The sequence below is a fragment of the Cricetulus griseus genome, chromosome 6 (genome assembly GCF_003668045.3).
Source record: "Cricetulus griseus strain 17A/GY chromosome 6, alternate assembly CriGri-PICRH-1.0, whole genome shotgun sequence".
Lineage (NCBI taxonomy): Eukaryota > Metazoa > Chordata > Mammalia > Rodentia > Cricetidae > Cricetulus > Cricetulus griseus.
The window spans coordinates 5,153,812-5,275,707 of record NC_048599.1 but is presented as its reverse complement, the minus strand read 5'-3'; the positions used below and the strand labels follow the sequence as shown (position 1 = coordinate 5,275,707).

The 121,896-nt window shown below is 48.5% G+C and overlaps 2 protein-coding genes across 2 annotated transcripts; one reads left to right on the top strand and one right to left on the bottom strand.

Moving 5' to 3' along the window:
* Positions 1-11,209: 11,209 nt before the first annotated feature.
* Vapb (VAMP associated protein B and C) lies at positions 11,210-48,161 on the top strand. The gene is made up of 6 exons (XM_027419835.2): positions 11,210-11,362; positions 29,863-30,015; positions 38,921-39,024; positions 42,727-42,807; positions 44,380-44,556; positions 46,785-48,161. Exons 1-6 carry the CDS (start codon positions 11,305-11,307, stop codon positions 46,941-46,943), a joined length of 732 nt encoding a protein of 243 aa, XP_027275636.1. The 5' UTR covers positions 11,210-11,304; the 3' UTR covers positions 46,944-48,161.
* A 3,677-nt stretch (positions 48,162-51,838) lies between these two features.
* Positions 51,839-69,347, bottom strand: Apcdd1l (APC down-regulated 1 like). Its single transcript, XM_027419815.1, is given in 7 exon segments — positions 51,839-52,023; positions 57,500-57,626; positions 66,017-66,074; positions 66,076-66,226; positions 66,229-66,468; positions 66,471-66,566; positions 69,284-69,347. Coding segments are annotated over 7 exon segments (921 nt in total).
* Positions 69,348-121,896: the final 52,549 nt, after the last annotated feature.

Genomic DNA, 121,896 nt, shown 5'->3' with positions numbered 1-121,896 from the left:
TCCCAGAGGGCTGGAACTAGCCTGAGTCAAGTAATTGGCCTTTGGACCTGCAATGTTCCCACCTCTCGCCAGTACTGAGTTCGAATCATCCAGTTAGTCTTCGTGGGATGGCTTCTTCTCAAGAGTTTTCATTCCACAAGCTGAGAATCCACTTCACTCCTCCCTGGTGCATCCCTCTAGATATGAGACTGGCTCCCTCACATGCCTGCCACCATGGTTTCCTCAACATGATGGAACACAGCAGCGAGAGCCCTTGAATGAGAAGCATCAGCAGCCTTTGCCAGTGTGTAAGAGAGAACATAAATGGGTCGCTGAAATGCGAGGTTCTTGGCTGGATAGCTACATGGCAGTCAGTAATTGCAATGGCAGGTCCACACCGATAATTCAAGGACTCTGGAGGCTGAGGCAGGGGGATGGAGAGCACAAGACCATAGTGAGGCAGGCTCTCAAATTTAAAACCGCCTTTAATCCCAGCACTCGGGAGGCAGAGGCAGGCGGATCTCTGTGAGTTCGAGACCGGCCTGGTCTACAAGAGCTAGTGCCAGCACAGCCTCCAAAGCCACAGAGAAATCATGTCTCAAAAAAACAAAAAAACCAACCAACCAACCAACCAGCCAAACAAACAAACAAAAACAGAAAGAGAAAAAGAAAAAGTAAAAGAAAGGAAACTGGGTGGGAGAAAAGAAACTGTTACCTTGCAGCTGTCATTTCTGTCAGGTAAGGTTCCTGCCAGGGTCCACCAGGATGGGTCCCTAAGAAAAGGATCAAACAGGGGTGAGGGCATGGGAAAGCCTTGCGGCTTGTGCTCTGTCATTGTCAGCTTAGCAATGGTCCTTTATTCAGCATTATAATTGTCCCAGTCTCCTGATGTTTCTTTCCTACAATCCCAGAAGTAACCTGTTGTGTGGTTTTCCCCTCCACATTGGAGTAGTCCCCTCTGGGTGGAGAAGGAAGTCTCACAAGTCTCAGGAAACATACAAGGCTCAGAAAACCCATGAAACTTACAAGCCTCAGGAAGGTCAGAAAGTTATATGATTCACAAGGCCCCTAAGGTTATAGAAGCATGGAGAAACTGCTGAGGGAGAGGAGCCCCTTCTTTGGTGCTGCCTGAAATTTTGATAAGGAGCTCCAGGGATGCAGCTTTCTTGAGTTGTCACCCATTCTGGTGTAGACTTGAGTCAGCCATGCCCTTGTAATTAACCCCTTATTTATGTCCCTGTGAGTAAACACAGTAAACTCACTGGGTCATTGGCTGGACTTGCCAGTGAGAGAGTGAAAATGTTTCTTTAGTGTGCCTTTGGTGTGCTATCTAGGATGAATGGGTGTTTGTTTACACCTTCCCAGGAAAAGTGGTACACTGTAGCCTCCGGGCATTCCCATAGTAAGCAATATTGCCCTGGCCAGCCAGCACTTCTTCCTTGGGACTCTGCTCACATCCACAAGGCTCCTTTGAGCTCTCTTCCATGGGTTCCCCTGCCCTATGCATGGCAGTGTCCCCTAGAGGTTCACCTGTTGATACCACCAGATTCCTATATGACTTTAGGAACAGGGACAGGCTCAGCTGAACACCAGCAGGAGCTCACACAGCTAATGAGAGCCAACCACACACATCTACTTTTTACTTGTTTTGATTGATGTTGTTTTAAAATAAGTCATGGCGGGAGTATTTAGGCTACAAATGAGAGTTATTCTGGTTACTGGGAAGCTGGCTTCCCATGTAACACTGGGTACTGACACCCCTGCCAATTGCATGACATAGTCACCTGCCACAGAAGCTGTGGTGATCCCTGCAGCTGCTGTGCTGATGAAGCGATGAGGACTAGAGAACCTGGGGAGAGACAGCTGCTTCTGAGACCATGGGCAACTATGGGAAGCAAATGACATGCTCTAGCCTATGTGCTTTCAGCTTGAATCACAGCCAGAGAAATAGGGCTTTCATAGAAAAGCAACCCTTTCAACCTAGATGAAAATCACACCCAAGATTTAACTGGATTGCATAGTAACAGCTCAAATGGACATTGCCATTTATCAGAATCTCAAGAAATATGTGTGATTATCTACTTAGTGTAGCTGAGAGAGGACTAGGAACACAGACAGAGAGTCAGGAATATAAATTCATGGACAGGAGCAAAAACAATCAGGAGCACAGGTGCATGGTCAGGAGCACAGTGGTCAGGAGCTCAGGTGCATGGGTCAGGAGCACAGATGCATAGTCAGGAGCACAAATGCATGGTCAGGAGCTCAGGTGCATGGGTCAGGAGCACAGGTGCATGGGTCAGGAGCACAGGTGCATAGTCAGGAGCACAAATGCATGGTCAGGAGCTCAGGTGCATGGGTCAGGAGCTCAGGTGCATGGTCAGGAGCTCATGTGCATGGGTCAGGAGCTGAGGTGCATAGTCAGGAGCACAGATGCATGGGTCAGGAGCACAGGTGCATAGTCAGGAGCACAAATGCATGGTCAGGAGCTCAGGTGCATGGGTCAGGAGCACAGATGCATGCTCAGGAGCACAGGTGCATAGTCAGGAGCACAAATGCATGGTCAGGAGCTCAGGTGCATGGGTCAGGAGCTCAGGTGCATGGGTCAGGAGCACAGATGCATGCTCAGGAGCACAGGTGCATAGTCAGGAGCACAAATGCATGGTCAGGAGCTCAGGTGCATGGGTCAGGAGCTCAGGTGCATGGGTCAGGAGCTCAGGTGCATAGTCAGGAGCACAGGTGCATGGGTGAGGAGCACAGGTGCATAGTCAGGAGCACAAATGCATGGTCAGGAGCTCAGGTGCATGGGTCAGGAGCTCAGGTGCATGGTCAGGAGCTCATGTGCATGGGTCAGAAGCTGAGGTGCATGGGTCAGGAGCACAGATGCATGGGTCAGGAGCACAGGTGCACAGTCAGGAGCACAAATGCATGGTCAGGAGCTCAGGTGCATGGGTCAGGAGCTCAGGTGCATGGGTCAGGAGCACAGATGCATGGGTCAGGAGCACAGGTGCATAGTCAGGAGCACAAATGCATGGTCAGGAGCTCAGGTGCATGGGTCAGGAGCTCAGGTGCATGGGTCAGGAGCTCAGGTGCATGGGTCAGGAGCACAGGTGCATAGTCAGGAGCACAGGTGCATGGGTGAGGAGTACAGGTGCATGGGTGAGGAGCACAGGTGCATAGTCAGGAGCACAAATGCATGGTCAGGAGCTCAGGTGCATGGGTCAGGAGCTCAGGTGCATGGTCAGGAGCTCATGTGCATGGGTCAGAAGCTGAGGTGCATAGGTCAGGAGCACAGGTGCATGGGTCAGGAGCACAGGTGCATAGTCAGGAGCACAAATGCATGGTCAGGAGCTCAGGTGCATGGGTCAGGAGCACAAATGCATGGTCAGGAGCTCAGGTGCATGGGTCAGGAGCACAAATGCATGGTCAGGAGCTCAGGTGCATGGTCAGGAGCACAGGTGCATGGGTCAGGAGCTCAGGTGCATGGGTCAGGAGCACAAATGCATGGTCAGGAGCTCAGGTGCATGGGTCAGGAGCACAGGTGCATGGGTCAGGAGCACAGATGCATGGTCAGGAGCACAGGTGCATGGGTCAGGAGCACAGGTGCATGGGTCAGGAGCACAGATGCATGGTCAGGAGCTCAGGTGCATGGGTCAGGAGCTCAGGTGCATGGGTCAGGAGCACAGATGCATGGTCAGGAGCTCAGGTGCATGGGTCAGGAGCACAGATGCATGGTCAGGAACTCAGGTGCATGGGTCAGGTGCACAGGTGCATGGGTCAGGAGCTCAGGTGCATGGGTCAGGAGCACAGGTGCATGGGTCAGGAGCACAAATGCATGGTCAGGAGCTCAGGTGCATGGGTCAGGAGCACAGGTGCATGGGTCAGGAGCACAGGTGCATAGTCAGGAGCACAGGTGCATGGTCAGGAGCTCAGGTGCATTGTCAGGAGCACAGGTGCATGGTCAGGAGCACAGGTGCTTAGTCAGGAGCACAAATGCATGGTCAGGAGCTCAGGTGCATGGGTCAGGAGCTCAGGTGCATGGGTCAGGAGCTCAGGTGCATGGGTCAGGAGCACAGGTGCATAGTCAAGAGCACAGGTGCATGGGTGAGGAGTACAGGTGCATGGGTGAGGAGCACAGGTGCATAGTCAGGAGCACAAATGCATGGTCAGGAGCTCAGGTGCATGGGTCAGGAGCACAGATGCATGGTCAGGAGCTCAGGTGCATGGGTCAGGAGCACAGGTGCATGGGTCAGGAGCACAGATGCATGGTCAGGAGCACAGGTGCATGGGTCAGGAGCACAGGTGCATGGGTCAGGAGCACAAATGCATGGTCAGGAGCTCAGGTGCATGGGTCAGGAGCACAGATGCATGGTCAGGAGCTCAGGTGCATGGGTCAGGAGCACAGGTGCATGGGTCAGGAGCACAGATGCATGGTCAGGAGCACAGGTGCATGGGTCAGGAGCACAGGTGCATGGGTCAGGAGCACTGATGCATCATCAGGAGCACAGGTGCATGGGTCAGGAGCTCAGGTGCATGGTCAGGAGCACAGGTGCATGGTTAGGAGCACATGTGCATGGGTCAGGAGCACAGGTGCATAGTCAGGAGCACATGTGCATGGTCAGGAGCTCAGGTGCATGATCAGGAGCTCAGGTGCATGGGTCAGGAGCACAGGTGCATGGGTCAGGAGCACTGATGCATCATCAGGAGCACAGGTGCATGGATCAGGAGCACAGATGCATGGTCAGGAGCTCAGGTGCATGGTCAGGAGCACAGGTGCATGGTTAGGAGCACATGTGCATGGGTCAGGAGCACAGGTGCATAGTCAGGAGCACATGTGCATGGTCAGGAGCTCAGGTGCATGATCAGGAGCTCAGGTGCATGGTCAGGAGCACAGTTGCATGGGTCAGGAGCACAGGTGCATGGTCAGGAGCACAGGTGCATGGGTCAGGAGCTCAGGTGCATGGTCAGGAGCACAGGTGCATGGGTCAGGAGCTCAGGTGCATAGTCAGGAGCACAGATGCATGGTCAGGAGCTCAGGTGCATGGTCAGGAGCTCAGGTGCATGGTCAGGAGCACAGATGCATGGTCAGGAGCACAGGTGAATGGGTCAGGAGCACAGGTGCATGGGTGAGGAGATCAGGTGAATGGGTCAGGAGCACAGGTGCATAGTCAGGAGCTCAGGTGAATGGGTCAGGAGCACAGGTGCATAGTCAGGAGTTCAGGTGAATGGGTCAGGAGCACAGGTGCATAGTCAGGAGCTCAGGTGAATGGGTCAGGAGCACAGGTGCATAGTCAGGAGCACATGTGCATGGTCAGGAGCTCAGGTGCATGGTCAGGAGCTCAGGTGCATGGGTCAGGAGCTCAGGTGCATGGTCAGGAGCACAGGTGCATGGGTCAGGAGCTCAGGTGCATAGTCAGGAGCACAGATGCATGGTCAGGAGCTCAGGTGCATGGTCAGAGCACAGGTGCATAGTCAGGAGCACTGATGCATGGTCAGGAGCACAGGTGAATGGGTCAGGAGCACAGGTGCATGGGTGAGGAGATCAGGTGAATGGGTCAGGAGCACAGGTGCATGGGTGAGGAGATCAGGTGAATGGGTCAGGAGCACAGGTGCATAGTCAGGAGCTCAGGTGAATGGGTCAGGAGCACAGATGCATAGTCAGGAGCACAGATTCATGGGTCAGGAGCACAGATGCATGGGTCAGCTTAGGTGCATGGTCAGGAGTTCAGGTGAATGGGTGAGGAGCACAGGTGCATGGGTCAGGAGCTCAGGTGCATGGGTGAGCAGCACAGGTGCATGGGTCAGGAGCACAGATGCATGGTCAGGAGTCCAGGTGCATAGTCAGGAGCACAGGTGCATGGGTCAGGAGCACAGGTGCATGTTCAGTAACAGAGGTTCATGGTCAGGAGCACAGATGCATGGGTCAGGAGCACAGGTGCATGGTCAGGAGTTCAGGTGCATGGTCAGGAGCACAGGTGCATGCTCAGTATCACAGGTGCATGATCAGGAGCACTGGTGCATCGGTCAGGAGCACAGGTGCATGTTGAGGAGCACAGGTGCATGGTCAGGAGCCCAGGTGCATGGGTGAGGAGCACAGGTGCATGGGTGAGCAGCACAGGTGCATGGGTCAGGAGCTCAGGTGCATGGTCAGGAGCTCAGGTGAATGTGTCAGGAGCACAGGTGCATGGGTCAGGAGCACAGATGCATGGTCAGGAGTCCAGGTGCATAGTCAGGAGCACAGGTGCATGGGTCAGGAGCACAGGTGCATGTTCAGTAACAGAGGTTCATGGTCAGGAGCACAGATGCATGGGTCAGGAGCACAGGTGCATGGTCAGGAGTTCAGGTGCATGGTCAGGAGCACAGGTGCATGCTCAGTATCACAGGTGCATGATCAGGAGCACTGGTGCATCGGTCAGGAGCACAGGTGCATGTTGAGGAGCACAGGTGCATGGTCAGGAGCCCAGGTGCATGGTCAGGAGCTCAGATGCATGGGACAGGAGGAGCACAGGTGCATGGCCGTGAGCACAGGTGTTTGGAACATGAATATAGTGCATGCAAGAACACAGCTGCATGCAGGAGCACAGGCATGTATATGGTCATCTGCAGTGAATGATCAGGGACAGAGAATAGATGTGGAAGTCTGGTCACCAGATCTTGGCATGCTTATCAAGATGGGACATTCCCATGAGAAGGTTGCCTCTGTATCAGTGGTTCTGTAGTGACTAAGCAGACAATGCACTCTGTGGACAACATTCTGCTTCCCTTTTGTTGCTGCCTGCTCAGTGGGTGCATTTACAAAGTGGCCTTGGTAGTGGGTTGTGGGGGTTCTGTATGAACTTTCCTTCGCCAACTGACCTGGATACTGTTACTTCTGAGTGCCTAGAAAGGCATGAAGAGAAACCAACACTAAAGCTGTGTGGCATCATGCCTGGGAGGCAGGGTGTGAGGTCTGTTGCAAATCCGAATGACCAGGCAAGCATACAGAGGCGCATAGCATAGTTGTAGCCTTAAACCGAGACCACAATTGAAAGACTCACTGGCAGCCTAAGGGATGACAAATGACCCAAAGGAAGATCTAGATCTATCTGTAACATGGGACATAAAGATGGAAGGCCAGGGTGGAATCCAGAGGGCTGTGGCTGTGGCCAAAAGACACTTGCTAGCATGCAAGAGTCTCCTGCACCAAAGACGGTGGGAAGAAAGCAAAAGCCAAGCAGATGGACTGGAGGGCAGTAGTTCACGGCCACAATGTTGCCTCTCAGGATGCGAAGCAGGTGGATCATGAATGAGAAGCCAACCTGGACTATGAAGTGAGTTCTGGACCAACTGACCTACACAGAAAGGCCAAATCCAATAGATGACGATGACGATGACGATGACAATGACGATGTGATCTCTTAAGAGACGAGAAGGCTGCTATGAAAAGGTGGGGCTATTTCACTGGCTCTCTCCCCCTCCCTCTCCCCCTCCACTCCTCCCGTCCTTCATTAATCTCTGTAGAACAATCCCCAGTAATAAATGTGTTTTGCTAATGTTTGTGACACCGTGCATAGCTATGAGTGCAAGCACTTTAGCAAAGCCAAATAGAAGTTTCCCGAACAACAGAAGGCATCCCAGCACTTCCCATTCTTTCTTTCCAGACCCTGCTAACAAAGCACTTGGGCTCCTTTACAAGCCACGGTTGGAAAACAGCCTGCAGTTTCCAAAACATCATGAACAAAAATGCCAACCAGAACTCCAGGTGTTAAGAGTGAGAGTGTGGGTTGAGGTGGCCTTTGAAAGCGATATTGTCACACATGCTACACAATAGATGAGCCCTGAGGGACATCACGCTGTCAGCAGTGGTGGCAGTGAGACACAGTCCAGCACTGCTGCCAACAGCCTGCAGAGCTCCCCTCCTCCTTAGAGACCTCTGCTCAGGTGAAGCCATATGCTTGATGAAGGCACAGAAAAGAATTTCAAGATGAGCCAGACTAAAGGCAAACTGAGTGAGTTTATTAAGTATTTAGACAGAGTCCTATGAAAAAGGCAGTGTACACCCAAGTCATGGGTGTGGGCTTCTCTAAGATGGCCTGGGATTCCCCATGTAGACCAGGTAGGCCTTGAACTCACAGAGATCTGTGTTCCTCTGCATCCCAAGTGCTGACATTGAGCATGTGCTCCGCCGTGTTTACCAGCGCTTGGGCACCTTCACAATGGCTCTGGACATGATCCATGGCTTTGATTGGGAAGCATTTTTTTTTAAAACAAATTTTAAAGATTAAGTAGAGTTTGAAGTTTTGAAGTTAAGTGTAAAAGCAGTATTTAAGCTGGGTTACTTAAAGGGTTATGCTTTGTCAGTGGAGCTGTAAGGGAGTTGGTTGTCTCCAGCACACTGTTCCAATCTAGGGATGAGACATGGGTGCTGATATGGTAAAACTCACAGTTTCCAGTAGTTCTTGAACCCTTGTCTGAGAGGCCTTCAGGGAGACACACATGAAGTCTCCAGGAACTTTGGCTTCATCAGGTGATCGAGAAGTCTTGGACAGAAGCTGTGTTTTCAAAGGTTGGTGGACTGAGCAGAACCGAAATGATGTGGAGGGGTTGGGATGTTGCAAGTCCAGAGCCAAATCACCACAGGGCATCTTACGGTGCCCCTAATAGCCATCTGTCGCCCGCATCTACTGCCCAGCCTAACAGCTTGTGTGACCATTACGTCAATCCTTAGGAGTATATGAACCAACCCCTAGTTTCCATAAGAATGCTGTATCTATGGCCTGCAGCAGAGCTCTCCCCTCTCTGCTGTAACCTGCCTACCCCATGTCCCCACCTAAGTATTTGAAAATGTTATTTTGTAACTTTCTTCATTCTGTTGCTATAGACAATTCATGGGTTACTACTTGGCTGGGACATGGCATTTGGGGAGAGCAAACTCAGCGTTCCCAGCCATGGTCACTTCACTCCTGTTAGGTTCAGGATAGCCATCTCTTTTAGTCCTTGGCAGTGAGAGCTGTGTCCTTTACTGACAATCAGTGGTGTTGAGAATCTTGACATTTAGTCAGAAAGAAGGGAAGATTGTGTCCCAGGGAGGTGGGGCTCTCCTCTCCTCACCCCCTCACCCCCACTTCTCTCCCAGTGCCTTCCCATCTCAATGCTAAGTAATCCAGTCACAAAGGACCTACTGTGGTGCCCCTTCCACAGGTACCAGAACACTTGAATTCAGAGATGGAAAACAGAACGATGACTGCTAAGGGCTTAGGCTGGGGAAGGGAAATTCAGACTTACCGTTTAAGAGACGATGAATTTCAGCTTTGCAAGATGCAAGCTTGGGGATGGGTGAGCTAGAAGGCTACAGGCAACATGAAGTGGTCAGTACTTCTGGGCCACACTCTTTAAAATGCACATAGGAAGTTCTGAGTTAGGTGTAATTTACAACAGCAACAATAATAAAGTGACTTGGGGCCAGCCTGGTCTCTATATAGTGAGTTCCAGGCTAGCCTGTGCTACGTAATGAAACCCTGATTCAAAAATAAAATAGAATTACAGACTGGAGAGAGAGTGCAGCTGGTAGAGGGCTTGGCTAGAATGTAGTCTTGGACTCCAGCCCTGCATGAAAGGGATGTGATGGCTAACACCCAGAGTTCCTGAGCTCAGGGGGTGGAGGTCTGAGAATGAAGGACATCCTCAGCTGCATAGTGGGTTCAGGGAGAGACTGGGACATGAGACCCTGTCTTAAAACCAAAGCAAAACAAGCAAACAACAACAAGAAGAGTGAAATTAAGAAAAATATTGACTGAAAAGCTTGATGAAAGATACCCAATCAGCCAATTTAGAAAGCCCAAAGAGTTCCAAGCATGACAAATGCAAAGAAAGTGTGGCGAGACACTAACAGACTGAGGGAAGCGCATATTTCCTTTGAAGGCATATAATTAATAATAATTAAGGCCTATAATTGAGGAGTGGGTGCCTAGAGTCAACTGCTTCAAGAAAGCAGACAAAACAATCATAAAAGCTAGACTTTCATGGCATCAGTACGCGTGTTAAGAATTTAAATAAGCATGGGAGCAATAGCAGCAGACCATGCAAGGAAAGACCAGACTGAGGTGAAAACAACCCTGAAGAAGCAAGGCATGAGAGACAAAAAGAAAATAGTAAACCAAACAGAAGAAACAATGTAAGCTAGTAAAATAGATCCAGGTACACCAGCAAATATAATAAGTATAAATGGATTAGATACACAAGCTAAAAGACAGAGACTACCCCTAAAAACCTTTATGATGAAAGCAAGTCCAAGTACACGCAAAGTGGGAAATGCCTGAGAGACACAGACATTATCCCTGCCATACATATGTGGTCGACCATGGTGAACAACTGGCCGTGTTTACTTCATATATGTCTGTCTGATGAGGAGGCTATTAAGATCTATTTCACATAGTATACGTTACACAATGAGATATTAGTCACACGCTAGTAAGAGGATAGAACGCCTATTTTGGGTACTAGACAGACCTAGGCTCCCAGATCCTTTCCATCATGTGATTTATTTAATCATGTGAATTATGTGTAACCAATTCATTCTCTCCACAAGGTCCCAGTAAAGGTCTGAGGCGGGTCGTTTTCTGGTGATTGTGTTTCTAAATATTTCTTGCATAAACGAATAATGGTATCTATTAGCGAACGGTTCAGTGCAGTGCTTTGCGGTTTGGTAAACACAGAATGCAGAATAGCTTTTATTTATGACAGTTACTGAAAGCATTCAGCAGAGTGGCACGAAATAAGCAAACAATAATTGCCTGTTTATTATATTTATAATTGTTATTTATGAACTGTCACGAGGCCTAGCACATATCAGTAACCCATAAACATCGTGTTTGTAACAATAATAAGTACTTTATTATATTCAGGCTCAGCAGAGCTTGGCACCACACGTGCGGGAAGAAAGTGGAAGTTTATTCTTGTTAATTATTATTATTAAGTAAAGCACTTAACAGTTCTCCCCGCAGGCGCTAACTAAACTGTCTAGCCACAGACTGCCCTTCCTCCCAAGCAGCGCGAGACCACGCCCCCTGCGGTGGAAGCTCCGCCCCCGCCGGCCCGGCCGTGCCTGCGCAGTGGCCCAGAAAACTCCGCGCACGCGCAGTCTCCCTTTCGCCGCCGGAGCCTCCGGCCAGTGCCGGAGCCGGGCCGCTGCTGCGTGCGTGCCTACGTGCGTGCGTGCGTCGGGGCGTGCGTGCCTACGTGTGTGCGTGCCGTAAGCTCGCCGGGCACCGCGGCCTCGCCCTCCGCCCCTGCGCCCCGCCGCCCAGGCCGCCGCCCCCGCCCGCGCCGCCGCCCCCGACGGGGAGGACCATGGCGAAGGTGGAGCAGGTCCTGAGCCTCGAGCCACAGCACGAGCTCAAGTTCCGAGGTAAGCGGGCGGCCGGCCCGGGAGCTGTCACTCAGCGCCCGGCGCCGGAAGGGACGCGCCCTGAGGGCAGGACGCTGTCCGCCTGAGGCCCGCGTGCACCAGGCGCCTAATGCATGCATGTGGAGCCAGTGCATGGAATCTGCCCGAGTCCCCTGCTCGCCAGCCCCTCCCCCCACGAGGCAGCCAGCTACAGCCCAGGAGTCCCATGCACACTTTCTGTGGAGTCCACACACTTGGTGTATACGTTTGTGTGTGTGCAAAGGTGCACTGTATACATGCAAGCATGCACACGTGAATTAGAAGGTGCACGTTACACAAATATGTGTGCACAGTTTATGCATTGTTGCACTGTGTTCACATACATTCTACGCACACGTCCGCACACACGTATTTATGTGTGCGTGCGCGTGTGTGTATGTAGGTATGTATGTATGTATGTATGTATGCCTCCCTTCACCAAATGTAAGGGCCGCGAGGCAACGAAGACCATGTCCATCTGGATCCTTCCGTCGTGGCATGTTTTGGGCACTGGAGTCCTATAGAGCTCATCAGACTAGTATGCAAGATGATGGCAGGCTTTGGTAAGCGCTAGGAAGGAAAGGATGAAGCTAGACTCTGTGGAGGTAGACTTGAGGTTGGCTGGTGTGATCACCCCAATATCACCTACGTGTAGCCCACAGCGGGTGATCACAATTTGGGGTGTTGAGAGTCACCCGTTTCTCTGCCTTTGGGAAGTAGTGTGGGATCGCGGCTCTTACCCAGTTGGCACATACAGACATTGGAATTCTGGTCTCAGAAGTTTCACACACTTAGCCATTGTAACTACAGACTCTTGGGAAACATCTCAGCTGCAGCTGCTCACCTGGCCTCCCAGGTTCAGAATGCGTAATGACTTCGGTACACACGGAAGCAAAGGCTGTCCAGTTAAGTCAAAAACAACTTCAGGAAGCCTAATGCTGGGTTGTAGAGATGACTCAGCAGGCACAGCCCCGCTTGTTACCGAGACTGACTACTTGAGTTCAGGCTCTGAGGCCCACGTAATCAAAGGAGAGAACCAACTTGTGAAAGTTGTCCCCTCACCGCCCCATGCCCAGCACACTCACGTACAAACGCACAGACAACATGCACAAAAATTTTTAAATAAAAATTTCCACTTAATGTGGATCCCAGTTTTGGGAAGTCACCCACGTATCAGGGTTCCACCGGATGGTGGTGAGAGGGTGATGACGTTTGGTAGCAGCTATGATCTTTCATCCTGGCCTATCTACCAGGGCACCACCCATCTCTGTGGCATGTGTGTGTGTGCATGCCTCTAAGCTCTTCAGCATGTGTTTTTGTTTAACTTATTTTGCATTTATTTATTCTATGTTGGGGGTCTATGGGCCACAGTGAATGTGTAGCGGTCAGAATAACAGAGTCATTTCTGGGCCTGCTGGGCCATCTTGCTGGCCCAGTCTCTTAGATGAGATCTCATGTAGTTCATGTTGACCTCAGCCTCGAGATGATCCTTCTACTTCCTAAGTGCTGGGATTACAGACTCAATAAATATTTGACTAGCAGATTATGATAAAACAAGCTTTGTGCTAGATGGTTCCATGCACCTCTGGGATAATGGAAGTCTGGACACGTTGAGGTCAACTGTGATGTTCAGAAAGGTGAAATAGATTGAATGTGTTTTTTACTTAAGCGTGTTTTCAACTTAGGGGATGTCAGGATCTAACTTCATTGAGAGACATGTTTGTTTGACTTTCTGTCATGGTCTCTGGTTTCTTTGGAGGAGGAGACTGGAAGCCAAATAGCCAAAGTGAATGTGGTAAGTCAGTGGCTTCTCTGGGGTTGTCTGGAGTTCTTCATCCAGGTGCCCAGCTCTGCCTCACCTGTGACTTGACACATTGGTCCACATTCATATGTTGGAACCCAGGAAAATTCAAGCCCAGTTGATTGTGCTCCCCTGCTCTTCCTTGGCATGCACCCATCTGTTACATCCAGGGTAAGAAGGGGCAGATGAGATGGTCCAGACTGGAGAGAGTGGTGGGACAAAGCAGCCCAGAGCATGGGGACTGTCACAAAGGTCCAGTGTGGGCGGGATTGTTTTGGGCATGGCCAGTGGTGAGCATAGGGGTCCAAAAGCTGGGCTGTGTGCTCTTTCGGGGTGCATGGGTAGGAGATGTGGTGCAGAGTAGAAGGCCAGGGTGCCTCGTCCACAAGAGTCAGGCTTGCACACTCACCCTGTTAAGACCCTGTGATGACTTGTTGGTCCTTCCTTGGATTGAGCCCTGAAGCCCCAAGCTCCCCCATCACTGTCCTCTGGTGTGTGGACCAAGGAAACATCCATGTTCTGTGTCTTTCAGTTAAGTGTTAAGTGTGTGTGACCTTGGGCTGCTGCCTTGTTCTCTAACCCTTGAATTGATGGCAGTGCTAAGTAGGTGACACCTCTTCAGCCAACATCACTGGTTGCCAGGGAGATGGTCCAGAAGTTTGGTGTACAAATGTCCTCACTCTAGAAGAGGTGTCCCGGGATGTGTGGGGTTCTGACAGGCCTTGTGAGTGCCAGCCGTGCGTGGTTAGCACAGAGCCCTCATCCCCTGGAGATGAAGAAGCCGTTTTTTTGTTTGTTTGTTTGTTTGTTTTGTTTTCCCCCTGAGACAGGGTTTCTCTGTGGCTTTGGAGGCTGTCCTGGAACTAGCTTTTGTAGACCAGGCTGGTCTTGAACTCACAGAGATCATCTGCCTCTGCTTTCTGAGTGCTGGGATTAAAGGTGTGTGCCACTACTGTCCGGCTGGAGATGAAGTCTTGCTTACTGTGCCATCCAGGCTGGTTTGGAGTGATTGGATGTCCTGCTTTAGCCCCTTAGTGCTTGGATTGTGGTGGTGTCAACAAGTTCAGCTGGGGTGTTTAGTTTCTTGGTTTGTTTGCTTTTAAGCTGAGTGCTGAGACAATAAAATGAGAGGCCTAGTAGTTGGCTCATTGGGTTAAGGGGGGAACCTTCAGATTTAACTGGTGTTCTCCATGTTCCTCAGAATAAGGACTGTGGTTTCTGGGGTTCCTCCTACTGAGCTGATCAAAGGACTTATCATTTGGGCGATCCTCAGACTTTTACTGCAGTTGAAGACAATCGTGTGGAATCTAGTACTGGTCATAATCCTGGGGGTCTTATGTGATGTGTTAAATCTAATTATATTATGGCCTGGACGTGGTGACTCACACCTGTAATCCAAGTACCATGGAAACTAAGGCAGGGAGATTGTGAATTCAAGATCAAGTGGGACTACCTCTCAAGAAAACATAAACAAAATAGAACCAAACCCAAAACCAAACCCAAAAAGGGCTAGAGTGGTGCAGGCCAGTGGTACAAGTCCCTTGGTTTGATTCCCAGCAACACAAACGCACATGCACACACACACAATGCACACATGTATACACATGTATACTCACACATGTACACACACATATATGCATATGTACACACGTGAGCACACATATATGTACACATACATATATGCATATGCCCATACAAGCACACATATATGTACACACACACACACACACACACACACACACACACGCCTATGTGCACACACATATGTGTGCATACATGCATGCCTGCATATGCACACACACGGGCATGCACACATATACTCACCACTTCCTATCACCTTGTTAGTTTTGTGGACCACGCTGCTCTGCCCTGATTAAACACACACAGGAGACAGGGTGATGGAGGAGTTGGGGGCGTGGGGTTTGCCTAGACTCCTATCTTTTATGAACTCTATGGGGTCAGAGTAGAAGCTCCTTCAGGCCAGGGCGCCTCCTGAGAGATTGGAAGGCTGCAGAGGCCTGTGAAAGAAGTGTTCTTTTCATGGTCTCCCCTTCTCCTTGTGAGACCTAACCTTTACTTACCTCCTCCTGGGAGCTGTAACCTGTATCTGCTTCCATCCTGTCAAGGCTCTGTCTTTCTTTTCTCTCCCATCAAATCTCCTCTGTGGTAAGTAGTGTCTGTTTGGGTCTTTGTCCAGGAGTCAAGCATCCCCTGCCCTTTACACTGTAGAGGTGTCTGGGAATGCTCAATGGGATGAGTTACCAGCTGGTTGTGGGTTCAGCGCCTCCTTGCCTGGTTCTGGCACTAAGCCGGTGAAATGTCAGTAGCAACAGCATTAGTGACTTGGGTAGGGTGCTTGAGCACTCCAAGCTTGTGGATAGACACTGTCTTTTGTGTGGAGAGAACAGGTTAATGTGTGCACATATATGTGTGTGCATGTGTGTGCATATGTTGTGTGATGTAAAATGGATGAAATTGAGAATAGTCTCCCATCCGGGGGATCCCATCCATAGTCGGCAGGAACCACCTTCCCACTGCTTGCTCGGTCAGTGCCATCGTCTCGGGACTGTTGGCAGGCTGTGCTTTACAGCACAACAAAATGTCAGCCGAGTGCTTAAGGGTTTTTATGGCCATGCTTTAAATCCATCCTGAATAGATCATCTTCATGTGTTTAATTATTAACCAGCTTGCTCATCAAAAAAGCAAGTGGCATTAAGTTTACTAGGCTCGAGTCAAACTTAAATCTTCATTGACGGTACTATTACTTCTGAAACCTTATCCTTAGGAGAAAAATGTGGGCTAGAAGGTAACTTTCTCTTATCTTCTTCTTTTTCTTAAAAACATCTGTGCAGTCCTTGGCCTTGCACTGGGAAGGCAGGGCCAGTTCTCCGTGAGGGAGGGCTTGTGGTGGGCAGCCTGGCAATTCCCTAATAACTTTTCATCCCCATGTTGATTTATTGGAGTAATTAGTCTGAACTGATGCTTATTAAGAGACCGACTCCTAAGTGGCGTTAACACCATCTTTTATTTATTACACTTAGGCGGCGTCTTTCTTCCAGAAAGATGTATTTTGTGCCTGCAGTCTTAGGCTAAGTAGTTGAAAATTAGGGGCGGAGCAAGGGAGTAAGTTCCTTGGGAGGCATCTGTGTGCCACAGAGGGCATTAGAACTAGAAACTAGGATTTTAAGGTGAAGAATTGCCTCCTGGGCTACTTCATCCATCCCTTCATTTGGTAAAAAATTTGCCATCTGAAAGATGACCCTGTCCAGAAGGAGCACGGCTGTCAGGGAGATGACAGAAGATGAACACAGAATGTGGGTTCCATTAGTCAGGATGAGCATGCCTTGGAGCCCTTCACAAAATAAAAGCTTTGAATTGTGCTAAAACAAAGTTGCATTATGGTTTTCAGCCGCCCCCTCGTTTTCTGTCATTTCAGGCCCTTTCAGGCCATTGTCAGCACATCATACACCCAGATAGCTCTGGCCCTTGTTCACTGGTTCTTTGAAGCCCTTACCTGGGGACCTGGGCAGCCACCTCAGAAGCAAAAGTGGCACAGAAAGCCTTGCTCTGGAAACAGAGTTACTGAACTTGACAGTCATCCCAAGATTACCTTAAAAAGTAATTATGTGGTAATAAAATACTTCCTAAAAATCTCCATTTTCAAAATGTTAAGTATACCCTTTAAACAGAAGCTGTTACTGACTGGAGACACCCTCGTGGCTTCTGCCCTCCCCCCCTTGGATGGGGTGTCTAAACAGAAGCTGTTACTGACTGGAGACACCCTCGTGGCTTCTGCCCCCCTCCCCATGGGGTGTCTGCTTTCTCATAAGAAGATTTTTATTATATATAATAATAAAAGCAAACACTCAACTATTTAAAATCGGTTGTCTGATTTGATATTTAAAGGGATATTTAAAATATCTCCCTCCCACCCCCAGTGCTAGTGAGAGGTCACGCAGGCTTTGTTCTGTGCAGAGAGAGGCGGGCGGGTTTACGGCCTTGGAGGAGGTACGAAGGGCCATCAGGGTGGTTTCTTTCTTTTATTTTGAAGGTCTTAGCATTTTTTAATTTCTATGTACAAAGACTAGCATGCTCGCCTTTGCTGAGTAGATAATCCACTCAAGAAAGGTCGTGGTCCAACTTAATGAAGCCCGTGTCCTTTGAGTACTGATGGGGGCATTGCGGGCGCCAGTTCATCCTTCCTGAATTTTCAGCAAGAGTAAGAACTCCATTCAGATTGTCAAGGTGACTCCAGCAGTGCCTTCAGATGTCCAACAAGGGAGGAGACTGGGTAATCTCCTAATGTCATTTCATCTTTTGACCCCTTTGAAGATGAGCTCACCCTGTCAGGTTCCATGGCATTTATAACTCTGCCTCCCCAGAAACCCCAACTCCAAGCAAGCTGTGGCTCCGCCCACCTCTTTTGTGGCTCAGCAGAGCTCATGCCCCACGAGGTTCCCTCCGATTGCAGAGACTCATGAAGTGTGAATCAGGAGAGTGTACCCAGAAAGCGTTGTCTAAAGTAAATGCTCCTTCCAGGTGCCACGCAGCCTTTCCTAGCTGAGCCCTGAGCCAGATTCTGTCCTGTGTGCTGGCTTTGGGCAGAGAAGCTGGGCAGGGTGGATTACCTTGTAACTAGTGACATCCCTCCTCTGGGGAGAGGGCAGCTTAAGGTTCTGTGTGGGACGTGCTCTGGACTGATGGAAGCTGTTGTGGGTATATGTGTAATGGCTGTTTGTCCTCAGTTGTGGTACTTGGACACTCTCTCTTTGTACCCTTCATCCCCCTGGTTGATTCTCCTTGCCCTCATCTCTCTCTGCTAGGTCATTGAGTGGCAGTCTCATTTACACAGTTGAATAGCTGGGGAGGCTGTGACTGCCATGGGCCCCTTCCACCCTGTTTCCTCTGTGGTGGGCTTGTGTTCCCCTGGCAGACTAATAGCCTCCTAACAAGTCTTCCAGTCTGAGGCCTGTCTTTTTCTCCACATTGATACAGCTTTCAGAAATGCAAATCTGATCATATCTTGCTTAAGTTCGTTAACGTCTCCCATGGCCAGGAGGATAGAGATTAGATCCTTTAGCAGAGAGATGTCCAGCTGTCCCTTCCCTCTGTGCAGCGCCACCCCCCCCCCCTCGCCCAGCCTTTGTTTTCCTTGGCCATAGGACTTTTGCACACACCATCTTCCCTCCTTAAGGCTCCCCCCCACTTACTTCCAAGGCCCCTTTGCAGACTCTTCAGCACGGGGCTTTAAACTTCTCACCGTGTGTTTTCCTTGGTAGATTGTGTCAGTTGGGGGCCTGCCTCTCTCCTCCAAAAGCCTCCTGCGTGTACAGTGCTGAGCAGGGCCTGCTGTGTACAGCCCACTGACTGGGCACAGTGTTTTCTGGAAAGCCCAAGGCTTCTCCCTCCTTCAAGGGCACAAGATGGCCGCCTCCACCAACACATTTGCTTCATGCTCCTAGTTAGCTCCTGGATTCTTCCTCAGGCCTCTTCTGACCTCTCTCCTGTCTCCTCCAACCTTGTCCCTGTTGGGCTCTTCCCTGAAGAATGCCCTCCTCTCTCCATCCTCACTTGGCTAATCTTCCTTCATGCTAGCTGAGGATACAGTGAGTCTGGTGTGTGGCTTCATGTCTTTTCCTGGCCTCCTCTGAGAACCTTCTCTATCATCAGGTTCCTCTCTGTGATACCTGACCTGTCCTCAGCTTTCCTGGAGACTTGCTGGCCTCTTTTGGGTATTTTACCAGATGCCTGTATTTCCATTAGTCAGGATTCTGGCTTTAGCTCCCCTTGTCCTGTCTTTCCTGTGTTACCTTCAACTCTTTCCACACAAGGCCCTGTCTACCCTGTGGCTCCAGGATGCTCACTGGCTTTTTTGGCTGGCTAGACCTCCTGCCAGTCTGATTGTCGTGGGAGCCATAGATTCCACCTATTCCACCCTTCCTCAGTGATTTACCCTCTCACCCTTGAACGCGTTCCTGTGTCTGGGGAATGTCCTGTGCCCAGTGAGGCAAACATCATCTAGTCCTGGCTTCCTTATTCCCACACCTGTGATCCATTTAAATCATTAACTCTCTGGCCTGCTAACTGCACACACCTTTCAGGATTGATGTAGCCCTGTGCCCTGCTCTACGTGCTCTGTCATACTTTCAACTGTTGTGTATACAGTTGGCAGGCTTTGATTTCTCTAGTTCTGGGGATTGCTTCAGGATCTCATGCATGCTGCATTATGGAGCTGCATCCCCAGCCCTTTGTTTGTGGGGGAAAGGGTAGCTTTATTTTGAGACAGGGCATCACTAAGCTGCCCAAACAGGTCTTGAATTATCTCCCCTCCTGCCTCAACCTCCTGAGTTACTTGGCACCACAGTCCTGTGCCACCAGGCCTGGTACAGAAAATTCTTGTTAATTGAAATGTGACCTTGAGCCTTCTCTGGTTTAAAAGCATTCATTGGCTCCCTCAGGCTTCCATTGCTCACCAGCTGTGTTGGAAGAGTAACGTAAGAAGAGCTTATGGTTGACCTCAAGGCTTTGTAATAGACCCAGGCTCATTACCACTCTTGAGCTTTAGAGACACAGCATGTTGGTCTCAGTTGCAGACACTGCTCTTTGTTCCAGGTAGGTGAGCCCTGGACTAATCTTCCAAGTGTGCTTACAGTCTACAGTCTTCAGGGTGGGAGGCAGTAGTGCCCATCTCTCTCTAGCTTGAGAGTCCAGTCTCTGGGCTAGACCATTGCTGATTGTTCCTATTGCCAGCAGTGCATCACTGCTGTTAAGGAGGAAAACCAGGGATCCTTAGAGCTCATCTTCCAACGAGGTGGTTAATGTGAGCGGAGACAGTTATGAGTTAAAGGTTTGGGAATAGCTCTTTTTCATTTATATATTTTGCTTATTTTTATTCATGTTTTTATTTTAAAAATTTAAAAATGTTTTTGTGTTTTATTTTTACACTTTAAAATATTTAAAAGATTTTGTGGCTCTGGGGGATGGAATTTGGAACCATACCCATGTTTGGCATGTATGCTTTCATTGAACTGCATTCTGACCCTGGGGCTCCATTTTTAGATAGGGCGTTGAGGGAGCTGCTTCACTGAGGTTGGTGACACTTGATCTGAGAGGTCGACTGTGTACAGCTGATGTGTAAATGTGAGCTGTTTTGGGGGAAGAGCATTAGTAGACCCTGGGAATGGCAAGTACAAGGCAAGAGGCAGTGAGCCCCTGAGGGTGAGGACAGCAGTCTTGTGCCTTGAGTGATAGAAAGGAAAGATGAGCTCGTAAGGGCACAAACAGGGAGGGTATCTGAGAGGTGGGCTTGTGCTGTGGTGGGGACAAGGAGGGCTTGGAGGATTTGATTTTAAAATGGCCTGGATGGTGTGTCTGATGATTTGGAGTCCCTGTGGGAGCCCTATGGCTCCTATGGTGATCTAGGCTTCAGGACAAGAAAGATAGGTGCAGTGGACAAGTGTAGCAGCCACGAGAGAAAGGTGAGATGCTCAGATTCTGACTGTCTTGAGGGTAGAACTCCAGAATCTGCTGACAACCAAACTGAAACTTAAGAACTGGCTTGGAGAGGGGCAGCATGGGGAGAGTGGGTCTCAGACAGGCTGGGTCACTGTGGCAAGAGCAAATGTGAGGGAATTCACCAGCAGAGATGGGAAATGGATAGTGGGCCTGGAAGCCTGGAAGTCAGGGCCAGGCTGCAGAAACACATGTGGAAGTCACAGTGCATTGTTAGGGTGCTGTAGAGAGGAGTAACCTCCCCTGCTGGAGGGATTCCCTAGCCCTTCTAAAACAGAAGGTATTTGAGCAGAGTCTTGAAGAATGAACATGTCTCCCAAAGCAGAGGAGGCCTTCCTACCTAGGTCTCCTCTCACTGGGATGGCTACTTTGGGTCTTCAGTGACAGGGAAAGCAGACCAGAATCTACCCTAGCCAGCCAACTACGCGCTGCCCTTTCTCACAGCGGTGAAATGAGAAGTCCCATTGAACAGAGACACAGAAGGCCAGCAGTGTCCTTCATAGGCTCTGCCATCTGTACTAAAGAGGGGGCAGCTTAGGGGAGTCTGTAGCCTGCAAGATTGAAACTGCCACGAACCATTATTTGCATTGCAGTAGCTGCAACCCAGAGAAGTTGGAGCCCCTGGCCCTCAGCTAGCTCCTCTGTGTACACAGGCTGTCTTTATGTGAAAATTCTGCTTGCATTAGGTCTGCCCTGTTGGGTGTCATAAGGAAGTGTAAAGGGTTGTGCTGCATATGGGCAGCCATTATTCTACTTGTTTAAAAACCCAGAATATCACAGAGAGGTTCTGTCTGTGCGTGTGTGTGTGTGTGTGTGTGTGTGTGTGTGTGTGTGTGTGTGTGTGTGTGTGAGAGAGAGAGAGAGAGAGAGAGAGAGAGAGAGAGAGAGAGAGAGAGAGAGAGAGAGTTGTAGTCACTACTGGCTTGGAACTCATAGCAATTCTCCTGCCTCAGCCTCCCAAGTGCTGTGATTACTGGGGTGACCTACCACACCATCTGAGCAGTGCCTCCTGTTAGGTAAGTGAAGGGGGTCTCCTAATCTGGTAACTTCTGTCGGAGTTGAACGTGAGGTCCTCCTAGAGTTGCTCAGACCATTGCTGTGCTGAATGTGTTCTGAGCAGTAGCTCTGATTTTTATAAATTATGTCACAGTAACAGCCGAGGGGTAGGACCGTAGTTTTGTGCCCACAGGTTGTTCTGGGCAGGAGCCTGCACGTAGAGGTGTGCCATAGTCTTTTCTTTGAGACTGGGTTTTGCTGTGTATCCCAGGCTGGCCGAAGACTTGCAGAGATCACCTGCTTCTGCCTCCCAAGTGTTGGGATCAAAGGTGTATGCCACCGTGTCTGGGTTTTCCTTACTCACAGAGTTTGGTATGGTCTGTTTCCTGTGTCATAGTTGTGATCCATATGACCATCAACATGCTTTTTCAGACACAGCAGTGAAACACAGATCTGGTTCATTCTTTCACATTGCTGTGTCACAGTCCTTCAGAGAAATGTAGTGCATAGGGTTACAAAAGGAGAATTCTCTTAGAATTCTAAAGCTGCTTTGTTTCCCAGGCTGCCCCTCCTGCATAACATCCCATGTTTCCTAAGTGGCTTCCTGAGACTGATCTCAGGCCTTTTCTGGCAACTTCGGTTATTGGACTCTTAAGCTAAGAGAGTGCTAGTGTCCTCCAGTTTTCCCACCTGTGGAGGACCGTGTGACAGGCAGTTTAAGGGGCTCAGAAGCTTGGAATCAGCCAGCCTCCAGTAGGGGGTTGTCATCTACTTCTGCCAAGCTGGCCCTAGGTCTCTTTGATGTCGCTGTCAGTGACAGCTCTGGGTGTTGATTCCTCGGCTGTAATAATGGGTGTGACGTTTTTCTGCAGCCACCTGCCTCCTGAGGGTGCTGGGGAGGATGCTTTATTAGTTTAGAATACTTTGGGTCTAAAATTTCTTTGGAACAATTTTGTCTATATGTAGGGTTCTTTATGTGATCATTTCAAAATAAGAGCCATAGGATTCGGTTTCAGTCTGTGCTGTTAAGAACATGCTGGTTACAGTGCTTTGGTTTTTGTCTCCAAAGCATTGAGTTAATGTGTGAGCTAACATCCAATCAGGAAGCTGGATTTAGGAAAAACAATGACTTCTTGTGCCCTTAATGGAGGTTTCATGGTGGTTGAAGAGCTGGTCCTCTCTGAACATGTATGACCTCTTGATCTTCCTCCTACGAACAGGGTCTTACTGTGTAGGCCAGGCTGACCTTAACCTTGATCCTTCTGCCTCAGCCTCCCTTGAGCTATAATGATAGGCATTGTATCACTGTGCCTGCTCGCTCTTTGTTTTTTTAGAAGGAAGGAAAGTTTTAAAAACTGAACAAATCTTACCAGAGCATTATTGACAGAGACCCTGTTGGTGAAAACAGCACACACTTAAAAGGGCTTCAGACTTGATCCTGCTGGTGTACTCTCAGCAGCATGGGAAAGCTCACACTGGCCTGTCCTGCATTCATCCAGCCCTTTTGCTCTTGGTGGTGCCTGTTGTGGGCCTGGAATGTGGCACAGTAGGTCCTCTGGGGAAGATGGTGAGGTTGAAGGACAAGCCACACTCCAGGGGACTCCTGGGAAAGCCCCCCAGCCTTCAGTCCTTTGCTTGGCCCTCCTCTTCAAGCCTTGCCACTGGAGTGGCTACCCTGCTCCAGGAGCCATGCTAGGTGCTGACCACTTGCTGTGAGCAGGGAATGAGATCACATGACTTGTGGTTTCCATTATAGAGGACCAAGAGCAGCATTGCCATCAGGAAGGGAAGGCATGCCTCAGGGCCTGGGTACTTGGCGAAAACAAACTGGCAGAATAAGTAGAAGCAGCAAATTTGACTTCAGAAGGTCTGTGTCTCCCGATTTTAATATATTTCCCATGGACAGAGTCTATTGTATTGAGACCTCAAGGACTGTTTTATTGTCTCAGCGACATCCATCAGAAGTCTTCACTCCTGCCTGAAGGCTCTCTGTAGGGTTGAAGTGAACGTGGCTGCTTATTGTTTGGAGGGTCACTGAGAGGGGAGTAGCAGTGTTCACAAGACAGTAAACTGATTCGCCTTTTCATGCAGACTCAAGAGCTGCTGCAGCCAAGCTAATAACATCAGCTTCAGTCCGGAAGGCCAAGACCTGGTAGATGACGCGTCAGCTCGGTGTGTGACTTGTATGGCAGCACACGCAGTGTGGATGCCAAAGGCTGTGGCTGTACCGGAAGATAAATTACACAGGAAGGACGGTAGCCATAAACTAGGATTTCACGAGCCCTAGAAGAGGAAGAGGTTTCTGTGCAAAGTGAGAGTGTCAGTGACTCCCCTGTGCTGGTTGGTATGCACACGCAGGTGTAGCAAGCCGCACCCGTCTGTTTTATAATAAAGCTCTTGTGTAGACAGTTGTGCTTCATGGAAGATGGTGTAGAAAGGGGAGCCCCCAACAGAACAGCTCCCACATCAGTGCTGGCTGCACTTCTTACAGCCCGGGGCCCTGTACCTACTGAAGTCCATTGTCTGCCCTGGGCTCTGCTGGTGGCTCATGGGCTCTCACTGCTGCGAACCCACTCACTCTGTCAGCCCAGGACCATGTTACCATCTCCATAGTTTTGCCCTTTCCAGAATGCCACATGGTGACTGTCACTTAGAATATGAATTTAGGGTCTTGCCATGGCTTTTCATGCCTTAATTACTTATTTCTTGGTGAATATTATCCCCCTGTCTGTCTCTACTTTCTGAAGGACTTGGTTTTGCCTCTGGTGAGACCGTTGAGTCTCCACTTCAAGGAGTGCCAAGGGGAGTGATGGCTGACTTAGATAAGGAGACTAGGGTTGGTTTTATAAGAAACACCTACTGGACCGGGTGTAACATGTGTGAGGCCCTCAATTTAATTTTGAATAGCACCCCAAAAAAGAAAAGAAAAAAGGAAAACCTGGCTGCTTTTCACAGTGGCTGCATTGGCTTCAGCTGTGCTGGGAAGCAAGTGAGGACATCTCATTGTTTTCAAGTGACAACACCTCATTGTTTTCAGCCTGTGTTCTTCTAGGAGCATCTTCCCATGTGCCCCCTGCCCTCTGCCTGTCTTTGGTGGGAATTCTACATCTCTTTTGTTTATTTTCAAACCAGGTGGTGTGTTCAAGAGTTTTCCATATGTTCTGCAGATGATCCTTTATCAGGCCCACCGTCTGCAGGTAGCCCTCCTGCTCCATAGCTGGCTTGTCCTTCCAGCCTGTTGGAATGTCTTTTGCAGAGCAGATGTTTTTATTTGACTTTTCAGTGCTGGAAACGGGACCAGGGCTTCTTGAGTGTTAGGCAGCAGTGCTCCTGAGAGTCCCAGCCCAGACCACAGGTTGGGAATTTGAATGAAGTCCAACCCGTTCACTTCTTTCTTCCATGGATTCCACCATGCTTGTTTTTCCTAAAAAATCACCCAAGTCCAAGTCATTTAGATTTCCTTCCATGCTACCTTCCAAGAGTCTCATTTAGGATCTGTTTACTTATTAATTGCAAAACAGTGTCCCACCTGTAGACTTGGCTGGCCTGGAACTTACTGTGTAGACCAGGCTGGCCTTGAATTCACAGAGATCCGCCTGCCTCTGCCTCCCAAGTGCTGGGATTAAAGGTGTGTGCCACCATGCCCACTATATTAGGCATTGCTAATCTTTATTTTCTAGTAGAACTGAATTGCTGTGTTAAAAATAAAATGCATCTTTACCATTTCAGCATGCAGTCTTGCCACTTACCAGACAGAACCCTAAGACACACTTAAGTCTGCAAATGAGAACATCCCAGGCTGAGCCCTGAGCTCCTTCTGCTTTCACCATGGCCCTTACAGCTGCCAGATATGGACCCTTTAGCTGCTGTCTTGCTGAGTTGGAGTTTGGGTTTCCTGACAGGAGGAGTTCTGTGTTAATGATGCTCTCTGTGCCACCACAAAGTGGTCAGACCTTGCAAAGGTTCAGGGAGCACTTAGATATTACCCGAGCATTTCCTGATTCATAAAATTACCCAGCTCTCTTGTCTTGTTTTGTTTGAGACAGGATCTTACACCGTAGACTGGAATTTCTTGTTGTGCATTGTGTAGTTCAGGCTGACCTTGAACTCACAGCCCTCCTGCCTGGGCCTCTGTGATTGCGGAGGGCCTGGCTTGAATCTGGCTGTCTCTGGAGAGATCTCAGCACCTGGAACTTGAAGATAGTGTTTGAAGTCTGAACTTGTGTCCTGTGACCTGCAACAGAACAACCATTCTCCCCATCTACTTTTGTGACTATGAACATTTCTTCTGGGTCTGTGTTCTTTGCTTTCTCAAACAAGGAATCCAGACCTTACTTTCTTAAGTAATTTAAAAAGACGGAGAATCAAGCCACAAGGCCTGGGGAGGGTGCGGGGTGGTTTATGCCCTGCTTTGCTGGATCTAATCCCTTCAAGAACAAGTGGAGGAGTTCATATTCTGTTAGTTAATGCTGTTTCATGAGCATCTTTATCAACCTTAATAAATGCCCGCAGGTGCACACAGCTGTAACGGGGAAGGAAGAACCCATTCAGCCTGTTACAGAGAAGAAAAAAAATGTCAAAGCATTCTGGGAATTTACTTCAGGTTGAGGTTGCTTCACCGTGCTCATTCATGCTGGAGATGTGTAGTTTCTAATTTCACACAGACATCTGGACCAAGGGATAGATGGCACGGAAGAAAGTAATTAAAGGAAGCGATGTGTTCCAGCTCTAGAGACACAAATCATTTTTTTTTCATCTCTTAAAAGAAAAAAGCTTAACTTTTGAAGATTTCATTTGTAAAATTGACTTTGTATTTTATAAGCAATGTTTAAATTCATTGGTGATAAATATGCGTGTTTGCGGAGTAAAATCCCATTTTTTACATAATGCTTTAATGGGAATGGCAGTTTTATGAAATGGAAGTGACTGGGAAAGATCTGAGTGAGGCTCATAAGCCTTCCCATCATTTTTATTGCGGTTTTTGTGCGCTCTAATTCATTAGTACGGGGGAAGGAGAACACTAACATGGTTTATCTCCTGTAATTACTCAAATCGAATTTATTTTCAATAAAATTCGTGGAGTAAATTGCCCAGAGTGGGGCGAGGAGGATTGGCCTGTTTTTACAAAATGCCTTGATTTTTACCCATGAGACTTTGCTGCCCTGCCAATGATGTCTGTGCTGCATCTATTTCCAGCATGGCTCCCTCTAGAGTTTTACAAATGAGTGCCCAGACCCAAGGCGGGCGCTCGGGGGGGAAACGCTACTTATTTCATCCCACTCTCTGTTACCAATATCGCTCATCTTTTAATAATTTAGATCATCTTTTATGTGATTCATGTAAATTGAAACAGCATTTAGATTGCCACATAAGGGGCGGGCCCGGAGAACTTGCCACGTTTGTGCTCAATGGAATCTGGCTCATGTGTCTGGAGTCCTACAAGAAGCTGGTGAAGTCTCCACCTGGGTTCCCGGCCCAGCTTTATGGGAACAGAAGGGGAAGTCACTAGGGGCTGGGGTGGGCATCTTCAGTGTTCTGCTCGCCTGTGAGGTATCTCTATGTCTGTTGTGTATCTGGTATGCCCATGTTTCCACACTGTAGAGGCAGATCTCCTCAGAAAGCTTTGCAGCCTGCTCCTTGGTAAGTTCCTGGGTTATGTTCAGATGATTCTCTACAGGGTCATCTTTGAATCCCAGATGTACCAAAAGATGACCTTCAGCTTCTGGTCCTCCTGCCTCTATCCTCCCAAACTTGCTGTTGGAAACAAGCCCTTTAGGGTGTGCGTGTGCGTGTGCGTGCGTGCGTGCGTGCGTGCGTGCGTGTGTGTGTGTGTGTGTGTGTGTGAGAGAGAGACTTTGTCCTCCAGGACCCCTGGCTGCCTGAACACCTGCGCTTGCAGAGTGGTGTTGGGTGTGTTTATGAAATACCCGCCTGGCCAGTTGTACCATGCAGGCTTGTAGGTCTTACCACTTTCTTTGGCCCTAGAAAACCAAAGCTGTTTTTAGCTCTCCTTTTTATAGACGGTGCTCACTTGCAGTGATCCCCACCTTAAGTAAAGGGGGATCAACCTTCCCATCTTCCCATGAGTCAGCCAGCATGCGGTGGAGGTGGGACAGGGTAGAATTCCCATAAGTCCCTGGATGTTCTCAGCACAAAGTGTCTCATTTCTCCCTGGAGGCCAAGAACTTGTTGCAAGGGTGGTGCCTTGTCAGTACCCAGCTCTTGCTCCCTGTGGCTGAAAACCCTCTGGGCACAGGTTAGCTGCTTCCCATATGTTCCCAGTCGGGGAGCTGGGTGGTTTTCTGTGGAATCACTTCCAAGTCCTTCAGGAAGTCCCCCTGTTGGCTTTCAGCCTGGTTGCTAGAGCTAGAGGAGGGCTTCCTGAAAGGCAAGGTAGGCAGATGGAGACATTGTCTTCAGGCCTTTTGATCTCTGAGGTGCTCCCCATAAATGAGAAGAGCTTTTAGGACAAGCGCTCCTCAGTGGGTGAGGCATTGAAAACATGCATCCCGCAGTCCCCCGAGCTGTGGAGAGCAGGGAAATGGAGCCACAGGGCCAGTGGGGTAGGGGCTGATGGACCAGCAGGCACTACAGCTGAGGGCTCCTATATGGAGGTGGCTCTAGGCTTCCAGCCCACAGTTACTGTGTGTTTGCGGGAGGCTGAAGTTGGATGAGTGACTGGTGACCATGTGTGAAGAAAGCAGCAGAGCCCAGTAGCCATGTCAGCGACAATGTGTTTTGCACAGTGAGGTTCAGCAGGTACCAATTGTCTGGGGCTCCTTACAGACAAGATTGTGCATTAGCAAATGTGAAAATTGTCTTATGCTCAGCGTGTCCCCTGATGTGCATATCTACCCCAGTTGGACAGACTGGTGCTGCACTATGCTTGATTTTGGACTCTAGCCTCTCCGCCTTAGTCCACCATTTGTGTTTAAGCTAAGCTTGTATTCAGTTGATCTTTCATACCCTGAGTACCTCAGAGGAAGCCAGCCTAAGGCACTTGCTTTTCTGGAGATAATCTGTGAGTAGTTTTCTTCTTGGTGTATGTGTCTCAAGACCTTTACTGTATCAAGGCAGAGTGTGGGGAATGGAGATGGACAAAGCATAACCCTGCCCTCAGCCGCTGAGGGTGCATTTCAGAGCACATCTCTGAGAGTCTGTTGGGGCCTCTGACATGTGACAGGTGAGCCAGTGGATATTCTTTGTAACCACGGAAACACATTCCCCTCCCCTGCTTCCTTATAAATGTGAGGGTGGAACTGAAAAGCCTGCCTATAGGAAACAAAGATGTGGCACTCACGGGAAACTGGGCAGACTGGATCTGGGACTGGGGTGTAGCTCAGAGACTGGGTACATGCGCAGGTCTGGGTTTGCTCCATAGCAACACACAGACGTGAACACACAGGCGCATGTGCCATGACAGGAGGTCCTGCCGCCTCTCTCTCGACCTGACCCCCTTGACCCCCTCATAAAGCCTGGTGGTGAGGTGTCCACTGATGAGCCAGTGAGAAGCAATAGTGCAGGCATGTCCTGTGTACATCGCTCCTAAGTCTAGACGGCTGCACGAGCTCCCACATGGTTGGTTAGTTACCTCAGGCACAGATGAAGCTTATTAACTTCTCTTTATACATCTTTCATTGTTTGGTTTGTTTTAAGAAGCGTGTTTTACTTTTTTAATTAAAAAATCTAATAAAGTAGGAAATGAACAGTAATAGTAATAAACAGTAACCCAGAGCCACAGAACGTCGTTCCAGGCTTCCCTGAAGCCTGATGCTTAGAGTTGCTAGCAGGCCTCTGAGTGAGGCCAGCTGTCCTTGCCGTCGAATTGTTAGGGGTTTTCCTCTCTACAGAGTCCTGCTTGCCAGAGGCCACCTGCCACTTGCCACCTGGTACACTCTGCTCTTAATAGTCGCTGGGGACCCATGCCTGGTCCTCTGTATAGTTTCTGCCAGATTCCATAGGGGTTTTGCAGAAGCGAATATTGAGCACAGGTAACTGTTGTTGTATTTGGACTGTCTGGTTCTAGATCCTGTCGTTCATACAGGTCTGCTGTCTTAGCTATGCTCTCTTCACAGCTCCTTCCGCACCATATCTGTTATCTCTGTCACCAAACTAGTCTGTCTCCTACACTTTCCTCACAGGACCCCAACCAGCTGTCTGTCTCTCCATATAGGTCCCTTCACTGATGTCGTTACCACCAACCTAAAGCTTGGCAACCCAACAGACCGAAATGTGTGTTTTAAAGTGAAGACCACAGCACCGCGCAGGTACTGCGTGCGGCCTAACAGTGGGGTCATTGATGCCGGGGCCTCTCTCAACGTGTCGGGTAAGTGCTGACTCTGGAGGTCATGGGTGGGTTCCAGAGGACCCCTGCCTAGAGCTTTGTCAGAGCAGGTATGTTCAGGACAGTGCAGACTCCTCCCCACCTCTCCCATCCCACCGTGGGTAAAAGCTTGGTTGGTACCACCCTCGACTCTCTATAATCCATGTCTCTTTGTTTTCGTGCTTGCACTGCCTATGCCTTAGTAGGGGAGCAAAGTTAAAGCGGTGGCTTTAAGCCTGACTTGAGAGTAGGCACCTCCATTCTTTTGGAGTAGAAAGGGACTAAACAAGCTTCATTTTACTTTGTGGGAGAATACAAGATAGAGTTATTTTCTTTATGCTAAAGGATTTCCGATAGTGCTCATGTCTAGTGATTGGAGGTGCCCTCTATTCACTGAAGCTGAGGAGGTGGGAATGTAGTCACGGTTGTGGGGCCCTGTGTGTTCTAATGCCCCCCCAACCCCTGACCCCCAATCAGGGTACATGTTTTCCAAAGCCCAACCTCTGGAAAGAGGCTGATGAGGTGCCCAGATTGAGAGCTGGTTTTCAGAATCGAGGCGTGAGTGATGTGTTAGAGTTTAAATGTGTTTAGAGAAGCGGTGGGTTTGCAGCTCATTAGAACTGGTGATGCTCAGAGGGGCTGTGGGGGAGGATGTGTCCTTTAGACACCATGACTCAGTGTCCCCCACTTCTCATTTGAAGTGAGCGCCTGTCTGGGTTTTTCCATGACGGACTTTGATTGTGCTGCATCTGGCTGTTCACCTGACACCTAAGAGAAAATGACTCACCTCTTTGGAAAGATACAAGGTGTTTCATTATCTTGGACTCTGATTCCTCGCCTCCGTAGGTGCCTCTCATCATAGAGCACCCACCCCCAGCTCCCCCGCATGCTCCTCTCTGAGTGTGCAAGGCCTGGTCTGGACTCCTGAGTCAGATCTTGGGTCAGGAGCAGTTAGCTGGCAGCCAGCGCTGGTCGAAGGGTTCCCCCTGCCAGAGCTCACACGCTGCCACCATTTGCACTGTGCAGAGTGCGGTGTCATGTCCGGTCCCTGTCTGTTTTTGAGTCATGAAGCGGGTGTGTGGAAGAGCCAGCGCTCTGTGACTGGTGTCCTAAGAGTAGGAACGGTCAGGGTGTGATTGCTGCTTCCTCCATGTGTCTTAAACTTTGGCTGGGATTAGCGCAGCTGGATCCTTCTGTCCTGTCCCTGTTTTGTGTGCTGCCAGAGGGCCTTGTGTGGCTGAGCTTGTCGAAACCCTGTTCCTTTCTTTAGCCCCATCCCCCAGCTTCCTTACCCATAACACAGCCTAGAAAATTTTGAGTTTATCAGCAGATGGAAATCACCAATTTTCATAGGAAAATAGCAGCCTGGTTTTCTGAGTGAAATAATCTCAGCAGATAGGTAGTGTAGGTGTGCCTGCTGATGTTACAGGTAATTGTGTGCGTGCACATGCATACGGATGTGTCTTTCACCAGGAGCAAGGCCTTCCTAGTCTCTGGAAGGTTGTGAGAGTCCTCAGGCTCCTCAGTGAGGGCTGCTTTTGTTGCTATGCCTTCCTCTGCAGATCAGAAAGTAAGGAACTGGCATGGATTCGATCCTTCCCTGTCACGTGACTGTCAGGCAGCGCTTGGGTTAGAGGCAGATGGTCTTTCTATAGCACTATGCTGCTGCCTCACCAGGTAGGGGGTGGCTGCCTGAGCATGAATCTGAGATTAGGGGGTGGGAGAGCAGGAGGGCTGCTTGACTAAGGAGACGTTTGCAGCTTTCCCGTGAGAGAGGGTGGCACATGGAAAGTTTCTGTGGAAATGCTCCTGTCTGTCCTTGGTGGTGGCCTGAGGGCCAGGAAAGCCATGTAGTCTGTGCAGCCTTAGGTTCTGGGTGTGCAAATGCCGCACTTTAGTCATGCATATCTTGGGTGGAGAAGCACTGTTCTTGTCCAGGCCTGGGTCTCGAGGAGTGCAGCCACTGGGGTGATAGCATGGTGCGTCAGAGCCCCTAGAGAAGGCAGGTTCACGGGCAGACTGCTGTCCCCAGTGTGCTCACACACATACTTGTTGCTTCACATGATCTGTCATTGTGCCTGTGACTGACATTTGCCAGCCTGGTCACCTCTGTACACTCTAGTGTTGTCCCTGTAAATGCAAAAACAGCCAGGCTTGAATGGAGACTGAATTGTATACTGTTTGCATTGCCTTAAAAAAAGCAAATGTGTGGCCCTCCTGAATTCCTATAAAACACACGTTTATGAGTGAATTTTCACCCACAATTGACAAGATGGTGACAGTCAAATGAACTTAAGCCTATCACCATGGTCCTGCCTAGCACCCAGAATGTCACAGGACACCTGGAAAGGACAGGGCTACTGTACTCTCCCTCCCTTTCTTAAGACCCTTGGAGGCTCTAGCTATTAGAGGAAACTATAAATCATCTCGTAAAGAGGGGGGAGGAGAGGGGGAGGAGAGGAGCAGAGAGATAGAGGGTTGGAGGGGGTGAGAGTGGTGATGATAGGCTGAGGCTTAAAAGGCTTTGTGTCCTGCATCTTGGCTGTGACAGGCATCCGCAGTGGTCCTCAGCCACACCCTTGATTGCCTTCCCAATGAACCTGAAGTTCAAGGGACCTTACATCATGCTTCAGAAGCTCAGGCTCTGACGGGCCGCATTGCTTCCTTCAGAACACAGTGAATCCATGTGCGTGAGGCTCCTTTCCTTAATCTAGGCAGCCCAGTCACAGTTGGGCAGAGGCATAGCCCAAGGTTCTATGCCAACCGAGTGTGACCTGTGGACATTCCTGGAGAGCTGCTCTGGGCCTTCCTTTGTCTTCACAGCTGTAGACCTTGGTAGTCTGCGTGCTGTAGTCCGCAGCACAGCTCGTGGTCACTCCCAGAGTGCCACAGATGAGACATGTGTCCTTGATGAACACTGACCTTGTGAGCTGGGCTTGCACCTTGGCAGCCCAGGCATGTGGAGATGAGCATTCTGGGTCGGGGGTGGTGGTGGTGGTGGTGGTGGTGGTGGTTGAGTTGTTCCCAGAGATTTCAGGCACAGGGAGGGTTGGACCTTTGCCTTCATCACTGGTGAGAAGCAGGTGGGAGTGGCCCATTCTAGCTTTATAGAATTATCTTTCAAACTGTATAGTAGAGAAATATTTTTGATGTGTGTAATTTCTGAAGATGTCTTTGTGGAAGGCTGTTAGCAGTGGCAGATCTTGATCTTGTTTTTAATGTTACAGTTTAGTAACAAGGGACTTTTCCATTAATATTCCAAACAGTGTTTGCCGGCATGCGCAGCAGGTGAGGTGGTAGAGTTATGGGCCCATCAGAAATACTGAGGCTCCCTGTAATCAGACATTAAGTTTAGTGTTTGTATAACCTCTGTGGATTCTAATCCCACAAAGTGGTGAGCGCTTTCATTTGTAGTTTGGTTACCCCCATTGCCTGCCCCTGTGCCAAGTGCATTACACGTGCAGAGCGTCCATGGGGGGTGTGGATAGAGTCATTACAGACGCCAGTCTTTAGGTACAGATTCTCTTTACTCAGTGTGCCCTGGGATTGAAGATGGATTAAAGCCAAACATAGGTCTCCCAGTATCTTGAGTCCGTATTTTAAACTGAAATCCAGAGCATAGAGGGGCAGCGTAGGTTTCTGACAGCCCCTTCAAGACTCCTTTTTAATTCCATTGAAACTGTAAAGTTCTTCCAGTAACAGAATGGATGTCAGCATCTCCTGGGATGGTGACATTGGTCTGTTCATATCATTGGGTAGCATTGGAACTGATTATTAATCTGTTTAAGATGGTGCTGGCTTGGGGGGATGCTACTGTTTACTGGCATTGAACTGGCCTGCTGTGGGCTGCAGCATGCAGGTGCTGAATCTCAGGGTCAAGGTGCTCCTAGCCTGCTGACAAAGAAGCCTGCTGTGCATCTCCCAGTGTGCACAGGAGAGGCTGCCATGGGGCTTTACCTTCCTTGGGCCCAGCCGTTGCTTGAGAAGGCTCTGATAAGTGTGACTTTTAACGAGAAGTCTTCACTACTCTGAGATAAGAACAGCCTACACTGCTGCTTAAGATAAATCCCTAATCTTTTCACCAGATTAGGTTATGGCCTAAAATATTTTACCAATAAAATTCAGCTTAATTGGGCTTAAAACTTTCGAAGGTTGCTGCAGGCTGCAGGGTTCTTAGGGAGACTATCCCCATCCTTTACGGATGTCACCGAAGGGCAGGACCCAGGGCCCTGGGCAGGGGATGCTCAGCTGGAGGGCACCCTTTTGCATTGCAGGGTGATTCAGGAGTGCAGTGGTAAATGCCTCCCCAGTCTGGTCCTTTCAGGTGATGCCCTTGGCTCCCCTAGGAGTCCCATCCTGCTCTTTCTAATCTCACCAAGCCACTCTGGTCTCTAGCTCATTGCAGAAGGCAGGGCGAAGGCTTGAGAGGCAGCCTTGGGAAAGGAGGTAGCAAGAGTACCTGGTAGACTGGTCGTGAGTGCTCAGAGAACAGGCCAGAAAGAAGATGCTGGGTATGGGAAGTCCCCTGGGTGTTTCAGATGGTCAGCCCTCAGAGGTTTGATGCACAGGTCTTACTGAAGAGACGATGGGGGTGGTGGGGTGTACAGTTACACTGGGAGGCCCAAAGAGAGGCTAGGCTGTATCCTCCTGTTCGTTACAGCACATGAAGGAAGCTGAGAAATGAGGACTGAGTGGCCCAAGCAGCCTGTAGCATACCTCCTTTCTGCTGGTCCTGCAGAAAGGGTAAAGTGTGCACTGTGGCCTCTGCACAGACAAGTGGAGCAGGCTGCCAGGTGCTTGCTACCTGAGCCGAGAAGCCCACAGGGGATGCAGTTAGATCGACAGTCCTCTAATAACCAGGAGAAATTAATTATTCACCTGCTAGACTTGGGCAGTAGAGGCCCAGGAAAGTAGTCACAGGTCAGCATTCTGAGAGCCCTGAAGGAGATGATGAATTTACTCATGGTGAGGGCTGAGGCCAGCGGCAGTGTCTGCTCCTGTATCTCAGGCTGGAGTCCCACCATTACAGCTTCGCCTGCCACCTTCAGCTGATAAGAATCTCATGTTTGCTTTGGTTTAAAGCAGAGCAGTGGTGCCATCATTTCAGAAATGCAGTGTGGTAGGTGGACCGTGGTCTTCTGACAAGCGGACTGTGCAAGGAGGGAGCAGGCAGCAAGAAGAGATGGGAGGAAGAGAGAGCAAAGAGGAGAGCCTGTTGGGTGAGGGCAGGAAAATCTCTTCCTTTGAACATTTCTATTTATTATTATTAATTACTACTGTTGTTGTTATTTTGGGTTTTTCAAGACAGAGCTTCTTTGTATATCCCTGGCTGTCCTGGAACTTGCTCTGTGGACCAGTTAGTTGGTCTTGAACTCAGTTGCCCTGCCGCCCAGTTACTGGGATGAAAGGCGTGTGCCACCACCACTGAGCTCCCTCTAAAGGGAGTGTGGTGTAGGGTGCTTGAAGTTAGGAGGGGAAGAGGGTTCACACCACCAGCCAGTGGGTGCTCATGAACATGTAAGTTCCACAGACACCCAGCCCTTGACTCACTTTGACTAGGAGAGGCAAATCGGCAAGACAGTGCACATGGGGGTTGTAGAAAGAAGCTTTGGTGAGTGAGCTTCCCTTGGCAGGGACAGGCGGGGCACTTTCCAGCCATGCCTGTGGCTTTCAGAGAAGAGTACAGCCCAGTTCTCCAGGAGCAGGTTCTCAGTGGGACCCCCGCCAGCAGATTCTATTTCATTGGCTCCTTTGCAATTCTGGTACATCCCAAAGTTGGCTGACCTTCCTTCAAAGGACATCTAGGATATGAGTGTGGTGAGGGGCACCACAGAAATGAGGGTAGGTTTTGGGAGTGGTGGAGAGTGTCCCAAGGTGCAGGACACGGAGCTCGATGCATGCTTGCCGATCCAAAACCAGGTCTACTGGCCGAGGAGGGAGGAACTGGTGAGCTGACTATCTTCTACTTGGGCAGCAGCAGCTGTTATAGATAGCTGTGATCCGAGTGCTGGGGGCGGGGGTGCGGCGAGCCTTCCTGGGTCTAGAAGGGACTAGTGCACAGGCTAATCTAGTGGGAAAGAAACAGGGAGAAAGTTGGCTGGGAGGAAGAGAGTGAGTGGGTGAGTGAGTGAGTGAGTGAGTGAGTGAGTGAGTGAGTGAGTGAGTGCCAGAGCTGGCTGTGTCTTGTTGACCGTGGAGACATTTCTAGTTGAGAACTGACTCTGGGCAGTGTTGCTGTCTAGACTCCACATCTGCCCCCCCCCCCCACTGTGGTGCAGATGAAAATGGTCTGTGGTTGTCCAGTGCCCTGGAAGCAGCTTTCATACTGTATTTAGTTGGGTTGTCATTTTCCAAGCCAGTGTGTGTTTTCAGCTGCCTGTTTCCTTCTTTTGAAGGAAGTCTGGCCTGATCGATTGGTGCCTCGTGACCCTGAAGGTTCTTCACAAGGGCCCCACTTTCGTGTCTAATGCAGCAGGCTCCGTGTCAGGAGCTGGGTGTGGGTGAGGGGGTGACTGAGCCTAGGTTGTCTCCTGGTAACCGGCTTCTTTAATGTTCTGTCAGCAGATGCGTTCTGAAAGGAGGGACGGTTCATGCAGGGTTTTATCATCAGTGTCTCTGGTATTTAAATGAAATAAATTAAGTTAATGGGAAGCTCTTTTATAGCCTGTCATGGAAAAAGTACATAATTTGTGCCACAATTTGCAATGAACTAGCACTGACCAACATTTATTCCGTCATGTTCTCATAAAGTTTCAGCTGAAACTGGATTTGACATGTGAGACAGTGGTGGCAGCTGAGGGACAGGAACTCGTCGGTGTACATGAGGGGCTGTGTGAAGCATGTGTACCAAGGGTGTGCAGACTCAGCCATTGGGAGGCAGACAGCTGCTTCTCTACTGGAGGGGCAGATCCCCACATGGTGCCTGGAGCTGCCCAGACAACCCCCTTCTAGAGGCCCTGGTGCCCATTCCTGCCCGAGGTTCTCTGGTTAGCCCTGCCAGGGCCCTGAAGTACATGTGTGCTGACACACAGGTGTGATTGACCACCACTAGCCCCTGCCCTGTGTGTCCTGCCCATCAGCTGGCTCTTTCAGGTCTCTGCTACAGGGGCTGAGCTGGTAGGGTGCCATAGGCCAGGAGTGGGGCCTGTGCTGTCTGTAGGCAAAGCTGCAGTGGGCCTTGAAGTGTGTGCTTGCTCAGAGGAAAAAGGGACTTGGGACCCTCCTTCTGCAGTGGGATGCTCAGCCCAGCTCTTTTCTCTTTACACTGTCTCAAGGATCCGCCACCTCCGGACGGGGCCAGGAAGGCAATGCGTGTGGCGGCTGTACTCCTCCTATATGTGGTCTCTGCACTTGCTGTGCTCCTGACAGTTGAGGGTGGGTCTTTGTGAGCTGTCGTGATATTTATTACAGTAGAAATTTTAAAATGACTAATTTCTTTAAAAATTACGATCCATCAATTACGTGTTTGTGGTAATATTTTTTTATGAAAGTAGCTATTCTCCAGAAATTAGAAGGCTGGGATTGCTGACAGCTCCCGCAGATCTGACATCTTAATAGACTAAACCCTCATGTCTGCTTCACTCAGTGGGCTGCAGCGCACTGGTGGTGGCTGTGTCAGCCAGACAGGAAGTTAATAGAGTCTTTAGATAGCTCTGCGGCAGACAAGTAGAGTTTCCTTTGTTTCGTTTCATTTTCTCCAGTGCTAGGGTTGACCCGGGCTTTGCACAGGCTCTGTAGACCAGGCTAGCCTCAAATTGAGATCCACCTGCCTCCGCCTCCAGAGTACTAGGATTAAAGGTGTGGGCCCCCATCTATAGGCAGATTTGGGAGGAACCATAGTGTGGTACTGTGACCCTAGAGTCAGAGCCAGGCTGGAGCCCTGGCTTCATTGTGAAACATGCCACCCATAGCCTTTGACTTCCCATCTAGAAGGTGGATGCCTCTCGGGGACAGACTGGGAGGGCAAGGACTGTGAAGGAGACCCCATTGGGTTTGAATATGTGTGCCTTTGTGACGTGAGGCAGGCTAGCTGCTGTTTCTAGTTTTCTCATCTGAAAACAGACAACTGAATAATACCCCCTCACCAGCAGTCCTTACCTCTTACAGATTGAGGCAAGGACAGAGCTGAAGAGCGAAGCCCAGTTTCTGGCCCGTGGAGCTACGAGGCCCGCGTTGACTCTCTGAGGAAGGTCACCCAGCGTGAGGGTTATTAAAGCTGTGCAGCAAAGAGGGCATTGCAAAGCAACCCTCGGGTCGCAGGGTTTGGCCTGGGTCATCTGGGAATAGGTTCAAGGAAGCGAATCAGAGTGGAAGGCCTAAGGGTCCCCGGGTTCCGGGTGGGGGCTGGAGCAGGAGGTGGAATTGTTTTTTTTCCTGCTGTGGGAAATCCAGCTTATAAGCTGTCTCCAGAATTCTATTGGCAAAATCATATTTCAGGCCTTACCTTGATGAGCTGCGTGGGAAATGGAGTGGAGAGAAGCGAAAACTGTCCTGAAACATCTTGAGTTATTCTGTTTTCCTTCTGGAAAGGATCATTTGGCAACGTTTTCCTGAGAAAAATAGGCCTTTGGTGTTTCTCCCATTTTATGTCCTCAGTCAGGGCTGTGACACAGGTTGGGGTGGCTTTGTGGGAGTGCATGACTAGGGTCATCAGGATGTAGGCACCCAAGTCCTTAGCACAGCCCCTGAGTTGAGCTAGCACCCACTGTCAGGCCGTGGCAACCTCAGCCTTTCTGGTCTTAGCTGCTGACCTGCAGAGTCAGGGGAAGACGTCCAACAGTCCGTGCTGGCTCATGTCCCTCAGGGTCCAGATGGGAGAACTGGGGAGTCTTTATTACACAGCGTGTTAGCGTGACAGACAACTGACACCCACACTCTGACCCTCCTAATGAAATATTTTCTTCCTCAGTGATGCTGCAGCCTTTTGATTATGACCCCAATGAGAAAAGTAAACACAAGTTTATGGTTCAGTCTATGTTTGCTCCACCTGATACTTCTGATATGGAGGCAGTAGTAAGTACGCACGCTTTGTCTTCTTCTTCTCTCCAGTCCACTGGGCAGGCGTGGCGGGTGCAAGCCTTTCCACTGTTGACAGGAGCATGCTGTCAGGGAGGTGTGCACTCTGATCCCTGTACTGCTTTCCTAACTTTAACATCTGTGTGGCTGTTCTTTTCTGACTCGATGAACTGCCCTTGCTGCAGTCCTCTGCTCTTGTGGGCCCTTCCTCCCTCTCCCCTGCATTACAGGGGAGTGCTTCCCGCTGTCAGGGTGTTTCTGACCTGTGTCCTGCCCCTCAAACCCAGGATGTGCTTGTGTTGAATACTAAATGCCCCCTCCTTCCTGATGACACTCCCCTGGTTGCTTTTCTCTTTTGCTTGGTTCTGGTTGGCACAGTTCCTCGGGTTCTGAGGATGGAACTCTGGTCTTGCTCACACTAAGCAAGTGCTCTGTCTCTGAGCTCCACCCACAGCCCGCTTCACGCCCTACAGCCCTCTTCACACTCTTACCCGCTTCACACCCACAGCCCTCTTCACACCCTACAGCCCTCTTCACACCCACAGCCCTCTTCACACCCACAGCCCTCTTCACACTCTTACCCACTTCACACCCTACAGCCCTTGTCACACTCTTACCCTGCTTCACACCCACAGCCCTCTTCACACCCACAGCCCTCTTCACACTCTTACCCGCTTCACACCCTACAGCCCTTGTCACACTCTTACCCTGCTTCACACCCACAGCCCTCTTCACACTCTTACCCACTTCACACCCTACAGCCCTCTTCACACTCTTACCCGCTTCACACCCACAGCCCTCTTCACACTCTTACCCTGCTTCACACCCTACAGCCCTCTTCACACCCACAGCCCTCTTCACACTCTTACCCTGCTTCACACCCTACAGCCCTCTTCACACCCTACAGCCCTCTTCACACTCTTACCCACTTCACACCCTACAGCCCTCTTCACACTCTTACCCGCTTCACACCCACAGCCCTCTTCACACTCTTACCCTGCTTCACACCCTACAGCCCTTGTCACACTCTTACCCGCTTCACACCCACAGCCCTCTTCACACTCTTACCCTGCTTCACACCCTACAGCCCTTGTCACACTCTTACCCGCTTCACACCCACAGCCCTCTTCACACTCTTACCCTGCTTCATACCCTACAGCCCTCTTCACACCCACAGCCCTCTTCACACTCTTACCCACTTCACACCCTACAGCCCTCTTCACACTCTTACCCACTTCACACCCTACAGCCCTTGTCACACTCTTACCCTGCTTCACACCCACAGCCCTCTTCACACCCACAGCCCTCTTCACACCCACAGCCCTCTTCACACTCTTACCCTGTTTCACACCCACAGCCCGCTTCACACCCTACAGCCCTCTTTACACCCACAGTCTGCTTCACACCCTACAGCCCTCTTCACACCCACAGTCCGCTTCACGCCATGCTCTCTAATTGCCTTCATTTCCATTCCCCCTTCCCCTATATGAGTACATGTTTGACAGTGTCTCGAATTTTGGTAAAATTAAGATGCCCCTGTTTTTATAAGTAAACAATATTTTTTTCTTCTGGAAGAAGAGTGGCAATTCTCCCCAAAGGTAGTGCTGCCAGTTGCAGCTCTGCCCAGCGGGCAGTGGTCCTCAGAATGTGGCCAGCCCGTAGATGGCAAAGGTATCAGGGATGTTCTGTGCCAAGCTTGTCTCCTGCCCTTGTCACCATGTAGCCTTTGTTTTGGGCTTCGGAGAGCAGAACCAGCTTCCTTCATTGGTGCCTGCACCTTGGGGGCAGAAAGAGAAGGTTAAGTCACGTATTGAGCTGGAGCAAGACCTTGTCATAAGACTAACCCTGGAGACATTTCTTTGCCCTTTCATTTCCCGACTTGTGTTGTGTTAGTCTGTGTGATGAAGGGAACACATGACAGGCACTGAAGGTAGACGTCTACAGGCTGTGCCTTTGGTCTGGCTTCCGCGGTGGTGTAGCTGAGAGGGCAAGGACGTGGCTGTCCTGATCTGAAGCAAACCTTTACTAAGGCTTTGGTCTGCCTTGGGCAGGTTGTGTTGATTGTTCTTGAGGTTTTAGCAACCTGCGAATTGGGAATAAGAATGCAGTCCATAGAGTTTTGAGGAGAGTGTGCCCATGTCTGACTCTTCACCTGAGTAATTAGGGGCCAGATGCTGCAGCTTGATAAAGGGGCCTTCTGTTTCTCAGCAGGTTGTTTTTGTAACTGTTTTAAGTGTTTGCACAGCACATTTTGTAGGGCACTGTCCATGACCACCTGAGTAAAAGCTGATTTGGATGGAGGTGACTGCCAGTTCTCCCACACCAGGTCCAACTACTGGGAGAGCCTGTGTTGCCCTTGAGCTGACAGTGTGCAGGAAGCTGAGAGCAGTGCCTTGTTACCTTGGCCTCGATGTCTTGTGTGGGCATTTGCTACTAAGCTGTCAGAGACTTTCCTGTGCTAGCTGCCTGTAGGAGGAAGGTCACTGACTGGCTACCCTGAGCCCGGCAGAGCACAGGCATTCTTCACTGACATAGAACTAACTGTGTGCAGTTGACAGTGAGCTGGGGTTGTCAATACCCTAAAGAGGGCAATCCCATGCAGTGCTCTGAGCACTCCAGAGTGCCCGTTGGGTATTTCAGCAGAGGAGTTTCTTCCGCACCTTGGGTTTGATGGCTTTAGGGTCCAGGTCATGTGGCTTGGAGCATGAATCTTACCTCTTGGATCGTCATCATTAAATTCAGATTCAGATACGGGGGTACAAGAGTCACCCATACTCAGGTGATGTTACTGCTTGCTAGCTAGTCTTGTTCTTGGTGCAGTTTGATGAGCTGGTGCAGGTGCTGCGGAAGTCTGTCTGCCCTGTGGCTTGTAGGCAGTTCTCAGAGACTGTTGTCACCAGCCACTAAGAACCTGGAACTGGTCCTTGCATGACCCCCTCTGACTCACACATGGGCACACATGCACAGTGTGGCATTGGCGTGTTCCTGTGTAGCTCAGTGCTCTCAGGTGTCCCGTGAGTGTTAGTGTGCCATCCTGTTGACTGCTTCTGCCATGGTTAGGGTGGCAGTGCTGTGGTGCCAGAGAAATCGATTGCCCTAGCTGCTATGCAGGGTCGGAAGGGTGAGGGTGGGTGCCTCCCTTTTCTCAGTTGTCACCTTGCTGCTTTGCTGACCTGTCATTCTCAACCCCTTCCCCGTGTCTAGAAGGGGATATTAGTGAGGAACCTAGCCCTCACTGGTGGGTGGGGGTGGCGTGGGCAGGGCCATTCTGATGCAGTAGTGGAATGGCTCTGTGGTGAATGGGCCCCACTGGTGGTTGACTGGTCAGCCAAATCCTCCTCCTCCAGCTCTTTAGGGAGTGGGTACCCTGTCCTTTAGATTCCAGTTCCTTAAGGAGAGAATGCTTCCTGGACCTGTGCTGCCCATGAAGTAGAAACAGGCAAGCTTGGGCAGGCGGCCCTAAGGAGCCAGGCAGCAAGACTGCAGGGTTTGCAAAGTGTGATAAATATTCAGGAGAGCGAGTGCATTTAATCTTGTCATGTTAAAAATATTGAAGTCTCAGCAGACTTAAGTTCTTTATTTGATATACATCAGGGCTTTCTCATTAAGAGTATTTTTCTGAAATTGTCAGTTATAGGAGGAGAATTATTCTTCCAGCAGCTTGATAATACCCTGATTATTAAATTTAAATTGTTTTAGTGGAAGGAGGCAAAGCCGGAAGACCTTATGGATTCAAAACTTAGATGTGTGTTTGAATTACCAGCAGAAAACGCTAAACCAGTAAGTATGTCTCCAGTTAACAGTAATCGAACGTTGCAGGCAGACACTCATTTGCATGCCATCTCCTGTGAAACAAAGATTTAAACTGGCAAATTATTTTCCTCCCTCTAATGTATGAAGGAAAAAAATCAGCTGAAGTCAACAGATAAGCTGGTATTATAACATCAACCTTGGCAAAGACTTGCAGAAAATGGCCAACTGAAATAGTTTCCCCTTGAGCAGAGTAACCTGTTAGCAGCTGCAGTCAGAATCCCAGGGAGTCTTTGCTTGGTGAAGTGGGGAGACCAGAATGGGGTGATTGGCCCTTTTTCAGGGCGCTCAGACAGGTGGTAAACTCTCAGAGCATCCTGTCAGTATTCCCCTCAGCATCTGCTCCCCACCAACTCCCTCAGTGCCGGTCCTCCTTGAGATGAGAGTCTCTTGGCCTCACTGTTGTTGGCATGTGTTTACATCCTGTGCCGTGTGGGATATTGAGCACCGAGCACCCACTGTCCCAGACCCTGCTCCCTAGACACTAGCAGTACCCCCAGATTTTCATGGAGGTTGTTACACATCTACTGCCCCAATCTGGGCCCTCACTGGGGACCAGCAGAAGACAGGAGATGGTTTTTCAAATACTGATGTACACTTCCCTTCAAAGTAGCCGGAAAAGGTAAAATTGTGTCAAGAAGTAAGAACCGTGGGTGATCTTTAGGTCTCTGCCAGTGATGGACGGAGCTGGGAAGGCAAGGCACGCTACAGTGTCTTTACACATGACTGTGAGGAGCCCAAGAATGCTGTTGGTTGCTGTCAGAACTGCCTGGTTTCTTCTGCTCTATCATCAGCTACAGCCATCTCTGGTTATTTGAATCAGAGAGAACATCACCCTGTTGTAGGAAAGTTAGAAGCAGGGAACATGGATCATGACCCCCAGCCCCCTGATAATTGGGCTCCAGCCTGGACTCTGGCCTCCAAGGCTCTCCCTTCTGTGGGAGGTGAAGGGGGCTGGAACTAGGTGTCTGATTTTCAGATTGCCACCCAGAGCCTCAGGCCACCATTCTGAGTGCTCCTAGCCCTGCTTCCACTGACTGGCTCATCCTCCAAGAGGGTACCATGACTCCTTTTATGCAGGGGAACACATTTGGCCTTCAAAGCTTGTTCGTCCTCATCCCTGCTTGTAAGGTGGTCCATGTGTAGTCCTCTCTAGGCCTCCTACCTCCCACCCCCAGCGGCCTGGGATGCTCAGCTCTCCTGCAAAGGTAATTTGCAGCTGATAATTCCTGAGCTTGCACAATTGCAGTATGTTAATTTTTGCATGGCAGGAATTTGATAGTGCAGTGTGCACAGCCCTTTTCTCCTCCTTGAAGTATTCGCCTCAGCCCAGCTTCATTATTTGCCCTTATCCATAGTTTCTAGGGCCTGGTAGCTTTAGATTATCAAGATACTAGATAAAGTGATGCATTTAAAAAATAAATGTGACATTTTACAGTGTGGATGGAATGCTACCTCATGTACTGTGTACTGAGAAATACTTTGCATAAAATCCTTGCTCACATAGTTGGTGACCCTGGGCTTTCCTTTGTTTCTGAGCAGCACGATGTAGAAATAAATAAAATCACACCTACAAGTGCACCCAAGACAGAAGCACCGGCAGCTGCCAAGTCCCTGACGTCGTCCCTCGATGACGCCGAAGTGAAGAAAGTGATGGAAGAGTGCAAGCGGTTGCAGGGGGAGGTGCAGAGGCTGCGGGAGGAAGGCCGGCAGCTCAAGGTAACGCCTGCTCGCCCGCCCGCTCGCCCTTGCTGAGCAGCTTCTGTGGGCAGTGTGGGTTTGGTGTGCTGTTTTGCATTTACTTCCCCAGGAGACTCACCTGCAGAGCTTTCTTTTGGGGCTCCTGAAAGGGTGTTTGGATTGTACCTGCCCAACTGTTGTTTTCCTCAGAGCCAGACCCATCCCCACTCCATTTGTCTAAGTTGAGCCAGCTCTTTGAATATTCACTGTCAGACCCCGCTTTGGCCAATCCCTTGGGTGGTCTTGGTTGGGGGCCAAATCATACTATATATTTTTTTAAGATTTTATTTATTTATTATGTATACAACATTCTGCTTCCATGTATATCTGCACACCAGAAGAGGACACCAGATCTCATAAGGGATGGTTGTGAGCCACCATGTGGTTGCTGGGAATTGAACTCAGGACCTCGGGAATAACAGTCAGTAATCTTAACCTCTGAGCCATCTCTCCAGCCCCCATGCCCATACTATTTTAACACAGGGAAATGAGTTTTGAAACCTCTGATGTGGGTCCGGGCAGTAGAAGCTCCTCAGGCTGCTTGGTAACAAGAAAGCACGGTGTTGGCCCAGTAGAGAGGTGGAGGTGAGAAGGGGGAACCAAGGCATGCATCTGGCCAGGCTGTGCTGGGGAGGTCAGACACCCTCAGCCTAACAACCTATGTTGCCGGCTATACAGTTTGCATACAGTCTTGTCCACTCTAGGCCCATTTCTTAGGCCTGTTTGTTGAGTGTCTCTCCGGTTGCCTTCTAGCTTGAGAACTGTGGATCTGTCTGTCTTGGATGTGGATATATACCCGGGCATCTGATTATAGGAGCTTTTGTTGCAGCTTAAATTTTGAGGCCTATTTGTTCTTAATCTTGATGATGCCAGCCAAGCATGTAATAGGTTTCCCCTCTTTGCCTGCTGTGGCAGCAGATGTACACAGCACACTCGCTTAAGCCAACTCCCCTGCACCCCAGCTCTAAGGTAGATGTAGGAGGGTGACAGTTTGGAAGTGGCCTCAGCGTCTTCGTTTGCAAAAGCTTCTCTTTGAGTGCGTCTCTCCTCAGAAATAGAGCTCTGCACCATTTACAATGATCTATAGGTCGGGATAGCTTCTATGTAAACCCAATAAAATAAATGCTGTATTTTGCTGTGCCCATTTTTTTAAAGTTAATTGAACACTGCAGCTCGTTCATCACCGTGCTGCGGTGCTGGCCTTGCCCATGAGCAGAATATCTCTAAAATAATATCAGAGCCATCTTGACAGGGGGGCATGCTTTATCCTGCCAGACATTGGCTTCTTGTTCAGTGAGATCTGCCGTGTGCCAGGCGTCTCGGGCTCAGCTATGAGCAGGCTACCCTGGGGAGCTTCCTGTTAGTGGGGCTGAGGGAGAGACGAGACAATGATGGTTACAGCCCATGTCCTTAGTGGGCCCACAGAGAGCTGCAGATCATGGGAAGACTGCACTTGGCACTTGGCAGATAAGGAAGTGGAGGGGAAGGGTGGAGTGTCAGCTGTGTGGGAGGCCTCAGCATGGAGCGGCCTGGCCTGGCCCTGCGGAGCTGTGGCGCTCGGGAAGGGCACTGGAGGATCCTGCAGGTCCTTCAGGCAGGGACGGTGGAAGACAGATACCTCGGACCTGTCTTAGGGGTTTGGTGGGGGTGGCCTGGCAGCTCTCTTTGGAAATGAGAAGCCATGAACTCGTCGTAAGGTATATATAGTGGGCAAACGAAGGTTTTCTCTTTACCAGCTGTGGCAGCAGTTGCACACAGTATGTGTTTCCAATTCCAAGGGTTATTTGATTCGGTAGTGCACCTGGATCTCTTGCCAGGCTCATGCAGGTCCTCCACTGAATAGTTGGTTGTGGTTTGTGTCTTGGGAATACCTGGGATTTCAGGCAGAGATGAGTTGACTGGACATACTTGTAGGCTCAGGACAGGCCAGACGTCAGATCTGGAGGTAGGCAGAGAAGAGGTCAAGACATGGCCAAAGAGCCTCTTCTCCTCCCCCCTCAAGAGCTTTTCCCATTGTTCATGGGAAGCTGAGAGTGCATTTCAAGTTGGTGGTAGCAGAGAGCCAGCAGCTCTGGTAGAAGGAACACTGAGTCCAGGAGGGTCCTGGCAGTGGCTTCTCTCTAGGCTTCCATGTGCCTTTGCATTGTGGCTGGATCACGTCTGCCAAGCCATGATGTGCTTTTGAAATGTGCACTTATTCCCCCTAGGAAGAAGACGGGCTCCGGGTGAGGAAGGCGCTGCAGAGCAACAGCCCCATGGCAGCTCTGGCTGCCACCGGGAAGGAGGAAGGCCTCAGCGCCCGGCTGCTGGCTCTGGTGGTTTTGTTCTTTATCGTTGGTGTCATTATAGGGAAGATTGCTTTGTAGAGGCTGCATGCGAAGGATGGCAGATTGGATTGATGGATCCACCACATCATGGGATTTAAATTTATCATAACCATGCGTAAAAAGAAATTAATGTATGATGACATCTCACAGGTCTTGCCTTTAAATACCCCTCCCCATGCACACACAAATGCACACACCAATATAGCATAATATAATGATCTTTTAGAATGTTAAAAATGTATAGTAAATGGATGGGGGAGAATGGTCTGTTACTGAGGGACATCGTGATTAACCACAGTGGCATATTGCAGCTGTCACATTAAACTCGGGTAGGCCTTGGCACATGTTCCTAGATCACCCCTCTTAAAGCAAGAAGCTCTCCCTCACATGTTGGGGCTGGCCTGTGGGAGCAGGAGCCCTGCAAGGGAGGGTGTGCTGTCCCCTCCACAGCCTTCTCATGCTGCCTAGTCTCTCCCAGGCAGCTTCCCCAGGCCTGCTGTTCTGTCCAAGCCATCGGCTCCTCAGGCATGCAGAGCTACAGAAGCCAAAACACATTGCATGGTGGCCACTTCTTGTGTCCCTGTAGGTCATGAGTGAGAGACATGAGTGGACCGACCGACCCAACACTTAGAAATCAAGTCTGTGCTCTGTTCTCTTAAAGGGACCAAGCTAAATTACTGTTGGTTCATGTAGTGACACTGAGCTGTTACAGAGACGCATAATGCATATTTAACTTATTTAATGTATTTCATCTCATGTGTCCCTACTGTCACCAGGGCGTAGGCAGTGCTATGGCTTGTATGTCACCTGTGTTGCAGAGTACCGACAGGGGATTGTGCTGCTGTGGCTTCGTGCCTCTGGAGGTCCAAGGGATGGGGAGAGTCTGAGTCAGGAGACAGCTGCCAGGAAGTGTTTTGTTGTAGGTCAGTAACAGCTGTCCTGAGGAGGGACAGTCTTTGTAGTGACAGTCAGCTCTGGTTACCCAGTCTTCTAGATAGTTCTCCCCTCACTCTCTGCTACTACTCGTCCTTCTAGAACATAGGCCACGTCTGTCCTGCCCTTCTCAGGACGAATGACTCAGGCTGCAGGAGGGTGAGGGGCACGGAGGTGAGGGGGGGAGAGCCTCCACACATCCGGGTAATGAAGAGTCTTGACTGGGAAGTAATTTCATGCCGTAAAAGACCAATCCAGTTCTGCTCGACTATGTAGCATCTTAAAAGAAGAAATTAAAATAAAGCCCCAAATTAAGAGTTCTTTTGTCACTTTGTCACATTTGCTGTGTGTGGGATTATTACTATTAATCATCGTTAGTGTGCTATGGAAGGTTGGTTTTAAAATGAGCTCTATCAGTCGGAAACACATGTTTAATGATTTGACTGTACACACATCTGTGTACACACATATACACACATATATTACTATCACTTTTATTATTATAGTTTTGGTTGGCTCCAGTTAACAGTGCAGAAAATAAAACTGCTGCTATCTCAGGCCCGCTGTCCTTCCCCCCCCCCCCGTGACCTTGGCCCTTCAGTGACAGGCCTGGGTCTGACAGGACAAGCCCATCTAAAGGAAGCCTGGCCTGGGCACCTCGAGCCACGCTGATGCTGTGCCTGACTGGCCAGCTGGAGCCCCAAGCCACTGAGATGGAGTCTGAGTGGCCTGAGTAGCTTCCTATCTCTTGAGTGGCCCCAGGTGTTCTCAGGAAATGCCCAGAAGCCCTGGTCTTGCCATTCATCAGTGAGTCTCTGGGATCCTTTTCCTGTAACCGAGGAAGGGCGGTCAGACTGAGCTGAGCAGTCTGACCTGCCACCTGGCCTTCCATGGTGGACTGAGGCTTTGAGAGCAGAGTAACTCCAAAAGGACCTGAGGGGTCATCCAGATCCATGACACCAGAGCCATGGTCTTAAGGGATGGCTGTGTGTGCTAGAAAAAATTTTTCAGAGGCACAGCCAGATGTCGAGATTAAAGCATGTCCGGGAGCTGCCACTGCGTGGGCCGTGGAAGGTGATTGTTTGTGTGCTGTGAGAATGCTTTAGCTGGCCAGCAGTTACAGACACTTTTGCTGTAGTAGCAACAAGTCTCAAGATACACAGATGTCCCTCCTTTGTATTCCCCCTGGAAGCCCTTCTTTGGAGAGATGAGGACTGACTGGGTATGGAAAGCGTAGGGAGGTTAGCAAGGCACATCGTGAAATTATCCAAGTCACCCAGTAAAGACTGCACTGGAAGAGAGGTGTTTGATGGAAGAGTACTTGTATTTGGGGCCCTGAAGAGAGGTGTGCACATTTGGGGTGTCTTTTCTCAAATTTTCAGAGGAAAAAAAAAAAAAGAAAGAAACGAGTAAGGCAAAATGGAGATGAGTGGCTCTCTCTGTCCCAGGAGTCTACAGTCTCCAGAGATGGCAGAGTCAGATGTTCTGGAAGGTGTAAAGCTGAGACCCGGTAGGATGGCAGCCGTGCAGCAAGTCCTCTGTGGTTCCTGGGCATACTGCCCCTCCTCGTTGGGTGTCCTGGCTTTGGAAGCACCACCACAGTGCTCACAGTGCTCACAGATGGACACAGTAGCAGAGCCCTGTCAATTGCTATTGATTGAATTTCTAAGTTGATAATTTAAGCTTGCAATGATACAGAGCAGCTCTTAAAGACAGCATGCACTATTATCTGTTGGTGTGAGACCCTGGCTTTAATTTTTTTCTTCTCCTAGTTTGCATGTTTTCCCTCTCTGGTCTTTTAAGCTGCTGGCACCAGCAGTAATAAATACTGATAAAATCAAAATTGATTTTTACCAGTGGACAGTTTATGCCTAGAGAGACGGCTTATACCTACATAACACAGAAAGGGGAATGAAGAACCTCCAGTGAGCCGTGAAAACCTAACTGCTTTCAGACAAATCCTAGGAACAGCATTGCTCTGTGAAGATAGCAGTGCCCAGCCTGCAGGCTGTGTTGAGTCAGACAGAACTGAACTGAATGCAATGAAAGCTCAGAGCTACATAGCTCTTCAGATTAATTTGAAAACAAGCCTCGTGCGCGCGCGCGTGTGCGTGTGCGTGTGTGTGTGCGTGTGCGTGTGTGTGTGTGTGTGTGTGTGTGTGTAGCATATGCACCATGGGTAGCAGCTTGACAATTCCCAAATGGTGCCTGTGCTTTTGGTTTTTTGCACACAAATCTTGGTGTTTTCAAACTCACATTCCATGCCAAAATGCAGTGCCATTTGTCATTTTCAGTTCCTCAAAATAACTGGCCCAGGTGCAGATTTCTGGTTATGGTTTGCAAAACCCTTATTGTAAGGGAGAGACAGGGACACAGAGAGAGGTGGTTCTGTGACTTAGGTCATCCTGTATTATAGAGTGACCTTCTGCTTCCCAGACCTTCTCCAGTATAGAGATAGAGGTCAGTGGTCCTTTGCTTGCCCTGGTAGCCCTGTCTCCTTTGGAGCCTGTCTCCTGTGACAGAGGGGATGAGTAGAACTCTGCAAGTAACCGGAAGGCACCAAACTCATCCTAATTACACTTGGCCATGTTTGCTGTTACTGAGAATGAATGCTTTTCAAAGCCAAGCAGAAATGCAATTGTGTTTAAAAGTCCCCTGCAGAGCACAGATGGATGGGTGCCGTTTGCAGCCAGGCCCTGCCATCACTCTCTGGGAACGCAAAGGGCAGCGCCCTTTGAGATCATGGCCCACCGGCTCCCTCAGGGTTCCCTGGCCTGATTGGATGTGAAGACCTTTTCCCTCCCAAGACAGAGCCACTGTGATAGGAACTGTTGTCAGTGCCATCCTGGCTGCAGAGCACCCCCACAAGACCGTACGCAGGGGCACGAAAGCTCCAGTACATTAAGCTGGGCAGCCTTTTCCTTTTGAGCTGAATGAACCCAAGCTTGCTTGCGCATGCTAAGGCACAGCTTGCTCAAGAAATGGGATTAATGGCGGAGCAAGGTGGAGGGAGGTATTTGCTGCCGGCGCCTCAGCTCACCAGCGGTGTCTTGTCTGCCACCCTGACCCAGCCGGTGTTTCCAGGCTGAGCAGGGAGAGCCAGGGCTCCGGCATGGCCTGAACACATTCCCACATGATGAATACATGTGGCTGTTTCCATTCTTCTCACTGCCCATGTGCCTGGGGGAATGAACTGGGCGCTTTAGAAAGAAAATTACCACTGTGTCTCGGTGAGGTAGGGTTGCTTTATCTGGAGGCTCCTTAACACCTTGTAAATTAAATGTGAATGAGAGAAGTTCATTAAAACTGGCATTATAGAAGTGGCCTATTGAGGCTTGAAAGCAGCTGAGCTAGTGTCTGGGTTCTCTCTGAACCTATGGAGAAACACACGAGCAAGTGACAGACGACCCGACCGGCACAGGGCATGGGAGCCATGAGTGCTTTGCTGCCCGGCTCCCAGCCCTCCGATGGTCACTGCACCTGAGGATCAGCCACTAAGAATATTTACTGTTTGGGGTGCGTGAGGGAACCAGACCCCGAAGGGAGGGGGCTGTAGCCATTTCCACAGCGGTTGTATGTGTGGGTTTCACCCAGTTCATTTATTCCGGTTACAGAGGTCTATGTAAAAATTTCAAAGGCACATCACACACGAGCATCTGTGTATTATGGTTAAGAGAGATCTGGGGAAGGTGGTTTCAATGAATGTAATAATTACCTTAGATTTTTTTTTGCCTTAATGGGATTAATTTATTAGAATATGTATGCATCCGCTCTTCAGAAGAGGAAGGAAAGCTAGCAACAAAAACATAGCCATTATCCAACTTGCCACAGATAATATTTGCAGTTATGATGCCTTGGAATGTTGCCACAGTGTGGATTACACTGATGAAAAGGTGTCACTGGGAAGCAGCACAGCCGTGCAGCAGCAAGTGCTGCTTTGGTGGTGTAAATGCTCACGTTTATTTTGAGCCAGGAAGCACTGATCCCCTAACAATGCCCTATTACAGTTGCTGTATTGCAGGAGGGGCTGATGCAGGCTTAATCATCTCGCTAATGGATGTGGGTGTAGACTGGATGCTCTGCCCTGCATACCGCCTGCATCCTGATGAGCCTCGGGAGCTGGCAGGGCCATTGCACGGTGGGGCTGCAGCCACAGTTCCGTTGCCCTGACGCTCAAAAGCCACGTCTGGCCGAAATAAAACAGATTACATGCTACTTTCCGTCTCCCTTCAGAAAACACCAACTCCGGGAGACAAATCAGATCTTTTAACACAATCTCATTAAGGCCCCTTGCTAACAAGAATGCAGAGCTTACACGGCTTACCAAGATGATGGATTAGCACACACACTCCGCACATCGACTCACCAGCTCCTGCTTTAAAACAACAAGGCCTCCGTCTTCTTTATGGACGGCCGCCTGCATTCCCATCTCTTTGCTTTTTAGAAGTAAACTAAATTCAGCCGCTAGCCTGTTAGTGCAGCATTTATTTTATTTTATTTTTAGAAAAAAGCCTTTTCCCATTGAGTCTCTTACATGCCTTCAAAGGTCGGAATTTATTGTCTGTGATACTGAAACCATGTGCACAAAACTGTCTTCTTTCATGATCCGTGTAGCAGATGTTTCTAAAGTGCACTCTCTCTTTTCTGCACCGGGTGAGGTGCTGGGGAACTGATCTGCAGCAATTGTTTGGCTGTGTTTCACTGCTAAGGGTGGTGGTCTACGCTCTTATGTAGAAAAATGCAAAATGCAACGAGCCTCGTTTCTGTGGCTGGCGTTTCTTTTGTTGTTGTTGTTACGTTTTGCTTTTTAAATGAAATGTATGAACTGCTGCATTTGGAACTTACTGTAACAAACACAAGGTAATGTTCCCATCACCGCCCTCCCCATCTGAGAAACGGCCACTACAATGCATGTCGTTCCCGTCTGGCCTCATGTTCTCTCTCATCTCAAAGATCTCTGCAGCCTGCAATTGTGTGTGCTCATTCCTACCCCAGTGTATGTCAACATGTTGGGGTCTGAGTATTTTGAGAGATGTTTCAGAATGTTGTTGTTTTCATGATCTCTCCTTTGTGCATTTAAGCTGTATTTCCTATTCTGATGTGGAACTCATTTACAGAGTCGGAGCAGGAAAGGACTCTTGGTCGTCATGCACTTTGGTTATCTGACGTGTGATAAATCCATGGTTTTACGGTTGACTTTACTTTTCCCAGAGGGAAGGAAACATATTTCTGCAGTGTCCAGACTGAAAGAGCCGTTCACAGCGAGTTTTCACGTGTTCTGTGTTGGTCTGATGAAACCTGTCCTGCTGGGGTATAAACTTTCATGTGAGCTGTCTCCATAGAACGTTCAATAAATTCTGTGCACTGAATATATTTAAAGGATGCTTCTGTGTAAAATTACTTTGAATGGATGGCTTGAGAGTGTTTGGTGCATTGTGGAGAATGTACCAAGAACCATTGCTCTGCACCCTGTTCTGCTTAGTGGGAGGAAATTGGATTAAATGAAAATCTGCGTCTTCCAGCCAGGAACCAGATTTAAAGATGAGTTAGGTCAACGTCCTCATTTTGCTACTGAGGAACTTTCATCCGGGAGCAGAGGGGTTGGGAGGTGGGGCCCTCTGCATTCTCAGGGTTTCCTGTTGCCGAGGCCAGCGTCACTGGTCTGCGGCGTGCCTGTACCAGTGTAGATGAGCTGGCCTGTCTTTTAAGTCCTGATACACAGTTCCTTGGCTCACAGTGTCATGGAAGAGCTTTCACCAAGACAGTCTCAGCCTCTTGGAAAAGTAGCACAGGCAAAAGCTAAGCCATCACACCGCACCTGAGGATGCCTAGCCAAGGCAGTTCACTCCTTCCTCTGGAGACAGTATGAATTTTTTCACCTGCCCTGCCATGTAGCTGGCCTCTTGGAAATGTATCTTGGAGGCCATTTTGTGTCAGTGCACACAGCGATGCTGTCATTACTCAGTACTTTGCCTCGGTCTAAGGCACCCAGAGCTCAGCCAGCTGAGGTGTCTTGAAGCAGTTTCTGCCCTTATCACCACACACATATGTGCAAATGAGCCCTGATATCATGGGGTCAGCCCCTAGCAGGTAAAAATGGACAAGGGAAGTCTGCATTTTGAAGTTGGGCCCCACTGCTTCCAGGAAGGCACTGCTGCTGTCTCCGGCTGTCAGAACCAGCAGTGGCTGGTTCTCACCAATCAGGCACATACGCTGCCGTCAAGACACACACGTGCGTGCAGATGAGGACACAGGTTCACACAGTCGTGCATACGACTCACTGTACACATGTGTTTGGGTTTCTTTTGCCTGCGTTAGCCTGGGTTCCCTACATGCAAGCGCATGAAGACTAGCCGTGAAGCCAGGTTGAGGGTAGGGGAACAGACACTGTCTATACAAGCAGTTTGTGACTGCAGAAAGAGGTGTTCATTATTCTCACAGGAAGACTGCAGCCCAGGGCATAGGAGTGAGTGAGAGTGTGAGTGTGAGTGAGTGTGTGTGTCTGTGTGTGTGTGTGTGTGTGTGTGTGTGTGTGTGTGTGTGTGTGTGTATCTGCCTGTACCTACAACTTGGTGACTGCATCAGTCCAAACCTGTGTGTGTTCCTGTGTCATTTCGGGTCTTTTTCCCCACAGTGTTCGGTAAGATTGGAAACTGACCCCTGGTGGGGTCCTGACAGGATAGGAGCTGGGGAGAACAGCTATCCTGCATGAGCCACCACCCCGACTCTCAGGATCTTTTGTTGGTGCTGTAGATGAAGCTGCTGCCCTCAGACTCACTGGGCACTGCCTCTAATGGGAGTGAGGTGCCATCAGACACAGAAAACACAGAATTGCACTTACCATCCAGGCTTTCTTTTTTCAAGTAGAACTTCTCTTTCTGTTTTTCTCAGCGATGTTTGACCACTAAAATCACTTCAAAGAAGAAAAGACAGAGGAAACATTTGGAGAAACATAAAGTCCGTGTTACGGGCTTTTGAAAAATGGCCCTTTCTACTGCTTCAAAACCTTACAAATGTGCAGGAAGCTTTTCACAGCCAAGCCCCACTGTCTTCACCCCTCCCTGACGTCAGGTGGCTGCTCCTAAGGGTGGCTCCTGACCACAGGAAATATTTTCCAATAGTAATGATAAAACCATCCACCAATATGGAGCCAGTCAACCTGTGAGGAAGGGCTGGTGGCCAGGGCCAGGTCCCTGTCCCTGTCCTTGGCTCTGTCCTTGGCCCATTTTCCCATAAACTCAGGGTGGAGGCTGAGTCCATTTTTCAGGACTCCTCTGCAAACCATGAGTCTATAGTCTGGCTTCCTCCAGAGCACTCGAAATCCCAGAGTCTACCCTTTACACACCTTCAGAAGCCACTGGAACAACATGCACCATGTGTAAGGGTAGACAGGTGGGCATAAAATTGGTTTGGTTTGGTTTCATGCCAAGGCCTTTTGTGTACATAATACAAAAAACTCAAGTTGCCTGATGACCTCACAGTGAAAATGAACAGCCAGTGTCACCCTGGGCTTCCGTGGCCCTCAGGTAGCACTTGCTTCTGGTGTTCCCTCTTTCCAATTCCAAATGACATGCTTGTGAGCATGGCTTTTGAGCCCAGATCTTATCGACCGATTTCCCCCTAGGAAAGATGAGGAGTGAAGGAAGACTCTCAAGCCTGTCCCAAGCACAGTTTTCCTTCCCTTTCACAGAACGAGGTCACAGAGTTGTGCTGTCTGTCCTGTCCCATGACTGAGTGTTGGCAGTTGACAGTACTCTTGACAACCATAACCATCACCATGGTTTTCACTGGAGTCTTTCTGGTTGAGCTTTCACTGTATGATGAGCTCGGCACAAAACCCTGACAGGTAAGTCTCCGCCCTCCAACACATTGATAATTTCCACAGATGTCTTCAGAGGTCCTCGCCCCTCCCCCCTCTCTGTGCTGAGGGTCACACAAGCACTCAATTTGCTGTCCCTGTTAGATCTCCTCTGATCTCTTTTTTTAAGTCTTCATTTCCTCTTTTGGTGGATTTATTTATTTATTTCCTTAGGATATTTCTTTCTTTTTCTTTTTTTAAATCCCTTTATTCTAATGAACTCACAAATGAAAACAGAGGCCAGCAGGGTTAAAGACCCTTCGCATACCTCAGCCCCAACCTCGGGACTTCTCCAGAAACATTTTTACAGTTCAGATGGCCATTCTGAAATCGCAGCTTTCTTAGACAACGCACACATGAATAAATTGAAACTAGAAAAATTAGTCTTATATCCTGTGTCACGACTCGTGTGTTCTTTTGCCTGCGTTCCATCTGTCCTCACCTATTGTTACTCCCTTGGTCTCTTCTCATGCTCCTGTTTGCATATATCCATGTATACAGTTTAGGTTAGGATTTGCATATGAGGGAGAACATTGCATTTCTTTTCTTTCACCTTGCTTAATATGCTTTTCAGGTGCATCCATTTTCCTGCAGATTTCACAGTTTCATTTTTTGTTACAGCTGAGTATTGTATATGGACATCATGTTTTTCTTATCCATTCATCTGCTAATGGACATCTAAGTTGATTCCATTTCTTTGATATAGCAAATAGAGCAGCAAACACATGGCTGTGCAGATACCCCCATGGTAGGCTATGGAGTTCTTTGTGTAAATGCCAAGGAGTGGGATGGCTAGATCTTCCTTATTTTACTTCTTTTTGAATAAGCACATCCCTTAGCAGGTCTCTGAGAAAGGCATATGCAGAACATAACTTTTCTGAGAAAAGCAACCTGAAACTGCCCTATTCCCCCCCCACCACCACTTGATTAGATAGTTGTACTGGGTATAAAAGACATTCTGAAAGTGCCTGTGAGGACTCTGAAAACACCATTTCATTTCCAGTGGTCCCCTTAAAATTCACTGTCACCCCAAATTCTGGTGTTTATTTCTGGGGTATTTTTCAACTTTAATTTCCAATGTTTTCACTTTTCTTTTTTTGAGACAAGTCTTACTCACTATGCAGCCCTGGTTGACTAGGAACTCTTTATATACACCAAGCTGGTTTCAAACTCACAGAAATCCACCTGCCTCTGTGTCTCCATATTATAATTTTCAAGATTTCTTTCTTTCTTATTTGTGTGTGGCACCTGTTTCCTGAATACACACATGTGTGTATATGCACCATTAGCTATATGCAGATACATTTGGGTTTATAGTGTATTGTGGTATTTGGATGATCTCCAGCTCACTATGAGCCTAAGGTTGGCCTTGAACTCCTGCCTCATCACTGTACTTAGCAGATGTAGTTTTTTTCTCCCACTAGAGACATAATAGTTCTTTGTTACTTTTTTTTTCCTGCTAGAGGAGCTGGGAAAAGGTAGGGTTTAGTCTGCTTTCTGTGGTGCTAAGGATCAAACTTTTTTTTTTTTTTTTGTGGCCTAACAGAGATGTGCAGTATTTAAAAGGTTAACCTCACATCTGCCACCTGGCAGCTCTTGGCCCTGCCTCTGTGGAAGCCAAGGACAGCAGGAGGCTTGCATTCACCATTTAACACGCAGGGTTTTATTCACAGCCCATATTTTTTTCCAGCATGATACTCTGCTCCTGGCTGTCAGTGAATCCAAAAATCCCTGGGCTGAACTTTCAGTTCTTTTCTGGGTCAGGGAGTGGCTTGAGTGGTTACAGCCCCTTTTACAAACTCACAAGCACTGCGGGAGATGCCCTGTGTCCAGCCCTTCTGCGCTGTTGTCTTCTGAGCTGACCAGATGGCCTGTTCTCGAAGCCCAGACCTGTGGCACACGAGCTTGCTTCTGAGCCTCACCCTGACCACCTAGTGTGGCGATAAGAGATTGAAGTGAAAATGTCCTACTCTCAGGCCTACTGTCTACCACAGGCTCTGTCTTACTCCCACCTTGCTGGCCACATTCTCCTCTCCTTTTCTAGTTAGCCATGAGACTCTGTCCCTTTTAATTATTTCCCCATAATTTATCAGAATTTCTGAAAGAAGTGGAGGGAAAGGAACATAGCTGTGACTCTCTTCAGCTCAGAGTCGGAGAGCCAGCCCTTCCTCCTCAGGCACTTGACATTTCTTTACAAAAGCAGCATAATTAGTTTTAACAGATGAGGCAACCACCTCCGCTTGTTACCTTTTTTCTTCATCTAAGACATTAAAGAGACACCGCATATATAGGACTAAGAGGTATCCGTTACTAAATGCCGCTAGGAAGAGCAGCAACACTGGGAGGAGACCCTCCTCAATGAGTCTGTGCATAGTGGCTGCTCTCCAGGGCATAAGCTCAGGGTAGATGGCCCAGAGTCCTCCACCAGTCACCACCATTGAGAAGCGGTAGGGTGGGGTTTCAGGGCGGGGGCTGGAGGTGTGGCTTATGACTCCTCCTTGGCGCTCAGGGCCTTTCTCTCAGTACCCTTGGTTTCTGTAGTATGAGAAGAAGTTTGATGTGTCTGGGACAGTGCCAGGCCCTGTGACCTGTTCAGAGGCAGAAGTTATTCTTGATGCCATAGAAACAACGGAGAAAGCATAGTGTCCTGCAGCTCCCATGTCTGGGGTTTGGCTCTGCCCATCTTACTAGGAAAAGCAGTGGCATGTGTGGCTTGAAGGCAGCATGGGGGGGGGGGAGCGTAGTTGACACTTAATGGCTGCATTCTGAACACCCACCACCACCACCACCACCATCACCACCACCAAACATTTATCCACTCAGCCAGTGTTTACTGCACTCCCACTGGGCCAGGTGACACTGCACACTGGAGGCGCAGCAGGGACCCTGACAGGAGACCTGCTGTTCTGAAGCTGGGTCTAAAGAGGGTGGCGAATAAACAGGATGTTGCTGATAAATGGGTGATGAAGATGGGGGCCGGGGGTGTCCCACTGGGCAGAGGCGAGGGGAGACAGGAGTGGGCTGTGTGCGCACTGACTCTGGGGAAGTAGCGATGACCACAGAGTAGCTAGCAGGGAGGAGATGCCTGCCTGGACATTAAGAGAGCTCTCCAGCGTGGCCAGATGATTTCTGGTCTCTGCAAGTGGGTGACCAGCTCTGAGCCGATAGGGAGGTGGACAGTTGCTGCTCAAATCCCACCTCTGTAAGTGGGAACAACTCCCCCTCCCCTTTCAGTGACACTAATGGCTGTGCACCGGCCCCTGCCAGGGCCCTAATGCAACCCCACCTGCGTCAGAGGCTCCAGCCAACGCCTGAGTCACCCTAGCTCCCAGGAGAGGACACACTGAGAGAGCGGCCCACGTCACCAGCACAGGCTGCTTCTCAGCTCGGTGGTACCGCTGGGAGATTAAACACATTCGCTTAGAGAAAAGCAAAGAAATAACTTCTGATAAGCAGTGCCTGGTAGTTAATGGGCCTCCGAGAGCTGTGTACAATTTAAACTTTTTATTAAAAAGAAAAAAAAAAGCTCCTTTGCTCTCCTGGGACTTGCACTGTGAAATTATCAACCGCACGGGCTTTGCCCCCTTTCAACGTGACTGCACATACAGTGAGAGCATTAATTTTGTTTTGTTTTGCTCACAGCCAAGAGTAGGCTCTGCCCTTCTGCCAAGGAGAGCACTCTTGGGTTTCTAGAAGGGTGGACGGGTCTGGGGGTTCTGAGGCCCTGGCCTCTGCCTAACCCTCCTCTCCTCACTGAAAGGGACCTAGCTCAGCCCAGCCAAAGCACCTCTCTGACTCAGCATACCTAACCAAGGTGGCCCACGACTTGCTGAGCAGTTCCAAATGACCTTCCTTGTTGCAGCAATGAGCCACCCCCGCCCCTGCAATACTCCCTTCAGAAAACCCTGATCTCCCATTTGGATCCAAGGCTTCGTTGACTGTGTGACCTCATGCCAGCCCCCGTCCTCCCCACCCCCCGTGCCTCCATGTCTCCATGTAGAAGATACAGAGGATCAACTCATCTTTGAATCTCTGATTCAGTCTTCCCCCACCCAGGGATGACACACGTGGCCTGTGGCTTTCACCAAGCTCTGTGCCCTTGAGAGTCATCCATATGCTGAGGCCCTGAGGCCCTTCCACCAGGTACTCTGAGCCCATGGGGAAGATGTAGAGATGGCCCTGTCACTTCCCTGGGAGCTTACATTCTCTAGGGGAGCCAGGAGATAAATATGAACAAAGCGAAGGTCTTTCAAACATTGGTCACCATGCCACAATGGCGGGTGGAAGAGAGAAGACTGATGCTTTGGGGACAGTGCCAGTGGTGGGCCTTCCTGGGGGTGTGATGCTCAGTCTGAGATTTGAATGACAAGGCAAGCATTGTGTCTTCCCTGGTCTGGGGGAGGACATGTGGCAAAGGTCCCCAGACAGACTCGTTCAGTATGATCAAGAACCAGAAAGGCAGGTGTGCCCAGGGTGTTGCAGACCCCAGTAAACCAGAGCTGGGGTGTTCTGAGCACAGTGGGTGAAATGGAGGGCCGGGGTGGGGGGCAGGGCCTCTGGAGGGTGCATAAGGCTGGGTTTTACCTCTCTGCATTATTCTCCTCACATGTGTCTTGTCTTTGGAACTATAATCCCGCTGGTTGATTTTAATAACCAATAAGAACATTTTTCAGGCTGTTTAACTTTATTAAAAGATTTAAATTTGATTATGAACATTGGCATGGCTGCTCCCAGCCTCAGATATAAGGCTTGCTCAGCCATGGCTGTGTTCTCGACACCTACTGTCATCCCCACTGCCATGTAGTCCAAGACTGTAAATAATCTAATTATTTCTTGTACTTTGGTAAACATGCCAGGAACACTCGTAGCTGTCTGAGACCCACAGAGAATATTAACTTGGTGCTTTTTTTTTTTTTTGAGAAGAATGGATAATAAGTTAGAGCAATCTCCTTGGACTGATTGAACCCCACACAGTCTCAGGGAGGCCAAGGGCTTTCCTCTGTATGCATCATTAGCCTCATATAGGATTGTTCAAGATCTGTGATAAGAGCCGCGGTGGCAGGAGGAGGAAGGAGCTGGGAACAAGTTGCTCACAGTCCTGAAAACCCTTGAGCCCATCAGGACACCAGTTAATCTCTCAGTGTGCAGATGAGGCCCTAGGCCTATGAGCAGGGTCCCCATCGTGAAAACAGCCCCCCTGAGCAGACAAGAACTCAACATATTAGCGTCACAGTGTGGGGACTTGGAGAGGCCAGGCTTTCTGGGTCCTGCCCCCAGATGCTTCTCTGCAGCCTGGTGGCCCAGGCCTCCCCATCCCCTTCTGTTGAGAGCAGTGAATTCTGGAAGAATATTCAGGGCTAATTACAGAGCACATCGAGCCGCAGCTATCATTAGTATTAATTAGTTTCCAAAGGCAGAAATGCTCTTTCCTCCATGGACCTCGCCCCGCTTGGCTAGCCCTAAGCTTGCGGGCGCTATGCGTGGGCACGGGAGACTTAGAGGCCGCAGCTTGTGTGGGGGGCAAGGCCAAGGTCTCAGCTCAGATCAAGCCTTCTTTTCGTGCTCTGTGGCCCTGGAGGACCGGATTTATCCGTGTGCGCTGTTGCCAGCTTGAGGTCTGACTCACAGAAGCAGATGCCCAAAGATGCCAACAGGCAGAACTCAAGAAAGCCGACTGCCCCCAGAGAGACAAGCCCTCTGCCAGAGAGCTGAGAGTACTGAAAGCCCAAGCGGCATCTTTAATTCATGCCCTGGCTGAGTTTGTATTGCTAAATTCAAATTAATGATCTCTACACCACAACCCAGAACCTGGCCAAACGGCAGGAAGCACCCTTGGGCACCGTCGGAGCAGGTCCTCTCAGTCTCCATACCCCAGGCAAGGAAGGGCGAGTAGACTCACACCGACCACAGCGACAGAATTTAAACTAGCAGTATGCTTTTAGAAACACAACACGTTTTGTGGCCACATCCAGGCCCGTGGTCTGGGACCCCTGGCATTGCAGTACTGTTGAGCCCTGTGGGATACTGGCTGAACTAGAGGTGGCAGGGCCATCTATCCATCCAAGACAGCGGTGGAGAAGGGCTGTTCTTTCACCACAGTGGTACGATAGCACAGAGTTTCGGGGACATCTGCAGGGCTACACAGTGCCCAAGGGGCCACCTGGAAGTCAAAGACTGATGTCACAGCCACTCAAAGGGGGCCAGTCCTCGAGCCAGGAGTAGTATGGGGAGAGGAGTGATGGGTAGACAGGGGGCCCATCCAATGGGGGGATTCTGCATTGGAGGCTTGTGCTCCTGGCTCTCCTTCTACAACTCTGAAGTGCTGGGATCATGAGCACGCACCATCCCGCCCAGCCTCCAGCACTAATTATAACAGACAAGACCAGCTGCCCTGGAGTCTCGGGGCTTGCAGGACCCCTCTGCTGCCCCAGGGTGTGAACTGGTTTCTTCTGGCTTTGGATTACTTGAAATCATCTCAGGTTTGACTTTGCTAAGGTGAGTAAAACCCAACAATAGGAAACATACATGGAATCTAATTGGTCTACATTTCATAGTGAAAACATCTAGTAGAGGTCAGAAAGGAGCTAGACACAGACTCCCATCCCCTCCTCCTTCCCTCTTCCCTTCCCTAACCCTTCTCTTCCTTTCCTTAAAGGGAGTTGCTGCCACCACACAGAGCCTTCTTCTCAGCAAACGTGATGGCCTTGGAATGGCCACGGCTCAGCACTGACTGAGAGCCAGCAGACAACCCTGTTCCCGCTATTCCTGAGGGAAACTTGGGGACCAAGGCCCAAGCAGAAAAGGCAGTGGGAGAGGGGCATTTTTTTCTTTTGTTTGGATTGTCACACTTTCAAAGCTCTTACTATTAATATTTATTCCTGTGAGGAAGCTGAACTTCTATTTCTATAACACATGACCCTATATCATGTTTTATTTCTGGATATTATTTTTGTGATCATTATTATTTTTGAGAGAGAGAGTCGTGCTGTATAGCCAAGGCTGGGTTCAAACTCCAGGCAATCTATTTTGTTCCAGCTTCCAAAGAGCTCAGATAACAGGCAAGCACTATGATGCCTTGCTGTTTGGGGATTCTGAGCTGGAGTACTGGAAGGCACTTTGAAACACCGGTAAATGGCGGCAGACTTGTTTGTGATGGAGGAAGCAATGGCAGTTAGCTAGAGTGTCAGTAATTGGGAGGCCGGCTGATAAGAGTCCCCTCTAATTTAGGCCTTTTAACTCACATTCTGAACTATGCTCACACTAATGTGTATTGACAGGACCAAATGCACAGCATTGAAATAGTCCCAGAGTGGCTCTTTCCTGCCACACACACACAGAGACACTCTCGTGGTCTCATGTGTGTGTGATCCCCTGTGCACAGGGACATTGCAGGAGCTGGCTTTTCATTTGGGGCAAGTGGTTTGGGGCATAGCAGAGCTTTAAAGATGGTTGAGGGGACAGAAAAGGCATTTCTTACTCAAGGACAGTTCAAGGAGATGACACAAAGCTCCTGTCCCCATTGTCCCATCAAACACCTCCAGAGTGTCCCCAAGAGAGACCAGAGGCCCCTGTGTTAATAGATAAAACCCCTAGACTCACACTTGCCAACTTCATGCTGACGTGAGCCTATTTCACCAAGCCATTTCTTCTATGGCACGTACTAGTTTCTAATTAAGCCCCAGAGGTGATGCCTGCCCAGATGACTGTGGTAGAGAATGCACTGATTGATTAATATTCTATATCCAGGCAATAAATTTGGGGATCAAATTGGTTTTAAATTAACTTCTAAAAATGTTCGTGTTTACCATCTGGTTTGGGTCATGGGCAAGGCTCAGGCCCCGAGAGCAGAAGGTAAGGAACAAGATGCTATTCGGGGATTTGACTGCAGCATTTCCTTCTCTCAAACAACCTTCCTCCTTCTCCCCAAGAGGGGAGTTGCCGAGCAGACCTTTAATTTAATGTCTGTGCATCTGGCACTGGTCTGCAATGACATGTTTCTATGTGTCTTGTTTCTCAATCACTTTTCCAGCCTGCGTAGGCCACCAGAGCTGGCCCGGTGGCAGGAAGGGAAGGAATAGTGGCCCCTGAGTTCTGCCCAGAAGAGAGGATGCTGTGAGCTCTCATGGTGTCCCTTGGAACAAGGAGGTGGGGGCTGTAATCCACTCACCATGTATGCCTTCCTCAGGGTTATGTCCTGAGCATCATTGACAGTCATCAAAGGGATTGATTTTGAGGTCATTTAAAAAGAACCCTGAGAGGCATGGTGGTGCACACTTTAGTCCCAGAACTCAGGAGGCAGAGGCAGGTGGATCTCTGTGAGTTCAAGGCCAGCCTGGTCTACAAGAGTGAGTTCCAGGACAGCCAAGGCTACACAGAGATACTGTGTCTTGAAAATCAAAAAAAAAAAAAAAAAGAAAGAAAAAGAAAAAAAGGAAGAAAGGAAGGAAGGAAGGAAGGGAGAGAGAGAGAGAGAGAGAGAGAGAGAGAGAGAGAGAGAGAGAGAGAGAGAGAGGAAGAAGGAAAGAGGAAAGAAAGAAGACCCTTCTTAGGAGAACCTTGGCATGTTCCTTCTCTGCCTCCCAGATCCTGGGTTTTGGGGGCAGTTGAAAGTGTAAGGTAGGCAGATGGGTGTGGTCTATCTTTTATCACCAGTGTCCACCCCTTGGGATTTTGGGAAGCAGTTGCTACCAGAGATCAGAAGCTGCCCCATTCTGCTTTGCTTGAGTATACAGTACACAGTAGGCACTCAATATATGCTGTGTGACAGGAAGATGGCCCAAGGTTCAAATAGCACTTGATAAAGATGGTAGAACTTATTCCTTCATCTCTCAATATGCCTTTGTTCCTTGTTGTTCTGTTGGTTTTTGAGACTGGCCTTAAACTCAAAATAATTCCCCTGCCTCTGCCTCCAAAGTGCTAGAGTTACCTATGCCAGCTACTATGCTCAGCTTGATTTTCAGGACATATATATGGGGTTCACTGGTCAGAAGTTCCTAATCCAGAGTCCTAACCCACTTTTTCATCTCCATTTACAATAAGCAGCAAGTGCCAGCATCATTGTTCCTGTGTGTCACCCCTGTCCCACTGTCAGTGTCCTAGACACTGGGAACATTGTTTGCACTTACCACTGCTTGGACTTGAGGGTGAAGAAAGAGTTCCTATTCTCAGCCATGTCTTGCACAGCTTCACATTTGCAGGCTGCGCTAGTGGGGTTGGCTTCCACTTGAAGCCAATGCCTTTTGTGCCTTCAATTTTTTTCTCAACATTTTTCTGAGGAGGTTTGCTCATGCATGACCAGCTATCAGACCTGGCCTCAGCACCAAAGTCTACCAACCCCACCCTTTCATAGTGTAGGGACAGTAGTGTCCTTCTTCCTTTACAGTTAAGGTTGTGTGGCTTCCATGAGGGTCACTTTGAAGTCTCATGGAGGGGCAGTTCACTGTAGCTAGGGCCTCCTTACTCTGGGGAAACAGCTCATAGACCACCAGGGCACATGTTAGAGATGAGGAGCGCAGGCCTCACCCTGGACCCACATGTTCACAGAGGCTCAGGCCCTAACCCAGAGTCCTTTGTTTCCACTAAGCTTTAAGTAGGCAGAGTTAGGACTCACATCCCAGCGCCACCTTGGTTCATTATCCCAGCTCCATAGTGTTCATGGAGTTTGATGCAGTACATTATAATATCAGCATGTGTGCACATGTGCATCGGTGGTTTGTTCCCTGGTCACCAGGGACCCCTGGGGCTCCTGAAGGAGGTCATTAAGGGAGGTACTGCAGCCCTAGCAGACTGTTCCCTTTGCATGTGCCAACATTATGCTGATTTTAGCTAGATGCCAGACCCCAGGTTGGGTGATGCCAAAAACCTTCCCTGATGGAGTACTTGGTGCCCAACTCAGGAGGTAACAGGCAAGCTTCCTAACAGCCTTGTCTGTTGGGTGTTGGAAAATGTGTAGAGTGGGGAATAGAGAGACCAGGTAAACAAGAACCAAGGACGGGGAAACCAGCTGGAGCCATTGTGCCTTTCAGGGACAGGTATGGGGTCTTGCAAGAATCATGAAGACCAAATCTAGAGAATGCATGCTGAGAATGACTTGGCTGGGGAGGGTGAGCTATGTCATTCTCTACAGAATGCCGTCTAGCCTTGCAAAAGCTGAGAGAAGATGGCACAAGCAGAAGTAATAGAGTATGTGCTAATAGCCTGAGGTTAGCTGGCCAGAGCTGAAGGCAGTGAGAAGGGCAGGGCAGAGACCCTTAGCAGGACCAGATTCAAAAGGACCTGCTGGGCTGGACACCAGAACATGCCCAGTGGGGCCCACACTTACCAGAACACTTTGCAGGGGTCACTGGGAGCCAGTGGGGCGGTAGTGCTGCCTCTGCCCAGTCAGTGTGGATATCCCCAAGGAACAAATCCTTGGCTAGATGGGACACCACCCCATGCTGCTGTTGCATGTGACCCTGAAGGCACAGAAGACTGAGTTCATGTGTGTTGAAGCCCAGTGCTGCCATGCAATCACTTGGTACCTGGGAGCTGGCTCATACAATGTCCCCAGCAGCCAGGCCCGGTCTAGGGGCAGCCATCCTGTACAGTGCTGGCCAGCCTGAGTCTGGTTGAGGCACCTGGCAATGTCAAGCAGGGCATGGTGACTGTAGAAGACTATGTCCATCTTACAAAGATGGTAGTTGGCCTCTGTGGCACCCCTGGAGGTGACCCAGGAGGCCCAACACAGACAGATTTTGCCCTTGATAAGCAGTGCGTAGTCAGGCTCCTGGCAGGAGGATCCCTGTAGTAGAACTGGTAGGCTTGGAAGAGATGGTTGGAGTAGACGGTGTAGGAGCAGGTGAGGAATTCTGGTCCCAGAAGTACCTCACAGCTGCTGAGAGAAGGGTTTTGAAGAGGAGAAGTGAAAACCTACCTGGGTGTCTCCTTCCCTCTGGGCTGGGCTCCCATGTCTCCAGCCTCCTTCACTTAGGCCAGCTGGGGGGCATTCTCAATCTTTTGATCTTCAGAAAAGCTCTCCTGTTCTCTTTTGGTCAACCCCATGGTCCTAACTGGGATTGTTGTCACCATCTACCTCTCAATGTATTCCTTAGCTTCCAAGGAACCCTGGCCTCTTCCCCCACTGAGTTCTAGGGCCCTATTGTTCTGTCCTGGACTTCCTGCTGAATGAACGGGGGTAGAAGAAGTAGAGCAGACGGACATCTCTCAAGTGTCTCCCCTTCAGTGACCTGCTTTCTTTCCCTGGTTTATTCACAAAATAGCAAGCTGTTTCCGGAAAGGGGTTGGACAACACATACTTTGTGGTTGAAGGCTGATAGGGGTTCTGTTGCATTGCCATGGGGGAAGATGACTGCTCCCAAGCCAGACTGGGAAGATAGGTTGGTGGGTACGTGTGAAGGAGGCTGGAGACATGGGAGCCCAGCCCAGAGGGAAGGAGACGCCCAGGTAGGTTTTCACTTCTCTGTTCAAAACCCTTCACCCAGCAGCTGTGAGATACTTCTGGGACCAGAATTCCTCACCTGCTCCTACACCGTCTACACAAGCATGATACCCTCTGAGTTTGATCTCCAGTATTCAAACAGTAACAAGCAATTGTGGTATGTGCCTGTAATCCTATCTCTGGGGAGGTAGAGACAGGAACATCTTTAAGGACTGATGAAGATTCTTAGGTCCCTGTGAGAGACTCTACCTAAAAAAAAATAAGGTGGAGAACAATTGAGGAACTGAGGAAGACACCCACATCTACCTCTGTGCGCGCGCGCGCACACACACACACACGCACGCACACGCACACGCACACGCACACGCACACAGAGTCAGCTGACCTGGCCCTCCAGGATGTAGTCTGTTAGCAACGTAAACAGGTCCAGGGCATGTCCAGAAGGGTAAGGAGTGACTCCTGGCCCCACAGTCATGGGCAAGGGTAGAAGAACGCCCTGGTGGAGGGCTCATTGTGGGGGGGTGGTGGGGGTGCCTCCTCGTTTCCTGGTGCCCACCTGGATTACCACCTTAATGTGTATTTTGTACTTAGGTTGCTGTCATCTGAGCAGAAAGGGCTCCCTTTTTTCCTCCAGGCTCTCTGCTAACATGAAGGAGAAAGCCTTGGCTGAGAGGTAATGAGTCTTAAGCCTCAGCTCCCTTTGCTCCCCGAGAGAACAGACGCTGAGCCTGAGATGGGCCATGAATCTAGAGACAACCCAATTATGTGGTTTTCTTTCACTGAGTCTCCCCACAGTTACTTCTTATTTATGGCGAGTGGCTGTTCTGTGCACAGAGCTGTGTTAGGCGTCTTTAAAAAATAATTATATGACACTATAAATGTGTGCTGTTCACTGTATGCCAATTATACCCCAATAAGGCTGTAAAAATGCATGAATGTGTTTAAGTAAACAAGAGTAAGTTGGTCTGAAGAAAAACAGTAAGTGGCTAACAGGCCAGGCCATGGCTGGAGTGGGGAAGGCAGCATGCACACCAGGGGGCCTCAGACAGTCCTGCAGCACAAATGACTTTCCCTGGGGCATGCACAGTGTCATCTCACTGCCCCAGACTGCTGGCCCTTCTTCTACACTCCTCTCAGAAAGCAACAAGTACAGTGGGAACTTTCTAGGAAGAAAGTTCTAGAAATTTCTTAGAACTGCTCCAGAGTGTTGTTGCTTGAGGTAGGAGCTGCACAGCTCAGCATCCCCCTGTGAGCACTCAGTGGCCCTGCCAGGAGCTGCCTGGGTCCCAGTTGGACTGAATGAGGTAGGGCTGCAGCCCCGGAGCCTGGGAAAAGTGCTAGAGGCAATTTTGAGAGCTTGTGACCTGCCCCTTCCCAGCACCCAAAGCGCTAGCAGATGTTTGGCAGGCAGATTTCTCCATGAGCTCAGGAGGCACATGGAGGACGTACATGGAAAGTTCAGTCCTTGACCCCAGAATGGAATGAGCTGAGGAGGAGACCTGAGGGGATAAGTCAGGGAAGTCTTAACTCTCCCTCAGCTCCCACCCTGGGAGGAAGGGTGACCTGATGCCTGCCACAGATGAGGGGTGCAGATCAGCCCCTGCAGTGAGATGGGCGTGTCTGCAAGGTTAGGAGAACTGGGTGGGACACAGATGGTCTCTGGCCAGCCAGCCAGTTCCTGCCCTCTTTGTACCTTTTGTGCCTTCTGCCTGACTCTTCCTGTAGATCTCAGAATGTCACCATATCCAGGACCCTTCCGGGACATTCGTTGTCACTCTGTGGGTTTTCGCTTTGCAGCTCAGTTTAGTGCCATGCCAAATCTACATTACACACTCCCCTGTTTGCCTGCTCAGCAAATGTCCTGCTGCGTACCCTGCACACTAGCTTGCAAGAGGGAAGCCTGAGTGTCTGCGACGGGTCTCCACATGTGTATCGTTCAGCTTAACCGTGTTGGTTGGATGTGAGGCCTGATGGTTCCCTGCTCCAGATGCCACCTCCAGATGGGAGAAAGCAAGCCCTGAGTTTGGCAGGCAGCCTCTGGCGACTTGGGAGCATTGTCCTAACTTCATTGAGGTCGATGCTGGGACTCAGAGGGAGACATCTCCCAGCCCAGCAATGCATGGTTGGGAGCTTAGGGGAGTCTTACCTATCCAGTGGAGATCCAGGGCCCACTGAGGTGTGGGGGGCAGGACCATAGTGATGGGCATGTTGGCATTGGGGCTCCCAGTGTAGAGAGTCACCTCCTGAAATTTCAGCTGTTTCTATGATGCTAGCTAGCTAGCTGCAGAGGAGAGAGGGACCCAGCCAGAAATCCACAGGCTTCATGCATACTGCCTGACCCACCTGTTCTTCACATTGCAGGGCCTCGGGCAGGCTACACAGGCTCACCTCAGGTTCCAGAGCACCCAGATGCTTGTTGACTGCATACAGCAGGCTTGCCACTGTTCCCTCCTGTGTACATGGGACACATAGCAGAGTCTAGCACACAGCACTCAGCCAGTGTTCACTGAATGCATGGCGGGTACCTAGAGCCTGAGCAGGAGAACAGCCACATAGACCACATCCTGCCCGGCTTTCTTCCCTTAGCCCAGGATAGGCTGGCAAGGGCGTGGGACAGCTCCCTTCAGCTCCCAGCTGCTGCTCAGAATTGAGTAGCAAAAACCTTCAGCTGCTGAGGAATTGTAATCCCCTTAGAGCTATCATCCTACTTAGAAGGACAGCTGACACAGCCCAGATGGCAGGATGCTAGCTAGTGTGAGCAACTTCCAAGCTTTACAGCAGAGACTGTCCTCATAGTGGCTCCTGACCCCGGCTGCTGGCCACTGCATCGGGCTTGCCAACCCAGCCCTTCCCACTGAGCCTGAGGCTGAAGTGGGTCAGGAGGGGCTCAGAGAGCTCTGGCCAGCCAGGGCCTCCAGGGAAGGCTATGGACAGAGTGGAGAAACTCTCCCACGGTATATTCCCATCCCTTCCCCACTGCTGGTGCACAGGTTCCCAGCTGGGCGTGAGGGGAAGCCAGGGGGATCCCATTTTGCCTCTCAGATCTCTATCTGGTTCATACTTAGGCCTCAAACTCTCTTTGTCCAGCTATCTCTCAGGAAAACGTATGTTCCTGGGATTCTGAGTCACCTTCAGGGTCCCTGGGGGCCCTGTGAGTAGATGAGTGGTGTAGCTGGTGATGATTTTGACATCAGTCGAGTAAGGGACCCAGGTGGCAATCTCTGCAGCCACCCTAGGAGCTGGTTGTGGCTTGACAACTCAACTCCGTGGGTTTGTGGCACTTTTGAAGAAGAGCAAGAGCTAGTAGAGCATAGGATGCTGGGATTCCAGCCCAACAGATTGACTATGGCTTGTTTGGGTCATCACTGAGAATACTGGGAACCAATTTGGAGTATAGACAAAGCATAGAACAGAGTATAAGACACACATGAAGAATGACTGAGTGAAGATCTGAGTGTGGCCCTTGGTCCCACCGGTCAATGGACCTGTTGACCATGGCCAGACAAGTAGGAGGAACAAAATTCAACAGCTAACCAGGGAAAGGAGTCTTAACATGGCCACGCTGTCACAGGGCAAGCAAGGCTGATGGAAGACTTTCAAGATGGAAGGTGGGTTTTTCAGAATTAATCTGGCACAATGTCAATAAGACAAAGGAACCCGAGCCAGGTCACTACAGTGGGCGCATGGGTGTCCACACTGAGCCCTCGCTCCCCAATGGAAACAGACTCTCCTAAGCTGTCAACCTGAACACATTCTGGTTCCTCTGAGCCACCGTTGTGGTCCAAAAGCTGTGGGTTCTCTGTATTCAATTCTGCAGGTTAATTTGAACATCACCAGTGTCAATGAAACCTGTCGCAAAGTGTTGATTTGGTGAACAGATGGAAGCGAGAAGAATCAGGAGGGGTCAGCCTTATTTGCCTGGCTGGGAAATGAAGCTTCCATTTCACAGTGAAACAGCACACGAGCTCTGAAAATTAGAGTGTTGTAGTCTCCATGAGTCTCTGGCTCTTGAAGAGATGTTCTCTCTGTTGGGTAGGAAGCCATCGTTTTGTTCCATGCACCCCTCCCTGAAGGCACCAGGAAGAGACGCCACACTCTGTCACGAAGCCTCAGATGTTATTTTCCCCTAAGTGTATTTTCGTTTATGTTGTTTTTCTGTGAGAAATTAGGATTTAATTATGTTAGGAGACTGTGAGATACAGTCAGGCCGCTTTGTCTTCAGAACACGAACACACACACAGAGCCCAGCGCGATGGAGACCTTCTTAAAAAAAAAAAAAAAAAAAAAATCCCAGGGCCCAGCCGTGCTGCCTTCCCATGGCCTCAATGTAAAGGTTGTTTTTTTAAAAAAATCAACAGCCAACCCAACTTAATAGTTAGAAATAGTCTCATGATGTTGCCCCCTCACAGCCTTGGGACAGACCTCGATTTTCTTTTCTTTCTTCTCCCCGCTTTCTCCCCCCACCCCCAGGAAAGTCTTAACTAGATGAACCACTGCCGGCAGATGGGGCCATGGCTGGGTCATACAACTCTTTGCAGGGACCTGAATGCAAGGACCAAATTGATTTTTATCAACCATGGATTTTTAATTAACAGTGCTGTCCACTTTACTGCCGTTCAGTATTTACTGTTTACCCACTAATTAAAAATTATGCTGCTTTTGCACTCATAAGAGTGGGGACATTTGAAATTAGATAGCATCGTTCAAATTACCTGCAGAATTAAATTTAGAGTGCCCAACTGCTCAGACCAGGCTCCCAGAGCTGAAAATATGATCTGCCGTGGCCCGATGTGTTAGCAGTAGTTAGAGCACCAGGGACAGGCCACTTCCACAAACACCATATGGGGCATGTTTGTGGCCTCAGGGAGTGTGGCTGCTTGCTGAGCCCTAGGGCTCTAGAGAGGCACTAGGGTTCCCACATCTACAGACCCAATGCCTTGGGAGTCCCTTGTGTCATGCTGTGACATTCCACTGCCCTGGGGGACACACCATCCTCTGCCTGGCCATTTCTGGACACTGCCAATTGAAGTCTGCAAGGCCATCTGGAGTTCAGGGTCACCCATATCCTACAGTTGAGGAACCAGAGACTCAGTGGAGTAGAGGGACTTAGCTGTTGTCACTCCCAGGATATCATCTTCTAAAGAACCTTTTCTGTTGTGGTACCAAGAACTGAACGCAGTACCAACTCACATATACCAGGCAAAGGCTCCACTTGAGCTATATCCCCCGTCAATTTTTGTGGGGTTTGGGGGGTAGGATCTTCCTCTGGAGCCATGGCTAACCTGGAACTCACCATCTTCCTTCTTCTGTCTCCCAAGTGTTGGGAAGGTAGATATGTGTTTGAAAGCAAGCTCTTCTATGTGTGTGGACATGTGGATATGGACATATATGTGAGGGAAAGAGGGAAGAACCTTGGCTGTGATTCTTCAGTCATTGTTCATTTTTTTTTTTTTTGCATGTCTCTTAGCTTGGAATTCACCAAGTAGCTAAGCTCTCTTTTTAAAAACATGGGTGCTAAGGAATAAGACAACCTTTAAAAATGCAGTAAAACATATCTGCTACAATAATCAGGGTTAGGTACAGTGGCATACTCATCCTCATAAGTTCAAGGCCAGACTGGACTATGTAGTGAGGCTCTGTCTCCATGACAGACAGACAAAGCCCACCATCTTACTTCAACTTTATCCCTTTAGGCGTTTAGAATAATCACAATATCAGGCAGCTAGAATCTTCGTCTAGTTCCAGAATATTCAGTCACCATGTAAGGAAGCTTGCACTCGACATTTGTCACTCCCCTTTCCTCAGAGTCTGCAACCCCCCCCCCACACTGTTACTATAGATGGGCCTCATCCATGTATTTCCCATGGATGGAGTCTACTGTGCTTGCCTGTTCTCACCAACGTCATCCCTAGCACCCAAGGTCACTGTGCAGATATGCAGTGGAGGCCTGGAGAGCCTGGAGTCCTTTCCAGAACAAGGAGATGATGAATGTGTGTGTGTGTGTGTGTGTGTGTGTGTGTGTGTGTGTTTACAGGAGCTCATAGGAGGGCAGGGACCCTCTCTGCTCTGGCTGCATAATCATCAGAAAGCAAAAGCGTGGAAGAGTGAACAGGAGCTTAGTAAGCTAAGTGCACTTAAAATGTGAGTCTGGACCCCCAGAACCTATGTGAAAAGCCAGATGTGGCTTGGTGCTTCTGTAAACCCAGTGCTGGGGGGCGGGGGTGAGGGGTGGAGACAGGAAGTTGGCTTGAGTTCACTGACCAATCAGTCTAGTAAAAATTTAATGAGCTTTATGTTCAGTGAAAGACCATTTCTCAAGGGAATAAAGTGCCATTGAGGAAGAGAGCTGACACCCTGCTCTTCATGAGTATGGATGCGTGCAGTTACACACAGACATTCACAGACATGCATACCCAACATGCACCTCTCTCTCTCCCTGCCTCTCTTTCATACACGCACACACATACACACCACACACACACACTTTCTCTCACACACCACATACTCTGTCTCCGTCTCTGTCTCTGTCTCTGTCTCTGTCTCTCTCTCTCTCTCTCTCTCTCTCTCTCTCTCTCTCTCTCACACACACACACACACACACACAGAGTCAGGCTCTAGATTTCTAAGACTGTCCATGACAGTTAGAATTCCTCTTGGAGATGCTGACACCAGTTCCATAGAGATGCCATGATCCTGAGTATCTTCAAGGAGGAGGACACACAATGGCTCCCAACCTCCCAGGCTTCCTCACTGTCCTTGTTGGTCCATTCTTTCTTCCTAGCCCATGAGGCCTCTGGTCTTCCCCTTTTCCTCTCCCCGACCAGGTCCCTCCAGGCCACTCTCAGCTCTCAGGGTTCCCAAAGGGTTGCCATGCGGCCTGGTCTGCCACCTGCTCTGGTGCTGGTCCACAGGCTGACACTGCAACTTCGCCCACACCTCCAGGAAGAACCACCCCTGGTACAGCCACCCCCCCCCCCGTCCCGTTCTCTGTTCTACTCTTCCATCCCTCCCTTCAGCCCTTCCACACCAGCAATTATTTATCTGCTTTCTATTTACTCTTGTGTTTTGATTTTTCATTTTGGAGCTATTTTAGAAAATGTTGCACAGGACTAGGGCGCTGGTACACCCTCTGGCTAGCTTCTCTGAAGGTTGTTGTTTACTCAGACACCCAACCAAGATCAAAACCAGGAAGCAGAATGCAGTCAACAGCCACTGTCTTGTTTATGACAGTTTTGGGTCCAGGCAGTTAATTGTCACATTTCTTCGACATGTCTTTGGTTTTATCTTTCCCAACCTTGACACTTTTGGAGAATACTGGACAGTATTTCATATGGCCCCTTTGTCTGGGGCTAGAGTTTCCTATGATTGCGTTTGACCTGTATTGACTAACTTCAGTTCACTCTGTGAGCCGGTCTACAGTTTAGAACTTCATTACCATGCCTGCCAGGTTTCCTACTATGGAGCCATGACTAAGATGAGGCTGTTGTCTTGTGGTTACTAATGGCCTCAAGGCCTCCTGGAGATCGTCATGGAGACCTGGGAACATCCTTGCCTTCGTTATCAATCTACTCTAGGTCACTCTTGCCTGCCACAGTAAGTCCTGCCCTATGTGTTTTCTGATGTCCTCTTGGAGGCCACTGCTTGCTCTGAGTTTATGACTGGCTTGTGCTGTTAGGAAGAACCATCCCTGCCCCTTCTCTGATGCCAGTACCTGGCATCACACCTGCTCCTGAATAGGGCTGTGAGTATTCAGACTGTAGGCCGTTATTATCAGTGTTTTGTTCCCCAAATTCCCACTGATTTGGACATTGAGTGTGCCTGTAGGTCATCTCTAACATTTGCTCCACATGCCTTGTCAGTGTGTGTGTGTGTGTGTGTGTGTGTGTGTGTGTGTGTGTGTGTGTTTAACTTTTCCAGGTGGCAAAAGATCTTTTGGATTCACTTTGAATTTTCTTAAACTCAGCCTACAGTCAGCACTTATATTCTTTGAATGGAAATTGTGAGGCCATCAGGATTAGGAGCTGGGTGTTCAATGTTGGTGGGAGCCACTATGGGCTCAGTGCCCATCTCCCTCTCTCTCTTCTCTCACTTCCCCTCTCTCTACTCTCTCTCCTCTCTCTCCTCTGTCATCTCCCCTCTTTGCTGGCCTCCTTTCTCTTCCTCTCATTTCTTACACTGACCCCTCCCTTCTTTCTTTTTTCCTCATTCCTTCTCTTCTTCCTTTATTTTCTCCCCTCCCTCCCTCCCTCCCTCCCTCCCTCCCTCCCTCCCTCCCTCCCCCTCCCTCCCTCCCTCCCTCCCACAGTGCCTCTATATTAGTCTGCCAGGACCAGGTTGTCTTTTTGCTCTTCACATCCCTTCCAGCCCAAAGCCTGGTTTATGTTCTAAAAACAATCCTGGAAAGTTCTTAGAACAATGCTCCCTAAGTTCTCCTTCCCATGCCTCCTCTTAGTTAAGTGCAGGAGTGACTGCTACTCACTGTAAGCACCGCCCCATTGCCTTGTGGACACCTCTCTCTCCTCTCAGGAAGTGGCTGTCAGGGTCAGGCTGGAGGTAGATTTGCAGCTGTTGGGATTTCTGATGAGGCTGGTGGGAAAGGGCAGATAGCAATGGCATTCCCAGGATCTGGGGCCCAGACAAGTGGAGAGGAAAAAAAGGCAGCTGGACGGAGATGACATGCTAGCATTGGATCAGGCCAAAGGCTGCATCCGGCCTCCAAGCCCAATGCCCACTACTTGCATTGGCGCCTGCTGCACGTAGGGATGTGCCCTGGCTTAAACAGCCTCCAACCTGAAGCCAACCTCTCTCAGTTAACGTCCTGTAGCTCCACTGTGTGGTTCACTAGAAATGCCTCAACACAACACCGTGTAAGGTCACCGGTACAACATCATGGACGCCCGATGCCCTCTAAGAGCCACTGTCAAAAAGCTAAAGAGAAATAGGTGAAATTAATTGTAGCACCTTTTACTCAGCCCCCAGCATTACATACAAATGGTGAAGGAAACGTTTGATGTGTATCCTTTGTATAGATTTTACAGCATGTCTTCAAAGTTGGGTGGTGTATGTTTCACAATCAACAACTCCATTGGATTTAGGTTGGTCACACCCCAGTGATGGGTGGGCTGCTGCGCACGGGACAGAACCTCAGCTTAGACATGGAGGATGCGTCATCTTTGGGCAACAGGGGGTTCAATGATGGAGTCTAGTCTCTTACTTAGACTTTGGCTCAGCAGCCTGCCCTGTGCTCTGTGTATAAATCAGACTTCCTTCCTTCCTTCCTTCCTTCCTTCCTTCCTTCCTTCCTTCCTTCTTCTTTTCTTCCTTTTTTTTTTTTGAAGCAGGGTCTGATGTATCTCAGGCTGACCTTGAACACACCATGTAGCCAAGAATGACCTTGAACAGCTAATACTCCTGCCTCCATCTCCTAAGTGCTGATTTGCTTAAAAAAAAAAAAAAATGTACTTGATTAAAAAGGAAACCAACAGAAAGTCAGAACATCTCTGGTTTCTTTCAAATCCTCAGCCTGAGGTCATTTACCTGGAATGCTTGGGCTTGGAAGCGTGTGCACATTTTAAATAAAAAGTGTCAACAGCAGGTCCCACCCAAACAATAAGCTCTTGATTAGAGGAGGCCTGCCTGTGCACACTGGGACGTACGTGCTGGCAGCTGATGCTCAGAAAGTCCCAGAAACTGGCTGTCGGAGGGGCAGCCCCCACTGTGGCCACAGAAACTCATGCTTTGGGATGAGATCACCACACACAGGCATGAAGAGCATCCAACCAACCCCCCGGGAGAAGGTCTTAAGATTGGCATGTAATGACAACGCCAACAAATCACAGAAGAACCAAGACAAAACTGGACACCCCAGAGCCTGTAGGCCCCTCTGCTTGGCTTGCATTCAGCTACCTCACATGTCTCTCATTTGGCCATAATCTTAGAGCCTTGTTATCCATCTAATCCAAGGCCTCTGTGCTTAGGGAGTATGTGTGTGTATACATTTCAACCCTGGGAAACTCAGAAATAGTATGTCCTAGAATGAGCATGTCCCACGTCCCACTCCTGGCAGTTTCTCAGGCCTTTTGGAATGTGTCCTTCTCTGCTGGGTGACCTCAAGTAGACGGTTGCCCTGAGGACCTCGGGAGGAGCAGGACACCTGCGGCAGCTGATTCCCAGACAGAAGAGGCATGGGGGAGGGCTTCAGATGGGGGCCCATAGTAGAAGGCCAGCAAACAACAGCATGGCTCCCCAATGTCCGCTCAGCTCCCAACGCACCCCAGAACTCAGGCCTCAGTGATGAAGCTTGGCTTTGCCATTGGTGCTGCTCTGTGGCCATGAGCTCCTGTGCGTGGGAAGTTCCTTGTCAAGGGGAGAGGTTTGCCGTTGGGACATCTTTCCCGTGTTTAGCATTTCCTGCTAAGGGAAGAGGAAGCTCATGGCTCCTGGGATGGGAAAGGAAAGAGGGGCTTTGGGGAGACAAGATTTGGCCCACTCAGCTAGCCCATACGCCAGGTTTTTCTGTTTGTTTTCTTAAGAATGTTCCAGTACAAAACCTTCCCATCACAATTCTCCCTTGGCCCCATGGTAATGCTAATTACTCTGCTCTGGGCTGGGGCTTCCCCCCAGATGAAAACTGGAAAATTCTAGCCAAAGCCCAGTTGTTTCAAAATAGCCCAGGCATCAGGGTGATTGATGGGAGCTTTTCCCTCTTCACCAGATGTGGAGTCTAGCAGACAAAGCCTTGTCAGCCTGGCTTCCCTCGCCTCCTCAGTGCCACATTCCCAACCTCTAGGTAGGTCTTCGGACATCCATAATCCATGCTGCCCCAAACCATGGACATTCAGCATGGACACCGAGGGGGGTAGGTAGAGATGGTTCTAAGTGCTTTGTTGGTTCTGGAGGGCATGCTTGATGGACACTGTCTCTGCCCTGAAGGGTATAGCTCTGAAATAGTGTTTGCTGAACAGATCTATGTCTGGAAGTCTTCATTGCACCAACAAATCTTTGTTGGATTTCTTGGCAGAAGTTTCGTTGTTCTGTAGAAAAGGCATTTGGCTTGAATGTCACAAGGTTGTGGTGTATTCCATAAGAAATAAGACATCTATCTGAGTGAATGGTGGTGAAGGCTTCCCAATGAGCCATGAATGAGTGCTTGAGAAGGATTCTTGGGCAAGCAACTCTAAGATTGGAGTTCTTCTTAAAGACTTGGGAACTTGGTGGCCATCTGGTCTTCTCCTAAAGGACCAAGAACTTTCTCGTCTACCAGAAATATGTAGTAAGTTGAAGGTCTTCATGAGAACATGGAGATTGGAGGCCTTCATGAGGCATCTTGTGCCTGAAGAGCTCTCAAAGACATGGGGGGGGGGCAGAGAGCTGCCCCATCGTTGGGGGAAACATACCACAGGCTGGGCTGTTCTTGGGAGTCCCCACAAGGGGGACCTCTTGAGCTTCAGTTGGGGTGGTTGGGCATCTGGGTGGAAACCCAGAACTCGCCTCTTCCAGAGTTGGCCTCCAGAGAGGTCCATACGCCTCCCCTCGGTCCCTCCCTCCCAGACTTTGGGTAAGACATATGGAAGACCAGCTTTGGGGGTCATGCTCTCTCCCACGGTAGGGGTCATCATACTGGATCCCACTGAGGACATATTTTGAGATTGGAGGGGATAGTTAATGGGATTACCCAGCCTTGTCTCCTTTCAGACACAGGGGCAACTCAGAACAAAAGCCACAAATGAAACAAGAGAAAACACCCAGGAAGGTCCATAAACAATGAAACAAAACGTCTCTCTTCCAAGAGTCTTCCCCAAAGATGCCTAGAAGGCAGGGGATGGGGGACTTTGGGTCAGGAAGCACAGAAATTTTAAATGCAAGAAAATTATGGTGATTCTAGCAAATCAAATTTTCTTGCATTGTGTTGAGATTAAGTTCGTGGTCTCTTTCATATATTCAAAATAAAGAATATCCCTAGAGTACGAATTTGTGGGAAAACCTACATTATGCTTGAAAAACCCATTTTGTTAGGAGTCACCAGATTTTTAAGAGAAATAGTAATATTTAATTATGGTATTATTTTACCATCTTGAAGATTAATACACTTTTCAATTTCAGGAGAGTGTCTGAACCTTGTTTTTTAAATTACCATACAAATAGAATCCTGAAGACACAAATATTGGCTTAAATGTTGTAGATACGGCACTGGGAAATACATTGGCTTCCTAAATATTCAAGAAGCAAGGCTTTCACTCCTGCCTTCCCTTGTGACTCTGGATGATTGTCATCCTGGGCGGTCGGACTCAGGGCTGGCTAAGGAGACATCATGCGATGATTAGATAACCAAGGTGGATCAGTAACCGGGGATGGAATGGTTGCCATTAGAACAAAATGGCGCCCGTTTCTAGAAAGTGCTACTGTGCATGGCCCCGGTTGACTTACTCACTCTGTCTGCCACAAGTTTACAGATCAGAAAGCAGAGTCTCATGAGATCTGACTCTTCTCACAACAATGTCAACAGAAAGGTCCTAGCTCAAATCCAGGCCACTGGGAACCACAGCTTCTTTTCACTTGTGTTTGCTGTCCATGGTCTTTACTTGGCATCGATTCAATTCCGTGTGTGTGTGTGTGTGTGTGTGTGTGTGTGTGTGTGTGTGTGTGTGTGTGTGTCTACAACATTGTGGACATGCTTCTGCCAGGGCTTAGGGTTCCCAGTCTGGTGGTGAACCATTGTCTTGGAGCAACCTGTCCTGTACATGCCCAGTTTGCCTAAAGGAGGCAACGAAGGGGCTCTGTGGTTCTGGATTCAGTGACTGCCTGTCCCTTCAGGGTCTTACATAAATGGGAACAGCTTGACAGATGGAGGAGCAGGTAATGGGCTCTCTGGGCAGAGCTGTGAAGGTGGCAGGAAGGTGTGAAGAACCAGGAAGGGAGGACGATGTAATTAGTCCTGAGCTGGGCACAGCTGTGGACGCTGTTGTGGAGAGAGTACAGAGATGAGGGGCTGCTGGGGGCCCAGGGTCTGGAGTGTCCTGGGCAGGGGAGCTGCCGGTAGGGGAAGATCACTGTGTTCTCAAACATTTGTGTTCTAAAGGACATTGTGCCAATGGGGTGTGTGTGTGTGTGTGTGTGTGTGTGTGTGTGTGTGTGTGTGTGTGTGTGTGTGTGTGTGCAAACCCCTATGACTCCAGGGGACCAGATGGACACTGTACATTTGATTACTTTCTTGTCTGTCTTGACTCCATTTAATAAGCACCACCTCCAGCCTGGGGTGCTGTTAGGACGAAGTGAAGGTGGAGACTGATAGATTATTTTTAAAAATAAGTTAAGTGAAAATGAGTTCTTTGATTGGAAGAGAAATGTTGATTCAATTTTAGGACAGCAATGATCAGAAAAGATCAAATTGGTGTTTGCTTGTTCACATCCACAGGTGGTTGGAGGCCAAGGCTCTGAGGCCCCTGTTGCTTGCGTTAAAGATGACGTGGTATATCTGTTGGGGTCCAGGCCATCACAGGACAGAGAGACAGAGGCTGCAGACAGGAAAACAACCCAGAGAATAGTGTGGGGGTGCACATGGGTCCTTAGCCAAGGAACATGGAGTGCTGTTCCTCAGATGAACTGGGGACAAGTTCTGCTTTGGGGATGTGCTATTTGAGAAGGCACAGACTGGGGACCAGACCTTATCTCCCCCCACCACACACACACACACGTATAGGTGTGAACAGTGTCACAGAGCAGCTGGGGACATCATCCCTCAGCTGCAAATTCTGAAGGGAGGTGAGATAGTCAAGAAAGGGCAGAAATGAAGAGAAAGGGCTTTGTTAGGTGGGACTGCAGGTGACACACAAGCCATTTACTTAAGCCTGACTGGAAAATCTTCTGGTTTGTTGTTCCAAATGTACATAGGTGAGGGCTGTGGTATCCTGGGAGACAGAGAAGCCAGAGCAGAGGCACAGGAAAAGAACATTGTGTTCTGTGGCTTGTTATTTTCACTAAAGCTATTTTATGCCCATATCGGGGCAATCAGAAAATATAGGCAAAAAATAGCAAGTGGGCCTTCTCCCTAGCAGAGCCTGTGGCAAGGGTGTCCGGCCATTTCTGAGCCCTATTTCTGTAGTGATGCTCTTGGAAACGAAGCCATTTGCTTTCATTGAATGAATAAATCTTTTTATTCATTTAGTCTTTTATTTTTCATACATGTATAATACACTTATACAAGTTTTTATAAAATGGATCACCCTGAAATCTATTGTCTTAGTCTAATAACAGATTTTAGAGATCTTTGCAGATGTTCTTATTTTATATTTTAAATTTATTTTTGGCTAGAGGGACTAATGCATATTTGTTTATGGTAGTAATGGGAGAATCTGAGATAATGAAGGAGCAGAAATGGGGGATAGAGTGACTGAAGGAAGCAGGAACCCTCATCAAGAAGAACCCTATAAAAATGGATCGCACCCTCCAAACAAAAGCAATATGAGCTTTGCAGTGGAATTTTCAAAACCTATGAAATAGGTTTAAAGTGAACCGCGTGCATTGTGCCTCTCCGGGAAGCCCTGGTGGCTGCGCGTATAGTGAATCACATTCATGTTTCTCATTCATCCTCTGAGGAAACAGCTCTCTGCCCATCCTTGCCTATATATATGTATGTGTTTTTTATTTGGCCATTAAAATATTTTTATGCGTGCAATCTTTTCATACACATCGTTCTACCCTTTGCTCTTTACACTTAAATTATCAGAGACAGCCTTTCATTTTAGACTTATTTCTTCATGGAAAAAGGCAAAATTGTAACATCTGGAGGAATCTTGATTTAGCGAACTGATTGTCTGTTGATGGCTGTTAGACTATGGGCCATTCCTACCTCTGACTCTTGCTTTTTTTTCCATTATGAAGAACAATACGTTGGATAGCCTTTTCAGCGTTTCTTGGTGTAAAGTTTGTGTGTGTCATTATTCTCCTCCTCACAAAGATGTATGTGCAACGAACATTAATAAGTGTGGCCACATTGCTTCCAAGAACACTGTTTTGTTTTCTTCTCTACTGGAGACATGTGACAATAGCTACATATATGCACCTCTGGCCACACCAGAGACTATCAAATGTAAATGTGATGCATACCTATTTTTGAAATAAGATCTTAGTGGGTTTCTGAGGCTGGGCTCAAACTCGCTACCTTCCTGCTTCAGCTCCCTGGGATGACAGGTATGTGCCATTACACGTTGACTTTTCAAAACAATGCTTTGATGTCTGCTAATCTAACAGATGAGGGTGGAAAAGAAATTGCAGCCCCTGGTTAACCATATATTTTGTTCTGTGTCCACAATTAAGTAAGGGCATCAGTTAATAAAAATAAAAAGCAGCTGCTTTGTTTCTCTTGGGGTCTATCCCTCTGTGTATCTTTCCGGACACCGCTCTAACTCAGGCCCCTATTGTGACCCAGCTGAAGAGTTTCAAGGGCCTCTTGCTTTCCCATATGGCACACACACACACAGGCACCTGTAATTTATTCTCTTAGAGCACTGAGTAGTGTGAGTTGGCATTCTGTCTCTGCAGTGATCTGAATATTCAGAGGGACTCAACGGCACACAGTTAAACACAATCTAAACAACTCTTTTTCAAAGAGAGGGGAATCATCGCAACACTCTGGACCCCAACACTCTAGACCCCGACACTCTGGACCCCAACACTGTAGACTCCGACACTGTAGACCCTGACACTGTAGACTCTGACACTGTAGACCCTAACACTCTAGACTCCAACACTGTAGACCCCAACACTCTAGACCCCAACACTCTAGACTCCAACACTGTAGATCCCAACACTCTAGAACCCAAAGAACATGGAAATGGGACCTGTGAAAACCTTCCTGGGGATGGTAAATGAAAATGTTGGCCTTGCCCAAATTGTGATAGTGGGATACAGGGCTAGCCTAGTCTTAGGTCCCTGATGCTCTTGGTTCCTGGAAGAAGCAAACATCAATGGCCTCTTAGAGAGCCACCCCCATTTTAGAGTTCAAGATTTTCTAAGAAAATAAAGAAAATGTGAATTTTTCAATTAAGAATCACCAAAGACACAGGTCAACATCTCATGTAGAACCAAGGTTAGCGGAAACAAAAGACACACATCCAAAGAGCACCAGCTACTGGGATTCTATACCACAGAATACATAACAGATACGTATGGAACTCTTCATGAAATGAGATAGGAAAACTTGAAAGCTGAGCAAGTAACACAAGGCTATAAAAATCACTAAGGAACTATGAAAAGCACCCAATGATCTCAAATAAATAAAAGTATAATTGTCAGAATAAGAATATAACTGCACTCTACACAGATTAGATACCATTGAAAGGAGATCATTAAAATGGAAGAGTGCCATAAAGAAATGGCCTTAAAGCCAGGAAAGAAATAGAAGGACAGGAGATTAAACAGAGAGGGCTGGAGGACAAAGGACACACCTTGAGAAGGACTAAGCAATGCCTCTCAGAAGGGAAGGGGGGAAAAACAGGGGATCCAATAGATGAAGGAAAAGTCTGGTAAATTCTCAAAATGGCAAAGGACAGGAACAAAGGACACCAAGCCACTGGTGCAGTGAGCACCAAGCAAGATTAATGAAAAGAAATCAATACTTGAGCCTGCAGAACACCAACCCCCCCAAAAAAAACCAACAATAGCAAAAAAAAAAAAAAAAAAAAAAAAAAACCAGGAGGAAGAAACAGATAATTTCCACAGACTTGCATGCCCACTAAAACAATTCCCAAGGGCAGGGGCCAAACAGGGAACACTGCCAATCAACAAGAACCTACCACCTACCTCTGGGCCTGTGGTTCTCAACCTTCCTAATGCTGTGATCTTCTAAGGTAGTTCCTCATGTTGTAATGACCCCCCCAACCCTAAAATTATTTTGTGGCTATTTAATAACTATAATTTTGCTACTGTTATGAATCATAATGTAAATATCTGATATATAGAATATCTGATATGTGACCCTTGTAAAAGGGTCGGTCACCATCCCCACAGAGGTCACACCCCATAGGTTGAAAACTGCTGCTCTAGTCAAAGGGATTCATGAAGAAGGAAAGCTAACTAGAAGAAATCTGATTTAAAATTTAAAAAGCCCCCTCCCCCTTTCTTCCCCCTCTTACTCTCTTTCTTTTTTCTTTCTTCTTTCTTTTGACAAGTTCTCATATAGCCTGTGTAACTGAGATTGGCCTTGAATACACGCCTCTTGCCTTTGTCTCTCAAGTGTTAACATTACAACAGGCATGCACAACCATGCCTGTTTTGAATGGTCTGAATTTGTGTGATGGGTGGGAGAGTGGGAGCACATGTGTAGAGACCACAGGTTGATGTCAAGTGTCTTCCTTGATTGTTCTTTATCTTATTACAGCTTTTGTTGTGTATGTATTTTGTATGAACGTGTGTGTGTGTGTGTGTGTGTGTGTGTGTGTGTGTGTGTGTATGGAGGCCAGAGGTTGGTGCCTTCCTTAATAATTCTTCATCTTAAATTTTAAGACAAGGTTTTTCACCAGTCCTGGAGGTTGCCAATTCAGTTAGGCTGGCCGGCTAGTGAGCCCTAGGAATGCTCCTTCTCCACTTCTTCAGTACTGAGATTATAGGAACATGTCAACCTGACCATAGTGAGTGATGGAGGTAAGCTTGTATGGCAAACACTTTAATGTTGAAGCCATCTTCCCAGTTGACTGAAAGGTCTCATATTTTAAAATTGTGTGTGTGTGTGTGTGTGTGTGTGTGTGTGTGTGTGATGGTTTGAAAGAAAATGGCCCCCAGAGGAAGTGGCACTATTAGGAGGTGTGGCTTTGTTGCATTGGGCATGGCCTTGTTGGAGGAAGTGTGTCATTGTGGGGGTGGGCTTTGAGGTCTCCTTTGTTCAAGCTGCACTCAATGTGGTAAACAGTTCACTTCCTGTTGCGGATCTCTCAGCTCCTTCTCCAGCACCGTGTCTGTCTGCATGCTGCCATGTCCCACCATGGTGATGATGCACTAAACCTCTGTAACTGTAAGCCATCCCAATGAAATGTTTCTAAGAGTTGCCATGGTCATGGTGTCTCTTCACAACAATAGAACCCTAAGACAGTGTGTTTTCTTTTCAAAATATTTTAGTTATTCACGAAATTTTGTTCAATGTGTTTTGATCACAGTCATCCCTCCCCCGGATCTTCTCAGATCTAGCCCTCTCTCCCATACCCACCCGATTTTGTGTCCTCTTTTTTTTTTTTAAATAAACCTATCAAATTCAATTTGTCCTGCTCATATACTCTTAGATGTGTAGCCGATCACTGAACTGTGGTCCACTTACTAAGGATAGACTCTTAAAGAAAACCAACTCTCCCTCTACCAGCAACTATCAATCACCAACAACTCCTCAGATAGGGTGGGACTTCGTGCCCCACCCCCTTGTCCATGGCGGGGTTTGGTCTGACTTGAGTTTGCACAGGTCTTGTGCATGCTGTCACAACTGCTTCTCTGTTGACATTCAGGGTCTGAAAGACACTGTTTCCTGTGGTCTTCTGCTGCCTCTGGCTCTTGCACCCTTCCCACTCCCTCTTCTGCTATGATCCCTGGGCCTTGGGTGGAGAAGGTGTGACACAGGTGTCTCACTTAAGGGTGAGCATTCCACAGGCTCTTATCTCCTTCCTGCCCCTTGACAAGTTGTGGAAGTCTGTGTTAATTGCCGCCTACCGCAAATAGAAGCTTCTCTGATGTGGGTTGAGCAACGAACACAGTCATCTCTGGGTACGACAGTAAGCAATTACAAGTCAACCTCTTATTGTTCCTCAGCAGAATAACACGGGTGGGTTCTCCCTGAGGACCTATGGTCTGTTTAGTCACAGGTTCTTGTGGAGTAGGACTGAAAACCAAACAGAGAGTGGCTGGCTGTGCCTATGATGTTGGTGCCACTATTGTCTTGCCAGGCTGGTCACTGTTGTAGTTCACATTGGCTCCTAGTTGGATCAAGTTGGCGATTGCTTTTCTCCTCCGGTATCTTGCACAACACTTGACCTTACAACTTATGACAGCTGGCCAGTCAGGATGAAACTTTCAGGTCAGAACCAGTTTGATACAATTCATGTTCTCGTGACGCAAACCTATGGTGCCTTTATCAATAGGGTCTTATCACCAACTTCTGGAGGGTAACCAGGAGTATTGGCAATCTTTTGAAATGTTTGGGAGTCTATGGGACCTCACCAGTCAACAACTCCAAAGGAGGTAACCCCTTCCTAGCCCTGGGCTTTTTATTTGTTAACCTGTGTTTTCCAGTACGGCCTTTGCTGCACCATTACAGGGTAGTCCTATTTTAGCTCTTATTACACATATATATTTTATATATGTATGTATTTTAGGAAGCTTCTGCAGGAAGGTCTTTTGTGCTATTTATCCCTCTCCATATTTCCTCCTCTACCATGGCCTCCTATTCACCACCCCGTTTAATCCTTTCTGATCCATTATCCCCCTCCAACCTTTAGCTACATGTAGAAGAGTGGAACTGGATCCAACTGAACTCCAAATGGATCAAGAACCCTGAACCTGATAGAGGAGAAAGCAGGAATATGCCTGAGCATCTTGGCACAGGAAAGCATTTTCTGAACAGGACATGATAACAGAGGTGTTAAAACCAACAATTAATAAGTGGGACCTCATGAAACTAAAAAGCTTTTGTATCTATAGCAGACGGCACCATCATTCAAGTGAAGAGACAGCTTACAGAATGTGGAAACGAAATCTTTACATTTACATCTGAAAGAGGGTTAGTATCTAGAATGCACAAAGAAATCAAACACTTGAAATCATGAAAACAACACAATTAAAAATGGGGCATAGGTCTAAACAGAGGGCTCTCAAGAGATGAAATACAAATGGCTGAGGAGTACTTTAAAACATGTTTATCATCCTCAGGGAAATGCAAAATAAAACTGCTTTGAGATTTCATCTCTTCCCAGTCAGAGTGGCTAAGATAAAAAACAAAGCAAGGAACCAACAAAATAACCATCCCCAAACAAGTGTTGACCAAGTGTGGGGTGCCTATGAGGAAAGGGGAGATGTGTCCTCTGCTGGAGTGGGTGCAGACTGGTGCAACCACAATGGAAGCCAGTGTGGCGGTTTCTCAAAATGCTGGAAATAGACCCACCACAAAATCCATCTTTGCCACCGCTCTTGAGCATAGATTCTGATTCTCACCACAGGGACACTTGCTCATTCATGTTCATTGTTGCTCTATTCATAACAGCCAGAAGTTGGAAGTAACATAAATGCCCATCAGCTGGTGAGTGGGTAATGAAAATGTGGTAAATTTTTTCAGTTATTAAGAACAACAAAATTGGGGCTGCAGAAATGACTCAGGAATTAAGAGCACTTGCTCTTGTTGAGGACCCGGGTTTGATTTCCAGCACCCACTCGACAGCTGGAAACCATCCGTAATTCTAGTCTCAGGGATACAGCACTCTATTTTGGCCTCTGCAGGTACCAGGCACACAATGGTACACATACATGCATGCATACAAAAAATGTTGACTGAGGTTTCTGTCCCGCCGGTCCCACAGCCGTTTAGATCCAAATAAACACACAGAGGCTTATATTAATTATAAACTGTTTGGCCGATGGCTCAGGCTTCTTATTGGCTAGCTTTCTCTTAATTATTAACCCATTTCTATTAAACTATGTATTGCCAGGAGGCTGTGGCTTACGTAATGTTCACACTTACTACTCCTTTGGCGGCTAAATGGCAACTCACTGTCTTTCCAGCATTCTCCTAGTCTGGTAGCTCCGCCTATACTTCCTGCCTGGCTACATCCTGCCTGTTCATTGGCTGAAACAGCTTTATTTATCTACCAATAAGAGAAACATATATTCACAGCATACAGAAGGACCTCCCCCACAGAAAACATTTGTATACATAGAATAAAATAAGTCAGTCTGAAAATAATAAGATAGTAAGAACAAAAGTGTGAAATCCACAGGTAAGCAGATGGATTCAGAGACAGCCATTCTGAGTGACAGAACTCAGAGAGACAAATGTCATTTATTTTGTCTCTTGTGTGGGTGTCATCTGTAAATCTTGAGATTGTGTCATTTGGAATACCATCAAGTCCAGGAAATTAATAAGGGGATGTGGGACAGGCTTTTAAGAGAGGAGAACCAGAATATAGTGAAAATATTGATTTTTAAGGCAGAAAAATGGGTAAATAATTTTAAAATGTTGTAAGTCAACAGGGTGTAGCGGTGCATGACTTTAATTCCAGCACTCAGGAAGCAGAGGCAGGGGCAATCTTTGTGAATTCTAGGCCAGTCTGGTCCAAATAGAAAGCTGTAGGCCAGCCAGGGTTCAAAACAAAACAAAATAAAACACAAACTACAAAACTACATACAAGCACTGTGTTGTCACCCCCCTCAAAAAAAAAAAAAAAAAAAAAACAGAAGAAAGAAAGAGAAAGACAGTTTCAGTGGTATGGGGGCTGGGCCCGCTATCTCAGGCACTTAGGAGGTAAAGGCAGGGGGACAGAAAATCCAAGACTGGCATAAGCAACTTGGTGAGATCTTGTCTCAAAATAAAAGGTAAAAAGAGTCCAGAGACACAGCTTCATGGTCAAGCACTTGCCGTGCTTGCACGAGGCCTTCAGTTAGATCCCCCAAACTCAGAGAAACAAACAAAAAAAGAGTAGGGACAATGAAACCAACCCCTCAAATATTACAAAAAGTAAAAATAAAATAAAAGAGGAGGAAAAAAAAAAGAAAAGAGCCATTCGTGCTGAGCCCGAATAATCCAGCCTGTCATCCCAGCTGCTTGGGAAGCTGAGGCAAAAGGATGGAGGGCTCAAGGTCAGCCTTAGGTATAGAATGAATTTGAGGCCAGTTTGGACAATGTAGTGGGACCTTGTCTCAAAACAAAAGGTCAAAAGAAGAGTTGGGGAGGTGGTCCCTAGAACCAGGAGAGAGACATAATTCATATAAAGTACAATTTGCAGAAGATAAAAGCTGTTTGAAAAAATCAAATAAATGAAACTGGTTTTGATCACCTATCAAGGAGACAACAGAATAAATGAAATTCACCGCCCTCCCAGCACCAGTTTTGTGATGTTTACAGCAGCCACTCTTGAGACAGGGAGACCCAGAATGGTAGAAGGTAAAGAAACCCACTGAATGCTAATAACAGGAGGCAGACGGCTTCATCAACATCAGGGGAAGCCAGATGTACAACCAAAAGTTTTACTGGGCACGTGGTGGCGTCTGTACCAAAGGCCCAATCTACCAGAAAGATAAAGCCACATACAGTATGGGGTATACAATGTGAAGATCACGAAGATCATGGCAGACCTGGGGAGATCTTAACACCTCATCACTGTAAAGGAAGATTGCAGCACAAATCTTTAATGAGGGGGGGAGATGTAACCTGGGGATTCACACAAACCAGGTAGTGAGTCACCGAAGGACTCAAGCTAGCTTCTCAATTGTGTGTACAAGTAGTAGACCAAGGATTGACAACAACACAAAAGGTGTTAACACATGAGAAAAGAATAATTCATTATGTCTGTGGACATGTCTCTATGTGTTTGTTGTGCGAGTGTGATGGCCAGTGCTGATTCTCAGCTTGACAGCATCTGCAGTCACCTAAGCTGTTAGCCTGCAGGCACCCCTGTGAGAGACTAGTGAGACAAAAGTCTGCCATCGATTATATTCGTTAGATTAACTGCAGTGAGAAGACCCTCTCACTGTGGGCAGAACCATTCCCTAGGCTGAGCTGAAAGGAGGAGGCAAGCACCCATCCCAGCTTCCTGACTGTGGATGCAAGCTCCTGTTGCCACACCCTCCTCTCCCCATGACGGACCGTATGTAACCTGGACCTGCTTCCTACATGTACCCTTCTTTCCTTAACTTGCTTTGTTAGGATAGTTTGCTTATCAGAGCAACAAGAAAACAAAAGCTAAGACAATATGCATAGGCAGGCACATGCATTTCAGTGCCCAATACTAAGAATATGCATGGCTTTCGTACATTTGAAGCTGTGCAACCCCACAAAAGGCCATAATGTAAGTCTCAGCAGACTTGAAAATTTGGTAGATTCATGCAGGATGCCTTTCTGCTCACAGTACAAGCCAATGAAAAGTCAGTAAGGAAGATGTTTGTAATTTTTTTTGACATGAGTGGGCAAGATGGCTCAGTGGTTAAGAGCTGCTCTTTCTGAAGACACTGGTTTGGTTTCTAGAACCAATATGGCAGCTCACAACCATCAGTAACTCTAGTTCCAGGGGATAAGATGCTCTCTTCTGGCCTCCATGGACACCAGGCACACATGTGGCCCATGTACATACATGTGGGCAAAACACAAATACACATATAATAATAAAAAATTAAACATTTGAAAATTCTTATGTGTTTTGGAATGGAAAAAAATGTTCTAGACACAAACAGCATCAATGAAGAAATCAAGATCTAAAGAAAATAAGGGCAGATACTGGAAGAAGGAAGCCAGCATTCACCAACACTTGTGGGATGCAGAGAGTGGAGAGTGGCGTTTTCAAGTGAGCCTGTGGGCTGAGGTACTTATGTTCCCAAGGAGGAAGGCGACAATTATCTTCCAATATAAAGAGTTAGGAAAGGAGCACACAGCAAAGAAAGTGGAAATGAAAAAGATAATAAGAAAGAAAATCAGATAGCAATAAAGTAGGAAGCACATTTTTGAAGAGGGAAGGAATGGGGCTCTGTGTGGTTCTCTGACTCACCCAAAGCAAACAGAAGGAACAGAGAGAGGCGAAGAGGAGGACGAGGAGGTGGGGGGGCCTTAGCACCGAGGGGAAGGGAGCGCTACACTGCACATCAAGTGGATTCGGAAACACAGCTTGTGAGTAATATCCGTCTACAGCTATTCTAAATCATCCTACAGCTGTCAAAGCACTGGGCACTTTTAAACATCCCTCTCACCCCACAAAAATGTAAACAAAACGGTAGACCATCCTAGCCTCAAACTCAGAGATTCACTTGCCTTTGCTTCCTGAGTGCTGGGATTAAAGCCAGCACCACCCTAGAAGGCCACAGCATCTGTATAGATGACCTCCACCAAACAGCAGACACAAAGTCCCCCAGTCTGATGTGACCTCTTCCCAAGAGCTAGTGGAAGGAACAACCTGCCATTTGGTCTGGTGTCTTATGACCCAGGGCAGACGTGGGAGCTATGAAGCTGCCTCAGGTTCTTTCAATTTGGTGGGGAGCCCTCTCACCAGAAAGAAGGTACATTTAAACAAACACTCACATCTGGCATTCAATCTAACAAATTAGATCCATCTGGGATCAGAGTTACCCAGCCTCTGAGATGGGTAACTGTTGATGACTCTGTTGATGACTGAGAAAGCTCTCTAAGACACAACTCATTATGGTGTGGTGCCATGGTAGGCAGGATTGTCATCATGTTCTGTAAAGCCATGGTGTAGTTTCTCTCACCAGCAGTGGTAAGCTTTGAGCAGAGACTTCACAAACACTGCCCTCCACTTCAGTCCTCCTGGCCATCTCTGTTCTACCAACCATGGTTCTAGTGCTCCCAACCAGCGGTTGAGTTCCTTGGTGCCATCTTAGCATGATGAAAGGGAGGCAGCCAGTCTTGGCTACCACAGATTCAGCACATGCTGGGAGTGGATGCCAAACATATCAGCAAAGCCTGCTAGAAGATTTTCAACTCAGTGCCTTCTTGCATGGGATGCCCTAATCCCTGACATCACTCTACCAACCTGTAGCCACCCCCAATCCCTGACATCACTCTACCAACCTGAAGCCATCCCTTGATGTCTGGGGTCACCCATCAACCTACAGCAATACCAGGTGCAAAAGGCAAAGTGTGATTGCAAAGGGGTCAGAGGAGAGAGAGTAAAGAGTGGTAGGAAATGGACTTGGCTAATAACTCTCTGGGCATCTCACATCTCCAGCATCCACAAAACCTCCAGGTGTGTCTAACCTTTTGGCACTGCAAAATATGAGTCATCCACAAAGTTCATGCTTGAGAACTGTGCAAATGTTATATTGGTTCATGCTGCACACTGTGTATCCAGGCTAGCTGGCCCTGAACTTCTGTCTAGGAGACCCCCCCATCTCAGCCTCTCATGGCATCATAATGGAGTAGCCCACCTTGGTGGTGCTAGAATGACAGATGCTCACTACCACATCCAACTTTTAAAAACTTTTATCTGGGGATTCTATGCACAAGTTCACTTTATTTTCATTCTTTCCACCCCCTAATCTCCCTTTCCAATTCTTCCATGGTTCTTGGGCTGGGGCTCAGCACGTAGGAGCACTAGTTGCAGGAACTTGATGATCTGAGTCTGGTCTCTGGAACCCACACAAAAATACTGGATGCAAGACAAGACTGGTAAGTTATCCCTGGGGGTGCAATAGTGGTTCTTACATCTTGGGGGTAACCAACAACTGCCTAATTTGACCTAAAAACCCTTTCAGTTAGAAGGAACTCATGCTTGGGACTGTAAATCTCACCAAGAACTGGTAGCTGGAGAGGGTATAGATCCTAGAGGAGAAAGTCCTGCTACCTCGTTCTTAAATTAATATAGGAACATTCTAAATACTGCCTCCTAAAACTTCGTTTCTTCTTTCTCAGAGATGAGCACTCCTCACCAAGGGAGCTTCCTTTTGCAGCAGGCAGAGGCTACTAGAGAGATCTGAAATGGCTCAAAATGAAGACAATAAGAGACTTCAGGGTGTCTAGCTCCAAATGGGACCTCTTTATCACAGTCTCTACTCTTAAAGCTCAGGGAACATCATAGAAGAGGGGGTGGAAAGGCGTAAGAGCCTGAGGACCAGGGTGGCTGTGTGTGGTGAGCATCTGTCATTCTAGCACCCCTAAGGTGGGATACTCCTTTATGATGCTATGAGAGGCTGAGATGGGGGGTCTCCTAGACAGAAGCTCAGGGGCCAGCTAGGCTGGGTACACAGCATGCAGCAAAAGCAAGAGAGCTGCTTCAGAAACAAGGTAGGAGAATACTGATTCCAGTGTGTTATCTCTGCATGTATACCATGGCATGCATGTGTCTGCACGCGTACACACACACTCACACACACACACTCACACTCACTCACACACACACACACACACACACACACACACACACACACACACACATTTTTAAAGAATTACATAATATTTTAAAAGTAAATGATGATTTAGTGTCATATGGCCTTCATAGCTATTTTTGGACACAGGCAACCAGTGGGCCACCCGGTGGACCTGCCTGCATTACCTAAGTGGACAGGTTGCTAAGGTTTCCACAGGCCTGCCCTGCTCCTTTAAAAGGGACATTTGGAGAGAAAATACCCTAAGCTGCTGGAGGACAGAGTGACAAAGAAACATGACGGAGAGCCTGAGAGAGGGATCTCTTGTGCAGAGGAGGCTGCCAAAATCTTACATAAAATGCCGGCTAGCAAAGTGCCATCCTATAGAGCAAAGACAGCGTGCCATGTCTGTGTCGGGTTTAAGTGGTGTCGACAGAGAAGCCTGTCACTGCACTCACCACATCCTCAGATTCAAAGGCTCCCTCACAAATGCAGAGAGCATCTGGTAAAATTCTACACGCATTCACAATCAAAAGCCCTTGTCACAGAAAAGAGTTCGCCGTGTCCTTAGGCTGATTAGGGACATTATCAAAAATCCCCACACTGAATGCTGTTTTTTAATGGTGAAATCCTGAACTTTGGAGAGCGGGAGTAAGACGGGGGGGTTGCTATATCACTGAAATGAATGCCAATTACATTAGACGTCTTAGGGACGGTCCCTGCAGTAGAGCGAGAACAAGAAATCAGAGGCATAAAGATTGGGAAAGAATGGAATTGGCACTATTTGAAGATGATATGATTGTCTGTGTAAAAATTCAGTATCTATAGAAAAATTATTAGAAATAATAGGAGTTTAGCAAGATAGACGAAGGAAAGAGAGCAGCATGCAAAAATCAATTACATTCCATAACAGCAACAAATAGTTAGGGGGGAAAAGACATTTACAGCAGCAGTAAAAGGTATCTGGCACCTAGGAATACATCGCAAGGAAATATGCAAGACATAGTTGGAGGAGATTATAAAAATTTATTGAAAGACATTAAAGAAGGTATAAATAAGTGAAAGGACATATATTCACGGATAGAAAATATCAAGAGAGACGTCTGTTCTCTACCAAGGTACAATAGATTCCAGTAAAATAACCCCAAAGATTGTCTTGCTTTATTATTATTATTTTTTAGGATTCTGACAAGATGATTATAAAACATGAAAGAGCAAAGATGTCAAAAATCAAAGGGAAATAAGATGCAGGGCCTGTTTGCTGCACAGCTGACCACGAGCGCCTGGAAAATGTGGTTGTTGTAACAGTGCGGATTCTGCAACGACAGAAACAAAGGAACCAGAGGAGCAGATCCTGGGCTCCCATTCCCGTGCAGCCTCTGAAACAGGGGAGGGGGATGGGAGGGCGCTCAAGGAGGAGGGCCAGGACGCCTGGCTATCCACACAGGAAAGAAAGGAGGGGAGCGAAGGGGGAAGAAACTGCATTCCTTTCTTGCACTCCATGTCAACTTCCAAAGGGTAAGAGGGTGAAATGTAAAAGGCAAAGTGTCGAGGCAGACAGAGTGTCTTTCTGACCTCGGGATGGCAAGATTCCTTAAACAAAGAGCACCAAGTGCCCGAGGTACTGAAGGACAAGCTGGCACACAAGCCATATTAGGGGCGTCTGTTATGGGGACACGGTAAAGGAGATAAAGGGAATAGCCTCAAACTTTCCTTTTTATTATTGCTTTGTTGTTGTTGTTGTTTTGAGACAAGATCTCATGTATCCCATCCTGGCCTTGAACCTCTCTGTGGAGCTGAGGATGATCTTGAATTCCTGATGCCCTGCTTCTGCCTCCGAGGACCTGGGACTTCAGGGGAGACTCACCACACTGAGCTTGGTTTATGTGGACCTGAGGATCAAACCCAGGGCTTCTTGCCTGCTGTGCAAGCACTCATTCCTAGCCCCAACCTGTAGGATTTCTACAACATGCAGGTAGCAGAGAACGACTACTGCTCAGGACTTAGACAGAAGCCTCCAGATCTTCAGGAAAAAGCCACCCATAGCATAGAAAAACAGGCCCAAGCTGGGTCTCCCACTTCACAGAAAAGGGAGTCTAAGAGGAGAGTGTGGATACATTTGTGCTCATTAATATATGCAAATTAAGAACCAATGAGGTAGTACTTCATGCTCATTGGATAAACAAAATTTCAGAATTCCCAAAATAGCATGTGTGTGGAGGACGGATGTGGAGCCCTGCAGGTGAGGGCCAGGGTTGGGACAATGGCATTGAAAAACAACTTTTGTCAATTAACTTTATGTTCCTTCACAGTGTGAGACCAGCAGTTTGCAATCACCTGCTGTCATTCAGTTGCAAGAAGGTTCTGTGTCACCTGCTGTATGAATATTTACAGGCAGGCAGGCAGACAGACAGACAGACACACACAGAGACACGAATATGCCTAAAATAGGAGCAGCAGCATCAGGAGTGTTAGGAAGTGATATGAGCTCTCACTAGGAGCTAACCACACTCTGCTAATATGATCTCAAACCTCCTTAACAGATAGTGATTCGAATTTCAGTAACCAGTCCCTGTGCCCCCCGTGGCGAGAATGAGGGGGTCCTAATGGCCTTGCTTATCATTATAGCAGAAATTAGAAAGACACAAAATGATTGCAGATACAAGAACAAAAAGCCACCCGACACTTCGGAATATTACCCAGCGGTGAAAAGTGGATAGATTTTGTGCAGCCACACCCAGTCGCCGCTTACCTCTTGGAGGTAATAGATCAGGCAGGAAGATCAAGCTGAGGAAAGCAGTGCAGACCGTAAGCACCAAAGTTTCCATGGTTACAAAGCTCGAGAATGTGTACTACTGGAAAAAAAAAAAGAAAAAAGAAAGAAAACCCAAAACATCTTACAAAGAGCACTAGACCTGAAAAAGAAAGGGTGGGGTGGGGGAAGCCACATGAGTTCAGGAAGCTTGTACCTGTGGGTGGATAGAATTCAGGCAGAGTTGGGGTTCTTGGCGTGAGTGGTGGACTCTCAGTGTTTTTCCATGTTGTATTGCAAGTGTATGTTGTTGTAGCTAGCAAATTTATGTGTGTGTATGTGTGTGTGTGAGAGTGTGTGTGTGTGTGTGTGTGTATATATATATATATATATATATATCTCCACATATATATGTATTTTACTTTGTATGACTGCTTTGTCTGCCTGTATAGCTGTGCACCACATGTATGCCTGGTGTCCATGGAGATCAGAAGAGGGTATTGGATCCCCTGGAACGGGGTTACAGATGGTTGTGAGCCACCATGTCTGGGCTAAGAATTTGAGCCCAGGTCCTCTACAAGAGAAGCCAAAGCTCTAAACCATGGAGCCATCTCTCTAGTCCCAGCAAACATATTTTTGAAAATCCTCCTGACACACTCACGCTCATGTGGGCAGCACTAATTAGACTATTAAAAAAATAAATAAATAAAAGAGAGGCATGGAGTTGGGGGTGTGGCTAAGGTGTGGGATGCAGGGAGATTTGGAGACAGGGTGGGTGGGGGAGGCGACTGCGGTCACTGTACATTGTACAAGTGGAAATTCTCAAAGAATGAATAGAAAAGACTGTTTGGTTTTGCTGCGCCTCTCTCGCCCTGTGCCCTTTGCTGTCAGGTTAAGTCACTGGTGGTTCGCCGCAGGAGCTTGGCACCTGTGGTCCCCTCAGCCAGAAAATGTGTTTTAAGCTTTCTAGTTCATCCTTATTCTTGGTCTGAAGTGTTACCTACTTAGACCTTTCTTGTGGCTTTTTTCATGGGGCGGGGAGCAGTCCCCTGGCATCCCCTGCTGCCTCCTCTGCAGAGAATACTGAGAGTCTGGTCGCTTTCCACCTTCCTTCTAGCCACCAGTGCGGATGGAACACTTGTCCTGCCCTGTCATGCACCATATCCATGCCTAGAGTCACATGCACACAATGGTTACCATGAGGGCCCAAACTCATACTCCAGGAGGCCAGTCACACTGTCAACACCAGCCCTGGTTCAGAATTGGTCAGGAGTGTCATGGCTGACAAAGCCAGCACAGGACCCTTCTTGGGTCTTGTAGACAGGACGAGTGAAGCTCAGACATAAGCTTCCGGGTTAAAGGCCTCCCAACTCCCCATGTCCCTCGCCTGTCTGCTTGCCATCCTTTCTGTGCCCCAGCCTTCTCTAGGACATGGGCATTGGCTATAGGGTCCTGTAACTGGTCTTAATCCTGGTGGGAATCTGCCTTGCAGAATTCTGTATGACACACCAGCTCTATCCCCCACCCCACTCGGACCCTCAGTTTCCTTCTCTGTATAGAGTGGGGTCAGAGGCTTAGTGTGAGAAGAGCCAACAGGGGTGGGAAAACTCACCCACTTTCCCTTGTTATGACTTAGAACAAGAAACAGAGGCATCCATTACCTGGCCTGTGACATGCTGCCTTAGTTGGGGTCCCCACACCCTAGTCTCCCAGCCCCTGACAGAGCAGATGGCCAACTTCCTTGTGTCCCTCCAGCCTGGGTTGGAGGATGCATCAGGCTACCCTTCCCAGCACGGCTGAGGACAAAGCCAACGTGTAGACTGCTGGCTGTGGAAGGGTCAGGCCCTTACACATGATTTGTATGAGCAGAGGAGGGAAGGGCACACTTGTGTTAGCCCTGCTTCCCCAGGGTTAATGAGTGCAGGCTGGTTTTCTGAATCCTGAAAGAGAACTCTAGTAGATGCAATTAGTGCTTTTATTTAGCAGTAACCTCTCCAGAGCCCAGGGTCAGGTGTGGGAGGGACACAAAGAGGCATTGTGAATGTGGCTGTAGGGAGGCTTGCAGCCCAGGCTGGTTTCAGGGCTCCAAGTGCACAGTCACTGTGCAGTGGGTACCTTGGTTTATCAAATTCTGGGGCAGCCCCTGTCACAGGTGGGCACCATGTTGGGTGTGAGGATATTGCTAAGAAAGAAAGACGAGTGTCTGCCCTTAGTCTAGCATCTCACAGTTGAAAACAACCTGCAAGGTGGCTTCCAAGGGTGGGTGGTGTGTTGGTTTGAATAAGAATGTCTCCTATAGTAGCTTGAATGTCGCTGGCCCCCATAAGCTCATAGGGAGTGGCATATAATCTCATTAGGAGGTGTGTCTTTGTTGGAGGAAGCGTGTCACTGTGGTGGTGAGCTCTGAGGTCTCATTTATGCTCAAGACATGCCCTAGGTCTGAGACCACTTCCTGTTGCCTGTGAGTCAAATGTAAGAACTCTCAGCTCCTTCTCCAGCACCATGTCTGCCTGCATGCTGCCTTGCTTTCTGCCATGATAGTAATGGAATAAACCTCTGAACTGTAAGCCACCCCCCAATTAAATGTTTTCCTTTATAAGAGTTGGCATGGTCATGGTGTCTCTTTACAGCAGTAGAAACCCTAATTAAGGTGGGTGGTGGTGCTCTCCTGTAATCTCAGCACTTGGGAGACAGAGGCAGGCAGATCTATGTGAGTTTGAGCCCAGCCTGATCTACAGAGCAAGGACTGGCTCCAAGGCTACACAGAGAAGCCCTGTCTTGAAAAAACCAAACCAAAAAGAAAGAAAAAGAAACCCTAACTAAGAGAGGCAGGGAGCTCAGGGAACAGATGCATAAAAGGACAGTGAGAATTTCACTCAGGGCTGGCAGCTCAGTCACTATGCAAGTTTGATCTCCAACACACATGAAGAAAGGCCAGACATGGCAGTGTGTATCTGTAGTGCCGAAGATGGGAGGTGGAGACGCGATCCCTGGAGCTCATTGGCTAGCCAGTCTTGCTCAGTCTGTGAGTCCAGGTTCAGTGAGAGATCCTGTCTCAAAAAAATAAGGTGGAGAGTTATTAAGGAAGACACTGATGTCTGTCTGTCTCTCTCTACCTCTCTCTCTCTACCTCTCTCTCTCTACCTCTCTCTTACACACACACACACACACACACACACACACACACACACACACACACACACTCACACACACACACACTTGGACTTGGCACCAAGCAGACCAGAGAGAAAGGATATCTGAACATACAGGTGTTAACCTACTCTCAAGAATCCCTCTGGAGAAGGGGGACCCAGGGGAAACTGGAGCAAGTAGATTCCAGAAGGCAAAGGCCAGAGGGAGAAGGAAGCTGTTGTTACAGCTGGGGTTGGTCAGTGTTGACTGGACCTCCATGTTGAAGGATGGAGGTAGAAGGGTAAAGTGTCGCTAAGGGATGCTGGTGCCTCAGGGCTCCCAAGTTAATTCACAGCCAAGGATGGGGCCAGCTGGACTCAGGGAATCAGTGTCTTGCCTAGTGTCATAGAACAATGGAAAGAGTTTCCCTCATGCTCTGGAGGCAGAGGCTGGAGGAGAGGTCAAGGGATCAGTGGGCTAGAATCATTCTGAACCACTGAGTGGGTGATGTATTATTTATGATTTAATAAAGCTTGCCTCAAGTATCAGAAGGCAAAGCCAGCCACACTAGTTAGCTATAGAAGCTAGGCAGTGGTGGCACACACCTTTAATCCCAGCACTCAGGAGACAGGCAGACAGATCTCTGTGAGTTCAAGGCCACGCTAAGCTACTTGAAATGGATCCAGTCTAAAAGAGAAACAGAGCTCACACAAAGGTGATCTTGGCACTTGGTATCCCATACCTTTAATCCCAGGATTTGAGAGGTATGAAAGGAAGAAGCAAAGGGTCTCATGAGAGAATTTGTCTCCAGCCACGACGAGGAGAGTCAGCAGTCTGGGATTGCAATCTCAGGCTTGGTGGAGAAAGGATTGCAGTCTGTGGTTTGGTGGAGAGAGCTGCACCCTGGGGATTTTCAGAGACAGGGTCAGCCATTTCAGTCTTCAGTAGAGGCAAGAACTAGCGGCCTAGCTGCTTTGCTTCTCTGATCTTTCAGCTTGAAGCTTGAACCCCAATATCAGGTTCTGTGTTACCCTGGAACTCCTGAGTTCCAGTCAGTATGGCTGTGGCTTGTACATGGCCACCTTTTCTTTGCAACCCTTTCATATGTCCTTGTCCACATGTTCCCTCTTTATGAGGGCAGCAGTCACCTCAGATTAGGGATCCCAATGATGCCAGTTTCACTCAATAGCTTCAGAGATACTGTCTCCTAACAATGTCACATCCTACAGTCCTAGGGGTAAGAAGCTTCACCTGTGAATTCTAGGGCAGGGCCAACTCAGTTCACAGCATTTAATGAGGGTCACGGGGCTGGCGGGGAGCAGGCTTCAGGCAGCCTCTCTTGACACACAGTCACACACACAATGTCTTTGTCGAACAGGGACTACTATCCCATGGCAGAGCCATGAGATTCTATTGTCTAGTGGAATCATGCCCTGCTAAATTGGGAAGGTCCACTGAACCTTTTTTTTTTTTTTTTAACCAACTATGGTATCATCCCAAAATGTTGCCATTATTAAGTGACTATCTCCCCCAACTGTCTCTCCTCTCTTTGAGACAATGTCCCACTCTATAGCTCAGACTGGCCTTGGGCTTACTTCAGCCTGTAGCCTAGATTGGTCTTGAACTCTTAATCCTCCTGCCTCAGTCTCTCATGTGTAGGATTGTAGGCATGTGGCACCAGACCCAGGAGCAATTCTCATATTGAAAAACGAAGCCAGCGCGCAGAAATATAATATCTTCTCATTTTCTTCACAGCCGCCACCACCACTATTGGTGTGTATATCTTTCTAGATAGTTTTCTTTGAAAGAGTGCACATAAATACATGAGCACATAGGGGATGGCAGGCTGTTTTTAAAATAAAATTTAAATCTCTGTTGCGGTGGAAAGTCTAGCTAATGAAAAATATGTTTCAAAACAGACTGAGGCATTCTCCGTGCTGAATATGGAGTTCCATCTCTCATTTGCAATGGAAAAGTCCCTTGTTTTTTTGTTTTTTTTTAATACATTATTAAGAGGCCTTACAATACAAACCACATTTTCCAATTCAATAGCATACAAGGTCAGCCAAGCAAACAATGTAAACCAACTTCAAATGTGCTCGCTCAGGAGCTGCATTGCAATCAGAGCCGCGGGGTGGGCTGCCGGCCTGCTGCTGAACTGCTAGCATCTCTAACCCAGCCCCCTGGGCACTGGGAAGCCAGGAAAGATGCTTCACTGGGGGTGGCAGTGGTGTGATCTCGTATTTTCTGATTAACAAGGATATAATTTCTTAAAGCAGGAAAACCAGGATTTTGCTGCTCTCCTTGGCTTTCTTGAACTGGCTTTTGTGCAAAAAAGAGATGTTGCTGGCTTGGGAAAGCTGGTGGGGACGCATACGGTGGGGAGGGAGGTGTGGGGGAGGGGAGGCAGGGCTGGAGGAGGGGAGGGAGGTGTGGAGGAGGGGAGGCAGGGCTGGAGGAGGGGAGGGAGGTGTGGAGGAGGGGAGGCAGGGCTGGAGGAAGGGAGGGAGGTGTGGAGGAGGGGAGGCAGGGCTGGAGGAGATTGGAGAAAGAGTGTCTAAACTGACCACTGAGTTCAGTTGGGCCCCAATCTCTGTTCTGAAAACCAGTCTCCAGGCCATACCATCCTCTCTGCCAAGGGAGCTAAGGCAAGACAGCTTCTGCACCAGGATGTTCTTTCCTTATGCTACAGACCTTAGTCCTCCAAGGTCCCTCACACTGGTCACCATCTTGGACACCATGTTCAGTCTGCTACTGCTACTCATAGTCTGCAGAGGCCTCTCCCCCCTACTCTCTTTCTGGGAGTCTTGCCTGTACCCATGGCTACCTGAGTGTCCTGTCACCACCTTGGCTTTGGGGCTCTCCAAATCCTCATGTCTGTCCTTCATTGAATTAGGAATGACCTTGACGGTGGTGACAGGGTTTCCCACAGCACTCTTACAGAGGGTGTCAGCAGGGTTCTTCTCTCTCCAGGAGCCTTCTGTCTGTCTCTCTGCTACATCCCTGGACCTGACCTCCATCTCTGTGGCCCAGCAGGGTTCCAATGTTCACTCGTCTCCTAGGGGGGAGACTGAGCATGTAGTCCTTCTAGTTGGCTGTGCCATTGGGCCTCTAGCTGCAAGGGCAGCTAGCAATAACTAATGATAGACAGCTAAAGGTGGGGCCTCTAGAACCCTGGGAGAGGAGGGTCAGACATTAGGAGATGTCCCTCAGTTTCCCTGCCCTTACCGTGGCCTGCTGTATCCAGAAGAGCCTATCTCAAGAGAAGTTATCCACAGTCCCACTTAGCTTCTGTGTCTCTCCACCTGCTGGCCTCTCATGGCAGCCACCTCTGTGATCTCATCATTCAGTCCACTTTCCTTACCTTTAAGTGTTACTGGAGAAAAGTCCTCAGATACCATCTGGACCATGATGGCCCTGAGACAGGCTGTAGCTCCTTAGGTGGCTTCTGTCTCCTTCACCTTAGTGGCCCTTAAGCCTTACTGTCCTTACCTGTGGTGGAATCGGGTGCTGAGGCCCTTCTGTGTGTCCTCTACACCATGTCACATGATGTCCATCCTCAGGGGTTAGAGTATGCAGAATGGTTCCTCCACGGGCCCTTTTCTCTCCAGATGTCAGCCCTCATGCCGTCATGCATTGTTCACTTTTTTTAGAAGACAGAACCTCTCACTGGCCTGGCAATAATTGCCAACTAGGCTGTCTGGCTGGCCAAGAAGGCCCAGGGATCTGCCTGTCTCTGCCTCCCCAGTGCTGAGAGTACAAGTACATGCCATTGCGCCTTGGTTCTGATCAAACTCAGGTCCTCATGCTTGCAAGGCAAGCATTTTACTGACTAAGCCATCTCCCTACTTGATCACTCAGCAAAAGAAGATAAATATTTTTATATGGGCCTAGCATGGCCATATCCATTCATCAGATACTAATAAAAAAACCAGGTTTATATCTGGATCTTTAATTGGATTACATTGGTTGGCATGGCTGTTTTTTTATGCTAACACCATGTTTTTGTTTTTGTGACTATAGCTTTTTAGAATAACTTTAGATGAGGAATGGTCAGACTTCCTAGCTCTTTCATCGTTTAGGATTGTTTTAGCCATCCTGGATTTTCTTTTTCCATATGAAGCTGAGAATTGTCCTTTCAAGATCTATGAAGAATTGTGTTAGAATTTTAATGGGGATACATTGAATCTGTAGATTGCTTTTGGTAGGATGGCCATTTTTACTATGTTAATCCTACTGATTCATGAGCATGGGAGATCTTTCCATCTTCTGATATCTTCTCCAATTTCTTTCTTCAAAGACTTGAAGTTCTTGTTATCCAGGTCTTTCACTTGCTTCATTAGAGTTACCCCAAGATATTTTATATTATTTGAGGCTATTGTGAAGGGTGTTGTTTCCCTGATTTCTTTCTCAGCATATTTGCCATTGGTATGTATGAGAGCTACTGATTTTTTTGTGAGTTAATTTTGTATCCAGCTACTTTGTGGAAAGTGTTTATCAGCTGAAGGAGTTCCTCAGTAGAAATTTTAGGGTCACATGTATACTATCATGTCATCTGCAAATAATGAATTTAGACTTGCTCATTCTCAATTTGTATCCCCTTGGTTTCCTTCAGTCATCTTAGACATCAAGTAGTATATTGAATAGAGACAGAGAGAGTGAACAACCATGTCTTGCTCCTGATTTTAGTGTAATTGCTTTGTGTTTCTCTTCATTTAAGTTGATGTTGGCTGTGGGCCTGCTGTAAACTGCCTTTATTATGTTTAAATATGTCCCTTGTATTATTTTATCTTGAAGAGCTGTTGGATTTTGTCAAAGGCCTTTTCTGCATCTAAGAAGATGATGGAGGGTTTTTTTCTTTCAGTTTGTTTATATGGCTGATTACATTTATTGATTTTCATGTATTAAAACCATCCCTGCATCTCTGGAATGAAGGCTACTTGATCATGGTGGATGACATTTTTGATGTGTTCTTGATTGGGTTTGCAAGTATTTTATTGAGTACTTTTGATCTATGTTCATAAGTAAAATAGGTCTGTATTTTTTTCATTCTTCATTGGATCTTTGTGTGGTTTGGATATCAGGTAACTGTGACCTCATAGAATGAGTTGGACAGTGTTCTTTCTGCTTCTATTTTGTGGAATAATTTGAGGAGTGTTGGTGTTAACTCTTTTTTAAAAGTTTAGTAGAATTCTGCACTAAAACCAATTGGCCCTGGGCTTTTATTGGTTGGGAGAAAAGTCTCCCAACCAAACAGACTGCCTCTATTTAACCAGGGGTTATAGGTTTGTTTAAATTGCTTATCTGATCTTGATTTACTTTGGTAAGTGGTGCCTATCAAGAAAATTATCCATTTATGTTAGAGTTTCCAATTTTATAGAATACAAGTTTTTAAAGTATCTCCTTATGATTCTCTGGATTTCCTTGACATGTATTGTGAGTTTTTTATTTTTATTTTGTTGATTTGGATATTCCATCTCTGCATGTTAGTTAATTTGGATAAGGGTTTGTTGATTTTATTGATTTTTCTCAAGGAACCAACTCGTTTCATGGGCTCTTCATATTATTCTCTTTTACTGTCTTATTGAGTTTAGCCCTGCAGTTGATGACCTCGTGCTGTTTACTCCTTTTGGATGCTATTTCTTCTTTTTATTCTAGATCTTTCAGGTGTGCTGCTAACATACTCCATTTTTTTAAGTGTAGGCACTTAGTGCTATGATCTTGTGTCTTGGCACAGCTCTCATTACCAAGTCCACATCCAATAGAGGGTCACTATACAAAAATATACAAAGAACTCGAGAAACTATATATCAAAAAACCCAAAAACCCAATTTTATAATGGGGGTACAGATCTAAACAGAGAATTCTCAATAGAGCAAACTCAAATGGCTGAGAAACACTTAAAGAAATATTCAGTATCCTTAGTCATCAGAGAAATGCCAATCAGAACTACTTTGAGATTCCATCTCACACCCATCAGAATGGCTAAAAGGCAGTTAGTTGTGCTGGAGAGGATATGGACCATGAGGCAGACTGGAGTGGGGGGAATCAGGGGACACTTTAGGGATGATATGGAAACCTAGTGCAGTGGAAACTTTCTATAATATAAGAAGGCAATCCTAATGAAGTGTCTAAATAATAAAGGAAACGGAATCCCCACTGGTCATCTCTTGTCACCAAATGGAGCTTCCAGTTCCTATTGAGTTGTTGGTCAAAAGGGTCCCATGGAAACCCCCAAACAACCCAGGCGGTTGCCAAGACAATAGGGTGCTCTTCACAAACTGAGTGCAAGACCCCATTGCTGAAGATAACACCCACACAACTCACTGGACATAGAGAGGTTAAACTGGTACCTGCATAGAACCTCACCCTCGTGTTCTAGTGTCTATGACATGGAAAGGTACTCTGAAGGCTACCAAAAGAGAAACATAAACATCAACCCAACCACAAACCCTTTGATTTACAATCTGTCCTACCTGAAAAATATGCTACGGCAACAAATCTTGTGGAAGTAACCAACTGCACTGGTTTGAAAGAAAATGACCCCATAGGGAGAGGCACTATTAGGAGGTGTGGCTTTGTTAGAGTAGGTGTGGCCTTGTTTGGAGGAAGTGTATCACTGTGGGGGTGGGCTTGGAGCTCTCCTATGCTCAAGCTATGCTCAGTGTGGCACACAGTTGCTTCTGCTGCCTGCAGATCAAGATGTAGGACTCAGCTCCTTTTCCAGCACCATGTCTGCCTGCATGCCACCATGTCTTGTCATGATGGTAATGGAATAAACTTCTGAAATTGTAAGCCAGCCCCAGTTAAATATTTTCCTTTTATAAGAGTTATGGTGGTTATGGTATCTCTTCACAGCAATAGAAACCCTAACTAAGACACCAACTGATGTCTGATTTGACTTAAGGCCCACTCAGTGAGATGGAAGCCATATCTGATACTGCTTGGATGACCAAGAGCCAGAGCCAAGATACACCAGCGATCTAGGGTGAAACCAAATACTACTGGTCTAAAAACAAACAATAAAATGATTCCTAATGACATTCTGCTATACTCATAGATCAGTGCCTTGCTCACCCATCATCAGAGAAGCTTCCTCCTGCAGCAGATGGGAACAAACACGGAGACCCACAGTCAGACATGAGACACACACATACACACACACACACACAGAGAGAGAGGGGGGGGGAGGGAGGGAGAGAACTCTAAATTGAATGTCTCCATCAAATCCTTCCCCTTAGAGCTCGGGGAACCCTGAGGAAAAGGAGGCAGAAGGATAGAGGGCACCAGGAGAATAAGGTCCTTGGCATATATACATAATATATATATTTCAGTTTAGCACTTTCATGGAATACCCAAATGTATAAACCAGTGGTCTCTGGTGCTTAGGCCTTCTCTCTCTTTTTTAAAATTTTATTTGTCTTTATTTTGTGCACGTTGGTGTTTGGTCAGCATGGATGTCTGTGTGAGGGAGTTGGATCCACTTGAGTTCAACTTGAGTGAGACAAGTGTGAGCTGCTGTGTGGGTGCTGGGAACTGAACGAGGACCATCAGGAAGAGGACCAATGCTCTTAACCACTGAGTCATCTCTCCAGCCCTACTGTGTGCCTTCTCTTGGGGATCTTTATAGTTATGTTGGCTTGGCCAACTTCAATATGATGACTTTCATCCTGTTTTATTTTATTTTATTATGTTTTGTTTTGTTGTTATCTCTTAGAAGCCTGTTCTTTTCTCATGAGAGACAGAAAGGGAGTGGATCTGGGTGGGAGAGGAGGGGAGGAGAAAGTGGGAGGGGTAGAAGGAGGGAAACTGTATCGGGATATGCTGTCTGGGAAAAGGATTTATGCTTATCAAGGGGGAGGGAGCCTGGGATGATGAAATAGTGATTAAGAAGCATTGTGTTTTTCTAGCAGAAGTCCCTGGGTTCAGTTCCACATGGAAAATCACAACTGTCTGTGACTCCAATTACAGGGGATCAGACTCCTTCTTCTGACGTCTGTGGACACCAGGCATGCATGTGGTACACAGACACATATGCAGGCAAAATACTCATATGCAAAAAATAAAATTAATCTGAAAAACAAAATAAGAATTCTCTATTTAGCTCCGTATCCCACTTTTTAATTGGATTATATGGTGTTTTGGAAACTAGCTTCTTGAGTTCTTTGTAAATTTTGGAGATCAGCCCTCTGTCGGATGTGGGGTTGGTGAATATCTTTTCCCAGTCTGTGGGCTGCCGTTTTGTCTTGCTGACTGTGTCCTTTGCCTTACAGAAGCTTCTCAGTTTCAGAAGGTCCCATTTATTAAAAAGACACATAAGAAAGTGCTCAACATCCTTAGCCATCAGGGAAATGCAAATTAAAACAATTCTGAGATAGCATCTTACTCCTGTCAGAATGGCTAAAATCAAAACACCAATGACAGTTCATGTTGGAGAGGATATGGAGAAAGGGGAACACTTCTCCACTGCTGGTGGGAGTGCCAACTTGTACAGCCACTTTGGAAATCAGTATGGCGACTCCTCAAGAAAATGGGAATCAGTCTACCACAAGATCCAGCAATTCCACTCCTAGGCATATACCCAAAAGAAGCACATTCATACAACAAGGGCATCTGTTCAACAATGTTCATAGCAGCACTATTTGTAATAGCCAGAACCTGGAAGCAACCTAGATGCCCCTCAACTGAAGAATGGATACAGAAAATGTGGTACATTTACACAATGGAGTACTACTCAGTGGAAAAAAACAATGGAATCTTGAAATTCTCAGGCAAATGGATAGAACTAGAAGAAAGCATTCTGAGTGAGGTAACCCAGTCACAAAAAGACAAACATGGCACGTACTCACTCATATATGGATTTTAGACATAAAGCAAAGGATTACCAGCCTACAATCCACATTGCCAGAGAAGCTAGGAAACAAGGAGGACCCTATGAGAGACATACATGGTCCTCCAGAGAAGGGTAAAGGGACAAGATCTCCTGAGCAAATTGGGAGCATAGGAGGAGGGGGGAGGGAGCGAGGAGAATGAGAAGGGGAGAAGAGGAGGGGTGAGGAGGACATGAGGGAGCAGAAAGGTTGAGTCGGGGGAAGAATAGAAGAAAACAAGAAATGAGATACCATAATAGAGGGAGACATTTTAGGTTTAAAGAGAAATCAGGCACTAGGGAAATGTCTGGAGATCCACAAGTATGATACCAACTAACAATCTAAGCAACAGTGGAGAGGCTACCTTAAATGCCCTCCCCTGATAATGAGATTGATGACTAACTTATATGCCGTCCTAGAGCCTACATCCAGCAGCTGATGGAAGCAGAAGCAGACACCCACTGCTAAACACTGAACTGAACTGGAATCCAGTTGCAGAGAAGGAGGAGTGATGATCAAAGTGGTCAAGACCAGGCTGGTGAAATCCACAGAAACAGCTGACCTGAACAAGGGGAACTCTTGCTCCCCAGACTGATATCTGGGAAACCAGCATGGGACTGATCCAGACCCCATGAATGTGGGTGTCAGTGAGGAGCCCTCAAAAGTCTATGGGGAGTCTTGTAGTAGATCAATACTTATCCCTAGCATAGGAATGGACTTTAGGAGCCCATTCCACATAGAGGGATACTCCCTGAGCCTAGACACACGGGGGAGGGCCTAGGCCCTATCCCAAAGGATATGATAGACTCTGAAGACGGCCCCCATGGAAGGCCTCACCCTCCCTGGAGAGCAGAAAGGGTATGGGATAGGTAGGGTGTTAGTGGGGGCAGGGTAGGAGGAGAGGGAGAGGGAAATGGCATTGACATGTAAAACAATCTTGTTTCTAATTTAAATAAAAAATGGGGAAAAAAACAAGAAAACCTTGTTTAATATTAGAAGTGGCACCTAAACACACACACACACACACACACACACACACACACTCCTCTTACTTTTGAACATTCCCGTGACAACATTTAATCCCAAATTCTTTTTCTGAAGTTTCCTAGCAACCCGAGGCTCATCCCTCTAACCAGAGGTTTGGTGGTCACCTTCATTGACTCTCAGAAGAGGTAGATGGAAACTGTGGGACTACACAAACCATGATGGTCAACCTGGATCAGGTCTTGGGAGACAGGTCACTGGGTGTGTCTGTCAGAGGATGATTTTCATACAGTGGGAGGACCTGCCCACTGTGAGCAGCACCAACCCCTGTGCTGTCGTCCTGGTCTGCATAAAAGCAGAGAGTAAGCTGAAAACCAGCATGCATCTCTTGCTGCTTCCTGACTGTGGACACAATGTGACCAGCTGCTTCAAGCTATGGAGGCCTTGACTTCCCCATCACGATGCCCCGTACCTTATGCTGTGAGCCAAAGCCAACCCTTTCTTCCTTCCTCAAGTTGCTTTTGTGAGGGTATTTTATCTCAGCAACAGAAAAGTAACTAAGACAGAGACCCAGTAAATCCAAACCTTGCTTGTGATGGAAGTCCAGGTATTCTTTCCTGTGAGCAGGAGTCTCAGGAGCAGCAGGTTGCTAGGGAGGAAGAGGAGCCTGTCGGGTGTTGGTTAAAGCTGATGGGCCCAACAGTAGACTTCAGTTTCCACCTGTCTAGCAAATGCTACAAGCTACCAATGACACAAGGTAAGACAGCTCCAACTGTGGATGCCAAAGAACAAGCCATTTTATTTGCTGTGGTCACTAGTGGTTCCAAGTTAAACACACCATGTCTTGCTCCAGATTTGCACACACTTGGGGAAGTGAGTGGGGCTGAGTGTAAGCTATTACTTTTCACTCCTCTTCCTTTGTAATTCAGTACTGAGGCTCTGGGAGGGAAGCCTAGGTATGTATTTCTCATCTTTGTAGGTGTGTATGATGTGCGCATTTGTATGTGTATGTATGATGTGTGTGGTGCATTGTATGCTTACATGTATGGTGTGTGTGTGTGTGTGTGTGTGTGTGTGTTGTGTGTGTGGGTGTGCATGTTCATATACTAAAACTCAAGTCACATTCATGCCAAGGTGTCTGTGTGGAAGTCAGAGGGTGACCTCAATTGTTGGTCCTTGCCTTCCATTTTGTTGGAGATAGGATCTCTTGCTTGCCATGACATATCCCAGGATGGCTGGTCTGTGAACTCCTGCAGATTCTCCTATCTTTGACTCCCATTTCCCTGTAGGAGTGCTGGGATTATAGCCATGTGCTACTGTGTCCATCTTTACCTGGGGTCTGGGAATCAAAACTCTAGTCCTCGTGGTTGCATGGCAAGCATTTTACCTGTTCACCTGTCTCCTCACATCCCCTTAGCTATCTCTTTTCAAATGCACACCATGCTCTTGTGATAGCTACAATGAAGGCTTAAGGCATGGAAGCCATTTAGCTCACTACCATGAGAACATAGTGCCCTCCAAAAGACACTGGAGACACTTGGGCTAGGACCTAGCCACGAGGTGCTTTGGTTGCAGCCAAAAGAAGCTACATGGAACTTGTGCAGTCTAAAGAAGAGGGTGGAGATGCTAGCTGGGCTGAAGAGAGCTTTTGGAACCCAGCTGGAGGGAGCCACGCTGCAGCTTTGCAGCCTTCTGTGTGAGTGAGTGGCCCCTGAGGGGAGTGATTATCCTCAGTCCCCAAGGTAGTGAGGCATGGATTGATGGACCCCCCAGGACTGGGCCCAAGATGAAGAATAAAGGGGGTTGGAGTCCAAGGGACAAAGCTATCAGCTGATCCACTTCTGTCTGGTCTCAACTGGAGCAAGACTTGATATGGGAGGGACGTGGGGTGGTAGAGGACCCTTCCACGGCCGACACAGCCCAGCTTTGATGAAATGTTTCACCTTTCCTGGCTCCTCTCAGTAGCAGGCAGCTAGTGTCCCTGGGCTAATCATGACCAGGGACATTAGCACCTCAGACTACCCAAGAGCACTGAGTACTGGGCTCTGCTAATTTGCTGAAAATTATCACAAGCTCTGGGGCTCCTATGCAACCAAGATCCCACCAGGTTGCAGTCCCCCACAGCCAGACATCTGCCCTTTGACAGGACTCTAGCCCAGGATGCCCACTGTCTCAAGTATTTACTGTGGATAATGGCAACACCAGATCACAAAACTCTTTCCCAAGAGCTGGTGTCTGGTAGAGAGCCAGCTGTCTGTAACTGTTGTCTGGCCTCAGGCACCTTGCAGAGATTCCATTTCCTGGTTTAAAGCTCTGTCCGCTAGACCTGGAACAGGATGCCTCTAACAATCCCCTCTCATCATAGCAGGGAGGACACAGGGCCCTCTAAACACCCAAGTCAACTGCTTTTCATACAGCCAGTAGCACCAGTCTGCCTGAGTCTCCTCCCGAGAACTCCCAGCATGTGTTTGATGTCGTATCTGACACTGTCTGTGACCAGCCAGGTGCCATTTTTGGTGATGGTTAATACGATGATCAACTTCACAGGATCTAAGGTCACCTAGGAGACAGGGCTCTGGACATGTCTGTGAGGGATAATCTAGATTACATAAACTGTGGTGGGAAAACTGTCCTTAACTGGACAGGACCATTCTTAACACCTGACTGGTGCTCTGGATAAAAAGGCAAGTGAGGAGGGGCTCCAATCTGTCTAAGACCGGGCTGGTTTCTGAAGACATAATCCAAACACCAAACCACATCCAACAACTGTGAAGTGACAAACGTATAACCATAAAAGCACCCCAGAGCAAAGACCAGACCTGGGGAACTTTTTCGGGCATGCAGAATGCTGAGAACTCCATGGAAACCTTGGTGGACACCAGTGACCCTGGGGCACCATAGAGCAAAGACAGCATTTCTCTGCCACCCAGGGAGTCTGAAAGAGATGGGAAGTTGAGATCTAGGGGTCTCTACTCTGTGACTCCAGTGCAAGGAGCAACAGGTGAGAGACCTGTCCCTGAGAAACAGAGCTGCACATTGCTTGAGCCCTAGCAAATAAAGGCCTGAGGACGGTGACAAACAGAATCAACTCACTGAAGAGCAGAGTAACAACACTGTGAATGGGAAAGAAACAACCCGAAGTAGAAGGGCCCAGTCATCACTTATCTGGAGCCCCTGAGCCCCAGATACCCAAAGAAAGTCAGTCTGAGGTAGGCAAATTAGCAGAACAAAAGAGATAGGGAGAGGAAGAAGGCCACAAGGACCCCTCCCCCATGGAGACTGGGCCACAGAATCTAGATGATGGAGTCATCAAGTCTACACCCAGGGGCAAATTCAGTGGGAAAGTCCATGAGGCCAGGAAGACACAATCAGATCTCCCTGCCTCATGAAGCAGAGGGACAAACAGGCAAGAAAGGTGTGGCGATCCCAGCAAAGGCTCAAGAAGAGAGAAGTGTCCCTGGAGATTCAGATGTCAACTGTCCAAGATCCAGAGACACGAAGACACTCTGGACAGTGAACGTAAGACGGCGGTAAGTCAGGTGCCAAGAAAGATGCAGGAAATTTGAAGAATCAAGGCGTTAGGAGCAAGAAGTCACTGGGCAGTGGAGATACTGGGCAGTGAGGGTGTTCAGAGAAGGAGAAGTGAATTAGAGAGAAATCCTAGTATGATTTTCACTGTAGGTGTGAAAGGAATTCTGCAAATAATGGGATCACTATTTATAGTGTTGATGGGATCAATGTTTAAGGGAAGCAAGCTTAGAGTTACCTGGCTATAGTGTCTTCAAAAGTTCATGTGTAGATCCTGAAGGGGTAACAGCAAAAGTGTAGCCCTCCCTGTTGTACAAGGTACAAGAAAGCCCTGAAGTAGTTCACTAATGGGGAGGGAGGGGAGGGGGGGGAGAGAGGGGAGGAGGGGGAGGGGGAGGGGAGGAGGAGAGCTTCCTGACTGCAGATGTGTGGTGGCTGCCACACAATGCTGCTGCTGTGACTTCCTCATCGTGATGGACTGGACCCTCCAACTGTCAACCAGAATAAACCCTACTATCCTGAAGTTGCATCTGTTAAGCATTTTGTCACAGCAACAAGTGACAATTCCACTTCCCTCACCGGGTGGGGCACCCTCCATACTCATGACAGGAATGTCAACATTAGCAAGACTGATGAAGAGTGGGGATGGCAGGGCTGTCACAGGCCGTCTATCTATGGGGCACCTGTACAGCTCTCTGGGAGGAAGACGAGGGGCATATTGAACATACCTTTTGTTGTAGCAGTTCCAATGCTAGGAACTTACACTACACCCTACAGGTAGCAAAAGGGCTCAGGGCAGGTAAAGGAGACTGAGAACAAGCTGGAAAAGCTCAGTTCAGTCTCCAAGATCCCTATGGTAGAAGGAGAATCCTGGGAGTTGTTCTCTGACCTCCACACATGGGCCATGTGTTCTTTCTGAGAGGATGAAGCTGAGATGGTAGGCAGGGCCGGGCCACTGGGACCTGTGGACTACGTCATTAGGTGCTGTGATTTTTTTTCCATTCCTCGGACAAGATGACTGAGGTCAATGTTGTGAGCAAACCACACCCACCTTGTCTGCCAAGGAGGATCATCCAGGTTGCAAATGATTTGGTGGCATCCACGCGCAGTCGTTATATGCTTTGCCTTCTTCATCTCAGACAAGAGTGAGGGCCTCCGCATTCGGAGATTGTTGGGAGAAGAAGACAACAGCCTTGGGTATGGTGGTCGGTTCTAAGCTGGTGAGAGGCTTGTCAGAGGACTGCATGCTGAGTGCAAGGAGCTTGGCCTCCGCTGTGCTCCACTGAAGGGGGCATGTGAAGACCCTAAGTGAGAACAGAGCAGATGCCAGCCAACTCCCCAGGCAAGGCTGTCTGCACTCGCCTCTATTCCAATCTTCCGTGGACTGGCCGTGGCCACTGTCACAGGTCCAACCCTTTCTGACACGTGTGACTCTTTGGGATTAGGTCCTGCCGATTTCTAACCTCATGCAGCCCGTGACCCCTCACCCCTTCCTCACAAGTTCCAAAGTGTGGCCTCTCTCCCCAGCCTCACCTGTGCTCTCTCCCCAGCCTCACCTCTGCTCTCTCCCCAGCCTCACCTGTGCTCTCTCCCCAGCCTCACCTGTGCTCTCTCCCCAGCCTCACCTGTGCTGCCTCACCTCTGCTCTCCAGCCTCACCTCTGCTCTCTCCCCAGCCTCACCTGTGCTCTCTCCCCAGCCTCACCTCTGCTCTCTCCCCAGCCTCACCTCTGCTCTCTCCCCAGCCTCACCTGTGCTCTCTCCCCAGCCTCACCTCTGCTCTCTCCCCAGCCTCACCTCTGCTCTCTCCCCAGCCTCACCTCTGCTCTCTCCCCAGCCTCACCTCTGCTCTCTCCCCAGCCTCACCTGTGCTCTCTCCCCAGCCTCACCTCTGCTCTCTCCCCAGCCTCACCTCTGCTCTCTCCCCAGCCTCACCTGTGCTCTCTCCCCAGCCTCACCTCTGCTCTCTCCCCAGCCTCACCTCTGCTCTCTCCCCAGCCTCACCTCTGCTCTCTCCCCAGCCTCACCTCTGCTCTCTCCCCAGCCTCACCTCTGCTCTCTCCCCAGCCTCACCTCTGCTCTCTCCCCAGCCTCACCTGTGCTCTCTCCCCAGCCTCACCTCTGCTCTCTCCCCAGCCTCACCTCTGCTCTCTCCCCAGCCTCACCTGTGCTCTCTCCCCAGCCTCACCTCTGCTCTCTCCCCAGCCTCACCTCTGCTCTCTCCCCAGCCTCACCTGTGCTCTCTCCCCAGCCTCACCTCTGCTCTCTCCCCAGCCTCACCTCTGCTCTCTCCCCAGCCTCACCTCTGCTCTCTCCCCAGCCTCACCTCTGCTCTCTCCCCAGCCTCACCTCTGCCTTCTTTGGCAACCAGATTTTCTTCCAGCTAACAATGTCTCTTATTTTCAGTTCTGGCTCACCTGTGACCTTTTTAGGGAATGCTCTTTAACCTTCCAGGCCTAGCTAAGAGCCCTTACATCCACCCTGTCTGGTGCTAACCACTCTTGGGATTCCTTCCTCCTTGACTGCCATTTGCCTGGTTGGTCCACTCCACTCCAGCGACAGCACCTACACGAGCAGGCACCTAGCATATGCTCACAGGCTTTGACTGATTGGGCACCACTCAACTAGATAATTCTTTCCTTTTAAACTTTATTTTTAATTATGTGTTTGTTCTTGTCTGAGGGTATACGCCATTGAGTGCTGGAAGCTAGAGGAATGGGATCCCCCGGGGGCTGGAGTTATGGGTGGTTGTTTCACAAGGGCCCTGGAAACAGAGCTCTCAAGAGCATCGTGCTCTCTTAGCTGCTGAGCCATCATCTCTCTAGCCCTGACAATTAGCTTAATAGCCACCCACATCCCCATTGAACAGACAAGGACCCTGGTGATGGAGACTCTCATTGTGAGTCAGAGACAATTGAGGAGAATGGAAAGGCTGGGTGTGGCTGCATAATGCGAGGTGCGTGGCTCATTAGCCAGAACACTCAGTAAAGCAGAGTGGGAGGTGTCAGCACTTTGGTGGCATTGGCTGACAGCAGGCCCACTGCTCCCGCCTCTCCGGTGTTGGGGCCTCTGGGAAAGGCTCTGCTCTGCAGTGTGGCTCTAGGGCCACCAGGATTGTAGCCCAAGCACATGTCCTAGTGTCCCATTGGATCCCAGTGTCCCAAGGCCACAGCTGTCACCACCATTCCCAATTCACTGATGGAGACCAAGGTCTAGGAAGGGTCCTACTAAAGACAGCAAGACAGCAAGACAGCAAGACAGCAAGACAGCAAAAAAGCCACGGTGGGACCCAAGTCAGTGCTTAAAATTGGTGCAAAGGCAGATGTCAGAGTGGGTACCAGTCTGCCTCCACCAACCGTCCCAGGACCCACTGGACCCCTGATCACCCCTCCAACCAACAGGCCTGGCATTTCCTCTTTCCCAAGTGACACTTTCAGGGCCTTCACCTTGCTGGGCATCTCATTTTCTGGATGTGGCTTCCTGTCCAGAGTCTTTTGGAAACAGTCTGAAAGCTCAAGGAGTAGGGTCAGGGCTAGGCTTTGCACAAAGGGCTCATGTTGGGAACAAAGGGACCCAACTGCCCAGGCCAGCTTATAACTCTCCTTGTGCCAACTTGATAATCTCATTGCTTCCCTAGAGTCCCCCCAGCTCAGCTTAGACGCTCTTGAGTTCAAGTTGGTTTTAATAGCCTCCCTCCCCTTTGTATTGGGCTATTGATCTTCATTTTGCAGACTGACTTTGGCGGTGAACCACTGTGTCTTGGAAGGCTTGTCAGAGGCTCATTTAGGCTTACAGCTTTCATTAGCACAGTTAACGTCCTGTATGGCGCACACATATTTCTTCACATGTAGCCACTCTCTGGTTTGCTATCCAGATGGTTTTAAAATCAAGGAAGCTGCTGTGTTTGCCTCGAGCTGGTTATTTTGAATTTCAAGATTGCAGCCTCGGTCAGAAGATAAGTGAAACAGCTGGCCGGGCTGATTCGCCTGCGACTTGCCAAGTACAAAATGAAGTCTCTGTTGATAATTTCCTTTGTTTTAAATAATTAACACAATTACCAATTTCTATTCCCCTTGGGATGCCGAAGAAGTGTATTTAAGTTAATTTCCGCCCGTGTGTGTGTGTGTGTGTGTGTGTGTGTGTGTGTGTGTTTGGGTGTGTGTTTGGGTGTTTGTGTGAGTGTGTGTTTGTGTGTGAGTGTGTGTGTGTGTTTGGGTGTGTGTTTGGGTGTGTGTTTGGGTGTTTGTGTGAGTGTGTGTTTGTGTGTGAGTGTGTGTGTGTGTGTTTGTGTGAGTGTGTGTTTGTGTGTGAGTGTGTGTGTGTTTGGGTGTGAGTGTGTGTATGTTTGTGTGTGAGTGTGCGTGTGTGTGTTTGTGTGTGTCTGCATAATGTGTATGTGGGGAGCATGTACACAGTCATGTGGAAGCCAAAGGTTGACATCCATCTTCTTCAATCACTCTCCATCTCATTCTTTGAGACGGATCTCTTACCAACCTAGGGCTCACTGGTTTGGCAAGAATGCTCAACAGGCTCCAAGCAGTCTCCTGTCTCTACCTCTCCAGCACTGGGGCCAGATATGTGCCACGGTACCAGGGTTTAGAACTCAAGCCCTCAGGCTTGCATGGCAGAGCCATCTCCTCAGACCCTTCTCATTTTTGAAATTGCTCTCATCAGAATTAATCTATTAGGGGGTAGCTGTGATTTTTTTAAACTGGTTAATCTGTATGTAAATGGTAACTTGTCATCAGAAAGCAGACAGCTCTAGATAAAAGCAAGACCTAAATTAGATAGCCCCAATACACAAAAAGTACGCGTGAACCCCCCAACCCCCCCCAAACCAACCGGAGACAGAGTGCTTTTTTATTGCCCACCTCAAGCAAAAATTGTTGAATAAAGAGATTTTTTTTTTTTTTAAAAGCCAGAAATTGCTGTGGAGGGAACTGGTTCCAGCAGCTAGAGGGCTGGTCTGGGCCGTGTCTGGCATCATGTGTACCATAGCCTGATGCCTGTCATCCTCTGGCAATGACATTTTCAAATACAGACCAAGGGAGAACAAATGGGAAAAATCAGCGTCCCGATTAGCAGCCACCCAGGCTGGGCTGTTTTTCTTGGGTCCCTGCTGTGCCCTTGATTTCCTGATTGCTCAGAGCAACAATAACAAAATCCTGTGATTCCTGTGAAAACCAAACCGATTGGATTGAACTAGTCAGACCAGCACTCCCTAGCAGGGGCTATTTTGCCCCTAGAAGACACCTAGCAATGTCAGGGGACACTTCTAGAATTTTGTGACTTGGAGGGGAGGGTGGGGAGGGTGCTAGCAGTGCTGCAAGCAGCCATGAGGCACAGGACAGCCCCTTCTCCAGCAAAGAAATGTGTTCCAAATGTCAACAATGCAGGGGTTGAGAAACCTTGGGTGTGGTGGGTGTGTGGACATGTGTGGTTGCTTGTGCGATCCAAACTTCCTTAACAGAGGGGTCCAAAGGAGGAATACAAAGGACCTCTCCATCTGATGATGGTGCCAATGCAGAGTGGACTTTGACTGAAGTACTGTGGAGAACATAATTCTGGGTTTAGGCCTAGCACCAGGAGCCTCGAAGCTCGGGCTGTGTAGAGTTACTCTCTTGACCTCAGGGTCTGACCCAAGGGCTGCCCTGCTGTGGAGTAGATCCCTGCTAGTTGCCCCACTGGGCAATCTTCTCTCTTGTGGAGTTGAATTTTCTGTGCTGAAAGGTCACGGGGAATGAAGGAACGAGACTCCTCATGAGCAAGCCTCCTTGCTAAACTTCGTGGATTTTATTGGCATGGAGGAACTTGAAGCTTGCCAACCATAATAGCCCTACAATGGGGCTGAGACTGGAGGTTTCTAGGGTCATATGTCCCTTGCTCCGGCCTGCCCAGAGCCCTGGGGAAAGAGCCATAGGAGAGATGCAGAGCCCAGCAAAACAGCCAGCTCCTCCCTCATCTGCTCCCCCTCCACAGTGTCACATCTTTTGTTCTTCCTTGCTAGCAAGCCAACAGGGAGGACTTAGCAAGCCAACAGGGAGGGCTTAGTCCATATTTTGCTAGGATGATTTGGTGCTCAGGGCTAGCTAGCTGTGTGACATCTGATCTCCACTCCAGCAGAGAAAGCAGGTCCTGATGGATGAACCTTGGATCTATGTAACTGCAAGTCTTCAAACTGGGAGCACTCCCTCCCTTGACTTCCCTCTAGGTCCCTTCATCTTTTCTTAGAATATCTTGTGTAGAAATTTGGAACTGGGAAGTCAAGGCTGTGTTGAAGAGCTACGGTGCTCACATCTACCAATGAAAGGGTCTGAGAGTGCTTGAGGTTCTGGCACAAGATCTCAGGCCCTGGGACACTGGCTGCTGTGCACTGCAGAGTTTCTGGATACCAGGCATTGCCTGGCAGCAAGCTGGGGAGCCTGTGGCTCACCTTCTGGACTTGACAATAATCCTAGACAAAGGTAGGGTTTTCATGTCCATCTCACAGTGGAGAAAGCTGAGGCTGTGAGCTGAGGCTCACAGGAGAGAGTCCTGATGGGTAGGCATACAGCCACAAGCACACTTGGTGTGGGCTTGCAAGCCACAAAGTTCGAGCAGGCCCAGAATTCTTAGTTTACACTTGGGTAAGCCCTGGGCTACACTCCTGCTCTTGGGCTAGGGATCCTGGAGAGCTCAGCTGTGCACTAATAGGTCTCATTTGCCAGAAAAGGTGGAGACCGCCTGAAGCAGTGCATAGCTCCTGGGTGGGCGCTGCAGCTCCTGTAGCTCACACTCCAGGACCCACCTGAGTCCTGCCTCCCCAAGAACCCTTGCTCAGGGCAAGGAAGCCTTCCGACAAAGTCAGAGCACTGTGCTTCACGTCCCAGTGCACTCAGGCCAGGCTGTTCCTGGGAAGGGCAATGGCCTAGAGATGCAGAAAGTGCTTCTTAGCCTTTCTGGCCCCTGGACCCCAGAAATTTCTATTGAGGTCTTCCAGATACTATTAGCTCAAGACCACAGTGAAAATGGCCAAGCCTGTACCACTCTCTGTAATTAGGCAAAACCTGGAGCCACCTGGGACACATTTCCACCTCCATCCCAACTCCTCTTCCTGCCACCACCCCACAGGACTCATCATCATGAGTTGGTTTTGGGTGGCGGCACAGAGGCAAAATAGCTGTGAAGACAGGCAGAATGCCTCCAAAGGGGTCCCCAGAGCTCAGGCAAGTCAGGCATTGAAAGGGACACCCTATGTGGCAAAACAAGCCGTGCGGCCACCTGGGAAGAGGACATGAGAAAGTTAGGATTTCATAAAGGAAGAGCATGATGCAGCTGGGGAAAGCGGTTCTAGTCTCTCCTCCTCACCTGGAGAATTGGGGCCGTTGAGCACCAGGCTGGTTGTGTGTGGATCCCGGTGTGTCAGGAGCTGGGAGATTTAAGAAGGGGAGACAAAAGAAGGAGAGAGGGAGGAAGAGGGAGACAGGTGAGGGCGAGAGAGAAGGTTGAGAATGGAAGGGATAGAGGAAGGAAGAAGTGAAGGGAGAACAGGAAGAGGAAGAGGAAGAGGAAGAGGCGAGAGACTATCTCCCTGAGGCAGATTCGTGTCCAGGCACCTGTTGGGCAGTCAGCTTGGCCATCAGAAGGCTTCCTAGGTTCAGCTGCCCCACTTCAGTGGGCTGAGCATTCCAGAAGGGACTATTACACCTCTTTTCTCTTTCTTGAGGAACTGGGAAGAGTTTCTCAGGGACTGAGGAACCCCCAGATTCCTTCACCTCCACCCCTAGAACCTCCAGCCTAGGACCCCAGCAGGGGAAAGAAGGAAAGGTAAAAGTGTCTAGTGGCCCTCCGTGTGACCCTCCACACAGGGAGGTGTGAGGGAATCTGTCTCTCTCTTTCCAGAAGGTGGGATTCCTTTTGGCGTCTGTGGGTCACTGAGAACAGCATGAGGGTTGTGGTGGGCTTCTGAAACCGAAATCAGTGCACGCCTTCCCTGGCCTACGGCTGTCCCTGTCCCAGGAAGTTTGTTTAAGGGCCAGCAGAGAGCTGGCATGATGACTATCATTTGCATAATTGTGATGATTTGTGGCAACTATGTGTCCACAAATTTCTAAAAGTTGCCATTGCAGACTAAGAGTCTCTGCCCATCTGCCCATCACTGGATGACTGGCCTCTTTGGGCCTTCTGAATTCAGGCATTGCAAGCCCCAAGATGTGGAGTTCAAATGCTGGTGAGTTTTTTCTCTTTGTTGTTTGTTTGAAAGGGGGGAAGGGTTTGCATGGCTGTCCCAGGTGGAGTTCCAATTTGATCTTTCAGAGCTTACCACGCTGCTGCACAGAGGGTGGCAGGCACAATGATGGCGGTATTGGCTGATTTCCCCATTAGAACTGTTGATTGCTGAGAACACAGGGTGACCACCTGTTGTGTCCCTCACATCCTAAAACCAGCCATTCGTTCTTGTTAGCTCCATGCTACAGCCATCTCTCCAGCCCCATCATGGGAAAAATGAGTCTCGAGCTTGCACTGCTGTCCCCAGCCCACACAGATGGGGAGCAGGAGGTGGAGGGAACAACAGTAGGGAAGCTGGGAAAGCCTGGGTGTCCACGTGATGGGCCCATACTCCCCCATCCACAGGTGAAGAGACAGAAGCAAAACAGGGTGGATGACTTACCTGGAACTTAGCTGCTTGTAGACAACCCAGCCTTCAACACAACGCAAAGCGCAAGATGAAGCTCAAGGGGGGCCAGGAAGAGGGCTCAGAGGCAGAAATTGTTGCTGTGCAAACTAGTTGGCTTGCATTCGCTCTCCAGAGCCCATGCAGAGGTGGGAGGAGAGGATGACCTCTATACATACCTCACGGCACACCTATCCGCATGCACCCATAACTACAAGAAAAAAATTGTGTTACAGAAATTTCCAGGGGAGAGACTACTGACAGCCCAGAGAAAGACCTCCATCCGGCTTCAACTTGAGAACAAATGGTCTTACGGGAGTTACAGGAACACAAATGACTCACAGCTATGCCGCCAAGTCCCTTGGGTGGCTTACGGGTACCGCTGGAGAGTCCCCCCCACAGCACACACAGCTCATCATGTAAAGCTGTTCCACTGAAAAGTGTTCTGGATAGCTCCGGGCAGCCATCCTACCAAAGGGTCTCCACCCTGCCCCCAGTGAATTGTTGGGGAAGGAGGGGTTTGTGAGAGTTTGCCCCCACCTCCATCCACGAAGGAATGTCAATCGTGGAGACCTCCTGAGAGTGTTATGCTGGTGGCCACTGTTGCTCTCATTCATGGTGGTGACTATCACACCTAGTCCAGAAAACAGCCACAACACATAATATTTGAACAAGATTCTCCTGGGATTGTGAGGAGACCAAGTGAAAGGAGAAGGAGGGACTAAAATTATGCCTCAACCTAGAACTTCAAACCGACTTTACTTTTAAAAAGAAAGGAAGGAAAGAGAAAG

Bases quoted from the DNA above. Each gene is read 5' to 3' on its own strand.
- Vapb (XM_027419835.2), top strand. From the start codon at position 11,305: ATGGCGAAGGTGGAGCAGGTCCTGAGCCTCGAGCCACAGCACGAGCTC. The intron at 39,025-42,726 runs GTAAGTACGCAC...AAATTGTTTTAG, and splicing joins CTTCTGATATGGAGGCAGTA to TGGAAGGAGGCAAAGCCGGA. The intron at 44,557-46,784 runs GTAACGCCTGCT...TATTCCCCCTAG, and splicing joins AGGAAGGCCGGCAGCTCAAG to GAAGAAGACGGGCTCCGGGT.